This window comes from Gavia stellata, chromosome 5 (assembly GCF_030936135.1).
Source record: "Gavia stellata isolate bGavSte3 chromosome 5, bGavSte3.hap2, whole genome shotgun sequence".
Classification (NCBI taxonomy): domain Eukaryota; kingdom Metazoa; phylum Chordata; class Aves; order Gaviiformes; family Gaviidae; genus Gavia; species Gavia stellata.
The window spans coordinates 33,508,299-33,618,925 of NC_082598.1; the positions used below are offsets into that span (position 1 = coordinate 33,508,299).

Genomic DNA, 110,627 nt, shown 5'->3' on the forward strand with positions numbered 1-110,627 from the left:
AGAAAAGCCACCTTTGGAAAGCAGCAAAGAGTCTTTGTTAGCCAAAACACATGATAACTAGAGCATAGTTCTGTTTGGGTTGGGAAAGTATTGAGCACTGAAGTAAGCTAAACTTCAGAATAAACGTACAGACCCACATTCTTCTTCCAGGCTGAACCTTTACTTACATGCTGGGGCATGCCGCTGTTCATCCTGGAGCTATGATTCCCCAAACGTCCAGGTCAGGCACTGTTTAGGGTATACTGCAGCTCCTGTCTAGAAACATACTTGTGTTTTCTTTCATTAAATTCAAAAAGCAGATAGTGTATCTTATCTGAAGTTAAGATGTGACCACTTTTCACATAAAAAAATAGACTAAGTTCTAAAAATTGCAACAGATTAATTTCTAGTAGAAGAGAATTCACAGCTGTAGCTGTTACGTATAATAAATAATTTTATTGCCTATTGTTCACAGCTAAACCTGAAAACAAACAAAAAATCCATAATTTTCTCCAATTTTCAATTCCCTTTATATTACTATATGCAAAGAATTTTACCGAAGGAGGGCATGCCAAAAATATTCATTGAATTAATGCATTTTCATTCATTTTTTAGAACACATGGAAAGAAAGCGTTAGCTTTGGTTTTCAAGAGCGTGTGCACTAGACTATACAACATATATAGAAGTTCTATTCAACCAATCATACTTTGATTTTAGTGATCATTTATTCTCATCATAATGTAAATATTCATGCTTTTAATGAACTAATTTCATACATGGGAAGTATGCCTGGCTTGAGTATAGCATGCTAATGAGAATATCAAGTGAAATGTGATGGATATATGAAATAACACTGACTGAGTCAAGAAAGCAGTTAAATGCTGTCTCTGAGTGGTGCTGGTTTCTAAACAGGTTCGTTATACTACAACTAGAAAAGGATCAAAATCAGGTTTACTTAAACCGATACAACTTCTGTTTTGAGACAGGGTCTAGTGTTTTTCTTTAATGATTTCAGGCTTAATAAGCTGTCTTTTTCTTAATGACCTTAGGAAACTCTACCAAGAACCAGCAGTTCCACATTATAACATCTCTGGTTTACTTAAAGCCTAAACACTGTGCAGATAGCTGCAGTAATGGCTGTCTCAGCTGACCTACCAGTAACCCCTGTTTTGACCTGTAGGAATCACCCTCTCTCTAGAGGGCAAGAAGTTATTTCAATTACGGGGCTTACTGATTCATCTGTTTCAATGGAAAAGTTTTACGTAGAAAACAGTTCCAAGTCTTGCCTGGGTTTTTACAAGCTGAGTTTCTCTCAAGTTTTCATTATGACACTAGAAACAATCTTGACTACCCTTCCCTCAGAAAAAAGATCGCAAAATTAATGTAATAATTCAAGCCATCTAACTTGAAAATGTATTTTTTCAATTGGCAGAAGTAGAGGGGAATACAACTGCAATGTTTGTCATATTTGCCCACAGAGCCCTACTAGTTGACCAGCTCAGGAAATCTTGTATCCTGCCATTTGCACTGCTATTTGCAGTATTCATTGTCACTATATTATTAAAGACCATATAAAAATCTTTTTACAAAAGGCAGCAGACTCCTTACTGTGTCAAGAAAAACATTCCCATTTGCTACAGTGTCTTTTTAATCAAAACAAATCCACAGCCAACCAAGATCAACAGTGTTATTAAGGTAAATATAACATACAAAGAATTTGGCCTCTGAGGCTCAAAGGGGCAAAATATTTGTTAAACATATATAAGACAGTAGTACTCTTTCAGAGCATCCAGTAGAACATGCTGTTTCTACATGCCTGAATAGTCTATATGAAAAACTGTAGATGGTCTGTGAAATTGAGATAAGAAAATAATTTGACCCATGATTACAGACAGTTATCAATATTTATATTGGAATACTTCGAAGAGCAGAGCACAGTATAACCCTAGCTGAGACTGAGTTCTACTGCAGTGTAACAAACACATAGTACTATCATGTCCTGTCAAAAATATATCTTTAGAGAATTATTTCTTACTCATGTAACTAAAATCTTGTAAAATACGTATTAAAAATCATTCATCATAAGAAACAATGCCAGTAAATCTTGCTTTACATCTGTTGACATCTAACAATAAAATATTTTTGGAAAACGTGTTTTGCAAGCAAGAAATGCATATATTAACCCCCTATCTTGGGCATTAATATGCCTGCTCTTGGCATAATTAAAAAAGAAGTAGACGTCCTTTAAAAAGGTGCATTTTTAAGAAATAAATTAAGGCTCATCAATAGTTACTAGTGTTATGATGGTATCTTGGCAAAACACGATTCCTTTTGTGGTTTTCCTTTCATGGTATCATTCATTTGGGTAATAGGAAGGAAGAAGCAGCTGAATATTAGGCATGTCAGCAGTTAGTGCACAAGCACCTCTTTGTGTTTACTTGGTATTTTCTACTTTTCAGTTCTTGAAGCTACAACTTCACTTTAAACTTATTTCATTTTTACCTATTAAAAACATCAGAACCTAGTCTTATTAGCAGTTCTAAATCAAGTCTGTTGCTATGGGAGGAATCTATATACAGTTTTGATTACTTGGCTATTGAATGTGTTTAAAGAATGAGACATTAAACAGGGAACATAGCTCAGAGAATCAAAAAATTTTATTATTTTCAGGTCAGAATCTCTTTCTCCTGGATGAACACTGACTGCCAATAATGTTCCTGTGTGGAAGATGGGAAGTACCAAATACAAATTGGAAATTATTACATAGGTATAAGAAGAAATAATGGGGGAAGCTATTTGTGTATATCCAACTCAATCAGAGAGTAAACTGCAATTTTTTTTGTTTAGGTTTTTTTTTCCAAACATTAAATAACTACATACAATACTGTGTTTTATAGTATTTTATGTAATTATTTTATACAGAGGAGCATATTCTGCATATCAAGGTTAAGGCATTTTTTACACGATTAATCATCAGCATATAATACGATATTGGAATATGCCCTGCTGTTTAACAGCTCTGAGTGTCTACCTACTCACAGTAAGAGTAATATCAGAGATTATCTCTAATAGCCATGGAATTCTTCTGGTATTATAACCGATGAAATCAAAACCTCAAGCACTTGACCGTGTGCGGTGCCTATGTTACCTGCTGTCTTCAGTGTATGTAGAGGAGGTGGCAGGAGGCAGAAGTAGGTGTGCTGCACATGAGGGAAGCTGAGGCAGAGGCTGTAAAACTGCTGGTTTCTTGCAGCAGTTCTGTGCCTCTGCCACAACAGCTGCATTTTAAAGTACCCTTGGACCCTGCTGATTTTCAGTACCAAGCCCAAGTTGCGCATGCTTCTTTGCTTCTAGGCCCTGTATACTACTCATGCTTCAACATAAATACTTAATTTACTATTATGTAGCACACACTTCTAGCATACATGACATGGTAGCACTTTCTTCTCTCGATTTCTTCAGCACTGCAATTATTAGAATAATTGACTATCCTAACACAGGAGATGATTTGTACATGAATACAGCAGGTTTAACTTTTAGTTATAAATCAAGTCTGAGATTCTGTTTTTCTCCTTTTCTAGGATTCAAAGGGATTTAGGAGACCTTTTTTACTGCTTCAAAAGGAGTAGACCATCACTAAAGTGACCATGACTCATGTCTTCCTTGCCCTTACTTTGACTCATTACTTATGTGACGAAATTTCCCCCTGTTTCCCACTATGCGGCATCAACTTTTTTTTAGCGCCTTAAGCAATATGTGTAATAAACTGTCTTTGGAAAGCGTTTAATAGAAAACACATTTTAGGACAATCAAATCTTTAAATCTGTCTGTCTTTCCCCAAATTTCCACAGACCCAAGGGAATGGGAGACCCTAGGCAATTTCAAATACTCTTTAGGCAGTATCATTTTATGTTCGTTTGTTCTCAGGTCAGCAACTACAGCATGCTTTTCTTCTCTCTCCAGAGTCTTTCTGCAAATTTTACTCCTTTGATATCTATGCTTCTGTTTTGTAAGAGGTGGTTGTCTACCACTATCACATTGCTCCATCAAACTAACAAGAAGTTAGCTCTCTCACGTTCTCATTCTCTTCCTACCTCTCTCCCTCCCTCCTCAACTCTGCCCCTCCTTCCCCCTTCCAATATCACTTCTTTATGTCTATGAACAGTATAGAACACACTTTTTTTTTTCCGTAGGAGGAGAATTAATGTAGCCTCTCCCTTTTCTGCCTGGCAACCTGTTTTCATGAAAATTCACAGATCTTTTAAGCCTCTATCCCAGTGTCAAATTTGCTCTGCAAATTGATTTTTCTCTTTGAAAGATATTAGGGTCTTCCAGTACACTCCATTGTATTTACCCACAAATGCATTATCTATATTATGTTTGCAGTCGTTTACGTAGCAAAGCAGGCTGATGAACAAATTGGACAATGTTTTAATTTTTTGATGTTATCATTTTATGTGGATATGTAAAACTCATTGAAGTGCCACGAAGAAATTCCAAGGGTTTTTTGCATGTATAACAAAACGGCTGCCAAGAATAATCTGAAGTGATCAACCACAAAAACCACTAGTTAGAAATTAACAACATAAAGTTAAATAACTCAGGCCTCTGCCTTCAGAACTGACATTACAAGAACATGGATGTTTACTCTATGCAGGCTGAAAAATTAACACTGAAAACTTCCTATTTTGCGTCCTACATGTATCCCACAGATTCATAATCCAAATGACTGTCTGTTTCCCCCTTCTCATAGCTTTTTCCTCTATATTTTCCTTCAGATGTTCAAGTGCTTACACTCTACCAGCAGAGATTCTTCAGAAAATTGACCACTGAGCTTCATAACACCAATGATGTAAATTAAGGTGATAACAATAACGTAAGATGATACTTTGGCACTTAGCATCATTTGAACTCAGAACAACTTCACAGTTCATCCTTGGAAAACAAGTTTGAAAGTATGATTAGGAGCTTTGAAATTCACAACCAATTCTATGTTTATAGTAATATGAGAGTTTTCTGTGCTCATTCACCAGATGCTTTTATCTGTGCATACATAGCAAATATTACAATTATAAGTTAAATACGCAATTTCAGTTTTTTACAAGGACTGCAGATGGATGGTTTCTGCTCTTGAAAACTGTCATGTCTCTGTAAGGAAACTGAATTGCAGACTGGGGCTGATATCAGTAGTATAAATTATACCCACACAAATTACATATCAGATATCTCACAGATACTGTATGTTAGTGTGTGCATATGTGTGTGTCACAGTGTAAGGTAAATATCTGACTGTTTTGGGGAATGAGATGCTATGTAATTTCTAAGTATTTGGTAAAGAAATCAACACGTGTTTTATAATTGCAAGTACCTTGACTATATTTAGTATCTAGCTGCAGGAAATTTATAAGCAGAAACTGATAATTGATTGAAAGTTATTTGCTTTGCTTTGAGGATTACTATAAAACCTTAAAACTGGAGATAGAGTCCTGTACCACAGAAATAAACAAAAAAAAATCAGTTTCATTTGAGTCAAAACTTCAACCTGCTTTAGAAAAATTTGCATATTTAAGGACATAAAGGGTATCTATCGGACTGAAATATATGAAAAGATTTAAAACGTGTAAGAACCAGAAACTTTTATTATAACACATTATTGAGATATGCACAAATAAAAACATTGTATTTTAAACTACATTTCAAATTTCCCTGAATTCTGCCGTCTTGGCTATTTTGGAAGTTTATTCTAAAGTTCAGGACAAAATCAAAAGCAAATTCTGTAGATCCGCAGTCTATTTAGCTGCTTGCTGGAGTCTCATTGTAGGGCAAATACACTCCAGGTGCTTCTGTTCTGCTCTCTGTCTACTCTCTGTTCCCAGAATGTGACTGAAGTGAGTAGCAGCATTTAAAGTCTTTAACCTTTAGACAGTCCTAAAAGCATTCCACATCCTCCTGAACATCACATAAGCCAATGTGGTGTTATACGCACTGGACCCATTGCCACATCTGATTTCCAGCATGCAAACTTTTACTTGGAGGCTTTGACAGACTCTTAGAAACGACAAGGAAAACAATATAAATGCTGCACATAGATTAGCAGATCATTATTAGCCCTTTGCACACTAAAAGCTGAAACCTCCTTGATCCTAGACTATAAAAAGCCTTCTGAAGCATTTTGAGCTTCTCTTTGATTCTTGGCTGAAGCTTTAATTTTCTCACAGTGCTCAAGCTCTGGGTTTCATTAGGAATATCATCTCAAATTCCTTTGTGCCTCTACTTGTTTGTAAGCGTTACTTCCAGCCTCGTCTATGCATACTTCCCCACCTGCGTCAAAAGTTAACTGATGATATCAAAGTGCTTCAAACAATGCCTGTTAATGAGCATTGTTTATTTTTTGCATCTAATACAATTTGGTTTTATCATTCCCTTGTAATATAAAAAATTCTTATCATCTATCTCAAAAGAATGGATTTGTTATCATGTTCTCAATTCCTTTCCACGTTTTTATATTTTGCTGCATTTTCAGGTAGTTCATTTCTTGATGGAAAGTTATCTTCAACTCAATATTACTTTTGATTTATGTTGAATGTGAACACCTTTTGTGCAACCAAAACCAGGAAGACTTTGCACCTATTACTCCAAAATATAATGCATTATACTCTTAGCACCTTTAAATCAATGTGAATAAATACTTATAGGAAAAGTCTGATTTGCAAACTATTATTCAGCTATTTCTTATAATCATATGATAAACATATAATAACACTGCTGTATATTGAGGGAAGGTCAAAAGTGGCCAAACTCCAGAAAATCAATTTTTTAAAGCTACTTGATATTACTAGTAAAATGATCATGCAAATTCTTTGACTTTGGTTGGCTTCTGCTCATCAGAACGTTTATATGCCTAGTAATTGACAGATTTCTGGAAGTTCAGTTTCTGACTCATTCTACTACTTATCACCTCAGCTAATCCTAGATATTAATTAAAATACTTTTAGTGGTTGAAAGTACCAAGCATCTTTCCAAGATCTAGAAAGACTCATGAGAGGAGGGAAAGAGAAAGACAAGAACACCAAAGTCCACAACACTACTAAGGAGGGAAAAAGTCCGTTTTGATGCCAAATTTGATTTTCAATGCCAAAGCCAGACAGAAGAGAAGAATGTATAATGAACAGAACAACAGGATGAGAAAATTAAATGTTCATTGTAATGATAATGAGGTTATTGCTTTTTTGAGATAACAGTGCTATGGATCTAAGAAATTATTTCAGTGAAATTTAGCCTTAGAAACATTTTTTACTTTATACTAAAAATGTTTCTTGAATTCTTTGACTGTAAAGCTCCACAACTGGATAAAATATACTGCTTGCTATGATCAGGACTGAGCATATGTAATAACAGAAAAAGGAATAAATTTTATAATCTACTAGTGTCAAAAAATTGTCACCTGAGGTATTGCTCACTGTTAGGTTTGGATTTCAAGCTACTTTATACCTTTTGTCAGACTTTCATTTGTCTTTCTCAGGATGAACTGTTTTGGAAGATTTCAGCTAAAACAACACAGCCTTTTCTGAAAATGAGATTTTGGCACCTATCAGTCTTAAAAAATTCTCACACTGAGAAGCTCCATGCTTGTATCTTCAAGAACAGAAATCTAAAAATTGTTTAGGTAGTGGCCCTGAGGTAAGATGCACTACTTTCTGTCTCTGAAAAATTCACTTGAATTATAGTTGAGTTATAAGCCTTTCAAAGACTTCTGTTTTCACATGGTCAGTCAAGGTTTCCATGATTCCACCTGTACTGAGCATACTGTTGCCCAAAGATGCAAGGATGAAATAGGACTTCTTTATGATTGCTTCAGCTAATTGCTAATTTATGTGACACAGGACCCTGGAGCTGAAAGCAAAATGTCAGTTTCTCCTAACCTCAAGTACCTTCCAGCTGGCTCTCACACAGTGGAAAAGAAGATGAAACTAACTATCCTGAATGCAGAAGAGTGACAAGTGTGAAGTGGCAGGTTGCAAATTTGAGAGTATTTGCAGAAAAAGAAAATTGAGGAAGGAGTTGCAGAGTTAGGGAAATACAGGGGCTATAGAAAACAAAAATATCTGGAGTTCAGAAAGATGCAGAGGAGCCAGTGGGCTGGGAAAGACACATATGTAGGAGGAACATGGGAAAAAACTAATTACTTTTAGAATTTATTAGAAAGTGTGAACTAACAGAGGTGGGATTTCAGGAAATGAAAGAGCATTAATGAAGTTGAATCCACTCAGTTTTTATACAATGCAGTTACATACCCAATAAGGCATCTCAATGAGACATCTAATATTTGTGAGAGACTGCAAATAAAGTTAGTGAGCACAGCAATTGTATACAAATCGCTTTCGAAAAATGAGGTAATCTTAAAAAAATTGTTCTTCATATCTCAGCTTTGGCACCCAAAACCAGACACAGTAAATTTGGCCTTAATCTATTTGCACTTGAGTTCTACAGCTGCAAAACCGACACACAGATAGTATACTTTAAAAGGTATAATAAAGATAGGTTTAGGAGCAGCCATGAAGCAATTAGCTGGTGTGATAAGAGACCCAGAGAAATTCCCGGGGAAAGAAATGAAGAATTCAGTAGTCGGTAAAGATTTTGGATGATATAACATAAATAAGACCTGAGGCTAAACCACATAGTGAACAGGATAAAAAGAAATGTTGGGTAACTATTATTCACTCTATAAGCCAGAGGTCTCCTGGGAGAAAAACTGTATGTGGTTGTGTAATTAAAGCTTATATCATAACACATATTCACAAGAGGATGAAATAAGGTTGAGCAGGAAACTTTCATTCCTGTCTGTCTTTCTTTTCTGACCTTTAAAATTTCAGACCTACTATTTCAAATGTCATGTTAGACTAGAGAAGCATTTATGAGTTTTGCATAGGGATATTAAATGGAAATAATTTTTATAAATTATTAACATTAATATTAGCATTTTAAGCAAAAACTGTTTTGTTCTGTAGTTAAAAAGACAAAAGAATCTTATTCCACAAAAAAAATCAGTTCAGAACACTCATGTGTAGCTGAAGTCACTTGTCACTGCTTCATTCATATTGTAATCACATGTTGCATGTGTTTCTCTTCTCCATGACGTTTGATGAAGGAACTGCAAAACACAGCAGTCCGTAAGTCACTGGGAAACTTGATGCTCACCAGCATTTTTAGATAGCTGAAATTCTATCAGATCCTCATTACCCTCCATGTTTTCCTACCATTTACTCTTTGATCTTCTCAGTCCAAGGGAATCCAGAGAAACTTTCTGAGCTTTTTCTTGGCTTTGAAATATTTTGCCAGTGTCATCTTTATCAAGAATATCAGAATATACACGGGGAACTCTGGAGTAAATTTTTTTTTCAATCCAACTGCATCACTTGATTACTGGCACTGAAGTAGCTCTTGGACCAAGACAGATACAATATAAACACATGCTGAAAATCCAACCACAGTTATTTGACTGATGTCAAGAAAACATACATGCTACACCTCGCTGTACAAAATCTTAATTAAAACTATTGCATTACATTCTTCATAATTAATCAAAACTGGATTCCTTCTGAATATAAGGTTAAGCTTTCTTCATGTCGAAAATAGGAAAAAAGAGAATAAGTATTCTCTAATGAAGTCTAAAACTAGCTATAATTCTCATCACCTTCGCTAGCTTTCTCGTTTCAGTAGCATGACTGATGCACTACTACTTTTGTGCATAGGGGATGAACTCTCCATCCTAAAAATAAGCCAGTTAGCTTCCTCTCTTGCTGAGGCACCTATTGATTCAGAAAACCCAGCAGCTGTTTTAACCATGGAGTTCAATGCAAATGTGAGTCTACTTTTAAGACTCCATCAACTGAACCAGAAATATTGCTACCTTGTGACACAGAAAGCTGAAGCATTTAAGTTCATTCTCTCAGACTGATTCCTTCAGAAGTGTGAATGGGTATATTTCTCCTGAGAGACTTTATGATGGACCAAGTTATCACATGCCTCGGTGCTTCTAACTGTAAAGAAAATCAGACATTTGCTATGTTGCAGCAATGTTAAGTACATAAAGCCAACTGTATTTTATTCTCTGGACAATTTGACAAAATGGAATTATATTTCTACACCTGAACCAAGTAAAACTTGGTTTAGTCAGATAATCTAGTAGGTTACAGATTTTATATCGATGACCACAAAACCAGTACTTTGTCAGGAAGGCAGAAAATTAATTCTCTTTCCTAGTAGCTCATCCTTGGCTTTGGGAAAACCAGTTACATTCTTCCTTTAGCAAGCTGGATCAAAGTAATTTGTTTAGGTGAATTTTTAAACAAAACCTATTTGTTGTTTTCTCTTCATGAATCCTTTAGTTACTGTGTAGCTTTCCTCTACTTCTTCATTTCTTTCCTTCTTTTAATTAATTAACTCCTCTTGTATGACCTGTAGCCATAATAATAATATCTCACTGATTTGTATAGCATCATGGCAACTGTCAGAAAAAGAATAGTGACTGCCTTTTGCAAAATCAGAAAACTGAGGTTTCTCATTTAGAGAAACGTAGTCTGAAGCAAAGCTACACACATACAAAGGCAAACACTTTTTAAAGTATGTTCTTACTAATAGCCCTGTTAAACAGAAATTGCTTTTGCTTGAATTTCATGTTCTCAATTGATCTTACTTCTAGGCAATCTATAATGTGGAAAAACACTTGGCCACATTGACTGTCCCTTTATTAGCTTAGCTTCAATACAATACTTATCAAAAACAGATTAATCCGCCTCAGATTTCATACGAAAAACCTCATGCTAGATTACCATTTACCAGATCACACAAGAAATTGAAGATACAGGGAGGTACAAAATGTATATGCAAAGGTTTTTAGGGCAGGAGGGATGGGTCTCATCTGAAGAGGGTGAGAGGGTCTCATCTGAAGATACTCGCAGCTGGTTTATGCATCACCTGGAGTACATGTACAAACAGTGTATGTTCCCTGTTTTTGAAAATATATATGTTTTACTGACATCCTGAGAACAAACTGCAGCAGCCATCTTCATTTTTAGGCACAGTAGCTGAAAGCATTAATCTGCTTTTTTTTTTCTCATCACTAGTGAGATGAATTTTTATGGATGGTGAATAAAGTTGGTTTAGAGTTTATGACTGATTTCAGAATGTTCCTGGGGGAAGTGGGAAGGAAGAAAGTAGATACTGAGGATTAGGGCATGATAGCCATTCATTTGAATACCTCTGAGAGCTTTCCTAAGTGGAACATTTCCCATTCTTTGAGATTTGCTTTTTATTGAAACTACATATTTGATAATATTTCTGTTTGAAGAAATAATGTTTAAAAATTATTACTGTTGTACTTAAATACATTTATTTATTGTTTTCCTACATGGATAAGCTGTGGGTTGTATTAGTAGCCCTCAGACCCCTTTAGAAACTAAAGGGGGTTTTACTTTCTGCTATTTTCCAATCCTGAATTTCCTATTATTTTCAAATACTGAATTTTCTCCAGTCTTTAAATCTGGAATGCCTTTCTGCTTAGATGTTTCTCAACTTCACTGATTCAGAAAATATTTCTAAATGTTCATGATCAAAAGTATTTAACAGGATATTTTTAGAACTTTTTTTACGAAAATAATCTTGAAAATAGTTAACTAAAAGGATAATAGAAATAGATGTCTATCAACACAGAAACCAGGGCCATTCTAACAATAAGGTAAAACAGTACTCCCCTTTTGGCACCTGAGCTCAGTCTTAATTTTTTCTAATGCATACTGAAAGCTAATGAAGTCATGTTCAGACATGAAAGCGATTCAAAGCACAACATTTGCAACTTGCAGTTTAGATTTCACAGGGCAATAAAACAGTTTGCTAATACAGAACAATTGTTAAACTTGCTTGATTATCTGAGGAGAGGGAGGATTCCCAAATGGACTCCAATGGCAGACATTAAGCTGGCAGCTGGTTAGCATTACCAAAATGAATAATGAAGTACCAGTGACATCTGGATGGGTTCTAGGCAGGCTCTGAAGTATCAAGATAATTTCTCTGTTTTAAAGAGTGATCCTTTGAGTGTCATTGACCTGATGATAAAATGCATCTTCACTTAAGCTGTGAAGTGTGTTATGAAAACACAGAATTACAGTAACTACTAAAAAGATTTAAACAGGGAAATGAACCGTAAATAAAATTTCCTCTCTTTCCACGTCCAAACCAAGTATTGGATTGATGAGATAATGCAGTAAACGTCACAATAAAATGACAGAAAGTCAAGTTTAACCCCTTTAAGTGCTTTAAGCTTATGACACAGCTGATAAAATCTTCCATATACACAGTAACTTTTGGTCTCATGATTTGTCAAGACCATAGAATTGTTTTCATGTAGCAAACGAATTTCTTTATAGATCTCCAGTAAGATATATGACATAGTTTTCAATTCAGCTCAGTGACACAGAGAGGAAATTATAGAACATGACCTTGCATAAGAATATCTTCATGTGTTTTGCAGTAACAGCTTAAAAACACACTGACACCACAAATTTCTGGTCTATTATTGTCAAACGCAGCAGTACTTTTGGAGCATTATCTTTGAATGCATTTGAAACAGCATTTGATGAGTTAAAAGAAGTCAAAATCAGTTGTGTGGAATAGTTCCAAAAACTTGTGCTGTATTATTACAAGCATTACTTGAGTATTCAAGAAGAGGAACATACCTGGGTGCTTAAGAACAGAATAGCTGGCAGCAAAATATCACTATTCTCTTCTTGCTGATAAAATATAGCACAGTGTAATTACTGCTTAACACTTTGAAAAACAGTTGGTGTATATCTCAGGTCAAAGTTAATCACCTATCTGGAAATCACTCAGAAAAAGAGGATTCCCTAGTTATCACAGAGGCAGAATGACATCTTTACTTGAAGCATCTGAGACAAAGTGAACCAGTTCCTCACTTTTCATACTCCTATGTCACCCAGGAATACCAGGATGCTCTCCTGAAAAACCTTTCCACCACCAAGCCAATAATTGCAATGCAAATAAGAAAATTTTTGTAGAAATGGGTTTGGGAACAAATGGAAGGAATTGTATTTTCTTTTTAACTATTTTAATTATCAGACTAGTTCAAGCAATTTCAGGCAAGTCCCTGAGGGAAAGTAAACATGTCTTAAACTTACTCTAAGTTTCTACCCTGCATGGTCTCCATGCAACATAAAGTAAGTTATGAACAACAACTATATGAGAGATCAGCTGTTGAAAATTAGTTTCACACTCTTAATAGGAAGGGACTAAACCAGTAGCTGCATAAGTTTTGTAATTATTCAAAAGGCCTTCATTATACTTTGTTTGTCACTTAACAGAAGATAGAGCAGAAAGAGGCTGTGGTAGGCTTTTGTATGTCTTAAGAGTTACTTAGAGGGGAAAAAGAAATTACTGTGCAGATTCTATTGACGTTGAAGGCATACAAACTCTGCTGGTCTAAAGGAACAAGATTATTTAAATCTGCATATTTATATATACAATTACTTTTGCATATGTAAAGGATTTTAAAGTTACATGATCTTTTTGTATCTTTCACTGTTTATTCTTAATACCACATACATAATTCAATTAAAAAATCAATTTTTATCAGAAAGCAGAAGTGTTCTCCATTTTGTCAGCACATCTGTCAGATTTTCCATGCAATTTTACACATAATTTTTTATAAGTTCAGACATGTACTGTAGGCATTAAATGCATGCATTTAATTTGTCACATTTTTCTGATTATTTATCAGTAATTGCAAATTTCATTGTCAGCTTGCTGTTCTTTATCTCTTAGTGGCTGCTGCTTTGTGGGGGAAGATCTACAGAAATATAAACTATCAAGTTAAAAAAACCCTCCGCCTCCTAGATTGACAGGCATAGCTCTGCTAGTCTTTTTAAACTTAAGACCAGTAAGAAATAAATTCTGTTTTATCCTATTCAGCCAAAACAACAAAGCAAGGGGGGTTTTCCTACCAATTTAGTGTAAAAGTCCCCAGATGACAAACACAAAAGCCTAGATATCAAACAGGATGAAAATGCTGATGTTCAACACCTGCACTGCATGAGGGCCAAGAAGTAAGCTAAAGCCTTTGCTAACCAACACACCTGCTCGATAGTGCAGTTTTTAACCCTTTCCTCTTTCTTCTCAAATTCCTTACTTAACATAGGAGAGGATTCTAATAGAATGATGCAATCAAAAGAGATGTTAAAGCACAGTTTTAATATGGAGGCTACATTCTGCGTTCTTGTCCACATGTATCAAGTGACTATTTTATTTGTAGTCAAAGGCTATTTAGCTTGACAGATTTTTAATAATACTGGAAAGGATTATTAATGGCTACAAAATTACAAAAAAAAAATTATACAGGCTGTGTGGAACTGTTTTCTGTGCCCAAAATGTTTGTACCATCACATTATTATACCTGACCATCTGAGCAGATATATGCTGCTAAAAAAACATGAGTGGTCTAATCTTTCTCCCTGCTTTTCAGAGGCTGCAGTGATATGATTAAAGGCCATCCAGCCGAAACTGAGCCCAGGTATCTACTGGGTCTGCTTTTGCAGTCCATAAGCACTGAGTATTCATGCTGAGGTGCAGGGGGCTTATGTGTAATGTCACAAACACATGAACAGGGGCCCATGTTGCAGCAATTTTTACACTCCGTCATTTTTCAGTCCTTCAAAGAGAAGAATGTTTGACAGTTTTTCTTCTGGCATAATTAATACTAAAAATGAGGGTCACATTATTAGGTCCTCAATCACTTTTAACATAATCCACACAGGCTAATTGCCACTGTAGATAAAAGCAGTTTGCCTAACCGTGAAAACTTGTGCAACTGTGAGCTAATACATAATTTTAAGTTGATATTGCCTTCTGCTTCCTTCACCGTTCCATGTAGAAACCATCTTCTAGTGTCTTCAATTATTGCTTGGAAAGTTCTAAATAAATTCAAAACCCATAATGATATACCGGAATAACATGAGATATATTGCACACATGAGATATTTCTGCTTCATACAGCAGAAAGCAAGAGTCGAGGTGGAAAGAGTGGACTCAATTCAGTATGGCTACAGCTGTGTAAACTATGCATTTTCCCTACATCTCAGCTATACCAGGGTATGATCACACCAATGAAGCAGCAGCAGGAGCTGTGATTTTATTGGAAGTATTAGCAGAAATTGTTCATGTTTAAAAATAGGTGATCCCATCTAATACCAGGAATTCCACTTGGTTTGAATGTGAGGCTTACTTGCATTTTTTTCATCTTTGCCTCCATATGAGAAAAAAAATCTACAGAACTACTCAGCAAAAGCTCTTAAACTTTTATTCATTGATATGACAATTCAATTAGATGAAGAGCTGGCTATCATTTAAGGTAATGTATTTTTCAAGCCTGCACCCCAGAGGGTAATAAATTAAGAAATGAATAGCCTGACGATCAATTGTCATCACTTGATATGGCTCAGGAAGCAACTCACAGGAAGTCCTTAAATACAGAGGATTTCTTAATAGCAATTTGAGAAAGGCTGACTGTTCCAGAAAAGAAGCCATATGAATGAAGAGCAGAGGATAACAGGTTTCATTAGGATCTCTGAATAGTACTTTAAGAGTGTTCAAAAGTGATAAGGAAACTGAGGCTGGACACCCATGTGGTTGTTATTACAGGACCTAGATTTGTATATTCTTGTGCTAGTTATAGTAAAACAGGGAGGATTTTTAGACACTCTGCAAAATCATTGTTAGCCAACTTCAACTTTGCATCACTTCTCCATACAATCAGAGTGTGCACAATGTGGGAGATCTGGAAAAGGGTCCTGTTAGGTTACATTAGCTAAAGGAGCTACGATACAAGATCTTACTCCTTTGAAAGGGCAGCAGAGTGAGACCATGTACTTATAAGACCTGCCAGTGTGGTCAAGGAACTAAATATTCAGAGTTAAAACCCACTCAAGGGTAACCCCAGAGCACATCAGGACTCAAAGCAGGAATCCTCATTAGAGTCACCTCAAAAGGGATGAGTTTACCAGGGCATTATCAGTCAAACTATTATCAAGCAAAATGTGGGCAAATGTGGGAGTTTAAGAAATCTGGGGAGACTGCTAATAAGCTGGTGAGTTTACCCCTCCTTTCTTCTTGAGAGTATTTATTTGACTTATTCAATAGAAACTCCTGAAATATTTTCAACATTGAGTAAGCAAAAAGAGGTTTTCATGCTCCAAGCTCCAGAGGCAAGGACATGCACAATTTTAACCTTTATTACCTGACCAAAGATGTTTCAAGTTTTGGTCTGCTTCCCAAAAATATTCATTTCTCCCTTGCAAAACAAAACTATATGCCCAAACACTTGACAATATGTGTGTGGAAACAAAGAAATGGCAAACAAAATTTCTTTTAACTTGCCACCTCCTTTAGCCCATCCTTTTAACCTCCATTTGAACTTTTGCAGTAGTTAAAATGTAGATTGACGCTTTAAACAGAGCTAAAAACTGCTGACAGCATTGGAATAAAGGTTTGAACACACTAATAGGTTTTAGTGTCTGAAACTTTTGATAATCTGGCCCTGAGTGTCATGGGTCTCTCTGAGTGGATTCCATCTGTCCCATAAAGTTATGTATTGAAACGTAATGCAGCCCTTTGATCTTCCCTGTGTGAAGATCCTCATGTTCCATAAAATCAACAAGATGCTCTCATTCACTGAAAAGCCAGATCTCAGACTTGCTGATTGGCAAGACTATACTACTTGTTAGTATATGTGCCTTTTCCCCTTTTGTTTATGTCAAATTTCAGTGGCAGGACGACCCCGACAACACTGGTGAAAATCGAAGTCTTTATTACTACGACATAGCCAGCTAGCATTTGGCCATGTTAGCATAATATCAACTGAGACTTTAAAATCAGTATTAACGGTTACACTCTGTGGTAAGATACACTTGTGAATTAATAGAAGTATCAGCAATGTTGGTTGTTTGTCTTTAGTGAAGTGTTTTAACATTTATAGGTGTTCTTCACGATGGAGTTTGTTACACAGACATGACAACTGATAGGGTTACTTCTGATTAGCATTGCTGTAGCAGGAAGTGGGGTGACAGTAGGGTGCTTTTTTTGCCTGAGTACATATTTAGAAATAAAACTCAGCACATTTTTAGGTTTTGCTAACAAGACTGAAAGCCCACTTGCCACTTGTGTGGTTACACAAAATACCTGTGCTCAGACCTTCAGCTACTCCCGACACACCTGAAAAGTAGCCCCGAGGAGCAGGCTGTGCCAAGCACACATTCACAGTAACAGTCCCCAGCACAGTGCAGAGCAGACTCAGGCACCATCTTCCCTTGCTGAGACACTCAGCCCTACACCCGGCGCTGCCACGGAGCTACTTAGGAGTTCTGTGGGACCTCCAGAATCACCAGTACAGGGGAAATCCAAAGAGGGCTGAATCCCAGCTGGCCTCCAATAGTCCCAGAAAATGAAGCACTATGAGCCCTTAGGGGATCCCCTCATCCTGCCACAGTATCCACATAGCAGCACTGCAGTGTCTGAGTACTTTCATGCAAACAGATGTAGGGCAGGATTTTCCCTTAGTGAGTTATCAAGTTCATTCAAGAACTACACTGCATATCTGCGAACAGAGCCCAGGTGCCTCTACTCCCTATACCTTCATCCCCAAAACTCATTTAGGTCCTTATGTGCACTAGTTGGTTAAAACAACCTCTGGCACTGTAAACAATGTATGGAGGATTGTCTGACATCCAGAAAAAAAATCTATTATGACATGTGAAATGAAATTTCAATTAATTTAATTTTTTCTTCATGTCTTCAGAGGAAACCTTATTTACTGTATTCGTTTAGTTCACAGTTTTATTTAAGTATCATCTGTAAGATGAGCTTTTTTCCAGCCACTTGCCATACCATGAGTTAATAATATTATTACTATAATTCTGTTAATGAATAAAGGTCCTATTTTCCTATTATTATAAATGCTATTGATATTGAAGTTGTATCCTGTATTATACCATCTACTTCCAAAAACAAATGACAAAAACATATGTTTTCATGTAATTTACAGTTATCGCATTAGATGGCAGTGTAACATTCAAAACAAATGTTTTATTCTTTTATACATATGTATTTCATATTGACCAAGAAAAGCAGTTGATTTTATTTTAGGTGATAAATCTAATCTTTAGAAAAAGACAAATTTACTTTTACATTTTGGAATGTTCATATCTAACATCTGGAAGTGTTGATAACTGAATCAAGATATTACTCGTCTTGCCAAAAAGTTATAGCTTTTAATAAATACTATATTATTTAATGTCATCTTTAACTCCTAGGCTCTAGTCAAGAAATTCATGTTGCAAAAATCAATGTGTTGAGAGGAATGATGGTTTTAAACAATCTTTATATGTTTTTGATCCTTAGGCCAGCTGAGAATCAAGTCAGCTCCAGATAAAGGTTTGGAACGACTTTAATATGTTGTTCCCAGTAGAAAGAGCCTTACAATGCCAAGGATTATTAGAGAATTATTCCTCTTATACCATAGATACCTATGCTGCCTATTTCCTACATTAAAATCTGATTTGTGCTGCTCCATAGTGCAAAGACTTGCTGTCTTACTTTTCAGAAAATCTTGTTTTTCTAGAACTGTAAGCATATTTGAGGACTTTTTTCCTTCCTAATTCCTTTATACTCCTTCCCTCCCTTGGTATATCTATAAAGGAGGAAGAAGAAGCATTAAAATAGAAAAAAAGAACTTCTGCATTAAGGACACTAAATCTAAGAAAGATGACATTGAACTAGTTGATATGACCTGTAGTGAAGTAAATCAAACATGTTCAAAATACCTCGTTAAGCTTCATATTCTTCTGTATTTACAATTTTAAGTTTGCAGGACTGGCTAATGGTAAATTGCTGGTTCTGAAGAAGAATCTTGTCTTGAAATTCAATCACTTAATAGTTCTCATGCTAATAAAAAGCACAAGACCTCTGCTCTAGACTACAACTTATTATTTATGACTTATTCCCAGCATGCTAGGATGCAATCCTTGGACCTTGAAAGCTTCATACATGACAATTCATAGTACTGAAGAAGACCCAGACAGCCTCCCTTGAACACATTGGTTTATTTTGAATTAGTGAAAAAAAGGTATTTTCCTGATATGACGAAAGCCAGCCCTCCACTATAGTCAACTGAGTAACATAGTTTTGCATGGAAAAAAGTTATTAAATATAAAAACCATTTCCAAAGAGGTGCAGAAGAGTATTTTTTTTACCTAGTGACCAGGTAATTGAAATGACATATGAAACTCAATCTAAAAAAAGCACATGGAAAAAGCAATCTTACACCATAGTGGACTCTGAACTAGCTATTAAGAATCAGAAAAAAGATTCCAGTGTTAGAACAGATAGTTCTGTGAAAACAGAACTCAGCTCAGTTCTCCAGAGCAGTCCAGAAAAAACAACCAAGGAAAGGTGTTATTGTACATTAATTCCTTCTTAGAACACAAAACAAAAAACACCCTCATACTACTGCATACCCATGGTATACCTATGTCTTGAATTTAGTAGATAGTTTCACCATGAATGTCAAAAAGAACAAAAAGAAATTAGAAATTAGCAATAAGGATGTTCAAAGTTATCCATACTAGGTACGAGTCAAATAGAGAGAGAAAGAAAGAAAGAAAGAAGGAAAGAGAAAAAGACATTTCCTCACTGAATGTGTAATTACATTCTGGAACTCATTGACACAGGCAGTTTCAGGTGTTAAAAGTTTACATGACCTCAGAGAAGTTTAGACAAATCCGTGGAAGACAAAGAGCATGTAAACACAAACATTTTAAATACAAAGGCATTGCCTCTGATTCAGGAAATCCCTGAGCTGCAAGGAGTTGGAGGATGAAAGAATTGTGCTGGGGAAGTATCACTATGTGCTTGTCCTGGTCCCATCTTCTACCCTTCACATCTGGCATTGGCCATTAGATAGGACATTGAGATTGACTGACAGACCCTCTGGTCTGACCTAGTACCACTGTTCATAGGTAAAACAACTAATAAAAATTATTCATGCTATTTATATGCTTCTCTTCATGATTCAGATTGTTCTCAAGTGCCACATGCTCCAGATGATGCCTTTTTCTTTTTTTCTTTCTGGGAATGAATTCTGCCACTGAGACATACAAACGCAATTTCCACCTACAATGTGTTTTCAGCATTTTGAGTAATTTTATCCATGCAGATCTGTACTTTTACACTTCTTGTGAATCAACAGGGTTTCAGTCTTGCTGGAGGAAAATGATAGTAAAGAACTACACTGATTCTTCCTCAGCATTTCTTTATCGTCAGCTGTTCTGATAGCAGCAGAACTTTTACTGGGAAAAAATAATTCCCAGTTAAAAAATGGGGTTTACATCTCTCTCTCTTTACAATATACGTATCGCCAACAAGGTTACTGATGTACTGTTTCTTTTGATTGTACTTTTCAAGGTTACAGAACTTGTACTGCAGGTGCCTGGTAAGAGACAGCACCCTCCTTAATGTTGTAGTGTCCTTCAATGTACAGAAGTCTCAGGCAGTGTGCTAAAGTGGACTGCTTTTTTCTCACAACATTCCTTGAGGGATTTCTGTTTTTCAAATAATGTCTGATGTGACAAGTGTTTTAAGAATCCCTGGTTCTTTAAAATTCCATCTATTCTTCTGGAAAGGCATGCTATCGAAATGCCATGTCCTTTACTGGCATTTACCCTGAAGGCTAGGAAAGCATTTCTCTGAAAGGTGGAGTTCTGAGGCTACAGAATTACAGTGGATGCCTTGCAAAGCCCTACTTCAGGCTAGTTGTTGTTTTTCCATCCTATCAGAGCTGACCAGAATTTCCCATCTGTGTGAAATTAGCGTGTTTTCCTTTGTTTTTAATCCCCAGCGCTGTACACCAGTATAAGCATATCACAGATTTGGCCACAAGTTTGTGTCTCTGATAGAAATGTCTCTGGTGCCCTGTCTTGGTTTTTGCTATATTTAAAATAGCATGATTATTTACCCCCCACTTTTCTTTTCAAACTTCACTAAGAATATAGGATTCTCTTAATTTAATTTTCTGCTTCACTTTCTCAGCAAGTTACTCAGTTCCAGGAAATTGGAAAGCAGCAAACTGACGTTATCATTGGGCCCTTAGGAGCAGGAAGACTACACATAATGTGATGAGATGCCAGAAGTCTACTAAAAATTGGGGGAAAGAACACAGGCAAAAGAAGAAAATAGTTATCTGAGCAATGATAATATATGAAAAAAACATTGTTTTCCAATCTTCTCCTGTGTTTTCCCATCTACATGGCTAGAAATTGGGCTTTTTTCCATGATAGCTTTAATCTAGCAAGCAGAAATGTAACTTCTAAACAAATGTTTTTAAAAATGAAATCCAGGAGGAGCATCATCATCATCATTATTATTATTATTACTACTACTACTACTACTACTATTACTATTATCATCATCATTATTATTATTATAGCAAAAAGATATTGCAGATCATGTTTTATGAGTTCATTAAGATGCATCATAGGTGGCTAGAGTTCCCAGTGAATCTGAAGCACTCGCTAATGGCTCTGCAGTATGTGTCCTATCACGCATTCATGTTGAAATACCTTCTGGCAAAATTTGTCTCCTCATTGGACACGATCAGATATTAATTCAGATTTGAAACATAACATTCTCACATTCACATTTACTAATATATTAATGTTTCAAATTTAAAAAATAATTTCTTGGAACATAAACTTTTTTTAAAATACTGGAAAAACATTAATATGCTACACAGCCATCAAAGGGATTTAGGAAATTTTAAGTGTAAATTGTAAACACGAAAAACTACAGAGGTGAATATGAGCACATAACTCTAAAATTCTGTTTTCTCTATGAGTAGGTATGTCAGACCAGGACAGGATAGATAGTCCAAAATCTAGATTTTTGTATCATCAGTCACTGGCGACAAAAAAAGTGTTACTATCAAATTATAGTTTGATCAGCATTTCCTATCAAATAAATTCATGCTCCCCTTACAGTTTGTGCTCCCCATACAGTTTGTGGAGTGTGAGAAAAACACCACTATGTTTGCCAGTAATCACCCTTGTTTGACTGTTTAGCTGGCAAATAAAATAGAGAATGCTTAGGGATATGAAAACCTGTACCACAAGAGGCCTCGGGTGCCATAGTTCAGATAAAATGGAAAGTGGTGTGTAATTCTACTGAATGTTTTTCAAAGAAAAAAGTTCATCTGCCTTTTAAAGATAGACAGCCAATGAGATCTGCATCAGACCAGACAGTTTCTGATCCTGCTTCCCAGCTCTGTAATCAAGGGCTAAACGCTAGCAAAGCAGTTTGATCTCAGACGACCGTTGCCTCCCCGCCCTGCACACACACCTTTGCTGCTACGCGTATCCCTCAGTGCACTGCTTGCACTCAGGCACTCATCTGCGCTTCCTAGCCTTGCTCCTTCAGCCGTGTCAGCTGCAACTCTTTGCACAGCAACACGCCGGTGTTTGTTAGTGCTGCAGGCTAAGGTAGCCACGCTGAGTGAGGGAGTTGGCATGTCTCGGGAGACAAGGCAATGATTTCCTTGGGAGCAGTAAGAGATGCCTCTTTGTAAAAGCAGGGGCAGCTGTTCAAAATCCGGAGTTGCCTCTGACAGTAAACACTAAACAATACAAGCATCTGTGGCATAGCCTTCATCAGAAAAGTCCAGCTCTCTCCAATAAAATAGGAGATACTGACTGATAAACAAGTTCAGGCTATAGTTTCTAAAAATGTAAGGGTCATTGGGAGGACTTGATTTCCTCATTAAGCTGAATGTGGCTTGTGAAGGGAAGATAGGAGGCTATGTATATAGAAGAATTGATGACTGACAGATCAACTTTTGGAGGGAATCAACCATATGGAGAGCACAGTTTGTGCAATAGTCAGGGACATGGGACTGGGAATTGTTCAGAATATGTTAACCCCATCCTGCCATTCTCAGTGCTTTGGACCACTGTCTAATTCTGTCTTAGGAAAAGAGAAGCAGAAATGTCAGCCAATTATGATTTGATTAGCTGAGTATTCCCATATATTTCCAATAGACTTAAAAGAGATTAATTTCCTGCTAAACTGTTTATATCTACTTTCTGGGAGCATGAAAAATAAATGTTATACCTTGTACATCAGTAGCAAAATACATTGATTTAAATATCATTACACAGTTATGAATTTTATATAGAGAAGCAGAACACCAGCCAATTTCCTTCTCTTTTTTTCAGCTATGTGAAGGAAAACCTGAACAAAAAATGAAGTTCAAATAAACTCAAAGATCAAAAATATATATCTTTTGATTATTTTTCCTTTATTATCAGATCTCTTCTGCTGATTTGAATAGGTTACCTAGGAGAAACAATGTATAAAAGTCTGTCTTCAGATCTCTGATAGGAAATCCCCACTGCAGCAATAAATATTCTATCTATGGCAGGCAATTGGCAAGCTACCTTGATCATGATAGTCCCTGGCTGACAATCACACAAAAGTGAGACCAGAAAGTATATCTTAAATGTTTCAGCACTTGGATTTTCCTAACTACTCCTTTCAAGTTCTTTATGAACAACTTGTATATAGATCAAAACATGCTAATTTCATCATTGCTGGCCAGCATCATAAAAGAATCATATGAAAACATATGGGCACTCTCACCAACTTTTTAAGCAACCAAATCTTTCATAGAACTATTGAAGTTTCTCCATGAGATAAAAGAGTTTTGCTGTTTTGAAACAATAGTACCTCTTTTCTTAATATGAAAACATATGAGAGTACTATGTGTCATTCATCATCTGTCACCTTTTCATTTAAAACACTGTCAAGGGGCTGACTAAATATGTAAAGGTAGCAAGGGCTAGTACACTGCACAGCCAAGATAGGTTTGGTTTTTGACCCTGAACGCACTGCCTAATTCTCCAAAACAACAGGAACAAAATAACAAAAAACCATAAACAGTACCTAGTTATGAGATGTACCTTATTTTTGCTCTCTTGTGACAGTCTTTGAAGGAGTATTGATGAGCTGCAAGTGATCTGTTCTCAGAGATGCTCAGGGATAGGAAATGCATCCTGAAGAGTGACTTAAAGAAGGTGACAGGAGGTAAGAGCATTAAGAAAATACAGACTCACCATATGAAAAATTGTAAACAGAGCAGATAAAATGGCTTAAGGCAAACTCTTCTAATAACTTAGAATTAGAGGAATTGAGCTTTTCAAGGTGTATATGCCACAAAGAAAACGTACAGAAACATCTACATATTCCTCATTGCAGTTTTTCGCCTAGCACCATCATCAGAATGAAGAACACTTTACATAGTTAAGATTAGCAGACACATTCCTAGATAAAAGAATTTACCTCCTCATTATGGTAAACTTGAGGAGTTAACTGAGGTTGTAAGTCACAAAACCACAACCACTACACAAATGTGGGTATCTTGGATGCAATTTTTGTAATAAATCAAATGCAATGTGATGCTTGCAATGGTACTTGAATACAGCCATGAGACATTTCTAATTGCATGAGACAATTTCATACTGCATGGGACAATTTCATACTGTACCTTACAGTGTTCAGCAATCACAAAGCACAGAACTCGCCTCAGGAGACTTTATGGTTTTGGAATAAAGACCCATGGCACCATGACCTAAAAGAGAAAGTGAGTGACTAGGTACTATGCCACACAGGATTTAGGGTTTAGTCTTCAGCAGCTTCTAGTTTATACGTAAAGATAATAGCATAGAATTAAGAGCATTTGCTGACCATCTGGTGACTGTTAGGTACTGGATTCTAGCTCACTAAGGCAAGTTTGGACAAAGCAATCTTCTCACAGCAAAAATCAACTGACTGTTTATTCAAAGAGGAATAAGACTGTAGCAAGAGTAGGAATTCTTCTGGGTTAGCTGGAAAAAGAGCAATAAGAAAAAAAACAGGTATCCAGATCCCTACACAAAATCATAGAGGGTAGCTAAATTGGGTTTTGTACAAATAAAAAAGGAGAAGCCTCTGATCTATCTGTTAAGAACTACAGTTTTGAAAGTTTGACTGGAGGGCCAGCAACACAGCATAGCTTTGTAGAACCATGACAAGGAGTTTCCTGAACAGGAAAATTTACCATCTGACATTTTAAAAATCAAAACCCGCTCTAAATCATATCTGGAATACAGTGGGCTACAAGCATGCATCCATATCTTTGTGTTAAAAGTTACCAAAGGTAAAGACCATTTTAATAAGCCCATTCTGCAGCAGGTTAAATTTGTTCACAAATTTACACAGTTCTATGTGTTATAAGACTTTTCTGCATTTGTTTAGCTTCATGATTAATTAGAGATATTGTCCCCCTATAGGTGGTGAAATTGAGATATAAAGACTTCACTAGATAGTCCCAAGGTTGAATAGCTAGAGGAAAAGTCAGAACAAAAAGCAGAATGCAATTCTGACTTTTCATGCTGTCATTGGATTACGCTAACTTTCAGAAAGAGTAGATGGCAAAAGTGGTGCTAAATTTAAGAGATGAAGACACAGTCTTTGTCCGGCTGAAAGGAAAAAGAGTTTCTGGCTGGAGTTCAAAACTTGATAACCCACCTGATCAGTAGACTCTCTGGTGAGGAAGACTTACTAACTGTAAAATCATCTCAGAGTTTGCAAAAAATCCTGAGAATATTCCCCTTCCTATCACTTCACCTCCATCATATTCATGCCAAGCTCTAGCCAACTGGCTTCCATCCCTACGTCTGCTAGAAAAGGAAATTATGTTCTCTGGCTCCAGCAAAATAGGGTACATAGAATTAGGATTATCAGGATATTGACAACTTGGTAGCTAATATTACTTCATGCTCCTACCCAGAAACTTCAGCACAATAGGGGTCAACTGCTAAAAACTCGTAGGTGTAAGCATAGTCGCCTATCACCACCTTCTGATATCTCAGCCACGTACAGATGAAACCACCCTAAGGCAAATCTACCCACCTTGAGACCCATGTTCGTGTCTATGGCACCTTATAGCCACTGGAATTAGAGATGGATGGAAGATCTTGCATGACTAATACAGAGACAAACACGTTCCCTGAAACAGTCAACCACTGAGACTGTTATTGCCCGGAACAAAGGAAACACTTGTAACTAATTTGAAAAGCATCTTTCATAAATACATGCTAGTGTAGATATGTATATATAAAATATGACATTTGGGAGACAAATGTGACTTATATTGGGCTCTATTCATAAATCTAGTAACACTCACGACTTGAAGATATCAATGTAAGTAAAACTTTGTGGTTTGTGATATTTAAGTGTGAATAAAGCATGATTCCATTTTCCTATAATTAGACAAAACATATAAACCAGGACTTTACCACAGAAAGATTTTTATTAAGCTCACTTCCAAAAGACTGCCTTTCTAACACTCTTATTCCTTTACCTATGAATTGCATTTACTAGAGATTTGCTGTAATAAGAGAACAATACCAATAGCGTTTTGGGTATGTTCGAAATACAGAGAGCTACTGTCACCACTGCTTTAATTCAGTATTTTCTCTTTTTCCTGAACTTCTAGAATGGTTCTAGTGTCTGATCATGTTGCAGATGAAATAGTTATTTTGGCAAGCTGCCAAACAATTTCTGTTTGAAACTTAATATCTCTCTGACTGGCAATAGAAGTAACTGCTTGACCTCTTCCCTGTTTGGTTTGGGTTTTTTTTTCGTCCTATTTGCACACAACTTACTCATAAAGATGTCACGGTTAAGTATGTTCCACCTGAGAAGCTTTTATACCTTCCTGGTTTTCTACCTATGAATCTCTGACTATTAAGAACCCATTCAACATTGCCAAAAGTGCTGCAAAACCTTGTATCAAAAACTTACTTAAAACTGATGCCATAAACCAAACTTGCCTGATTACCATATAACAACTTCAGAATGTTCTCTTTCTCTAGCAATATATTTATTGCCTTGCACTGAGATGAGCACATGTACGTCCAGATGTACCTGACACCAAGTACACTAAGAGCATCAATTTCACCACAACAGCTGAGTATACTACTGCAAAGGAAATTGTTTTAAGAGAAATACCTGATAAAGCGCAGGTTGATGCAGACATCCAGGAAGCTTAGAATTCCACCACCATGTTCTTCAACATTGTGAAATGTTTACTTCACTTTTCTGCCTCATAAAAGGAAATGACCCAGAGGAGAATTGACTTCAGGTCCTAATTCTAGTCAGGGTTCTACAAAGAATGCCCAGAATATATGCCTGTCTTATTCTTTCTCTCTTCCTCATGCAGTGGAGATGCGGTACTGTCTGATGTCATGCAGCCATTGTTATGTTCATATAACTTGAGTCTTCAAATGGTTGCACTACTAAAAAAACCCACCAAATAATTGCAGAGAATTTAACAGCAGTGAAGTCAATAGTTTTTCTCACATGAAAAGCAAAAGGAGCAAATGCAGAGAAGATTTCCAAAAGGCCTCCTTACAATAGCATCTCCATGCAGTATGGACAAGATGAGCAAAACTTAAGCATCTTACTGCAGTGTTCTCAATATTTGTGACACAGGCTTGGTCCAGTACATTAAGGCAATAGTGAAGATGCATTTATGATATAATAAAACTGCCTTACCTCTGTTTAGTTCTTTGCTGTACAGAAAAAGGAGTAAGGCAAACCTAATGGTTTGCAATGGTATAACTAGAGCCATGGTACAGTGGAACTAGTATGATTACATAAACTTGAAAAAAAAAAATAATCACACCCATGGCTGCTGGTAAAGACCTATCTTTAAGTAAAGCTTCCCAAAGTTACTGAAGCAAGATTGGATGGCTATGAAAAAGAGTTAACAAAGCACATCAAGAAATGAAAATAGCTGGAAATGAATGCTACTATGAAAATATGCTTGTTAAATGACTCCCACATGTCAGAAAGCAAATTCTGCACAACGCTGGAGTGCTACCAGAGTGCACGGCCATACCAGTGATTTGAACTTTCAGATAGAATCAGTGAAGCTGGCTGTCACACCTGAGCATGAAAGATAACATCAACAAGCTTATGACAGAAAACAAGAAGATACGGATGGGACCACGCTGCTCCATGCAAACAAATGGTTCACACCAATGAAAGGACTGTGTGCCTTTTAAACTAGCTGTCCACTTTTTCTGATTGTATCAGCTCATCTAATAAAAAATACCCATTTCCAGAGGCACTTTGGTTCTCCTATATCCTGTAACTATTCCAGCTGCAAGACTTCCACAGAATGCTGTTAAAAATTCTACCTTCTGCATTCTGACCAAGAGCACAAAGATTACTGAAAGTAACAATTTCACTTCAAATATGCTCAGAAGTCAAGATTACTCCTGGATTTCAGAGAATCTCCTGTATGGCCAGTATATTATTTCTGACACAACTTGGAAAAGAGAGCAGCAGAAAACAAAATACTTTAAGAAATACAGAACTGGCATGGAGGACTCAAATTCCAGCCAGCTCTGAGATCAAACAGCCAAGTTTTGCAGCTACTAGGCGAATCAGTGGGAAGCAGAAAGTGGAGCTGCACCTGCTATACAAACTGCATAACTACCTTGAATGGTTCTCCTTCCCTGGAAAAAAGGAAAGGCAGAAATAGGGCAGTCAATCATGCAGGGATTTATTTCAAGCTGTGACATTCTCTCTGCCTTCAGCGATTTCCTCTGAACCTTGAACAATGTCACCTCCTTCAGATTACCCTCTTCATGATATTAGAGCAGCCCACAGCTTTCAGATTGATAGGGTTATGCCAATTGTAATGAGTGGTAAACTAGTTCATTAATTCTACTGGTTAAACAGAACCAACCTCTCCCTCTCTATCCAGTTGGGCTTTCTGAAGTGGGAGTGAAAACCACACAAAAAACCCAACCGCTGGCAACTAAAGCTATTAGTCTAATGACATATGAAAATAGCTATTTTGAGGTGTTGCTTTTGCATCTGCCATTTTCAAACTAGAAAAACATTAACTGCATCTGAAGATCATGATGGACAGAATGTAACAGAGAGCAAATAAACGCTGCAAGCAACCTGAAATGGGAAAACACAGCATCTTTCTTCAATGGCGATATACTAGAACTAAAAAAGGAGGCTGTGACAGCTTTTCAATGCTCTGAAGGTTTTGTACAGTCATTCACCACCACCGTACCTGCTCCATCACATTTTGTTCAAGGATTATTGGCATACATCTAAAATGGGAATGGGGCAAGAAAATGACAAACATCTATCACTCGTCTTCATCCATATGTTGGCTAGGTGTTTGGATCCAGAAGTTTCAGCTGATTATTCACCACTTAAAGCTATCCTCAGTTACTGTTCTGCACTGTATCATATCTGTGAAAAAAAGACGCACAATAATAACAACAAGGATGATTACAGGCCTTGCCATCTTCAAAGTACTTTTGAGGTAGTTCAATTAACAGTAAACTGCTAATCCAAACAGAGATAACTCTTTTATCGGTATGATTTAAAAACTGCACGTTTGCCAGAAATGCATGGGAATTATGTCCTAAGCAGCAGCCATTGGTATTTTACACAACTTATATGGAATAAATTACTTTTGCACATGCAGAGGAAAACATTCTCTATTTAATGCATATACTTTTGTCCTCAGTTATTGATCTATTACTAATGGGACTCAGTGTCACCCATAAAATCATTATTTTATGGTAAGTTGAAGTGCATTACAACATTATTTTACTAAACTGTATATTCAGTGCACTGTAGATCTTCCACTGCCTGTTTTTCAGAAAATTTTAATGAAGCCTTTAACCTTAGTAAGTTACATATTGCTAGCCACAAAGTGCTGAAAACACTTTTTTGTGTATCTGCATTCAATTTCTATTAGGTAGAAAGTAAAATGATTTTGTCCACAGTCCATCAATAACCTATGCTCATCCAGTTCTCATTATAGATTGGAAGAAGTTCTGGTACAGTGATGGCTCTAGCAAGTGTGTTATATACCAGAAAATGCTTTTCATTAATACCTTGATTTGATATAAATGATGCACATGCAGTACTTCAACCATATATGCTTCCACAAAACTGAACTCCAGTGAGTTATTTTGAGCTGGAGCCCACTGGGAGTGTTGGCACCTGAAACATACATATTGCTGTCCTCTCCTGGAGTGCCTTTCCTGTACTCCTTTTCCTGGACTGACTTTTCCCGTGGAGGTGGCAATCATCTGACAGCAAGCTTCAGCAAGTTTACGTCTAAATCATACAGGGTCTGTCATTAACCCTTGGTATTCTTACAGAGAGCAGAGACTTCCCCATTAGTCAACTCGCAGATGAGTTTGTGCTTCATAACTGACAGTCCTGAATTAAATTAGTGTAAAGCAAATTAGTGCTATCTACCTGTTGTATGGCTGTAACTAGCATAGAGACATAGCTTATCTTTGTCCTGACAGGCTTCACACAAAAGCTTATGCTGAGATTATTCCCTAAAGGAGGAATTAAGGTAGAAAGTAGTCTCCTTAGGCTCCTCTGTACTCAGTGGAGAAAGAACCTTCACTCCCAGAAGCTTTTCATTCATCGATATCAGAAACTTCTTACTCTGATACTGTTTCCCCTTAAACATATTGATAGGGAATACAATTAAAATATCTCATATAGTGATGAGAATCCTACACAAAAATTTTAAGTACTATAGAGAATAGTTATTTGTGTGTTAGTAAAGCTAGTAGGAACCATTTGGAAAAAAAAATAAATAAATCAAGAATGTTGTGATTTGAATCAAGATTTCAAGAGCTAATACTACTTTTTCTTTCAAGGTAACTGCAATACACTCTTCACAATTGTTGCAGGTTTGAAATGTTACACATAGTGTACTAAGAGACTCTCAATTTAAAAATGACAGTAAACCAAATAAAGTGAAATAATTTTTAATTCCCTCTTTAAATGTGCATTTGAATTCAATACAGATCTGTAAGGCACTCTCATAGGTAAAAAAAAAAATTTAAACATTCTTTCCAAAATAAGGATAGTCACAAGGCAATGATATGTGCATAAAATATAACCTTATCTGTAACTGATAAACAATGAAATATGAATGTTCATGTTTTGGATGCATTGCAATGTAATGTAATTTCTGTATCGCAACACTACTCAAAGTAAATATTGGCACTGTAAATGATTTCTCATTGGGGTTAAGGGCTTGTATTCTCTTCATATCCCAGTAAAAAATAAACTCTTTAATAAATAAATATATAAAATAAATATATGCTATCTGGAGATGTATAAATAGGTCCATCCTGAAGAAAAGTTCCAGCTCTGACTATGATGCACCAACATCTAAGGTCCATCACTAAAGTGAAGCCACTAAAACTTCATATACAGTTCTCCATTTATTCTATTTTACAGTCCATTTCTTTCTATTTCTTCCAGTTGTTGTCTCATCCACATGATGTAGGTAGTTCTTTGCTAATTTACGGACCATAGGTAATCCAGACAAAATTGCCAAGAGTTTGTTATTTTTAAAAATGTCACACTCCAACTTCCCTCTGGTTACTGGCTACCAAACAGTTCAGCAAGTTTGAAGGAGGCTGGTCCACTCTCAGCTTTAAGGCTTTGTCTCCTAAATCCAAAGGCTAGAAAACAGAGGCTTGCCTATCACAAAGTAGCTTCTTCCAGTCCAGGATCCTAGACCTCTGCAGGTTCCTCATGCTGGTATTGCCATGGAAGCAGGGGCAACAGCTCCAGTATGGGTTTTTTTCCAAAGTTGCCTTCTTCCTCAGCTGTATCCTAACATATCTTTGTACAGTTCTGGAACTCTTTCAGGATCCACGGGCCGGGGCAAGAAATGTGTGAATTTCTGGTGTCTTTTGGACCTTGCCCCATCTCTGGGAGTACCATCTTTGTTAAGTGCTACGAAGTATCGCCGCCCCGAATCTCCATGTTTGTACACATTGGACGAGTAAGTGTTGTACCAGTTTTCCTCAAACTGTTCCCTGAAGATGCATTCAGAAGTTAGTTTCTCCTACAGAAAGAAACAGCAAAGAAAAGTAAGTCAAGCTGTCTCTAGATATCTGAACACACATGAAAAACATACGATAAAAATAAAAAGCATGTTTTAGGCTTTGTGCAGCCTTACCGTTCATTTAACTGTCAACAAGTCAAACCCAGGAAGAGTATGTAGACCTGACATTGAGTTTGGAAGCCAACTTTATTCTTTTGAAAACTGGACCTGTACATACACAATTTTGGATTTAAACACGAAGTAGATAACTCTCTCTTTAAGAAGGCATTACTTATTTATGATTTCACTAAAATTCACCTGACCTACAGGAATTATATTATGCAGAGTTCGGTCTTAGGGTATCTACCATTTTAGAAATGAGATTTGGTGGAGGGACTCAGGTGCAATGTTACAGATCAGGAAGGTATTTCCACGTGTTCTTTGTGGTGTGCATCACTTCTCACATTTTATACTGGACTAACCACAACCAAAGGAACTGGAAAGACAGAATATTTTATCTCAAGCTGTTTTAAGACTTGGAAGGAGAAGAGTCTAAGACTGCTATTACCCTGACAGCATTGGAAAAATCAAAGATTCTATTTTTACCCTCATATGTTAAAGTTATTTAACAGATACAAATCAACTGTAGTGAGTACAAGCTTATTTTCATTCTTAAATGCAAATATTCCAGTTGGGATCTACAGATACTGCCAGCACTCTTGCATCATTCAGATTTTTCAAATAACATAAAGTGGTACCTAACTGTGACATACGGTATTATCCTCTTTTTTTCCCAGCATTTGAAAGAATGCTTTTATGTTAAAAGCTGGTACCTAGAAGTATCACCTGCTGATTTGTAAAGAGCATTAGGCTATATATAAAGCAAGTCAGGGTACTATATTAGTTGTTGTTTATTTGTTCCATAACTATCCTTTTAACTTTTTTCCAGTTGCATTCAATGGTTTTCATGATAGAGTATGCACTATGATACATTTGCAGTATTGATAAAAAGAAAATCAGATAGCAGGCAACTTAAATGCTGTTTGAATATCTAGTTTGGTTAGCTATTTTTGTCATAATTTCATATTTCTTTTCAGTTCTCTTCATCTAGGACAGGGAAACTTTTACCATAAAATATTTAATATCCAAGGCTATACCGTATACTTCAAAAATATATTATACATTTCAGCACAAAAAGACATTGGTGTTTTGAAAGTTAATACTACCTCAGCTAGCTAATTGAGGGGTTTGTATAGTGGACTGGAGGTTAGCGAATGAGACACCCATCTTCAACAAGGGCCAGAAGGAGGATCCAGGGAACTACAGGCCTGTCAGCTCAACCTCGGGGCCGCAGAAGATTATGGAGCAGATCATGTCGAGTGCCATCACGTGGCATGTACGGGATAAGCAGGCGATCAGGCCCAGTCAGCATGAGTTTATGAAAGGCAGGTCCTGCCTGACTAACCTGATCTCCTTCTATGACAAGGTGACCTGCTTAGTGGATGAGGGAAAGGCTGTGGGTGTTGTCTGCCTGGACTTTAGTAAAGCCTTTGACACCATTTCTCACAGCATTATCCTGGAGAAACTGACTGCTCATGGCTTGGATGGGTGCACTCTTCGCTGGGTAAAAAACTGGCTGGATGGCCGGGCCCAAAGGGTTGCGGTGAATGAAGTTAAATCCAGTGGGCAGCCAGTCACAAGCGGAGTCCCCCAGGGCTCAGTTTTGGGCCCAGTTTTGTTTAATATCTTTATCAACGATCTGGATGAGGCAATTGAGTGCTCCCTCAGCAAGTTTGCAGACGACACCAAGTTGGGCGGGAGTGTTGATCTGCTCGAGGGTCGGAAGGCTCTGCAGAGGGATCTGGACAGGCTGGATCGATGGGCCCAGGCCAACTGTATGAGGTTCAACAAGGCCAAGTGCCGGGTCCTGCACTTGGGTAACACAACCCCATGCAATGCTACAGGCTTGGGGACGAGGGGCTGGAAAGCTGCCCTGCAGAAAAGGACCTGGGGGTGTTGGTTGACAGCTGTCTGAAGATGAGCCAGCAGTGTGCCCAGGTGGCCAAGAAGGCCAATGGCATCCTGGCCTGTATCAGAAATAGTGTGGCCAGCAGGACCAGGGAGGTGATCGTGCCCCTGTACTCGGCGCTGGTGAGGCCGCACCTCGAATCCTGTGTTCAGTTTTGGGCCCCTCACTACAAGAAGGACATTGAGGTGCTGGAGCGTGTCCAGAGAAGGGCGATGAAGCTGGTGAGGAGTCTGGAGCACAAGCCTTATGAAGAGTGGTTGAGAGAGGTGGCATTGTTCAGTCTGGAGAAGAGGAGGGTGAGGGGAGACCTTATTGCTCTCCACAACTACCTGAAAGGGGGTTGCAGAGAGGTGGGTGTTGGTCTCTTCTCCCAAGTGACTAGTGACAGGACAAGAGGAAATGGCCTCAAGTTCTGCCAGGAGAGGTTTAGACTGGGTATTAGGAAAAACTTCTTCATTGAAAGGGCTGTCAGACACTGGAACAGGCTGCCCAGGGAGATGGCTGCATCACCATCCCTGGAGGTATTTAAAAGACATGTGGATGAGGTGCTTGGGGACATGGTTTAGTGGCAGACTTGGCAGTGTTAGGTTAACGGTTGGACTTGATGATCTTAAAGGTCTTTTCCAACTTAAACGATTCTATGATTCTAAAACCTCAACCGGTATGAGCTGACATGAAAGCAGTACTTACAGAGCCATAGAGTTCTCCCTTCTCATTCATTCCAAGGTAAAGGCCACTGTCCACGCCTCTAATACTGACCAGTCCCACTGCCACACTGATGAATTCAAGGATACCTGAACACATATCCAAAGAAAGAAGAAAAAAAAGAGAGATTGCTTTAACTCAACTTGTAACAAAAATCAATAAAAACATCCAAAATGTAGTTGAAAGCAAGTGGAAAATGTACATGTTATAATAAATGTGGTCTTCTTTTATCCTGAAATTTCAAATATTGCATGGAAATGTATACAACATTCACAGCAAAGCAGTCTGAGAAGCCTCATCTAGGAGCAAGAATCCTACACCATTTAAGAAACTTTTTTTTTTAATGTTGAATATGAAAGGATTTTATTCAGTGCTGAGGCTAAAGCCTTCAGTACCATGCAGTTGCAGTCTATAATGATTATACACTATTTGCTAAACTGCCTACTCAAACATTGGAAGATAGGTTTGAATTACTTGAAAATATACTTTACTTTCTCTATAACATTATCTTAAAAAAACACATCCATTAGTAGGTCATTTGAATGGAAATCAAAGTACAGATGGGAATTTTATATAACAGAATCTACCCACAGGAAAAAAAAAAATAAGTATTTGCCACACATCTTATCTAGCATATGGGCCCACACCTCTTGACACAACTTGCTATCTTCAGTGCTGGCTTTTTATGTGCATGAAATATGCTGCTTATTTGCTAATGTTTGGATGATAGCATTATTTATATTACATTTGCCCAAAAATGTAATATATATTAATAATACAATGTATTTGGGAGATGAGGTATTATTTGAAGCCTGCAATTTGGCAGGGGTATGCCAACATATTTAACCAATTGATATGCACAGATTACAGTATATACAAAACATAAAAGAAAGGGAACGTGTGAACTAGCTTTTTGGAAGTTGTTAACAATGTAAACAAAGCCTCAAAAAGAAGATGTTCTAGAATCATACCTAAGATTTCACTGGGCAGCAGCAAAACCACAAAACATTTTAAAAAGTCTGAATCTAAAGTAAGTGGTTTTAAATTGTGCATTTGATTTTGAGCATGACTTTTTTTCTATTTGCTGTATTTATGATTACTCTTTTTCATTCAGGACCATTCTTCACTCTCAGACAGATGGACTGTCTGGACTATACAATAATTTAAAATGTTTTGAATTTTAATTGAGCTTTGGCATGTTTCTTATTTATAGCAAAGAAAGCAGCAAAGAAAATAAATCCTTTACAAAGAGTAAGCATTAACAACGCTATTGCGTGTAAATCATCCTAGTTTCCCAGTTCCTAAAGCACAAAGTCCCATAAAAAGAGGTGGAGGTATTTTGTCTTTCTGGTATCACTTTCAAAGCCACCCTTTCTCAAAACTATAATAAGCAGGTGATTCAACCCACAAAGCAACCACATCAGACAAACCTGCCAAGAATAGTGGTAGAATAAAGGAAGAACATTTCTAAAAAGCCCAGTAAATGTTTGATCTGGGGCTAACTTTTTTTTCTTTTAAAGCAAAGATTTATTTCATGTTTACATGCTGTAGGAAATCTTCCTTCTGAGAAGAACTGTCTGTTTGACTACTGCTCTTTTACTTCTGAAAACATCCATGTGTTATAAAAGCAATTAAGAGCCATTCCATCAGATTGTTTTGACTATGGGGAGGGTGATAGGAAACTCTTTAATCACTTTTTTACGACTGCTAAATCAATACACACAAAATCTCACATGTAGTTGACAACGGCAGGTTTGTTCAGATGTCCAGTTCCTACAACTACTATTTAGGATTTACTCTTATATCACGGGAAACATTTACATTTTGGGGTTGTCATCACCTCCTTTTGGTTTATTGACAGAGAAAGTTGACTGGGAAGCATTTTAAGCATTTGAGAGAAGAGGCATTTTAGGCCCCTCTGCTTCAACTTCCTCTCCTGCAAAACAAAGCGGTCTCATGCAGCCCAAGGGTCAGCATGCCCGAGTCCATGATCTAAATTATTCTACGACGCCTCAAGAAGCTCCAATGCAAATAATGACTACAAAAAGAATCGGCCTGACTTTCGAGCTTTCCCACTAAACCTGCAGGCATATGCATGTGCTTACAGACATCCAGCATAGCCTGAGCAAGGCATACCTGCATCACCTCCTGGCTCGCACGGCATGCGCCACCCTCCCTCACTACCTTGCCCTGGTGCAGCCCCCAGGGCTGAACGCCGAAGGGTGCAGCAGGTACGGATAGCTAATCCACCTGCCCCAGCATCACACCTCCCTCCCACGAGTGCGACCGCTCACGCCCAGGTACACACACGTGCACTTCCGTACGTACACACACGCACAGACACACAAACGCGCGCGTACACGCACGCACGTGGGGATGCGCACACGCACAGGCACGCGCCCGCGGGCAGAGCGCGGCCGGGGGCCGTGTGGCAGCCGCTTACCGAAGAGGCTGTGGTCCTGGCGGGTGCCCCGCACGCTGCCGTCGGGCAGGATCTGCAGGTGGAAGCCGGTGCGGCAGTACAGCTGCCGCCGCCGCAGGATGCCCTGCAAGTGCGCCAGGTCCGCCGCCGCCGCTGCTGCCGCCGCCGCCGCGCCGCCGCCGCGGGCCGCCCGCTCCGCCGGGGCCCGGCGGTCCCCGAGCAGCGCCGGGCGCTCCCCGGCGGGCGGCAGCAAGAAGTGGGCGCCCACCGGCTGCCCCAGGCCGTCCAGGCCGCCCAGGAAGCCCCCCACCTCGGCCAGCGGAGCCATGGGGGCGCGGGGCGAGCGGGCTAGGGCGCGGCGGCGGAGAGCGGCTGCCGGCCTCTCCCGGCGGGCATGTGGGGGTGCGCGCCGGGGCCCCGAGCATGGGGAGCCGGCAGAGCCGAGCTGAGCTGAGCTGAGCTGAGCTGAGCTGAGCTGAGCCGAGCCGTGCTGAGCTGTGCTGAGCCGTGCCGGTGTGAGCGAGACGGCGGGGTGGTGTTTATACGCCCCGCGTGTGTATATATATACGGCGGTCCCCCTGACATATGCTAATGAAGCCCTCTACGGGGAGGCTGCGTTTGAAATTGTAAACCGGCTCCCCCTCTCCTCGCACCGTCCTCTGATCTGAGATGACGGCGGGGAGGGAGCTCCTGGCGCGCCTCCTGCGCCCCGCCGCACGCAGGCGGTCACCCACGGGCGCGCACACGCGCGGCGGGGGCGGGGGCGGGGGGGGCAGCCGCGGAGCGGAGCGGAGTGGAGCGGGCGGCGGGAGAGGGGCCCGGGCCCGGGCCCGGGCGGGAGCTGCCGGAGCATTACGTGGACAGGTGCAAGGAGAGGCAGGAGGGAAGAAGGAGAAAGGGCGTTACCTGAGGGTTAGACCTGCCCAGACACACATGAAAGAAAAAACCCAAAGATCTAACAGTTTTACTCCCTGTTTCTAAAACGCTAATAAAATGTACATGCATTACCCGTTCCTTTTATCGCTTCAGCTTACAAGGAGGGGAATTTCTAAAGAAATTGGCATAGTCAGGGAGGTGTTTTCCCCTCTGCAAATTCTGCCTCACATTTAATTTATCATTAACATGACATGAAACTGATCTATAGTGTTTGGATATCGATACAACATCTTAAAAACAAAAATGGGCAGGCCCCTGGTTTGGGATAAATATTTTCAAAACCTGCAGAGATGAAGAAAGAAAGATTGAGAGATGGCTCATCTAATCTGTCTTCGTTGGGGTTTTGCATTGGGCCCGTCACCAAAGTCTGCGAGCACCACAAATTAGCAATAACATCATCTACTGAAAAATCTCTGTTGTCTTTCTACAGCCTTTTGAATCAATTTAGGACTTTGCTGTCCTGTTCAGATGAGCACAGGCATTCTTTCCATGCCAAAAATAGGATGGTTCATACATGCAAATGTGTTGGTGGAACACGTGTTCATTATTAGCCATGGTAAAACAATGGTATATTAAAACTCAGAGCTTGACTTTTGCCTTCTTTGCTGCTTTTTCTTTAATGCCTAATGAATTTTACAGCTCAAACTACATGACCCATCTTAGCATTCAAGATACACAATGCAATTCCTCGCCAATCTTAAAACTCGGTAGTAGATATAAAACGCAAAGATCTTTCATAGTTAGTTCTTTCAAAAGTTTGAGAGAATTGCTTGGAGGTTTAGGGTTTCATTTAAACAAAAAAGTTGCAGAGAATCATGAAAGATTAGTTCTCCCGTCTTGCTCCGTGGTCTTTTCAGTCACAGTCTAAATCTGAGAGATCAAATGGATTTGACTGCTTAGCTTTATTTGCTATGGAGAGTATAGGGCTAATTAATTGGCAGGTGCTTTAAAGCAGGTAATGCTACACCTTTTCATCATTGCAGTCCTAAGTACTGCCCCTGTGTGCACCTGAATTATAAAAAGGCTGCTTTAAAGCAAGTGATTTACTGTGGAGGGATTTAAAACTGAAAAAACTAACACTAAATACAATGATCAGATAAATCACCTCAGAAGAGAGCACAGGCGGACCTGCTCTGAAGGCAGTTACAGATAGCTGTTATATTATTTTACCTTTCAGATAACAGGAGCCTGTCATGTGGTGGGACCCAAAAATCCACCATAATTGAGATTTCAAAGCACATCTGTGTAAACATTATCACATCAGTGTAAAACATCAACCAATGAGCTTTCTCTTTGAACCAAATCTACTTAATTGCAGTGCTAAATCAAAGAAATAGATCAAAGTTGAATAATCTATATGGCACCTATTTCTCAAGTAGCCTGTACACCGATTACTCAAATATACCTAAAACGTTTGAAACACGCATCAAGTATTTTTATTGACATGACTGGCAGGTCAAGATCAAACTGTTCATCACAGCTGCTAAGTTGCAGGACATGCACTAGGATGGTACAGCTAAATGGAGGAGATAGATTCTTCTAAGCCTAAAGATGCTCCAGTACGGATAACGTTGTCAGGTCCAAGCAGTACTCTCCCTTCCAGTCCTACAAATAGTAGAGGGCTCTTCTGGTTGGATGGCACTATGGTCCCCAGTAGAGAAGGGTTTTTAAAAAAAGAAGTCCTCAGCCATCACACACTGGAAGACCCTTGTGGCTAAATCTTTCCTGTTATATAATGGAAACATTTAAAGTAGAGTGGAATATATAACATCGATCTTTTCCGAGTGGAGTCTTTAATGTCTGGGCACTAAACCGGTTATGCTGTTTTATAAAGTAGCAGAAAAGAAACAAAAAGATAAGATTTTTTTTGGTGTTTGCACTAGTCATGTGACAGGAAAAGATAACACTAAAGATTTTTTTTTGCACCTTCTAGGTCTATACCATGGGAAGTTAAATAATTTTGAAGAGTGTTTTTACAAGAGTACATAATTCAACTTAAAGTATACAGTACAATCTAATCAACTCTACATATACTTCCTAGAGACTGCACTTTCAGTGTCGTTGAACAAATACATATGTGGTCGAGTTTTTATCTCCATAGCAAGCAGTTAGGGCTTCTGTAGACAATATAATTGCTGTATATTTCCTAAGCATATTGTCATAGGCAAAACCTGGTGGCTACCAAGTGAGTGGAGAAAGCAATGGTCTGAAATCTTTCATAGACGGTCTATATATATATATGTGTATATATATAGAGAGATAGATCTATATATCTGTCTATATAGATATGTGTACATGTATATATAGAGAGATAGATCGATATATCTATCAGGTTGGTTAAAAAAAAGTTGTTAGCTGTAAAACTTTATTGCACCTTTATTAATTTTAGAACTCCCTTACAACAGTGCTGTGCCAGCCATAAAATTTTAATGATATAATAAAATATTGGCTAGGAGAATGAAGCGGGGGTTCATGAATACATGACAAAGTAAACACTGGGTGGAAGAAAAACCACCAAGTAGAACATAAAGGAATACATCCACCTGGAGATACCTGTGTATCACGGCCATTTCCAGATTCTTCCTAGATTTGGACAAGAAAACGTGGTTGGCTGCTTTCAACAAGATGAGCAGAACTTGCAGAAGTTACAGTGAGTGCCTTTCAGAGCACTGCAAGTCTGAGTAAAATAAGGTGTATTCTTGTGCACGATTTACTAGGAAGGAAAGAACATAATCTTTTTCAAGGCTCCATGTACAAATCAGGTCATAATCTGATGATCTAACGCCTTTTAAATGTAATACATACAGACTTTAAAAGCATTCAGAACTTTTTCTTCTGAACTGATACAGTTACAGGTATGTATGCATGTATACTTACATATATATATATATAAACGTATCTACCTATTTAAAAAAACTAGACAAGGGAAAAGTAATGCTGAAAAAATTATTTTTCTATGGAAAAGAAGTTCTACATTTCTTGCACCTTCATTTTATGTTTTATTTCTTTAAATGAAGACAGAAATTCATAGGGCTTGCTTTTAAAGATTCATGATTTTATTGTCTATGTTTTTGTGGATTCACATGAATAACTCCTGCATAAGCAGAATGGGACAGAGAAGCTAGGTAGTGAGCACACATTTACATCCAGTTACATCCAGTGAGAATGGACCTTTTCCACATATATCAACATTCAAATGCCTCATTTGACAGCTTTTATATTAGTTCTGTAAGTGGATCATTGGATAAAAAACACTTTGATTTATTTAAATTACATGGTTTCTGAATCTGCATACGTTAAGATGTGCAGACAGTTTAGGGTTTTTTTCTTGCTGCACAAATAAATTGCGCTCTTGTTCCTAAGCAAACACCTCACTGGGGAAGTTCTGACTAACATACCCAGGTGTAAGTAGTTACAGATGTGTACTGGATTTTTTGAAGTGAAAAAAAGATTAGCCTAAAGGTGTTACTGAAAAGTCATTAAAACGTGGCTAACAAATTTCAGGAAAACAATGTGAACAGGGAGATAATTCATGGTTCATGTCTACAGTTTAGGTGACTGATGAGTCATCCAGCAAACAGGTTTACTTTGGGACACTGCATTGACCAAAAGTGGTTTCTTTTCCAATCAAATGCAAAAAATAGACTATTTTAAAAAGGTAATTGTATTGGTGAATGATGTCTCCTAATGAGGCAGCAAGAACTGAAAAATCCAAGAGCCACATTCTACAAAATTTTCCAGACTAGATGCTTAGTCATGTAACTGCAGGACAAATACTTTAGTCTCAGTGATACTAAGCATCTGAAACTATTACTGTCTTGACACCTAAATATTGGCCTTTATATTGGCCTTTTATCATTTAGTATAGAGATGTAGCTCAGATTTGGAGACGACTTTCACTTGGGAAACACAAATATAATGTAAATAAAGCAGTGGACATAAAAAAATTAACAAAAAATATATTAGTTTTTAACAGGAATAATGAAGTCAAGGGAATTGAGGGATGAATTGGTTTACACTATTCTAAAATATTGAAAGAAATGCAGTACCTCTATCATTCTCCCCAGATACCTGCCTTTCCAGACATTGCTCTGAGGTAATTCAACCCTGGCCATGCTTACAGTTGTATGATCTGTCTGAATGTCGGTTGACAAACACGGCCACTGTTCTCCCTTGACACAATATCATAACCACTGACACGTTTCTTAGAAATTGAAAATGCATGAGAGTGTCTTAAACCTATGAGTTATAGTTTATTTTCTGAAATTTTGTTCATAATAATATACAAAGCCATCAAAGATTTAGGAAAAAAAAAGAAAAGTAAAACTGGCTGAAACTTGGGAAGAACATATTGTGGTGGGTTGACCCTGGCTAGATGCCAGGTGCCCACCAAAGCCGCTCTATCACTCCCCTTCCTCAGCTGGACAGGGAAGAGAAACTACAGTGAAAGGTTCATGGGTTGAGATAAGGACAGGGAGATCACTCACCATTACCGTCATGAGCAAAACACACTCGACTTGGGGAAATTAGTTTAATTTATTACCAATCAAATCAGAGTAGGGTAATGAGAAATAAAACCAAATGTTAAAAACACCTTCCACCCAACCCTCCCTTCTTCCCGGGCTCAACTTCAGTCCCAGTTTTCTCTACCTCCTCCCCCTGAGCAGCACAGGGGGACAGGGAATGGGGGTTGCGGTCAGTTCATCACACGTTGTTTCTGCCGCTCCTTCCTCCTCACACTCTTCCCCTGCTCCAGTGTGGGGTCCCTCCCACGGGAGACACTCCTCCACAAACTTCTCCAACGTGGGTCCTTCCCATGGGCTACAGTTCTTCACGAACTGCTCCAGCACGGGTCATTTCCACGGGGTGCAGTCCTTCAGGAACAGACTGCTCCAGCGTGGGTCCCCCACAGGGTCACAAGTCCTGCCAGCAAACCTGCTCCAGCGTGGGCTCCTCTCTCCATGGGTCCACAGGTCCTGCCAGGAGCCTGCTCCAGCATGGGCTTCCCACAGGGTCACAGCCTCCTTCGGGCATCCTCCTGCTCCAGCGTGGGGTCCTCCATGGGCTGCAGGTGGACATCTGCTCCACCGTGGACCTCCATGGACTGCAGGGGGACAACCTGCCTCACCATGGCCTTCACCAGGGGCTGCAGGGGAATCTCTGCTCCGGCGCCTGGAGAACCTCCTCCCCCTCCTTCTTCACTGACCTTGGTGTCTGCAGAGCTGTTTCTCTTACATATTCTCACTCCCCTCTTCTCCAGCTGCTGTTGCACAGTTATTTTTCCCCTTTCTAAAATACACCATGCCGGCTGGCATTGGCTCTATCGGACACAGGGGAAGCTTCTAGCAGCTTCTCACAGAAGCCACCCCTGCAGCCCCCCCACTACCAAAACCTTGCCACGCAAACCCAATACACATATAAAGAAGATGATGACTGAGGCTGCACCTGCTATTGCAAAAAATGCCATAAGGAGTGCTGTGACTTGAAATGTTTGTGTGCAGTTTATGAAGTTTCAAGGTAACGTAGGCGGCAACACAGGTTGTACCATGGAGAATGCCATAACATGAAATGCCTGACAAGGCCTATCGCCCATCAGTACCAGGTAGGGACAAAAGAATATGCTCATCTTTAACAACTGGTCTTTAACTAGTGCTTGGTTACACTGAGGAGGCTGCCTGCAGCCAAGCGTATTTATCAGAGGAGAGGCTGCTGACACAGTAAGTGTCTGTGGTTTCCTGATGAGAAGGCCTCATAAGACAGGAGTATAAAAGGATAGGAGATACCGTAGTCTGGGGTCACTTTGAAATGAAAGGAACAGCAAATACGCTTGAAATAGGGGCCAGGAGAATCCCTCTTTTCTGAGAACCTGAGGTGTGGAGAAAGGTGTTAGAGGGAGAGGTCAGATGGACCTGGGGAAGGCAAAAGTTTCCAGCCTACCAGTATTTAGGGGATTAAGTATTTAAATTGGGTCCCAATGCAACAATGCAGTAAGCAACCAAACAGAAAGAATGTTATCTAGATCAGTCTAAGAATGGTAAAGGACAGCATTACTCTCTGTTGGTAAGTTGTTTAGCTCCCTGTTTCACATTTCATTGCTAAAAACTGTTACTCGTGGGACTAAGTGCCACCTATGGACACTTCACAGCACAATTCAAAAAATTATGGAATAGTCCGCCAGGCTGTTTGTCAGCTTTCACTAAATATTAAAGTCAAAGATTTAACATGTCAAATGATAGTATCACAGGCAATGCTGTTTAATTTCAGTTTATCTGAAACAATCCTCATGCTTTTAGTTTCAGCCGTGTATCGGGTATGCAACAAGAGCTTTCAAGGCTTTGGAAATGGGCTGGGACATGACTAGGTTTCACAGAACTGATAGAGTCACAGCAATCTTCATTCTAATATGGCTAACTAGGATCACAGGCTGCTTTTAATAAAGCCTTGGCAGTAAAACAGTGAACAATCTCGATGCTGCAGCCACCTCCAGCCTTCACGGTTACGAGGCAAACCAGGTACGGTTGGAAGCTCTTCCTTGCCCTAAGCTAGCGCTCCCAGGTTTCTGCAAAGACATACTGCTGGGTGGTGTGGACACACTCCCTTGGGAGCAAGGCTACGAAAACACAGGGTTAGGCTCTGGAGCACGTTACTGAGCACAGATGGCACACAGCCTGCGTACCAAACCGCAGCAAGGCCCAGGCAGGAGCTCTGTCCCGAGTCATGGCCGTTTCCACGCATCACCCTTCCCAGGCACCTTGGCTTAAACTGCCCGGATTCAGGTCCGTGCCCGTTCTCCGCATTCGGTCGAACCACCGCGTATCTCCACTCACTTGGCTGCAGCCCGCCGCAGGCAAAAAGCGTCCCGCTGCCTGCTGCTGCCCGTCCCGAGAGCCGGGCGCGCCCCGCGGGGGCGCCGCCTGCCGCAACCACGGCGGGAGCCGGTGCCTCCAGCCTCGCCGGTGGGCTGCGAGGGCAGGCGGAGGGGGACGGCCGGCCAGGCTGCAGAGCCGTTGCCGCGGTCAGGCCGGCCGCAGCGGCGCAGCCGGGCAGGTGGCGCGGGGCGGGGACTGGAGGGGGCCTCTCGCTTCCCCTCCCCTTCCCCGCTTCTCGCGAGGCTTCTGCCGGCACCGCCGGGGGCTCCGTCCGCCTGTCGCTGGGGCGGAGCGGCGGCCATGGCCGCCCTGCGCACCCTCCTGCGGTGGCGCCGCCGCTTGGGCCCCGCGCCCGGCGCGCAGCCGGTGCGGCGGCTGTGGGCTGGCGGCGGGGCCGGGGTGGCGGGGCTGAGGCGGTGGCGGCGGGAGCTGGGCTGGGCGGCGGGGGCGTCTCTCGCCGGGTACGTGGGGTACCGGCTGTCGGAGCGGCGGCGGGAGCCCCCCCGGGAGCCGGCAGCCGCCGAGCCGGGCGGGGCCCGGGCGCTGCTCCCCATCCCCGTGGCGGCCGCTGCCAAGGAGACGGTAGGTGTGTGCGCGCCGCGCCCCTCCCGCCTAACGGCCCGGCGGCCTCGCCGCGGCCTCGCTCCGTGCCGCGCTCGGCGGGGCGGCTCGGCGTGCCGGGGGCCAGCCGGGCGCTGTCAGCTGTCTGGGGAACCGGCCGGAGCCGGCGGGGATGGAGGAACGTCGCTCCCCGCCCTTTCGCTGTGAAAACGTCTCTGCAAGGCGGCGGCCGGCGGCAGCGGAGCCGCTCCCGGGCTGTCGCGCAGAGGTGACCCTGCGCGGAGCCGGCCCCCGGGCTGGGAGGCGAGGCAGCTTGCGCGGGCAGGTCCCCCGGGAGACGAGGGCAGAGACAGCAGCTTGTCACCCGTCCTCCGTCAGGGGAGAAGAGCTGTCACTGAAGCGTCGTGGTAGGCAGCGGGCGTTGGCACACCTTCGCTGCGCCTCCAAGTGTAAACCGTGTGCATCCTACTCTGCTTTTCCTCTCTGGAGCTGTCCTCATCAAGTCTTTCGTTAATAGAAAGTATTTTCTTCAAAATGGAACCGCTACTGATAGTGCAAAACCTGTGTTCATCTTCTTTAAGACAGTTATCTTTCTAATAGAAAATTTTCTGCGGAGTCAAAGGTTTATGCCGAGCTTCATAAGAATTGATAGCGTAGCGCTTGGTGCAAGTAAGTAATGCTACAGTTGGACTAATTCAGCGAAAACATTGGTTGAGTAACCATGGGTAATGAAAAACAGTTGATGTGAACCTGGAAGATGACGTTTCCTATGGTAGGGAGAAACTCCTGCACAGTGCCGTATTTAACATATGGTTATGATAGGGGGTTTTTTCATTAAAAAATCAGGTATTTCTAAAAACGTCCAGACCATGGTTAGGTGGCTTGTCAGTATGGTATCTGCTAAGACTGGAAATCAGTGGTGCAAATGGCCTGCTTTCTGTAGATCAAGTTTATCTTGTAATATGTTTGCGAAGAGGATCTGTATTTTTGCAATGAAGGCCTTGGGCTTAAGTATGAAAGTTGTTAGCCCTTTTGCCCTGAGTTGTTAGCCGAAAGGCAGATTCTGTGGTCAGCATCCTTTATGAAGGGAAGTTGAGCCAGGTGTTTTTGATTCTTCACGTACTTGTTGTCTTGAGCGTGTTACTATGGCACAGAGGACGAAAGACAAACTCTTTCAGCCTTTCATACTGTTTTGATTTGAGAGGACTTTACATTGTTTTACTTAGCTGGTCTTAATTCTCAGTCTTCCTTTGAGGGAAATACGGGCTGCTGCACTCCTGAAAAGTCAATAAATTTAGTGTGATGTGTAATTACGAATTTTCATACACACCCCTATAAAAGCGTTGAGCTTGCAAAGTCAGACTTAAGGTTATATTTGAATCAATGTAAAATAAAAAAAGAAGTATAAAAGATATCTTCTATGTCTGCATAAACTATTTTTCGAAGACAAAACCAGGGGGAAAAAAAAGGGAAAGAAAAAATTAATGTGCTTATTCTTCTGTGTGGAAAGAGGCTCTAATTAATTCAGTTTTCCGTTTGGATAGCAGAAAATTTGAAAGATTAAGTTGAAATATGTCCACTCAATTTGTGTGGCTAGACTAAATGCACAGACTGACATCTCAGAATACTTGTTGCAATTTTTTATTTTTGAACGAGTGGTCTCATTGATTTCAAATTGCAGATCTGAGTGCTCAGCATTCCTGAAAAAACATCCTTTTAATTCAAGCCCTCCAAAATGAGGATGAAATAGCTTTGGAATTTTTGGTCTGAGGTAGTGCTTTTTTTTATTATTGACTGTTGCGCTGCAGAAGGGCTTGTGTGGTCTTTGGGGAAAGACTGCTCTTTGAGACCAGATCAAGCTGGTGAACTACCAAAAGAGTAGTTTGACCATGAGCTCCATCTGCGATCTGTACTCCATTTATGATTGCTCTCTAGGCCTATGATGAGCACCAACTTTTTCATTACAGGTTTCCAAAACACCTTCAGAGGTGTCTTCCGGGGAAAAAAAGGATGCAAATACTGTGTTCAAATTGCATTGATTGGTATTCGTGGTATTGTGCAATGGTATTGTATTGTAACGTCCTTTATTAGAAGGCTGAATTCATGTTGCCTGAGTAACAATAACTTTTTTACTTTCTAATTTTAAGCACTGAGCTTAACAACTTAATAGCATTTAACAGTTTAAAAAACGTAATGTTTGAAGTAGAAAATTTTGTCATGAAAAGTCATATTAGTGTCAGTGTTACTAGGATCAAGGTTGGAGGTCTTGGATCTATTGCAGAGTGTGTTTGGAGTAATGGGTGGAGAATGCAGTTTCATGGAAATGCAATGCACATTTTGCTAGGTTTTTACGATCGTATCATGTACTGACCAACAAAGAATGATGAGGCTCAAGTATCTTGGGATCCTTTCCAGCTGCTTTTCGAAGGTCAAGAAGGAGTCAAAGACATTTCTCCTTTATTCCTGATGCACAAAGTCTGACACCATTTTCTGGGGCTTTCTAGGTTTGTCCTTCCCCCACCCCTTTCCTATTTCCCTAGGTCCCCATTTCATTTCCAGTCTCAGTCTGCTTTTCATTCCACCAAGGCAAGTTATCCAACATCATCTTTTTTTTTTTTCCTTCCATCCAACCCAAACTTGTCTACTTGATCCTAATATTTCCATTTGCATGCTTCTTCCTAATATTCCCTCCAGCAGGATGCTTTTCCCAGGTGCTTTTTACTTGGATCATTGGAAGCAAGAAGCAGGTGGTGTCTCTCTTCTCAATGTCTTGCTATAGAGATCTACATCAGCTAGTAGAAGCAATTACACTGAATGTTTCTTGTGTCACTCCTGGGGCTGTGACCTGGAATGACCATATAGCAGGTTGAAATTTTGGGGGACTTAGCTAACAAAATGAGTACTTTTGGATGAGGGTTTGCATAGGCTCATAACTTACTGCGTAACAGAACAACCACTAAAAAAAAACAGTCGTGACACTAAAGTGACCACTCCTTGCAAAACCTGAAATTCTTTCCTTTAAAACATGGAATTGCTGGAGATTCTTAAAAAAATTAAAAATGATCTGATGTGGGCAGAACAAAATCTATCTCCTCCCATAGTTTTTGGTTCCATTCAAAAAAATCCATTCTGAAACATTAATTGATGATGGATAATTTTATTTTTAATGGTTAACACAGAATAATTTTATAAATGAAAACAGTATCACAATGTAAAATAATATTCAGATATTCAAAGTGTTCAAGAGTATTCAAGATAGCTATGGCTGTCTCATCCATACTGTTGGGGTTTAACGCTGGCTGGCAGCCACCACACAGCCCTACACAGCCGCTCGCTCACCCTTCCGCAGTGGGATGGGGGAGAGAATTGGAAGGGTAAAAGTAAGAAAACTCGTGGGTTGAGATAAAGACAGTTTAACAAGTAAAGCAAAAGCCACGTGAGCAAGCAAAGCAAAACAAGGAATTCATTCACTGCTTCCCATTGACAGGGAGGTGTTCAGCCGTCTCCAGGAAAGCAGGGCTCCATAATGTGTACTGGTGACTTTGGAAGACAAACACCTTAACTCCGAAAGTACCCCCTTCCTCCTTCTTCCCCAAAGCTTTTATTGGTGAGCACTATATCATATATTATGGGATATCACTTTGGTCAGCTGGAATCAGCTGTCCCAGCTGTGTCCCCTCCCAACTTCTTGTACACCCCCAGCCTACTTGCTGGGGCGACAATGTGAGAAGCAGAACAAGCCTTGACACTGTGCAAGCACTGCTTAGCAATAGCTGAAACATCTCTGTGTTATGAACACTGTTTTGTTCACAAATCCAAAACTTAGCACCATACCAGCTACTGTGAAGGAAGTTAACTATCCTAGCCAAAACCCGTACACGTATCTAGTCTTGAATTCCCACATATCTATCTTGTTTCTTGAGATGAATTTTTGTAGAAGTGTAGTAAGTGGAATGGCCTTCTTGTTTCATCTAGGCAGCTCCGGCAGACAGCAGAATAGGTTTCTGACCTCTCTAAGTACTAAGAAGGGGCGTTAACCTACTTTATGTCTTGGCTTTCAAAGAACAACTTTCTTTTTGCAGGTCACCTGCTTCCAGATAATGTTCATATGGCCTGTGAAAGTATCTTGAGAGTTGTGCTGGGCCCAGTTAGTATCCCTACAGGTTACTTCAGATTCTATCAGGGTCCAAATAATGCTTGGTAATAGTGATGAAATATTTAAGAATATAAGGTTGTCATATATACCTTGATAGTCAGTTGCTTTGTCCTGCTGCTGTCATCTAGTATTTACTGATGGTCTACTGATGGAACCAGTAAATTTTAAAAGGACTTTTATATTCCAGGATTAACACTGATGATTACACAGATGTTGATGGGACGCTTTCCCATTCTTGGCCAGTTCAGAAATGAGGTACATTGTTTGAGAGTACCTGAAAAAACCTGTGTTTGAGTCTCCTAGAGAAACAGTGTCAGAATGGTTTGCAGATCTTTCTCCCCTGTTCTATAAAACTCCTACAGTATGAAACCTGATGTGTAACAGATTTGTGAATTTATGTACAGGTGAATAAGAAGATGCTGTTTGCTAGAAGTCAAGTAAGCGATGATATGTGTCACCAACATGGGGTCAGTGGTGTGACAAACTTTTTCAACAGACAAATCTTATGTGGTCAGTACAAAAAAATACTTGCTTGACCAAGCGTATCATTGGAGGTGTTCTGGTAGCGAGTAAGATTTATTACAGAAGCAGCATGAAGCTAAGCTTCCTACAGGATTCCCTTTTCTCAGATGCTTTCTGAGAATAATTGCAGTCCTGAGGACTAGGGGTTTGTATGTGATCACCTGGAGCAAAATCTTGGACTCTATAATAAAGCAACATTTTTAATTCCAGGGTTGCTGCCACATAACATTTCAGAACTGCACTCAGAGCTGCTGGTTTTGTGTCCAAAGGTTTTGATGAAGACTGGGAGAGCTCTGCTAACAGACAGCTCCTTTAAAGTCTAGGAGATGCTTGTACAGAGCAGGAAACTTTGAAAGAACTGTTATTTTGATATAGATTCTCTTTACTGACAACTGAGAACAGTATTGACCCAAGAAGAGCCCTGATCGAACATACTGCTTATGAAGTATTTACCTTTTCGGAGCAACTGTGTATCGTGGGTTTTTTCAGAGAAATATAACAATTTTAGAAAAACAAAATCCAGTGTCAGAATTTCTCAAAGGAATTCATATTTGTCTTCTAGTTCCTTGCATCGATGTTCCCTGCTTCCAAAATTCCAGTGTCTTTTGTAAGCTTATTAAAATGGTCTTGGAAATACCAATGATGCCTCTTTGCACTCCAAAAAGATCTTTTCTATAATCATGTTGTCATTGTGTAAACGTAGTGAACTCCAGGTCTCTATTTTTGTGGAATATCCTCTGAGAATCACTTCCTTCAGAGGTGATTTAGGAATTAAAAGAGGGGCAGGGAGAGACAGACACAGAACATGTACTTTATCACATTTCTTGAAGGCACACTCATTTCCAGGAGGAGAAAGCTGCATACTTCAGATGTTTCCAGAGGTTTTTTTCCTAGTACCTCAGCAGTACTGACAAACTCTCTCTTTGTGAAAATACTCACAAGGTCAAGTTTATTTGTAACAGCACATTTCTAAGTGGATTACATCACGTATTTCCATCTCTGTGAAATGAAGAACAAGACTTTAACTCCAAAAAGTAAGGCAGACTCCCCTAGGGAGGAGATTCTCCTGCCTGCTCAAAGAGGATGCCGTTCCAAGAGATGCGTAAAGCATCATTTTTACAAGAACCACTTATAGCTAACCTTTTTTCATAAGCGTTGTGCATTTCATGTCATAGGTCAATTGCCAAATGTAGGAAGACGGTTTGCTCTTTGGCTGATGACATCTGAAGCTCCTCACTGTCATCATGCTGAGAAGGATACTGCTTGCCAGCGAGCTGTAGTGGGACCCATGCTGAAGGAAAAGGAAGGTTTACCTCTCAGCATTAATTCGGTGTTCCTCAAGATGTTAAGGAGGATACATGTTTGGGGCAGACAGATTCAGCTACTAGTATGTTTTAGTCTTGCATGGAGTGAAGCATATGGACATGTATAGCAGGATATACACACTGACTGAAGCTTCTTGAAGAACTGCTAGAGGTTAAGTAACTTCCACGTGAAACTAATGTAAGAAGGACTTTTGGAGAATATTTTAGCGTAATACTTAGTTTGGAGAATTTCTGGAATAGCCGTGCTTACAGGTAAACATTGTTACCCCAAGGATTTCCTGTAACAGAATTGTATTTGAACAGGGACCTTTTTACAGCATTTTAAACACATTCTAGCTTCCTATGCCTGTAAGTATTTTAATATAATAATGTCCTTATCTCAGTGAAGCGGGATCAACTAACAGAATTGTTGGCTGTACTACATCTAAGTAGTCTGCTAGAAATACAACCTCAGTAAGCATCAAAACAGTTTTTGTCTACTTTGGGATTTTCCCACACTGGGAACTTGACGTTTAACCTTTTGGCCACCCAGCATGAAAACAAAATTGTGCTACTTTTATCTACATGGGAGCATATTAAATAAGCCTGAAGTCAAATATAAACGAAGGAAGTAAGGAACAGCATTGCTTTGAAAACCTTTTTATTTTAATAATTTGCACAGATTCTCCTTGATGGAAGACAGATTACTCTGCAAGCAAAAATTCAAAGAAAATCACTCACTTGAAATAAATTAGTTAAAGATTAAACTACTGTAACAGAACATATTTTTGACTGCAAGCAAAAGGTACTTTTAGTAGTAAATGTTGGCTTCTTTAGCTAAAACAGTTTCACCTTTATCTTAGTTGGAAAAAGCAAGAGAATACTGATTTGACTTGGAACACAGCAAAGTTGTGGGTTTTTATGTGATGCTGTCGGAGCTTTTTGCCTCATATGCATGCACACACAGCATGTATGTTTTTACCTATTTGTTTTGTAAAATATTTTGCATTATTTGTAGATATTCTCAGAATCTGGGAGTCGGAGTATTGCTCTGGGTTGTGATAATGGATTCTTGCGGATTACTTCTGCAGAGCTTTATGAGCTTGTGGGCATCAGTTTTTCAAATTTTCAAGTGAAAAATCCTGTATGTGGTATTTAAGCTTGTCTCTATGGGAAAACTAGATCTTTTGCCACAGAATAAAACTTCTGAATTACTGACTTAATGTAATGCGAGACTTAACACTTGGCAAAGAACATTTCTTTTGTGTTTTTTAATAGAAGGGATAATGATGTCATGTTTTATCTTCTGCAGTTTACTTCCACTGAACCTGAGCCTTATCATTACCATTTATTGATATTTTCAGATAGTTTGGGGTCATAATTACTGCAAAATTTTAGTTATTTTAATGTCACTCTGTGCGCTCATGTCCTGTGTTAGGCAATGTTACAGCAATGTAGAGTTATTGCATGGATTTCACTGGGAGGCCATACAGGTTAATTCATGTTATACCAAATTCAGACAGACCATATCTCTGAGGTAAGAGAGCCAGTAAGACAAACATGGGACCAGAAATTGAGATAAGCCCATGCTTCAACGAAGTTCAAGTCATATGGGGAAACCTTCAGTGAGAGCACCAGACTTTCAGGGCATTTTGACTTGTCTCCATCAATAGACACAGTATATTAAAGATGAACTCAAAATAGGAATGGGTTTTGGACACTAAAAATGCTCCTCTAAAGGACTACTACTCTGCGAGACATGTGATGGTGTTATTGCAGTTTTAGATGGCCCTCTCTAAATGCAGTACTTCTAGAAAATAGTTTTTAGGAATTATATTTGGGGACGAGTGGCTGGAAAGCTCCCCTGCAGAAAAGTACCTGGGGGTGTTGATCGACACCCGGCTGAATATGAGCCAGCAGTGTGCCCAGGTGGCCAAGAAGGCCAACAGCATCCTGGCCTGTATCAGAAATAGTGTGGCCAGCAGGAGCAGGGAGGTGATCGCGCCCCTGTACTCGGCTCTGGTGAGGCCGCACCTCGAATCCTGTGTTCAGTTTTGGGCCCCTCACTACAAGAAAGACATTGAGGTGCTGGAGCGTGTCCAGAGAAGGGCGACAAAGCTGGTGAGGGGTCTGGAGCACAAGTCTGATGAGGAGTGGCTGAGGGAGCTGGGGTTGTTCAGCCTGGAGAAGAGGAGGCTGAGGGGAGACCTTATCGCTCTCTACAACTACCTGCAAGGGGGTTGCAGAGAGGTGGGTGTTGGTCTCTTCTCCCAAGTGACGAGCGACAGGACAAGAGGAAATGGCCTCAAGTTGCGCCAGGGGAGGTTCAGGCTGGATATTAGGAAAAAGTTCTTTACTGAGAGAGTAGTGAAACATTGGAATAGGCTGCCCAGGGAGGTGGTAGAGTCACCCTCCCTGGAGGTATTCAAGGAGCGTGTGGATGTGGCATTGTGGGATGTGGCTTGATGGGCATGGTGCTGTGTGGTGTTGGGTGGGTTGGTTTTTGGTGTGTTGTGCCTTGTTGTTGTTGTGTGGTGGTTGGCTTGCGTGGGTTGTTTGTTTGTTTGTTTGTTTGTTTTTTCAGGTTGGACTTGATGATCTTACAGGTCTTTTCCAACCGTAGTGATTCTGTGATTCTGTGATTCTGTGATATTAAGTCCTTGAAATATGTTAGTGAGAGAGCATTATGGTCATATTTTCATTTGCATAATAAATTTGAAAATTTTGAGGCCTTTTCCAGTTATTTTAGGCTGTTTGTAATATGTTTGTAGCATAGATTTACAATGGAAGCGCACGTAATTGAAGAGTGATACTCTCCATTCAGAGAAGTACCCTGCCAAATTACTATTTGTCTTCAATTTAATTTTTACTTACCTTGTTTTGATAAGCTGATGTTAAAATGGGCTTTCTTATGGGAAATGTTTCCCTCTGTTTCCTTTGCCTGGTGGTGGTTTCAATGTAAGTGCTGAATCCACTTAATCGACTTTAGAAAGTGCTTTGAAATGTCTCCTCTGTGTGAGAATTGGGTGTGCGTATATACATTTCTGTGTTAGGGAACAGCAAGAAAATAGGCCAAGATAATTTTTTTCTCCTCAGATGACTGAAACTGAGCTTAGAAGAGCCACACAGTCTCTGCTCTTGATTTTGCAGAGGGCAGATGGAAGCCAAGACCGTGCATAGCAGCACCCCAAAAAGGTGCTGTGTTCCCCCTGCAGTCCTGCAGGTGTATGCCACGGGAGGACAGGGGGTGGGAGGTGAAATATGGAGCAACAAGGTACCAGAGTTTAAGGGAGGAAGGGCAGAAGGATGATGCCGATGAGCTGTTTGATTACAACTATTAATGCTTAGATTTTTTTGAGAATAGGGAAAAGATAATATATTGTTTGTGAGTGCTGATGAGCTTCAGTCTTGCCTCTTTTTATTTACTTCATGCATTGTGAAGTTGGAAGGATGGAAATTCTGGCTACCAGCTAGATTCTTGGCTTCAGCTGTGGGGCTTTTTTTTCCCTTAAAAGTTCTAATAACAAAGTAGGTCAGTGTACACGTGCAGGTAAACCAGAGCTAACCTGCTATGCCTAAAATTAAGATAATACTGCTATTGGGTGATTCGTGACATTCTGCTTGAAGGAAATGGCGATGTCCAGTTTTTAAAAGGTAGAGAACCATAACATGATACAAGCTCATAGTAATTACTAGGCACGATTGCCAAGAGGATTAGTAAACAGAAGCATAAAAAAATATCCCCTCTTCTGTTTGTCAAAGAGATGTACTTTCATGTAAGTTTTTGAAGATTGTTGATAATTACAGAGAGATTTAGGCTGGATAAGCTCTTGAAACTTCAAATAGAAATTGGAATCTTACTGAATTCTGTTCAGTCCTTCACCAACAGTACCTTCCCTGAGGTATTCAACATCTACTTTCTGTGTCTTGTTCATGTGTCCATTGGATTTGATACTAATGCTGCTACAATAAGATTGCCTAACCTGGGCATAAATACAAAATAAATCAAGAACAATTCGTGTCACTAATTCTCACACTTGCCTCACTGGATTATGATCTGGTAATGTTGGGGAAAACAGAAGACGTTTCATAGTCATGTGCTGAGACGAATTTCTTAAATGAATGCCTGAAGAGGTGCAGATTGAGGTCATGCTTTAGAATGGCTTGGCTTTTAATTAGTATATTGATCAATTCCTAATAATTGCAGCTTTTATGCAAGAGACTTAAAGTTGCTGTATGTTACATAAATTGATAAGCAGTAATAGAAAATGGAAAGCTCTGAACAAGAAATCTGGACAAAAAATAATATTCCCAAAGAAGGTTTTGTTTGTCAGTTTGCTAAGGTGTGTGCCTGGAGTATTCTGCAGCCAAACCTTGCTTTTATTTGGACATTTAGTGTATGGACCAGTGATCTAATACATGTTAAGCCCTGTATACATTTGTTTGAATTCATGTTGGATCGATAGCAGAAACAACTTGTTTCGATTCTTTCAAATAAAACCACAAAGTTGAAAATAAAGTGGTATTTTTATTCCTTGGAATAAAATTATGCTTAAGCCTTCAGTTTTCCCATCACTTTAACTTGAAGTAGTTGGAGCTTGCTGCTGGAACAGGTGGTATTTTCTTTTCCATAAGCTGCAAGTTCCTGTGACCTAGGTTTTGAAACAAGTAACTGTTCTTGTGGGGTAGATCCAGGCATTTATCTGGCTAAAAAATACCACCACCAAAACAAAAAGTTTTCTGTCAGAGCAGTTCCAAGCGTCCAGTTTGACGCTTGGAAAAATGAACTTAAAGTGCCAGAGCAAGGGCATGCAGGGTATTGAGCCTTTAGGGAGGTACTGCTCTTTTTGGTGGCGGGCTGTATTCATATCAGGTTACAATGACTTTGAGACAGAGCGTGAAATACTGGCATTGCTATATAGTCAGAGGGAAACTGTAGATTGGGTAAAATGAAGCAGAACTTAAGGTTTTGCAGACCTGAGTATTGGCATGAGTGAAGTTTAAGCGTGTCTTGAAAATTCCACGTTTGCAGTATGTTATTTTATACTTATAGTAGCATAGAGTACTTAAGATAATGTTCAAATATGTGTCTGAGAATTTAGCAAATGCTTTTCTAAGTGTCTCAAGTGAAATATTAAGCGGTAGTACCTGAGATAGTGTGAATTTCTTGAGAGCAAAAAATCTCAACATGCTCTCCAAATACTAACAGTGATCAAAACTAAGGTGATATTTCTTGAGTGATACATTATCTACAGATTCTCCTGAGTATGTATGATTGATTATGACTGATTACAATTGATTATACATGCTGCATATGTAGTATGGCCTTGAAGAAGTTTCTTTTCTGAAAATTGACTTTGCAGAAACATTGTTTTATTACTCATGCTTACAACCTGAATGTATTCAAAAGCATGTTTGTAATAGTGGTAAAATAACATATGTATCAAAACTAAGATAGATTATTAAACTTCAAATACAGGGATAATCAGTTATGTCACTACAGGCTCTACCAAAACAAGTGTAAATCCCACATGAAGGCATAGCTTGAATGCCACTGGACTACTGAAGGATCAGTAAGACCATAATATTCAAACAGTGAGATAGGACAGAAATATTTTGGCTTGCATGTGGGTATATCAGAAGAGAATTCAGCTTTTTTCTGTCATTCTGAGGTGAGTTTGTAGGTCTGGCTCTTAGATTTTATTTTTTTTCTCCCCATATTTAATTTGGTAATCATTTGAAAATTATAAAAAACACAAAGACCAGGTTTAAAGCTGCTCCTTAGGCAGAAGTGCAGAATATTTGTATGTAGATCAGTCTACTGAAAATTAAATGATTGTATAAGCATTTCTACTACTCTTACTTTCTATGACAGTTTTTTCCATTGAGAAGAAACATTTTCTCTCTCTCACACACACACACACACACAGAGAAAAGCAACAATTTCAAAAAGACTAGAGCCCGTCCAGAAAGAGAACTACACAGCCAATAGTCTTTTTTCCTTCTAGCAGGCTGGTTAAAATGTCCTAGATAAAGTATTGAAGTACTAAGACTCCCATATATGAAATCAAGAAATTGTGAGTCTTCTGTTACATTGTGGTTATACATGTGATTTTTTGTTTTATTTTTTCCAAATAGAAACTGTTTGACCTCTTCTAGACACATTCATTTTTGATGTGTCTATTTTACGAACATAATTTAATCTCTTCGTTACAACTGAGGCCTTAAAATTTTGTTTCACTGCAGTAGTCTTACTAATGTTTTATTTTTTAAGGACATTGTTTGGAAAGCTGAAGGAAAGTAAGCCCAGATTTTTGACTGCCCGATATAAATGTGCCTTTGCTTCTAATTGCTGAAATCAGAAACCTTTTATTAGAAAGGTTTTGGAAAACCAATTTCCATTTGTAGTTGAGGACAGTTCTCTTTTAGCAGACAGCAACTGCAGGCATCTCCCAACTTGTCTTTGTGTTTAGTTGCCTCACTGAAAAAACAAAATTTATTTGGCTGTTTTCTTGTTGTTAAAAGGAAGCATAGACATTAGTTAAACCATGTGCTGCTTGTTGCCTTTCCTTAGTTTGACACCTGAAGAATTTGAGGGATACTGTATGAAATGACAACAATTGTGACGACAGTGGCAGCTTGGGATATTTCATTGATAAGGTGCTGCATTCCTATTTTAACATACTGGGAGAAGTTAGCTATATGATTGCTGTTCCTTTTATGAAACAGCTTGGGTTTGGTTTTTTCATCTCTGAAAAAAAGTTCAAGATACTTACATTTTCTTCAAGATACTGATTCCACAGAGGAGTTTGCTAAAAAAAGTTTTCAGATAGCAGCAGCATATTTTCTGTTAAAAGGTTTGACAGCGTAACACAAAGATGTAATAATTTAGAACACTTATAGTTTTGTACTGCTAAGTTTACATGTAAATCAGCTGGATGGTAAATATAGAAACTCCTGACATCTATAAACTCTCATGAGGTGTGAACTTAATGCCGTATAGTACTTCTGTAACTCTGGAGGAATAATTATGCTCTTCTCTTCTTCTGTTCCCCTGCGTATGGTAGCTTTAATTGCACTGGATACTTGAAATAGCAGTATCCGTAGAAGATTTACTCTGGAGTATATTATGGAGGTGTCTTGCCTGTTATTGTCAACAGCTGCACTCAACACTAAGAAGCAATATAAAAAAAGTGTTATTCCATTCTCTTCTGGAAATGTCAGACAACTGAAACAGACTTTAAACAACTCCGCTAAGATTAACTGCTGAAGTTACGTGGACTTCCTTGAGCTAAAGTTGCCCCTTTTTCTATGATTCAAGAGCCTAAGTTCTTTTTTCCTCTTTTTTTTTTTTTCCCCTGAGCTTGGATAGTGTCAACAATTTCAATGCATAAAGAATTATTGCTAAAATTGTAGAACACTGAAAATGATAGCAGTGAAGTCCTGACTGTAGTTTCAGCTCTTACCATATAGAAATTTTTGGATGCATTTGGCTTTACGAATTACCACCTTTACATTTACTGTTTCTTTATGGTGAATGGCAGTGGCAGTTATAAACCAAAACTTTTTTCATACATTAAAATTGTTTCCTTCTGTCTTTGAAGGTTACAGAAAACAGATCAGACCTTGAAGATTTACACCTTTATGCAACTCCTCGGGAGCAACGGTTTCGTAGGTTTGCCAGTTTAGAATTTGAAGGACAGCTATATATGACTCCATATGACTTCATTCAGGCTGTCACAAATGATGAACCCAAACGTAAGCAGGAGTTTTATATTGATAAAATTGTGAGGGAAAATGCCAGTGGTGTATGTTATTTTTCCATTTGCTTTTGATTACTACTTCTGTTTCTGATTGTGGTAAAAAGGTACTGCATCTTCCAGATCTTTATTTTTAATGGTATCCAAGTGCATACAGTCAATATCCTGATTGTTATTAGATTGTAAACATCTGTATACTAGTCAGTAGTTAAACGTTCTTGTCTTAAGAGGTCACAGATGACTCAACAGGCATGAAAGACAGGAAGTTCATTTGTACCATTTGGATTGACACAGTTACGGTTTCTTTCTGAGCAGGCCAGTGATGCTGTAAAACTCCGGCCTCCTCCTCTGTGTAGTTTCTGTATAAATCGGCAGGCAAGACATGAGTTCTCTAAATAATTTAGGATAACATTGTTTTACAATTTTTTGTCATCTTAAATTGTCATCTGCTGTCGTGTGGGGTTTTTCTTTGCCCTACAGAGATTTTTATAACCATATCATGGCTTTCGAAGTAGCATGCTTTGAGTAAGAGTTTCAGTCCCCCAGGGGATCCACTTTCTACACTTAAAAGTTCCCAGAGGTAGCGCTATGTGTTAATTAAATTAATGAAAAATAAACTATCAACTTTAGTTAACTTATTGTAAAATTTTTGCTTTAAGTATCAAAGAGTGTCTAAATAGTAAGGTGATCCATTTCTGATCTAGTTTGATTTCCTGGCCCTCAGGCTTGCAGTGCATTGGTAGCAACACACGACTTCTGGGGAAAGTGAATATCTTTGCTCAGGTGTGACATGTATAATAACTCACCTTAGCTCTTTCTTCCTAAAGTCTACACCACAAAGCTAGTATAGAGAACAGTCAAAAACATTTAAAACAGTCAGCGGAGAGCTTAAAGCTCTGTGCAGATGTTAGATTTTTCCCCTTTGTTCTCTTAACAGTAATGAAACAAGAGGAAAGAATTCAGCCATGGCACATCAGTGATCAAAACTACTATAACTTTTGAATAAAGATCTAATCTCATTGTAACAGTGAAGACAGAAGATAGAGCTTAGATGGTGAAAACTTGTAAAACTTTGAAACTCTTACCAGAAAGAAAGTCTTCATTCTCTTTTTTTGCTCTGCAGTTAAAAGAGAGGAAGCAGATTCCTTATCACAGAAGTTAATACAAATACACATCAGCACTTTATAAATACTTCCCCTGCCGAGATCTCCAAGTCTTCGTTTTTATGTTGCTGTGGAATTGGGTTTCACCATGTATGGTCATGAAGCATTTGTGCCATATACTGGACATCAGTTAAACATTTTGTTTTAACTCCATTTTATGACAGATTGACTGGTTTGACCACACTGTATGTATGGTTTGCTATTGAGATTTTTCCATGCTAATGAAATTTATGCTTCCTCCTCTCTCACAGCAAGTATTCAGATTTTAAAAACCAAACCAAAAAGCATTAAGCTCACATGGACATTCTGTTCATCTCATGCCAAAGGAGAAGAGATCTGGAGTTGGACAGTCAGGCACCCTTCTGAGTTCAGTGTAGCAAACGTTGTTTGTACCAAAATCCTTACTGTGCATCCAGTTCATCTCAGACTGAAAGCAAAACTAACCTTGATGTCCTTTAGTTTTATAGACTAGTATCAGAGGTTACATGACTGAGATAATTATTTTAAGGGATAGTGTAAGAGGCTGTAACTAAATAGACGTGGATGACTTCATTATATGGAAGTCTCATTGTCTGGGACATTTGGACAGAAGGCTGACAAATAGGAAGTAATAGATGAAGTAGGTGACCTGCAGGTATTACCACTTCCAACCTCTGATCTCTGACTGTGTATCCTTTGTACTGCAGCTTTGTCAAAGTACCACTTTGTCTGTTTGGGCAAGTCGTAATTTTCTGTCTTGCTCTATAGAAGGTAGTAAGTTTAAGGAAGGTATTTTTCTGAATAAAATAATACATTCTAAACATGGTATTTTGTATTTTTTGATCATTTTGTAAATAAGTTGCGAGTTGTAAATAATTGGGTCCATTCAGGCTGACATACTAGAGCATCTGTATTTTGTAGGAATAAAATGAACATACACCTGTTTTTTTTTTTTTTTTAATGGATGAAGACTAGAACGGTCTTGAGTTTTGTCAAAAAGCAAAAATGCCCTTTGAAGAGTAATAATAGTAGCTCTTTATGTCTGCTTTGTAGAAAAGCTAATAATACTAGACCTGAATGAGATTTGTGATGGAGTGAATGCGTCTTTTGTGATTGATTTACTTTGGAAATCTTGTAAACACTACAAAGGTCAAGAGGGTGTTCACTTCCTTTTTTGATTAAACACTAACTAATATGGTAGGAGTATATTTTCTTTCATAAAATGTAACTTTTGACTCCAGTCAGTTATTATAAAAAATATAAAATAAATGCTATAATTAACTTGATGCTGCTGCCTTTATGGTGCAGGCTTTCATTTGGGAAAATATAATATTTTTAACAGTCATGCATGATTTTTATCATCTGAATATATGTTTGTATATTTAAAAAGCCAATTAAGAGACGAGGAAATGCATTTTGTTCGCTTCAGCTCTTAACTATAGTAATTTTAGCCTAATACTGAGCTGTAAGAACTATGTATATACACGTAAATCTTCACTTGCTTCTCTAGAAAGAAAATCTTTATACAGTATATGAGACTGGGAAATTATCTGATTGGGAAGTTAGATATATTTATTTCCCAAGTTTTTTATCGTAAGCATAAACATGTATCAATTTGTATGGCAAATGAGATTGATTTGTTGGGTTTTATTTAGTATTTTGAGACAAGACTTCAACTGACATGAAAAAATTAAACTGAAAAGTATATGAAAATCTGTTAGCTCATGTTATGGTGTTGCTTGATATAACTTCACCATAGTTGGAGTGGGATTTGCAGACAGTCTTGGTGCTAACCTTTACCAAGATGTAAAACTGAAATAGGACAAAGGGTAATGGCTTTAAAGTGAACAAGGGTAGATTTAGGTTAGATACAAGAAAGAAATTCTTCACCATGAGGGTGGTGAGGCACTGGAACAGGTTGCCCAGGGAAGTTGTGGATGCCCCAACCCTGGAACTGTTTAAGGCCAGGTTGGATGGGGCTTTGAGCAACCTGGTCTAGTGGAAGGTGTCCCTGCCCATGGCAGCGGGGTTGGAACTAGGTGATCTTTAAGGTCCCTTCCAACCCAAACCATTCTATGATGATTCAGTGAGTTTCTAACCATGAACTAATGAAAGACCATAGTGAGTAGCTTCTGTATTGTGATAATTAATGTAGCATGGAGTTCATCATGAGGAAGGGATTTCTAATACCACAGAGTGTTTTGCTCTACAAAAATGAGCCTTTACCAACCAAAAAGTTATGGATTTGACCACATGCTATGCTACTTTTTGTACCTTTGTGAATTCTGATGTTCACATTGCTTTATCTTAATATCAAATCTGTGCACCTGAGAGGGTGGGGGTGAACCTCAAGTTTTGAATTCTTGGATGGTTGTGGACAACTGTTGCTGAATGCGAGTATCTTTTTCTGCTCCTGGAGTCTTTCATGTAAGGCATTAGGAAGAAAGCATCTGCTCAGTCTTACTCATTATCAGTTTTCAGTGTTAACGAGCAGTTCCAGTTCCTCTTCAGCTCCTCTGTTTAAACTGCTTACAAAAAATTGAGCCTGACAGAGGCTGTAAAAAGGAGCATGAATCTGAGTTATTAGGAATGGCTGAAGGGAGTTTTAGCATCTGGTGTAGTTTCAATGATTTTTTTTTTTTCTCTGTATTTGCTTTAAAAGATATGAGTAGTCCTTGAAGCAAGGGCCAGAATCCAGGTCTCCCTACAATCTGCACTGTAATACTACTGCTGCTAAATAATCATTTCAGAATATTGATACCACAAGTTAACACGAATGCCCTCTATTTCCTCTTTAATCTTTTAGTGCTGTATTTTGGAGGTAGAAAGTCTTTTCTCTTACTGAAGCGGAGTTGAATTAAAAACTATACATCTGAATTGGCTCTTTAAAGTTAGGAGTTTAGGTATATATTAAACTAATTTTTTTTTTAATAACATAAAGACAATTTTTTGGAACCAGGTTGAAGATTAGCCTCATGAAGTAGGGAAAATACCTCTTCTTTGGCTAGAAAACACGGAGTGTAGATGCAGTCTAATTTTTATGACATCACATTGGCATAACTAAATTCTGTGCATTCATGACTTTGTCTTTTCTTGCAGGTGCTAAAAAGTGGCGATCCCTTTCAAAGCAGGTGGGCAATAATTCCTGTGCTGTCTTATAACTATAGATTTTGATACAGTTACTTTCCTACATGATGTAAACTTAGAGTCACAGGAGAAAGAAGGCAGTTTTTAAATCTTTATTAAAAAAAAATAGACTTTGATTTCTTCGTTTTTGTCACTTCAGACTCAGCTGAATCCAGAATCTCTAAGGTACTTGAGCAGCAGTGCTTGTTACGTTGGATGTACTGACTTTCTCAAGCATCTGTCAGTTCCTCCCTCAGCCCATAACTGACTGAGTTTCTTTAGTGTCTAAGTGTAACAGGTGTATCCAAAGCTGCCTGAAATACTCATGCCACTCTACCTTTTGTGATGTTTAAGTGCCTCTTCCCCACCCCGCCCCCCCTATTTGTACAACTGCAAAAAGACTCTGTCTGTATCCTTGTATTTTAAGTACATTCATATTCATGGGTGAAGTTTGCTTTAGTTCAGGTTCAGTTTTTTTAAAAGAACAGTTGCTTGGCGCTTGTATGAAAACCTTACTGAAATCCAGGGGGACTTATCCTTGCTTTAGTGAATATGGGCAGTGATGAGTAATTTCAGCAACAAATGTGTTAAATGTCTGTCTCTAACTCTGCAAACACTTAGTATTCATGCAGATGAGCAATTTTTGGAATAATCACGTGTGCAAAATTTCTGTATGTGCTTGAGTACTTCCAAAGTAATTGTAGTAAACTGAAGTTAAATTAACTGTTAGATTTGCATGCAGTTCCTTGTCTTCTCTATTTGATTTCCTAGCATTTGCTCATAATCCGTTAGCTACTTCATGGAATATTTAAATATATACTTTTCTCTTTTTTTTTAATCTTTTTTTTTAGGAGCTGAATCAGATCCTTATGGAGACACCACCAGTTTGGAAAGGATCATCCAAACTTTTCCGTAATCTTAATGAGAAAGGTGGGGGATAAGAATTTATTTTCCTGAATCAATTTATCACTTGTATTAATTTATTGTGGCTAAAGTGATGTTGTACTTCAATCTGAGTCACATCTTCGAAAAGATAAAAAGTGTTTGTTGCTTTCTACATTTTACAGCATGGAAAAGTTCCCTTTAGTCTTTACAGTGTTTTAATCATGCCATGTGACGGCTAGCCTATTTAAGTAAATTGGTATCTTAGAGTTTGTTAAACTGGTGTTTGAATGTTTCAAGTTTAGTTTGTTGTAATGAAGAATGATCTATAGACCATAGATAGAATATTCTAATAAAGACACAATATCTCTTTACTTTTTTTAAGAGGGTCAATGATGTGATTATTTTTAAAGGCAGTAGTGGTATCTTATATCACTGAATAAGCTTTTTCTTCACAACACAAAGATACAGTTTCAGAAATGCTATATATCCCTTTAAATTCTGCAGATGAGGGCTTTGATAGCTTTTAAAACTCATACTGTTGGTAGAGGGAGAGCCATGAGCGACATTCCTGGTCTCTTTCTTTTTTTTTTGTTTCTTAATAAGCTCTATCACTTCAAAAACGAAAAACACAGGGGAAAAAAAAGCATATGATGGCTTGTATACAGACATTTAAAAATTATTTATGATAAATAATTCACATATTCCTTTGCTTATATTCAGAATGGTAAAGGTCTGGTGGACCGTTTTCAATATTTTTAAAAGCAGCCACAAGTACTTGCTATAAAACAAAGACACTTTTATGAATGTTTAAAATACAGATGCCAACAACAAATTTGCAATCAAACGTGTGCATGTAATTGACGAATCTAATTCAAATGCAGCTCAAATTTATTAAAGGAGTAAGTATGCACCTAGTCTTAGAGGAGGGTCCCGGGCTTGAATATCTAGTGCATGGAGGCATTCTCTTTTCTCCTTTTAGTCTGCAGCCAGAACTCCAGAGAGGCAGAAACTGGCACATCTTTGCACTGTATTTCCTTTTATTTCCTTGCTCTAGTCTGCTTTCTATATAGTCAGAACAACTGACTTTTGAAATATTAATTACATAAAAATTCAGCTTCGGAATCTGTTAAATCAATACATTATTAGTTTAAAAAAAACATATCTAGATGTTGCTTATTAAGCCTGTAATAAAATGTCTGCAATGTGCAGTCTTGATTAAACAATATCTTAACTCTAGTTTTCTGCTGGTGAAATTCTACAGAAGTTGATGGAATTAAGAGGACTGAAAGCTGGGTAATAAGCTGGTAAAGTTAGTAATAAACATTAGCACTTCCATAGCTTTTCAGCATGCTTTATGAAAAATTGAGTTCCGTTATCCCATTTTATAGATAATATAAGAAAAGATGATGGGTCTGATAAGGTCGTTCAGTAAGCCAGTGACAGGAATGGGTATAGAATTCAGGTCTCCTTAATTCTAATTTAGTGCTTATTTAGTACATGACATGAAAACTCCGAGGTTATTTTACTCATTTTCTTCAAAACATGCATATTTAGTACAAAGCAAGTAGCAAAAGCCTATGTCCATTTATTTTGCCGTAGATTCATTTAAATAAGATGAGCCACATAGATTTATGCCATTTGTCCTTAAGTTTTATTTTTATGTTTTACCCTTGACCTCCCTCTCTTCCTTCTGATCTTAGTGTAAGCTTTTCTTTCTGTTCAGTCATCATTTCAGAGCCTCTCTCCCATAACACTCAGAGCAATCAACCAGAACTATCTCTGTACATCTACATTATACCAGTACAAACAAAAGGAGAGAATGCTTTCAAGGCCTTTTATATTGCTCTTTTCATACCTGTGATGGACTACTTGACAATTGCACTTTCTTCCTCCATTTTACAACAAAGAAGGTGTCATCAAACAAACAAAAATACATATTAACTTTTATTGACTGGCTATTAAAGAATGTTTTACATCACTGAATGAGAACCTTTGAGGTATCTGATTTCTTGATAGCTGCTTGTCCAAACAGATTCAAGCAGGCCTTTGAAAACTCATTTCTGCAAGCTGCTGTATAAAACCAAGAAGATAAAGCATAGAGCATGTGTTACTTAAATGCTTGCATTAAATCTTTGCTAATCTTCAGTGTGGAGCTATGTGTAAATGGAGGAAAAGAGTAGGTGGTATTAAAAATACTTAGTAGCCTTCCTAACTAGATCTACTATCAGTAGTAAATCTGGTTCTGAAGACTTAAATTTGCTCTTGGATCAAAAGATGGCAAAATACCTTCCCTCCCCCCCCCCATGAATGGAATGGAAGTTGGGGGGGCAGCATTTCAGCTGGTAAAGGTTGAGGGGTTTAGTGATTCTTTCTAGTATGTGATTTGGTTCCAAAAACAATTTAGTTAATTGTCTTCCTTTTGTATTGTCTTTATATTCCAGTCTCTGTGATATCTGTGGAGATCTCTGTGGATGGTTATTTTTTCTTTTATGTTTGAGGATAGTAGGCATTCTCTTGAAGGCGCTCTTCTTTCAGGACAGTTGGCTTTTAGGCAGGAGTTTTGTATGATCAAAGTTTGGGGAGGCGTTTGGACATTTGGACAGATCCAAGAGAAATACAGCTGAGATTTTCATTTCTCAGCTATTCAAGAGGATAGAAAGTACCTCCTGAGTATTATTTCAGGACAGAATTAATTTAGAACTTTTTGTGCTGTAAATATTAGTGGAAAATGACAAAGTTTCTTACTTCGGCAGTGTTGGAAGTGCTGATGTTAGATGTGTTAAAATAATTGTAAAATCCACATGAATAATACAATATTTTGAGATTTAATTTTACAGGTTTTTCAGTGAAAAACATTCAGATGACTATTTACATAGTTTGTCATATATTAAGTTAAGTCAGATTTTAAAAGATATTTAAACATCCAAAGATATGGCTGTTTTTAGAAAAACTTTTGCACCTGACTTGGACTGAAATCAAGGAGACAGACAGCAACTTTTGAAAATCGCAGCTGATAGACATCTTTACTCTCAGGCATCTAAATACTTTTTTTTTTTAACTCTTTTGAAATAGTCTAATGTTGTGGACTGACTTAACACTTTTGGTTTTGGAGAACAGACAAAATCAATTGGTTAGAAATCAAGAACCAGTTTTGCTAGTTCAGCCTCAAAGATCATTAGAGCTAAGGGCTTTTGGGAGAGCTGTAAGTCATTGTTTTCAGTTCTTACTGAACTGTAAGATGTTTCTATTCATTGGTACTATGGGTATTCTGCAAGGTTGTCTCTTTACCCAAGAGCTAGAAAAGCAGAAGTACAGCTTATGGTACCATACATACTATTTGGATATTGACTTCAGCTCTAATTTAAATTCTGCCTTATTAACTTCTGAAGAGAAAAGGAGGTGCCATTCCACATTGTGATTGCCTTTTGACATCTAATAAAAGATGAAAAGCTTAGAATGTATTCCTTACAGATCTTCTGAATGTAGAAGAAGAGATAGTACAAATATCTCTAACAGGCTTTAAAAATATTTAACAAAATTTATGCATTCATTTAGTAGGACTTTTAATATAAATTTCAGGTGATGGTTATGAAAACGTGCATATAAAGACAACTCAAAAGCCCAAATCTATGCATTCATAAGTAACATGAGCCCAAGTTTTCAGGCCATGCATTTACAAAGCACATATTAAATTCAAGAACTGTATTCAAATGTTACGTATCAGGAGGGAGCGCTGTTAAGGTTCTCAGAGTAAATGTTCTCATACTGTTAGAGAGTGTTGTCATGAATTGTCGGTGGGGGTTTTGGAAAGAAAATCTAATAAATAATTTCTGTTCGCTTCTAAGAATCTAGCCAGCTTCTGTTTACTGAGCCATTCTCCACTGACTGTAGTTGTTTATTTGCCATATTTAATGTATTCCTCCCCTAAAATACTCAAAACCAAACACAAATAAAAAAACCCACCTCATAGATCAGTATTTTAGACAAATAACTCATTGACCAGGTTGAATACAGTCACATGCACAGAAGTATGAATATGCATATTCACATGTACAAAAATTCCCCTCTTATACATAGGTTTAATATTTTCAAGTTTAGGATGTGAAGGCAAGGTGAAACTAATATGGCATAACTTTTTTTTTTTTCTTCAGGTGTGATATCTTACACAGAATATTTATTCCTCTTATGTATTTTAACAAGTAAGTACTTTTGGAGGAAAAAAAACCACAAAACTTCCTTACAAATTTCTAAGCTCTGAATGTATTGCTGTACATTACAATACTCCCTCCCCCTCCCCGCCCTGCATATCCCAATATGGAAAAAAATGTATCATGCATATCTCTGTCCATTTGAACCTCTCCCATCCTCCTTGGAATCCTGTGTTATGTTTTATTTAAGTGCTTTATTATCTAGAACACCTTTTACTGACTGTTGAGAAAGTTGAGCCATACACTTCAGCTAAACCCCAGTTAAAAACTTAAATTTATTTTCTTCTGTGAAATTCTTACAAAATTTTTATCTGAATTTTCTGAAGTTCATAAAGGACAGTGAATATAGGGAGAAGAGAAAGATATACATTATTACTGGTTTGTTTCACCTATTAGTGCATAATGGGTGACATCAATGAGACAATGATAGAATATAAAATATAAAATCTGTCAAATTAAAGTAAATGTTTATGTTAGAAAACGCTAACAAAATTGAATACTTATTCTTCTACCACCCATAAAAGCAAACTAGAAGAACTTACAGCTAGAGTAAACTAAGGCTGATACAGACTTTGGTTTGATATTTAAGAGACGTTTTTTGGGAAGGAGTGAAGTGTTTGACTTGTCTTTCCTTTGTATGCAATTAAAAAATTTCTATTGGATACATTATGTTTTTCTTCAGACATGATTTGCATTCTTATTGTGAATCAGAGCAGGAACTTGACACTGAACCCTTACAGTCCCTAACTGCTGGATTGATGGATATTCTTGCATAATTTCTTTGTTGTCTAGACTAACTTTTGGCCATAATTCATCCATATTGCAAATTACTGAGTATCACCAAAATGTTGCCTAAAGGCTTCACTTACAGTTACCTTCAAAATCCTCACATTTTGGAAATAATTTAAAATTCTAACTGGATTTCAATGACTCTAAGCATGTAAACAAGAAAATTCTGAGTCTTTTTCAACACATCATTTGTTTTGACTAGAAGTTGCATCCTGTACCTTTTTTGCAAAACTTTTTAAAGTGTCTTTTAGAACACTGTGTTTTCATAGAAAATTTATTTCCTACAAAATTGTTAGTTATGAACTAACACTCTTAACTACCCAACCAGCCATTACTGTGAGATTTTTTTTCCTGGATATTTCATGTTCTATTTCTACTGTCTTATTTCCCCTGATCTATGAATTTGTGAGCATGCCTTCTGTTTTCATAACATGGATAATATTGTTTTACAGATGTTATGATTTGCATTTACTGTATACACGAATGTACTACTTTAAATTAGTTGAGGATAAGACTTTTATAAACAGACACCAAAAAATTTCCTACGAGTTTTATATTTGCTATCTTTCCAAGCAAATAAATAATTGAATGGGTTTGGGGTGTTTTTTTGGCAGAGCCGCATGCAGGTTTTAGAATCGCTTTCAACATGTTTGATACTGATGGCAATGAGATGGTGGACAAAAAGGAATTCTTAGTGGTACGTGTATTTTCAGTCTTTGAATATTTTGATGTAATCTTGAAATTAATTTTTTTGTCTGGATTGAGATTCATGATGATGTCAATAATCATGAGAACATGAGCTATTCTTTACTGAATGTAGTTGTTTGTTTGCCTTATGTAATGTAAATAATAAATGTAATGTAAATTGTAAATAGTATCTCTTTATTACAGTGCATGGGTGTGTTGTATATAATGATTTTTGAAGTTTAATTCCCGTTTTTAGTCTGTATCTTTTTAATTGGTACTTTGTTCACAGATAATTACGCTATTAAAGTGATACTGCTGTATCAGTGGTCAGCAGAATTATTTAATTGCCATAATGATGGAAGGACTTGGGAAAGATTCTTTCCCTGGGAGTCCACTTCACTTTGTCATTCATTCTGCGTATAATCCCAGGCGACCTGAAAATACTGACTGACATAATGTAACACTATCATCTGTTTGGGACAAGATTTGTAATGAAATAAAATGTACTGTACATAGATGTAGTTCATACCATGAAAACCATATGCTGAAGCAATTTGCTAAGCTGGGGTTCAGTGATTTCTTTTTGAGGAGAATATTCCTGATAGCAAAACTGACGTTGAGCTGAATAATTTTCATGTGCTTTGGAACAGTTGGCAGGACATCTAGAACTTGGCAGTAGTTTTGTTGCATCAAAGGTTTTGTTACATTACAAATCTGAATTACAATATTTTTCAAACTAGAGCTTTACTTAGTTTATTGCTTGAAAAAAGCAGTTCTGTAAATTCTTCTTATTAATTATTTAAGCAGAGAGTTTATTTTTCTTCTGATTAGAAATTTAAACAGTTCTAAAAAGCACAGACTTTGAAAGAAAAATGAGCTTATTTCACATGTCATTGAGATTTGTGCATTAAGAAGAATTTGGCACTTGAGAGAAAATCTTCAAAAAATCTTAAATCATCCACTATATTTTGATTTTGATCATGATAAATCTGATAATTGCATCTTAAAATTCAAATACTTATAAGTTTTCAGGTGATAGGATCCAGTAAGTACAGGAGAATGATGCTTGCACTGACAAGTATAAAATGGAAAAGCCTTGGAACAAGAGGACTCTTTCTGATTTATGTTCATTTCATTTATTTTCTGATTTTAAAAGAAATGGGAGAAATAATTAATGCTATTCTAAATGAATTTCAGTGATGAAGTAAAAAATTGATAATTTAAAAAAACCCATGAAAACCAGAAGATTGCCCACTCGTCATTAGGGCTTCTGATTTTACAATGACTACGTGGCTTTACATTAACAAACTACACAATACGGCATAAAACAGAGGTTTGTAAATTGGTGATGTCCATACACAGCAGATGCCTGGGATTACACTGAAACACCTAGCTATGGCAAACATGTTTTTTGACATTTCTATAGAAATTAGTATGTTTAACCAGAAATCAGGTTTGTGGTTAGTGGTTTAGTTAGTTAGTTTAGTTAGTTTTCTGAAGACTGCACAAGGCCTTTATTTTCTACTGAACAAGTGCAGGCGATTAATGGAATAAAAAATATTTGTAAGAATTGAATCAGATGTTTGTAAAAAGGATATTTGCAGAAGACATCAATTCTTATCTTCATACATTTTTTGTGTAGTTGAGTTTATAAATAAATGTAATAAATACATAAGAGAAAACCCCCTCTGCCTTACTGAAGAAGATGGAACAAAATATAAAGAATGAAACAGACACATGGAATGGATTTAAGTGTCAGACCACTATTTATTTAAAACAAAGACACCCTGATTTCCTGTGTGCTGTTTCTTAATTGTTTTCAAGTCAAGTTATAAGGCTCAATTCAGAGAAGCTATGCTAACCTAAAGAAAATGGAAATGTGAAGAAACTGGTCTCGACACACTGAATTTCCCTCAGTTCTTCTTTTGAAGGAAGTGATGCACAATCAAGTGGGTGAGATCTGGAGGACTTGTTTTCTGGTAGCATAGCTTAAGCAGAAGAGGTGTCATTTATTTTGGAAGGTGTCACCACTTGCCAATTGTGGCATGCTGATCATTTTTTGTATTCTAATATTAAAAGTACACATCCTTATTTTTGCTAATTCCTAATAACCGTCTCCTCCGGTCAGGGGAAGAAGCCAGCAGACATTGGATTATTTGGCCAAAGGGAAAATAGAAGAAGGAGGGGAAAAAAAAAAGAAAAAAAGTCTTTCATGATTCCATAAACAGAATATGGTGGAATAGACTGGCAACTTTTAAAAAAAAAAAAAAAGGCTTCCATTACAACAGCTAAGTGGGAGGAAATTGAAATAGGAGGCTTTGTCTTTCAGAAACTGATGCTGAAAACGAGCTCAAATAAGTATATAAGGTGGGAAGCAAGGACAACATTTAACTGTGGATATTGCACCTTTCTTTCTAACTATGCTTTTATAGTCCTCTTCACATCCTACTTTTTATTTGTTCTCTGTCATGGTCCCTGATAAAAATTTCTCCTTCTTACTCTTTTCCTGTTACCAGTCTTCGTGGATAGAAGAAAGAAAGGAGAATTTTCAAACATTAGATATACTATTGTCCACCTGTTACTGTATTTAACAAATTTGTATAGATTAAACCTGACCCTAACTCTGCTTGGTTACCATGTCAGTGACCCTTCAAAAATTAGATCAAAACCCATAAGTCAAAATGTTAGATCTGAAGTGAGAGAGACTAAAATAGATAGGCAGGTAGGTAGGTAGATAATGTGTGTGTAAATACAAGTAAACATGAAAATAAAAGTTGATTCAGTGAAGCCGCAGCTGCAATAGACCTGGCCCCAGAACATACATTTGGCATCTGCGCTCACCTTGCTTGGGTATGCATCATCTCCTGCGTGCCTGGAAGCAGGAGACTGTAAGTGTTGCCATTTGAACTATATCCAGCATTTTCAAAATATTTCTCCATTGATTACAGTCAGCTATCATAAAATTGGAACTATAGCTAGTACTGTTACTCAGTTTTGCAAATAAAGAGACTTTGAAGAGATTGGTGTAGGGATCACGTTACGTGATTCTTGAAGAGAAGAGTACGTGTGGTGAAGAGTTGAAAAATACTTAATTTTTCTGATAACAGCTTTAGTGTTTTTGTAAACTAACTCCATGGTGTTTGTGCTTTCCTCTTTGCCTGTGTCATAGGGGTGAGGTCAGGGAACAGAAGGATTGTGTTCCCTTGTTACAGGAGATCTTGTTTTTGCTGCTTTCAGCAATCTCATTATCCTATTTCAAACAATGTTCCTATGAAGGTACTCCTAGGTCCTTTTTGCATTCACTTTTCTACTCAATGGTATCCTATAGCACTCCTTCTGAACAAAAGATCCATTTCCAGAAGTTTAGCAAGTGCTTTAATGATGAATGCAACAGAATCCTACTCCCTTTGCCTCCGTGGCAGGGGAAATACATCCAAGGATGCATTGCTTTTCACCAATCTTTTTTGATTTTTCAATTACTGCCACTCTTCTCTCCTACTTGATGGCTTGTCACTTTACTTTTCACAAGGTATTTTCTTTCTACTTCTCTCTCTTCATTTACCTTTCTTCTTTCCACAGTTTTGGGTTGCAAACTGTAATACTCTGGGCCATCCAGCTAAATGTCCTATCATGACTCCTTCCTTGTCAGCATAGGTTACAGTAATTTGTGCCTGTAGGTTTTCAAAAAATTAGAAAAAACATACCAAGGTCTGTAAATTGATCCTGTTCTCAAAAAACAGATGCAGTGACACACACAATGTTCTGGTCTGTATTTGCCTTTTAAGCAATTCCAGAACACAGTAGTCAATTTGGAAATTCACAAAACATTATTTCTAAATGTGTTTGCTATTTAATTGCTAAACACTGTATTAATTTATTTAAATGTTGTTATACCCCTACAGTAGAATTTGCTGATCCCTTTGTCTTAGTCATCTGCCTTCTCTGAAATACAGTATTCTGAAATTAAATTTGGAATATTTGTTTGCAAAATTTATCACACACACTTCATCTTTCACATGCTGATCCCTGGGGAGCTCTGTGTGCGTGTCATTACAGTATCAGGGTTTTATCAGACTCTGGTAGATAAAATCAGGTCTTTGAAATGACTGCCACAATTGTGTATTTAGGGTACCACCGTCTGTATGCCATGTTTGGTTCTGAAAATACCATATTCTAGATAGGACAAATTTGTCAGCCACGGTGTTTATTCTTTTTTCAGCAAATGCTATAAGTGTCAGTACAACATTTTCAGGTGCAATTTTTGAAAAGCTGAAGTTCACTGGTAGAGATATAGATGGGATCATAGTTAATACTGCTCTGTCTCCTGTGAAGAGTAAACAAGGTGTCGCTGTTTTTTAATGGTTTGGGAATATTAATAAGTATTACTATAAATAAAAATATTTAAAGAATACAGGTACTTACAAAGAAAGATAAGTACAGACCATTTCTTAGTCTGAAGACTGTGGTTTCCAAATATAAATATGTTTAATAATCTCTGTATGTTTTAAATCTTGTATTTGAGGTTTTCTCAGAAGTCATGTTTAAAGCTCTTAATGTAGAGAAAGTTGTGAAAGGGGTATTTTTCAAGACCTGAAGGTATTCTTTGAACAGACTTGAAAAAAAAGGGTACTTGATAAATTACTCTTAAGTAGTAGTTTGTTGCTGCTGAAGGGGAATGTTTCACCCCCACCAGGTGTTTCCACCCTTCCCTTGTGCCAGCAGGAGTAAGAACTGATCTGGTTGGAAACTAACAATATGAAAAAAAGATTGATCTAGCTGTCTACATAGCCACACAGGTACTAATTAGTACCCAACAAGAAAGGAGGTGGTGAAAAAGGCTGGAACTCCCCCTTCTTGTATAGGCTGGGTTGGCTAAAATATAAAGCTAAATAGGATGTTCTTAGTATTGTGCTCCCAAAAAGAATTATTAGCCTTACTTGGTGGAAAAAATACGTCCTTTTTCCTTTCTGTGTAATGGTTAAGGTGACAGAAGGAACATGAAGGCATGAATATGAACATTAAAGCATCATTGAAACACTGATATTTTAGTAAAGAACTACATTTTAATACTCTTTGCAGTGTTCCTCATGATGAATGATTGTTATGCATATGAAATAGTCTGAAAACTAAATAACAACAAAATGGTTTATTTTTTAGCTACAAGAGATTTTCAGGAAAAAAAATGAGAAGAGAGAAAGAAAGGGAGATGAAGAAAAACGTGCAATGCTGGTAAGTAAAATTACAATACTTGCAGCTGGTAGTTGGTTTGTTTTCTTTGATGCAGGAGAAAATTGTGTGTGTATATATTTCACTATTTCACTTTCAAATTTTTTAGACAAATTCATATCATTAAAAGAATATCTATAACTATATAAAGAAAAAAGCAATATTTAGCTAAACTGCAGTTACTGAAAAAAAAATATTTAAGTGGTCTATAGAAAGGAAAAATTAGTGTTTAAATATTGTATTACATAGTATGACAGTAGCATTGATTCCTTTTGGAATCTATAAATGTAGGAAAAGTGAATAGTAATGACCCAGTGTCATTGTCTATAAGAATGAAAGATCTCAGTGGCAAGACCAAACTATACTCCTGCTCTCATAACTAACGGAAACTGTTCATGTAGACATACTGATCCTGATGCTTGTTATTAACATAGTAGTTTTAAAATAGCTGATGTTGTAAGTGAACTTAGATTTTTTTATATTAAAATTTAGATTTTTTTATTAAATACTGCTTATGACCAATGCAAAATGTTTTTAGTTGTTTATATTATGTGAATAGATTTTTGTGGAACATTGAATACTCATTCTGATTTAATGTCAAATTTGCATCTCTTATTTGCATAAGAAAGGTAAGTCAGAAATAGACCAGTCTGTGGTGGTTTGTCTGGAGGATGGCAGCAGTAGCAGGAACTTACTTTACTGTTGGACAAGTAAAAATTAGGGACAAGTCTCTATCAAGCCCACAGCATAAAAAAACACATTCATTTGCGATTTGCGTATTTATGGCAAAAATTCCTTATGATAAGAAATGTTTTGACATACATGCAAAGCTTCTCATAGTGCTCGTTATCCTTTTGGGACCATAGATGCTTGATCTCAGATCTTTGTCCCTGAAAGCATAGGAAGTTTGAATTTCGAGAATTAATACTTTTTAAACCTTCCCTGAGCATAAAAAGAGATCTTTTCTTCCGACCCAGAGAGACCTATCCTTCTCAGCTTTTCAAAACTGTAGGTCAATTGTTGAATCTCTCACACACTGTTTATTCTGAACAAAGGAAACTTACACCCAAAAGAAGAGCTTTTGGAAAAAGTAAAGATTATGAAATGGAACATTTCTCCTGAGAGTAATCTCTGCAACTCTGTACTTGTCTTTTGAAAATTTAAAGAATAAGATTGAAAATAAACAATTTTCTTTTCACTGTCATTTTAAAAACAAACAAACAAACAAATCTAATAATATATAAAATAAAGATTTACTTGTCTTAACCTATTGTCTTTTTTTTCCTTCCTTTGGCTTCATTCTGACATGTGATACTTGGCTTGGCCCATTTTTGCTGTATGTCAGCGTCTTCAACTTTATGGATATCATACTTCTACTAACAGTGTAGGTACTCTAATTATTTTCAATTTATGCAGACCTCACCAGTGAGGTGAAATAATATGCTATAAGAAAATTTGCTATATTTGTCTTTTTCATCAAGTAAATCACTTCTGCTAATCAGTAAAAATGTGATGGATCTTTACTTGCATAAAAGGTTGTGCATGCTTGTTGCATGCATTCTGAAACAGGCAAGCCTCCCAGGAGGAAAGGTTGCTCTCTCTTCATATAAAATGAAGGGAACTATTTTTAAGGGAAAGGGCAAAGTATACCTTAAGATATTATAGACTTGGTTTTAATTAACTTACGTAAATTAAGTCATCCTGCATGAGTCATTTGATCAGGTCTGTCTTGTCTCCTTGTTTATAATGTGAAGTAATAGTCAAATACAAATAAACTAGGAGAGAGCTTTTATATTTTTGTGCTTCACTTACTGAACAAATAAATAAGAAATTTCAGTGCTGAACTAGAACAGAATTTTACAGAAAATAGTCCCTGTATTATGTAGGTGACAGTAAACTTATTTTCAGTCATTTTCGAGGAGTGGGAGAGAGAATCAGCAAGAAAAAGAGATCTTCCGGGTTTTCAAATGTCTTCACCCTGACCTGATTAATTTTTAGATCACAGCAGAAGTAAAACTGTTGTAAAAGAAGTTTGATGTGATGTTAAAATAGAAGAATTAAACTTGTTTTGGTATGATTATTGTAATATCCAAAGTGAGGGGAGGGAACCTATGAGAATTAGATAACTAGTGAAATTACACTTTTAAAGTCTGTTTCTTTATACAGTCATTCACAGGAATGCACAGATTTATTTCCTGTGAAGTTAGCACGTACAATTTGAGCAGTATGCAGGAAGGAAGTCTGTTGAATGGGAAGGTGCAGTGACATGATGTAGATGCTGCAATGTTGTGAGAATAATGTAGTAGGAAATGTGAGGCCTTATGATTCAATGAATTTTAGATCAGACTTTACTGTAGTGAAAGGTGCTGTACAGTGGTTGCCATAATCCTGTGCCGCCTCCTATTTTAAACTGCAACTAAACTAGTTAGGCTTCCTACTCATATAATAGTTTTCAGCTTTAGTAAACAAAAATCCACTCCAGCCGCATCCTAACTCTGCATCAAGATGATGCCCAGGTGTGCACCACTATTCCTGCCCTCCTATGACCTGAATTGAGATCTCCACACAAAGGAGACTCAGATATATAGGAACTCACAGTATCCAACAAATCCTCCACCCCAGAATATTGATATTTTTTATTTCTATTTCTCCTACTGAAAAAAGAATTGTAGCAGCCTTTTCAGTTTCCCTTGATGTCCTGGGGAGTTGAAGATACTCAAGACCAAGTTGATGCAGCCCTGAAATGTCTGGAGTAGTCCAAAGTGCTGTGTTGGGCCCTTTTCCGCACTTCATCTTACAAAACAGTTCTAATTTTTCAAGAAATGTCAAGGTCTATAATCCATAGGGTGCATACAGTGAAGTTTTAAATAGGTTAAATATTTTTGTCTTTTCATTTGCATAGGTTAATTCTTTCAAGTCATGTTCGGGTGCATGCTGCAGTTGTGTGTTAAGACTACTTCAGCATGTATTGCATGAGTGCTTTTACTAGCCAAATGTCAACCAGAACATGATAATTATGATGAGATGCATGTAAGGAAAATAAAATGTGCGTGCTCAGAAATACTAATTCCATTGGTTAAAGTAAATCTCCAGTAAGACAACAAATTCAGTGGATACTTAAAATAGCTATAATACATTATTTCATGGATACAGGATTGAGGTGTTGTTCGTACACATGACCCAGTAAATACCAAAGGGCTAAATAAGCGTAAGAGAGAAATTGAAGCGCTAAGGATATAACCCTGTAGGCACTGAAGTAAAACAATTTCTTTAAGTTTAGCAGTTTAGGACTGAATGGATTTATATATGAAAATACTGTGGCCACAATGTAGGAACTTACTCCAAAATAAGGGAAAGATAAAACCAGAACTTTTCAAAAAGGAAACAAAAGTATAATATACATTAAGCATGTATATTAGCATGGGTATAATTCCTGGTAGTTTGTCATGTTTCTTTGATGACAATTTACAGAAAGAGCTGGGTTGAATTGGTTAGTGGAGAAAGTATGTAATAGAACTTGTAGAAGTGGTACACAAGTTGAAAAAAAAATTTTATTATTTAGCATATTTCCTTTCAGCAAATACATTGTGGTGTTCTGCAGCCAGACACACTTCACATTAAATATCTTAATGCATTTTTATCTTTCTTTTTTTTAGATTACATATTGACTTATTGCTGAAATACTGTTTCTGTAGTGCTAAGAGCATTATTTGTATATGATGTAAATTTCCATAATCATTCATATACAGATGCATATTTATAAACATGTAAAATATAGCTGAAGCAAATTTATACAAGATGGTCTCGTAAGCACTAAGCCCCATCACATTGATAAGAGCCCTTAAATCATATCTTCACTCATGTGTCTGTATATCACTGCTGGATGTACTGCAAGCATATTGAAGACCTGTTACCTGAGAAGATACTGTGCTAAAGAACATTAAGGGAAAACAGAAAGCATACTATATTTCAGTTGTTTAAAGAATTAAATCTATATTTCCATGATTGACATAATGTGGAATACATAGAGACAGTAAACCTTTCAAGTCTGTACAGTATTCTTTATGATAACAGTGTGGTTTTATTCATCGTACAGCAGTCACATCAGTGTAAATCTTCTAAGAGAATAGAATGTGCTGACTCAAAAAAAAAAAAAAAGTTTTCATTTGTAGTTAGAAAACTAAACTCATTCTGTCTTTGTCTTGCATGCCCAGATGGACATGAGTGGGAAACCCTGAAAGTAGAAGACCTAGTTTACATTGACTTCTGGAGAGAAAGGGGAAAATCCATTCAGTTGCAGTAACCCTAACCGAGTTCAGATAGCCTTCTACTGTCTTTAGGATCACCTCCCCTAGATTCTTTGTCGGGGGGGGGAGGGGGGAAGAAATGTATTAAGTAAATCTTCCAAGACTAATTGCAAGATAAAGGAAGGCCTGTTTTAATAAGGGAGGATTTTTCAGGCTTCCAGAAATGAAACATTTCAGAGCAAAAAGGTAAGCATATTTTCCTTGGAGAGATTAAACAATTATTTTCTATTTAAACAAGGTAAGTTTGATCATCAGATGGGCATAGTATTCTCTTGATAAGTATGTTACAGTTGAAGTTGGACTTACTAGGCTTGTTTTTTGTTTATTATTGTAAGGATGTCATCCTGATTATTAGGTGAAATTAATTTTACATAACTGATCAGATGTTAGCATTTATATTCTGACCAATGGGAAAACAAATTTCATATCATAAGAATATAAATTAATTTTTTTGGCAAAAAAAGAGTTGTTGGGAAAAACAACAACTGAGTTCAGAGGACATTTTCACGTATACTTCTAATATTTTATCTAAATTATTTTGTTGGGAAAGTGGAGTCTGGTGGTAATTTTGCACAGCCAAGTTATGAGTATTAAGCAAATAGCTGTAATATACTAGTGTTCCTTTGGTTTACAAAGTGTCATGTAACTGGGTAGAAATTTCTCTGTGTAGAAGCAAAAGAATCAAGCCATGCTTTTGAAGATCAGTTGGAAAAGATTTTAAAGTCTGTAAGCAGTTGTTTTATTGTTCTTTGGTTTTCAAACAATTGTGCTTCTTGAAACTTCTGCAGGTTCTTAAAAGAGAAGGAGAGGACCTTGTCCCCAGAAGCTATTGGGATACTTTGAGACGTAGCACAAGCCAAGCACTCTTTTCGGACCTTGCGGAGGTATAAGATAACCTCTGTCTCTGGTCCATAAACAGACTTCTATTTTATTTATTTCTGTTCTGTTTGGTTTCCTATTTTATGCACTTTGTTTCTTTTCTTCCTTTTATTTTTTTTTTTTAAACCTGAAAGTTCTCAGATGAAATTGATTTGGTTCTATGCAGTGCGATAACTCAAAGTTGTCATTTCCAAGTAAAATCCAAGTTACCTTTTGAAAGAGTTGGAAGATCGAGTCCCCTTCAGTACTTACTGTAAAAACATTTTCTGACACTAATAGTGACAATATTTCACAGTTAGACAAATAATTCAGGAAACCTTTGTCATTTAGACTTGGTCCAGTGATGTGACAACTTTAATGAGAGTTGCAGCCCTTTAACATTTAGGTCCTTAATGTGCTTTTTCTGTATGTTATCAAAGCTTATCTTCACAAAAACAGTATTGTGCAAAGATTGTTTTAATTGTCCGATTGAACCGGAAATGTTTTAAGGTAACCAAAACAGTCTTTTTGAATATTGCACGATCATTATGAAGGACTAGCAATATCGCTGTGCTGTCAAATTAATTTCCATAGTTCTTTAAATTCTAATCAGATTCTTGTTTCATTATATGCTTTCAGACAATTGAGTAAAACATTTATTTGTACTGATGATTTAAGAGGGTTAGAAAACTAGATCATTTAGGCTTTTCTGTGCCCCATACAGTGAGGGTGATTGCTCTACTGGTTGTGGCATTAAAGGACTTACAGCAACTCCCCACTGACTTTCTGATCTCAAGTCCCATGCTTCATAAGCAGGATCATAATGAGAAAAGAACATGGAACTGAAACGGACCTCCAGGGTAAAACAATCTTTTTCTTTGCTTCATAAGCAATGTGTGCTCCTTATTAAAAGTAATTAGTGTTTTGTCCCTGCTGTTCCTCTGCAGAAGCTATTGAATAAACTGAGGACTCATAGTCCCTTTATACCAATCTGTTGTCCCTTAATTTTCGTAGGGCTTTTTCTTCTTTAGTGTTAATCGTCTTACTCATGGTTGTTTATAAATGCAGTCATAGCCCACAGTTTTAATTATTGGCTAAACAAAACAAGGTCTTTGATTTTTCTCTTAAGGTAGAACCTGCATTTCCCAGGAATCAAATAGGCCTTCTCTGTACCTCTCTCAGCTTGAGTTCATTTGCCTTTGAACAAGACAAAATGTAGTGTTACAGAACTGAGTTTTAGACCAATATTTATACCAATATTCATAGTAATAATACATTCATAGTAATCCTGTAATAAAGCAGTATACCCAGCCTTTCTTTCCTTGCTTTTAAATGTATGAGCTCCTGAGCTGTTAGTCCAGTTACTAGTCCTTATGTATTCCACCAAATTTTAAAGCCCAGAACGTCAGTGTTCCTGTCTAGTCAGCTAAGGGAGACACAGAGGGGAGAGAGGGCTGCTCTTTTCATTGACTATTTAAGGAGCTCGGGGCACTGAGTTTTCTGAATTAACTGTCATCTTCATCTACAGTTAGTTGGCATGAATGCAGTCCCAAGTATAGATGGACTTAAGTTTGGTAATCTCTAGAGAAGAAGATATATTGTTTTACATCTGATGCCTCAGGCTAGTATCTGTAACCTACAATGTAATTGAAGCTTAACAGCAACTATATTAAACGTTGATTTGAATTGTCTGTAAAATGTATAAAAAGTCTCTCTGCCCACTTTTAATTCATTTTATGAAAAAAATTGTATATCCTTCATTTGCTTCACTGAGAATTGCCCACTTCTCACCATAATCATCTTTATCTTGCTTAGTTTAAGTTTGAGCTGGCTGGCTTTCATCCATGTGCTTATCTCTCCCACCTACTGTCACATCTGAATGATATTATAGCCATCTGTACTAAGAAAGTGGTGTAAAGCTAGGTGACACTGGAGTCTGTGTTGTTTCATAGCCTTTTGAGAAGGCCTTGTGTAAGTTGAAAAGGAGAGTAAGTAAGGTTCATTGTTATGACAATCAACTTACCAGGTCTCTTTGCGGGGGGTAGGGGAAGAAGTTATTCATCACATTCAGTTTCTTTCTAGGACAGTTTACAGTATTATTTCTGCTATTCCTAATTTAAAGCAACTACACCATCCTGTTGGAATATGCCATTTACCACTGAGTTCCATTTGTGGGTTTATTCTTAAATTACTAAATGAAACTGGAAATCAGTAGGGTTATTATCACTATTGAAAAATCAAGGACTTGCAGCAAGAAAGCTCTTACTAACTCAAAGCATAATATGCATACTTCATTCTCAGAATATGTTGCTACAAGTGGACCATTGCTCATGAGTTTAACTTACTTTTAGTCAACCCTACTTAATCAAAAGCTTGAAACGAATTTTTCAGAATATAAAAAATAAATAGATGTACTGCTCTTCAGGTCAGGAAATTGAGAGGAAAAGATGTTGCCGTTATGTAGCAAGCCAATAATGTGGCTGAAACACTTGTCTCTCCTGTTTGTCTCTTTACCTGTATTTGTATTGCAGTTAGTGTAAAGGTAAAGAGAAGCGAGGCAGGTTTTTATTTTCATTTAAGAGACTTCAAAATACATTAGATCAAAATAGTCTCATAGTTATATATATGGAAACAGGTGCCGTCATTGCATTTTCGCTGATCTAAAATACAAAACTCATTTTATTATGAACAATAAATAATAGTTTTAAATGATTAAGGCTTTTGTTTTTACTCTTACCCCTTAAGAGAGAGAATTTGTATAATGCTGTCAATGCAGAAGGAGCACAGGAATATTTTTCAGTTGCCTGCGACTCTGCAGAGAAGCATACTGGGTTGAGTTTCTGAGGTGAAGTTTTTGTTTGAGGCTTTTTCATTCAGTGAGGCTGACCGAATGGGAATTGTGAAAAGACTTACAGATTGTATTTTTTTTAAATGGTTCTTTAGATATGGATGAGTGCAGCCTAAGTCTAAGGTTTTGAAATGTTTTTGCAAGATGAAAGGCTGTAATTTAACATTTGATATCTTTTCAGTGTACTTGAGGAAAATTGTTTGAATGTGCTTGGGGATTTAATTGCTTAAAAGACATAAGAAATAGGGTATCTGCATTTCAGTATATTGTGTCCTGTAGTGGAGGATAATGATATTAAAAGACAAATAGTGATTACTTTTCTGAATTAGTTTGCTCACTCGAAGAGCACAGCTTTCTTAATTGAAGGACATGAAATACCTCTCTACCTGTATATACACTATGTCATCTTATTTCTCCCTGGAGAAGAACATGAGAATAAAGAGGAAGCTAGAGTACATGAAATAGAATCTTGAGAATCCTACACTGATTATACTAAAGTACAGAAAAGTCTCTCTCATTTCTTGATATCTTGGTTGTTGAAAGGAAAGGATTTGTGTTGTCACTGCCTCATGCTTTTCCTTGTAGATTGATACATAAATACTCTTAACTGATACTGCATTTTACATTTTTTTACAAATCAGTATGTAAATTTGAAATTAATATAGTCTATTTCAGAGAATGTAGATATGAAATGGTTTTTCATGGTACATGATGTTGAACTACTGCATACTGTTCAAAATTTCTTCCTAGTTTCTTCATTTAGAGTTTCTCCATCTGTTGTAAATTTAAAGCGTCTTCAGTTATAAAACCAGCAGCTTGCAGGATTGTATATGCAGATCTTTATAGATCTGTATAAACAGTTTTCTATACTTAAAGTAAATCCCATAGGTTTATAATCTACCATTATGGTGATAAATTAGGACTGTTACATCTCCTAAATACATACTAGGTTTCTGTACTGTGTATTCTGTTTTGTACTTTAACAGTAGAGTCGGAAGGCACACTTCCACGAAAAATATGGTGTTGCTGATGGGTGGTAGCTTGCTTAGGAAGAGCAGAGACTACTGGCTCCCACTCCTTGCTTTTCGTAAGATCTTGTCTTTGTAAGAAAAATGAGAGCTTGGACAGAAGGTTCTCCCTAGGCAGGTGCAGCAAGGAGACTAAATAGAATACTTTTTGAATTTCAGATGTTGGCAGATGCACATTAATGCCAGAAGGGCATTGCCATGGTGGAATACTATGGCTTATTTAAGAGCCTATATTACTGAATTATTTTTCTAGCTCTTCAGTATACAAAGAAACTCTTTATAAAATGCACATACATGACAGTTAAGGGTAATGAATATGTAGTAAAATAGTGGAATGTTGCACAATCACTATACAGAGATGATAGTTACTTCTGTTAGTATGCGTGTCTTCCTGTTTACAACTCTTGCTATTACAAATGGTCAAAATCAGTTGGTTTTACTATTCTAATTCTGTGCCTTCAAAGTTGATAGTTATTTTTTAAGGAAAAAGTATTACTACGTGTTCAAAGGTTCCTGTCTGATGCGGAGACCACATACTGAGTAGATGAGCATTTTTACGAGAATGAGTCAAAGTATTACTTCATGATTTCAAAATTTCTTACAATTCTGTTGTTTTAAATATATTTGGGCAATAAAATTTAAACTGTAGTCATCTGCTACTTATAGAAAAGAGTAATATAAAGTACACCTGACTGATGTGAGTGGTTTTGGTATACAATCCCATACTTAAAAATTTTGAAATATTAAATCAACAGGATATGAAGTAACTTCCTTTAATTTCTTTGTAGTTGCATGGTAGAAGGGAAAGGAGATTGTGTACAAAGGCAGTTATTTTTATGGTTTACCTCAACTGACTAGAATATTTTTTTTCTCAAGAGTTTCTGGTTTTATTTTTCATGTTTTTCCCCCCTTCATTGCAGCTTCCATTATATTCTGCTGTTGTTTTAAGTGTTTTCCACTAAGTGCAATTAACAGCCTAATGCTATTTTGTGTGAAAATTGCATGACTGTGTTAATTTAGTGAATTCTAATACTGAAGTCTTTTTTAAGATGGTTAACATAAAACACAAACTCTTTTAATAGAAAGGTCTGTTGTGATGATAGGCATTCTCAGATTATACTTCTGTAACTGATCCAATCATGGCCTTAATTTTTTTTTTTTATTCTAATATTTAAGCGTGCTGATGATATTTCAAGTTCAATGTCAGATACTACGCTGCTTGTACACTTTTTCGGCAAGAAAGGAAAAGCTGAACTGAACTTTGAAGATTTTTATAGGTGAGTCTCAACTTCATTAATTCCTTGTAAAAAAAATACTTGCATGCTTGTTTTAATTAATGTGTACTATATTACTATACACATAGTTTATGCAGACACATATATAAAGTTTATGTTCCCTTTGTGTGTGTTATATATAGAAAGAGCAAAATAAAACAATAAGTGGACCAACAATAAAAAGTCCTGTACTAATGCTGCTGCATTTGCAAATTTTGTTAGCATTTGTGTGCATAGTTGGTTTGGGGTAGAGAGATTATACCTCAACCCTGTCCTTAGTGGTATGTAGGATTTTTTTTCATGGTTTTGAATTTTATTTTTTTTTTCGCCTGTTTGTCAGTGCTTTTAAAAAAAACTTTGTGTGCATCTGCTCTTCAGAACATATTTAAATGTAAAGATTTTTCTGAAGATACCTTGTAGGCACCTTAGAACAAGCTTCTTCTGGGAAAAAGTGAAAACACAGTGGAAGCTATTGGCTTAATTATTACACCAGTTAAAATGGAATTTAAACATACAGGGAGAGTGCCATAAAAACAGAGCCATAAAACTGTATGTTTCTGTGTGATTGAAAGATATACAGTGTTTGGTTGTTGTTTCCTCAGTAAATATTCCCAATACCTATTGTCTTTATCACTTAACTCTGTATTCTAATCAGTCAGATGTTTGCAAAATATATTGCCTTGAAATTATATATGTCATGAAAAGTATTTAGTGTTTCACATAATATAAAAACTGTGTCATCAAGTGAAATCATGATGTGAGTTCAAAACAAGAACCAGAAGAGAAGGTACTTTTTCAAAAGGCATCTAATTGAAATGTCTGTCTATTGTTGTAAGATGTTGTGAATGCTAAAGAGGTCCATACCTAGTAGACGTATTCATGAAAGAGGGATCCATCAAGTATTATTCAACACTACTTTACCAGCTCAAACAATCATTAAACTATGGATTGGTGAGGGAAATACTATTGCATGTTTACCTTGCACTTATACTCTTGCCTAGACATCCTTTTGATTTGAGCTCCTCATCATTCTTGGAAGTCAAGTTATATATTAGAAAGGAGTGTTGCAGGCAATGTCTACAGGATGGGAACTCTTGGGAACCTGTAACAGGGAAGTGTTACATGTTGTGGTTGACAATCAGATGAACGTGAGCTCCCAGTGTAGTACTGGGACCAGGGAGCTAATTTTATCCTTGGTTGTGTAACTAGGACATCAAGCAGAATCAGGGAAGTTATATTTCCTTTTTATATACAGCTAGTTTTATACTTTATCCAGTGTTGGTGTCCAGAATATACTAAATATGCTGTTAAGTTGGGAAGAGTTTATAGAAATATCATAAGAATAGTGAAGTATTAAAAAATAAAGTTTAGATTGAAAGGCTGCAAGAGCTCATTATACTTAGCTTGTTAAAAAGAGAAAGGTAAGGTTTAATCACAATCTGTAGTAACTATACAGGGAATAAATTTTGGGAATTCATTTAGTACCATGATGGAATTTTCAGTCTAGCATATAAAAATAAAGATCAGTGACCCACTGAAGAAGAAAATTAAGCAAACACAAACTAGAATTACATTAGAAATGTAAGTATTAAGTCATTTTAATCCTTGCTAGAACACTTCCATCTTTGAGTTAAGATTGTTGTATTGATTAGAAAATATGTCACCATATATAAGGGATTTACCAAATTTACCATCAGTGCTACGAAAAGGGAACTAATTTATATAATACTATTTGGCTTTATATTCTGCGAGTCTTTTAAGGACATGAATAGTAGAAATATAAAGTATTTCTATTTATTTGTATTTGTGTTTGTGCTTTAGATTTATGGATAACCTACAAACTGAGGTTCTAGAGATAGAATTCCTTTCCTACTCTAATGGGATGAACACCATCAGTGAGGAAGACTTTGCCCATATTCTTTTGAGGTATACAAATGTGGAAAATACATCAAGTTACCTGGAAAACATGCGCTGCAGGATTCCTGAAGAAAAGGTAACTGTTTAGCTAGAACAGCAGTGGGCCACAGCATCCAGTCCCAGTGTCATCAAGATGAAAACAGCCTTGTTGGACTGAATGAGATTTTTATCACTGAATTAATTAGCACCCGGATAGTATTCTGATCATAAGCTGTGTCTCTCATGTTTTTAAGATTACTTGTTGAATAAACAGTAGAAGAGTAAATAACATAGAATTATGTTCCATAGGATTTAGCTAGTAATATTTTTGAATGAACTATGTATCAATGGTAATTCATAGGATAACATTAAAAGTAGCCCTTCAAATAAGGGATGTTTTGGATATACTCCTTCTGTTTGTGTTTAAAGAAGGAGGTCAGATTAATCTGTCCTAGAAATCTGACTCCTTCAATAGCTATATATTTTTATAGCATTGACAGCGGAGCTTGTGAAGAAAAGTAATAAATCAGTTTCGACGGTTTTGGGGGTTTTTTTATTTGCAAAATTACATTGCAATTTCAGTCTACAGAGTAAGTAAGATCAGTCAGCTGACCTCATAGAAACACACTCCAAAAATCAAGTTTTCTGTTCAAATATCCAGATTATCTGATTCTTCCAGTGGTTGTACAGCAATTTGGTCTACTGAGAGATAACTATAGCTGGGGAATGGAAAGGGAAAACAGGGCTGTCTCTTTTGCATCAGATTAGGTGTAAGATGAAGCGGTAAGATTGGGATCAGAGTTCCTGCTCACTGACCCTTGCTGAGTTCCCGGTCTAGCCACTGAGGCGCTCAGTTCTAACTACTCTAAAAGGTCTGCGCAGCTTTCAATATTCAAAGCCAAGACAGTGCAACAGAAATGGTATAAAGCTGTTTTTGCATGGTTCCCAGGTGTTTTTTTGTTTAGCCTGAAATCAAGATTTCCATATATATGGAAATCTGAAAAAAAAAAAATCACTTTGGGGCTTGTATAACAACAATTATGTATCTCTTGGGTAACTGAAAAATAATGCCAGTTGTAGGTATAGTGAAATACTTCTTTGAATGGCAAAGGTGAAGTTGATTAAGTAAATATAAATACAGGCACTTTCTTTTAAACACAAGGAAGTATTCTTTGAAATTCATCTCTAAGTCTTCGAATGCCACTGTTCTGATAGCAAGTCTTCCACAGTAGTTTCCTCTTCTGATCTCTGATGGGACCATCAGCTAAAGAAAACTTCCACGTAGAAAGCTGTGTCACTCAGTTACAGGTTTGCCTATGCTGTGTTCTGGGAATATCCTGTCACTTGACCAGTGCCATACAACTGTATGTCATATGCTATACCCCCATTAAGTAAAACAAGACATTGCTATTTTCCATAGCTCCGTATCACTGGCTTGGTAAATGTGCTGTCAGTACAGTGGAAAAAGTAAATCCCTGTGGCATCTCTTGTGCTGGCCACAGGCTTTTGAGAACGGGACTTTGCCTCTTATTGCCATGGAGGCATTGTTCATATGTTTGCACTTTTTTACACTTGTAACAACATTATAATTCAAAAACTGTAACATGTACTCTCTATTTTATCACAGTGATAAGCTGCAATACTAATACAAACCAGATGATTCCATTTAGAAGAAAAATTAGCCTAGCCTGTAAAGTAGTAGGCAGCTATTCTCACAGTTGGCAATGTTAATCTTCCATGGCACTGTTTGTAGAAGCCTCTAAAGCAACATGATGATCATTTGGTGTACTGTAGTGATGTTAAAGTGTTCAGCTGGCTTGCTGCCTGCTTATGGGATGTTTTCCTCCTTTTACTAACTAGATGCCAAGCAGTGATTCATTTAAGCTGGCATCTTGAATTACTACAAATACCAGCTCCTAAAGAAAGTCTATGCATTTTTAACAGCATTGGTGCATTAATATAACAGTTTTCTTTGCTGTAGTAAAATACAATCTGTTCAAATAAATAAAAAAGTTAGTTTCCTTTTACATAGAAAATAAATAGTTTCCAGTAGGAAAGTTCTGGGATATCTACACATTAATAACTTGCTCTGTCAAAATGCAAAACGTATGGCAAATAAGAAATGTTATTACAGTTACCAGTTGGACAAAATATGGTCCTAGGAAAGGAGAGAGACAGTAGAATGCTGTATGCCCAACTCTCTTTGAGTGTCATTTTGCCTGCCCTTCTGCCTCTTTTGTGTCCTTTGCTGTTTTTCCTTGAGACAAAATAAGCATGTATGATTGCAGATTATTTCAGCAGAAATTTTAGAACTCTTAAATGAAGCCAGATATTTTTCTCATCACTAAAATGTTGTAGAGTATGTACAGTTTAGCCATGGACTGCAGGTGTGGCTCCTTTATCTCCCTCCTTCATCTCCCGTGTCAACTCCTAGCAGCAGTTTTCATCATTACTGGAAACATAGAAGCTGCAAAAAGGCTTGTCTGTAGACCAGTGGTTCTCAGCCTTACCTGTGCAAGAGCTACTTTCCATCTAGACTGATCATCTCCTCTCTAGTTACATGGAAGGAGCCAGGATTTTTGCAGTAGCCTGACCTCTTGCAGTATCTCCCACATTCAGAATTTTTACAGACAAATTGGTTCAAATTAAGGATTTTTAAAAATCATTGTGAACCTAAAAATGTCAGCTCAAGACTTTGATGACCATTTTCTATTATTGCTATTTTGCCATAGTACCTGAGGGTCCTAGTTGGGGACTGAAGTTTCACCGATCTAGGTATTTCACAAATATGTGACAAAATTATTCCAGTCCCAGAGAGTTTTCATTCTAAACAGAGTGCAGGAAGCTGAACCTGGACATAAACTTTTGGACATCAAATGCAGTGAAACAAAAAGACAGTATTGGTTAGTATTAGTAAATTAAGCTTTTAAGATAAAAACTTAAAGGACAATAAGGAGATGGTTCTGCTTGTGTCTATGAGAGTTTCCTCCCAATTGCAAAGGGTGAAACAGAGAACAAATATGCTTGTTGAGAAAAGTAATTCATGATGGAGATGAGTCAAGCTCTCAAATCAAACAGTTTATAAATCTTAGCTAGAGCTTAGGTAGGATCACTTAAGCAGCAGTTTACATCTCAAGTGTGTGGAGGCCTATTAAAGTTTTTTATTTTAACAATATTATGTTGCTCTCCACATTTACCACAGTACTTGTTGTCGCATATGGGTTTATGCCCAACCTCTGCCATTTTCTCCTCTGCCACAGACCTGCTTCAGTATGTTTTCTGTGTTCCTCCATACCATAATGACTATGTGTATCCTTGAGGAGAGGCATAGGTCAAGATTCTAGTTTGAACAGAAAGGCTCACAGGGCTTTCTGTTGTCTTCAGGTTTATTTTCAGAGAGAAGTCGTTAAATAGGATAAAAGGATAAAAGCAGACAGAAGAATAGGCAGGAATGATAGTTAAAGGAGGCCAGGGATATCAAGGTTTGACGAAAAATGACATCCCATGTTCAGAATGGCTGTCAGACCATGGAGAATGAGATACGGGCAATGGTGCTGGCTTAGTTCAAAGTCTCTGTTTAAGGTCTCTTTCAAAATTGATTTAGAGATAGTTTATCAGGTCTTTGGATTTGTAGCCAACATGAGAGAAAAGCAGAACAAGTATCATAAGGAAAGAAGGAAAGATAAGCGCTTTTAAACAACAACATTTTCAGAGAAACTTTCACAGAAGATATTCTGGAGTCTGGACAAAATGCAAAAGATTTTTAAAAAGCTGGACAAACCCTGCAATACTTGATACTTGGAGTATCAGCTGAAGAGACCTGGACATGTAAAAACTTCACCTTAAAGTACAGAGCTTAAGTTAGGTCATAACATGTATTTATGAACTCGTTCAATGTATTTATGTGAGCACACAGACTCACATATATATAAATAGCGGTTTGCAGGTTTTCAGTAGTAAACATATTCCAATATTCATACAAACCTAGACTCTTAGTCTCAATATTAACTGCCATATTTTAATAATCCTGGAATTCTTAAGGATTGCCTTAAGCAATTGAACAATATTTTTGACTGCTTTTTGGGTGAGAATTGCCATCCATTGCAGTGGCAAAGAGGAAAGACATCTTGTATTCCTCAGGACACTCCAATTCTTTACTTTATTGATTTTCAATGCAAATCTCTATTTTTTTTTCAGTGGGTGTAGTATCTATTAAATGAAGGAGACATATGTAACTGCAAGGTTTATTTATTCAGTTGTCATCACTACTGATAATTCTTACGGTGCATATTGTTCTTCTGGTTTTTAGGGTATCACATTTGATGAGTTTAGATCATTTTTCCAGTTCTTGAACAACCTAGAAGACTTTACAATTGCAATGCAAATGTATAATTTTGCAAGTCGTTCCATAGGTCAAGGTAAGTATTTATATTTTTATAAAAATCTGTTGATAAAGATACAGAACTGTTGACAGAAATACAAAAATACTGTGTAATTCCTAATTTGTAGTTTTAATGTCTCAGGTAAAAGGCTAAAAGGGCTAGGACTCCAGCTTTGAGAGGCGAAGGCTCAGTCATATCATAAGAGATATGATAAAGCTTTACAAAGTTGTATAAGTGGTGGATAAGCTGAATGCAGAATAGTTGGTCACCAAATCCTACAATACAAGAGTTAAGAGGCACTTGATGACACCAGTAAGAGATCAGTTTAAAGCAAACAAAAGCATTTCTTTACACGGCGGGCGTCTGGAATCTGGCCTTCTACGAAGGTTGTAGAAGGAAACAGTGTCAGAAGGTCCGAAGAGGGATTAGACATTTTTGAACAAATCAGTAAGTGGGTGCTGAAAGAACTAGGCAGGTATGTACTGACTAAAATCCTTAACACAACAGTTCAGATGCCTGGGGAGTGCAAGGTGAAGAATATGTGAAGTGGTCAGATTTGTGTGCTCTCCTCAAGTAGCATCTTTGTGGGTCTGACACAGTAACACCGGCATAGTCCTACCTCGTGTGGCCTTACCAAAGGAGTATACTGTTTTCTCTGTGCTCTATTTCTTAGGTTCTGTTTTGTGTCAGTTAAGTAGATGCCATCAGTGTATATGTAACACAGGTTTAATGACAATGTGATTTTCTAATTTTGTTATTACGCATAGTATAGTATATGGACTGTTATCTTTTGTGTAAAATAATTGATACCAATTAAGCAGTATCATTTTATATCAGTTGAGAAGTACTTGGTTTAAAACTGTGAAATTCAATCCTAATTTTCACATTTTCTTATTTTTTGAGTGTTTAAATGTGAAAACTCAAGTTAAAAGTTTACTTGTATTTCATAATATGTTGACCACAAAGGAGAATAAAATTAATGTATTTTATTTTTTCTTCTGATGTTCTCTTTATGCAGATGAATTCAAACGTGCTGTGTATGTAGCCACAGGTGTGAAGCTTTCACCACATTTGGTGAACACAGTGTTCAAGATTTTTGATGTCGACAGAGATGACCAGTTGAGTTATAAAGAATTTATCGGCATTATGAAAGACAGACTCAATCGAGGGTTTAGGGTAAGGATTCTAATTTTTATAGTTATCTCAGTTGCCTTCACTACTTACCACTACTTACTTTAGCACCTGTAGCACCAGTAGGTTGCAAACCTACAGTGCGTATGTTTAAAGACATATGTTTTATAGAAATTCTGAAGCGGTGGGTAAGATAAATTCCTTCTTAAATTCTTGATTTTTTTATTAAAAAGCAATACATAAAGGATATAACGTACCTTTATAGTACACAAACCAAATTGGAGATGAGAAATCCTCTGCATACTATAATTTCTTCTGTATTGTATGAGTGATAGATTGGCATTAAGAATTTTACCAAGGGTAGCCATTATGTCTGGGTTGTTTGCAGGGAAAAGAAAGTTTGTCTCTTTCAAACTTGGGCAGTTTAGTTAAAGGTCAACCATTGGCTCTTGTAAAACATTATTTAAAATACCAAGTGTTGATAATGACTGTTGGAAAGAGTTGCAGCAGAAGATAGTTTTAATTTGCAAATAAAAAATTAGTGAAGTTGTGCTTAGCAATGCTACATTCTAGTTCAAAATTGCTTTTGATAATTTAACCCTGTATCTAATATATTAATTTACAAGAAGCTAGAGGGCAGGAAATTACTTGTGGAAAATTTTTGTAGGGAACAAGCTTGTAAATCATGCTTTGCCTTTTAGGTGAACAGGCCTTGCTGCCCTCTTCAGGTTCTGTGTAGTACAGGGGAATTTTATAGTAGCAGAAAAATTTTTAATTAGAGTATGATCAATAACAGTCACTTTTTTTTTCTTCTTATGACAGGTGTTAACAATTTTAACTAAATGTAAGATGGTGTTCTTACTGACAACCTAATCCCTTAGACATAAACCTTAAACTGTATTATGGTTCCTAAATTCACATTTCAGTATGTTATTTCTGTAATGTAAGTTTAGTAATTTTTAGTTAGCTTTCTAAATACAATTTTAGAACTTTCTGTGAAGTGGTGTTGAGTCTAAAAGTTTACTTGTTATTTTTGTAATATTATGATCAAGTGTAAAATGTGGATAACAACCACTGCATTTGTAACAAACTTATTTCATTGTTGGTCCTCAATTCCTTTTTTTATGGTGTGGGAATGATGATTGTTTCATAACCATTTCAAGATGTTCAGCTATATGTTTTAATTGTTTACTAATTGTAAGTGTGCAGTGTATGTTAATTTAACCAGAAAACAGTCTGATTATTAAGTAATTCTTGTAAATGTATTACATGTTTCTATTTCACAAAATGCATGACAGAAATCACATATAATCCTTAAGAATCGGTATCATCCAGTAGTATTCAATCTTATGCAGGTATGTTTCTTTTGCCTAGGCCACTATAAAATATTCCAGTGGACTGTAAAAGAACTATAAAGAATAGCCAAGGATGTTCAGAAGAATAGCATGGTCTTTCATAAATTATATTTCTAATTTTAATTAAATATGAGATATATCCTGGATTGCATAGGAGATGATCGTGATTTGGTCCTATAATTCAGTTATATTCAGACATGCCTACGTGCAGACTTGTTAGATTATTCAGAAAAATGCATTCTCTTCACTAATTGGTAGTATTCCAAGACAATTACAGTACCAAACTTAGGAATTACAGTTTCCACTAAGTTTTCGTGTCACACAAACCTGGTTTTTCCAAGAGTAGTAAACACTCTGCAACAATCTGCCTTTTCAGTTTAATAAACACCACCCACCCACCCACCCCAATCTTGGTTTAGAATGAAAAGAAGAAAACACACAAGAACTTTTTGCCCAGAACAAATTGGCAGAAAGTGTCATTATTGCCTCCTATTGTTTGTACATTAAAAGTTACACTGTATTTAGTGTGGCCAGAAAAAGTAAAAGTTTACCCTCTTGCTCCTACAATGTGGAGGGCTCAAATGTTGTCTTGTGCTAAATCAAAACTAACAAATCACTAACCTTTTCTTTGTTAATAACTGTGTTTCAAATCCGTATTAAGACTTGGTCAGTTCCATTATACAGATAAAAGAACATTCTAGCTTCTGCTTATGCAGTATTTTGTAGCAACATGGAAAATTTTGCCATGAGAAATTTGAACCTGTTTATAAAGTGCAAATGCCTGATTTTAATGTTAAGTATCCTACAATTAATGTCTGCCCAAATCAACGTAGTCTCTGTTTATCACTCTAAAACCATCTAAAAATAACAGTTTAAAATAGGCCTATGATTTGAAGTATGATTTTACAATTAACATCTTATACTTAGTAATTCAACTTTTTAAAAAGTTGTTGTATTCAAATATTTGCCCAGAAGAATCTTGAGGGCATCACAGAGCTTGGTACTAGGACCATGTATTTTAGAAAAGGGCATTTTGTAGTTATATGGTCTGATTAAAGCAAACATATTTAAGACCAAAGAGTCACACAAGTCCACTGAAACTGGATTTTGAAAGGTCAGTCAGTACCTACCAGCTTTGTCCTATTTAAAAGCTTAGCCATAAACTTGAGGAAGGCCAGGTACTACCCCTTATGGGAACATAATAAATATTAATTTTAACATAATTTTTTTTTTTTAAAGTAAATGTCTTAAAGAGTTTATCAAATGAAATTTCTCTCTTTCTGGAATATAGTAGTATAATCTGAAACCTTTTTTGGTTTTAGTACTTTGAAACAAACTAGTATATTAAGCTGCCATCAAGTGGTCAGTCAAAGTATTGTCATAAATTTATTAAACATTAAAATGTGCAGACACGAAAAGCTTTATTTTTGCTTGCTGTTTGGTTTAAAGTAGTTACTTCCTTCCTTTTTTTCTAATTTAAAAATATATAAGAAGATTCCCTTTCCTTTATAAATTCCATTTTTAAACTGAAAGATATGGAACTTAATGACTAAATGATAAAAGTTTTGCCTAGCACAAACTATACTGTATCTTCTAGCTATTTGTCACTTAAAGCCATTTTTTTGTATTTTCATGATACCGTTGTCTTACGCTTACCTCTGGCTGCCTTCACATGTTGTCTGCATCTGCGCACTTCTCCATCTTCTGCTCCACAGGGCTACAAACCTATACAGAGGTATACTACTTTCAAATCCTGCGTGAGGAAGGAACTCTATAGCAGATAAATGACGGTATGTGTTAGCCGCCCAGTCTGAGTGTGCTGGCATGCTTGCAGGAATGGCTGAATGTTAAACTGTCACTGCTTTGTTTCCCGTTCCACAATTCAGGAATAGGTTATCTGACTGTAAGCAATGTAGTAGCTCAAAGCATCACGTTGTGTTTTTGACTGAAGCAATATAATGTTATTCTGGAGTTGGCAATGACTTACCCGCACTGTCACTGTTTTGTAAGCCAGCAGCGATTTTGTACTATGTTTGAAATAAGGAAAAGTATTCTTTCGTAGTTTTTGTTGCTGTTTTCTGTCTGTCCTGTGACCACTTTTCAAGTAATTTTTCAGGTACCTGTAGCTAATAAGTATTTACCAATGAAGATTGTAGAGGCAGATTTTTCTTTCTGACAGATTGTTTGTAACTTGATTCCACTTTGATTTATACAGTTACACTTTTGAAAACAATAATGTGGTTTTGGCTAGATTAATGCTATACCAGCAATTTTCAAAGATCGGCACTGTGCCCTCACATGACCACTGTGGCTGTTTCTGCATATCCACTACATGATCCACTTCATTCTTACAATTAGATTGTACGGTGGGTTTCAGTGTAAAAACTGGGGTGTGCATATTCTGTAGCCATATTGTGAAACTGTTTGTCACATGGTGGACCCAGCAGAAATGTGTTAGCAGACATTTCTCTTATTACATAAAGCAAGAGTTTGCTCCTTTGCAGTTTAAGGTTTTGGTGCCAGCACTTTTTTCCTGTTTATAGACTTTGCAGTGGTTGCTATGAAGGTTGTTAACAGCTCACGTAGGTCCCAGATGTATTATTTTGCAGAGGGGAGGAACAAAGAGATGTACGCCATGACAAACAAGGCCCGTGGCCAGTGGTCTGGTGTGAGTGGACCTCGTGGAGTAGCCAGTACATCTTGTGCTCCTGAGCCAGGAGGGTTTGACTGTTGTTCCCCTGCTGTTTATAATTCTGAGGCACAATATTAAGCTGAGATTTCTTGTTGAATAACCATCTTCAGATGCCTCCATACATCAGCATATTGGCATCTGACCTTCTGAATCCTCTCCTTTCCTATCATATGCCTCTCTGAGCACTTGTATGCCACTGACAGTGCTGGACCTCTGGTTTATTAAATCTTTCTTCCCTTACTCCGAAACAGCATGTCAGGAAAGCGAGGAATGTAGGTACACTAAGCAGAAGTTTCTTGGATCCTGTTTATCTGGAGTAATGGCTGGCTTCCAGCACAGTGGAAAATCTAAGTCTGTAAGGATGAGAGGTGGGGTCCATTTACCCAGACTAGGAGCCCACCAGCTCACCAGTCCCACTGATGTTTTCCTTTTGTAGGCCCCTGTGCAAGATAGGTAAGGGAGAGGGAATATGTCTGAACTATTGACCTATTCCCATGGCACAGCATGTCATGTACCCCAAACTGTGTTCTTTGGGAGTCTTCATGACTTTTTTTTTTTTTTTTTTCAGTGAAGTGTCACATCTTTTGAACAGGCTGGTTCTTTGAAATTCAGCAGTAAAGGTGGCTTGGGGCATGTCCAGGCTTACACAGCTGATTTGTCCTCCTAGAAAGAAGATGAGTTCCGTTTGATCTGCATACACTCTTCTCATACATATAATCCTATGAATGCTAAATGTTCTTTCTTTATTATTTTCATTAACTAGTAACATTTTTTTAAATTATAGTTCCTCTTTATGACTATAACCCAAATACTGAAGTGTTGTACTAATATGTGAGGAACAGAAAAGGAAATTTGAGCTTAACAAACAAAGCATCTGGTTTCTGGGAAGTGGGAATGTGTACTGCAAAGTGTAAATGACTAATGAAACACTTAAACCAGCATTGTAGTAATCGAACTCACCAGTCACATAAGAGGAAATTCATGGCTTTAGATTAATTTTATGTAACTTCATCTTTTTGAAACTTCTGACTCTCAAAACTTCCATTCTTCTTTTCCCATGTCTTTTTAAAAACCATTTTAGGAGTACTTTGGTTTTTTGTCCCCACTAATTCTGCCACAACCTACATTGTAGTTGTATATCAAGTATTGTTTAAACTGTAAACTTTTCAAGATATGGAACAGCTCTTACAGGAAACTGGCAAAATGCTATACAGTCATGATGCTTTCTTAATAATTTCAGTGAAGGGTATGTGACCAAGTGGAGCAAAATGCAGTGACACAAAAGAATCCAGTATCTAATTGTCAAGCCTAACAAAATTAGCTTCGTGACAAAAAGAGAGACTGTGATAAAAGCATCAAGTTTACATACATCGACACCTTGACAGAGATCTGAATTAAGGCAATAGATTCATTCATTCATCTGTTGAGATGGAGTAAACTTGGATAAAAATATACAGTGGAGATTTATAAAGGGAGATTTTGTTCACTCTGTATGAAGTAATTCTCAAGAAAAAACAAATTAAAAGTTGAATAATAGTATGTCTACACTACACACTGGGAGACAGAGAAACCAGGTTAGTTCTCAGTGCACTGACCTGGCCACAGGAAGCCTCACTGACATAGTGTAGAGGTTGCTGGTTATTTACCCTGCTCTTCTTCCCACCTGGAGCTCCTGGATGCTATAACAAGAATGCTTCTGGTACCTCAGCTTGCTTGTGTAGGTCTGTATCAGACATCTGTTCCCTGTGCACTCAAGAATGCAGTGTAAACCTCAAATACATAAAACTTCCTTGACCCTGCAGACACATTAGTCAGCTACTGCTCTTCACTTGAGCAACTGCTCCTTGTCTCTTGTGATGAATTATAGTAACATATCCAGTTGTTAGCCATTCTGAGTTCCTCTTTGTGCAAAGTGTTATTTTACAACAAATTTGAAGAAATACTGTAAGTTAATATTTATTAAAGTTTGTTGTAAGTGTCAGTTAATGGAAATCAAAACTTTAGCTGAAACACATGTGACATGATTTGGAGTTAGTTACTGTGGAGGGGAATGGAACTAATTCTGTCTTTGCCGTACAGTGTGTAGTGAAAGTGTATTTACGTAATTCTAAAAATAATTATTTTCTATTTAGTTTATAAATGGAAAAGATAATAAAGACAGAATCATTGGAAATTTGAAATTGAACAATTTCAGTTGGGTAATTAAATTTCAGTGTGATGTACAAAACCACACATAAATGTATGTGCAGTACAAAAATCTGCTGCAATTACATCCCAAAGTTAGGTGCAGTACAATAACTCTTAATTTTACTTTTTTCCAAATATAAATGTACAGATCATTGTCTGTGCTTTGATATGCTTTCTGTGGTAAACATAGAACTCTGATGAAAGAGATTAAGATACTTGGCATACATACCATAGATTATACCATACTTTGAATCTGGATCCTGAAAAGGGATAAACAGCACATTGTGCTATACATTATGTATGTCTAAATTGCAGTTTACTTAACAGCATAAAAAATATTGTACCTTTATAGTAAATAATGAAAATCTCTCCTTGGGGAACTACTGTACAAGCTCTGTGTGGTCCAAACAGCTGGCAACATTCATGGAGAGTTTGTCTTTCTGCATTGCTCTCCCTGCAGGGCACACAGCCTGACTCTGCATCGGCAGGTACTCCTTTGCATGCACTGCAGGGAGAACAGAGAAAAACACGTTAGTAGAGAGCTGCCTAACAGAGCTGAGAGGAGAACTCTACTTCGAATGACTTATGGAAGGGTTATCTAGGAAATTTCTAACGAAGCTCTTTCAAAGTTAATTTCCAAAGAAGGATGCTAGAGGCCAGCTTCAGGAGGGATTCAGGTCCATCTGAAAGTACTGTTTGCTAAACTATTTGTGTGCTCAGTAACTGTAATAGATACTTAAGCTATAATTCCAATTTTGTTCACTTCTAAAGTATTGAAAGTATTATATGTCACAATGGTAGAACTAGAAATTAAGTTATATGTCCTAGTAATTCCTTGAAAATGTAACGTTTTTGCATTAAAAGAACTGTTTTCTAGATGTTCTGATTTTTCTGGGTTTTCTAAATTTCTGATTAAAGGTTTTAGGAAGTAATAGTTAATAGCTAGAAACAGTGTCTTGGGACTGATTGAGGAAGGAAATTCTATTTTGAGAAAGGCGTGAAAGACTGGAGCATGGATTCAGAACCTCATTGCTAGCCACGTTTCAACAATAAATTGCTGTCTTCTGTAAATACTTCATTCAGTCAAGTGAGATTAAATTTGTCATGTAGTTAATATTTTGAAAGCTTTTAATTTCAGAGAGTGTTGCTTACCTCTTCTCTAAAGCAGAGAAAGTGAGAAGTGTGATAGGCATGCCTTACTTACTCATCTTGCAAAAGTAACTGGAAGTTGCAGAACCCAGACTTTTGATCCTAAAACTGACTAGAACCTTAAAAACATACCTGGATACAATGAGAGGAACATGTTCCAGGGAAATGTGAAGGCATTGCAGAGTACGTGGACAAAATGTTCTTTCTATGGATTTGGTACACTGAGAGCAGATACAACAGCAGTTCATGTATTAGAAATAAGTAGATGAACAGTTAATGTACTTCAGTGTTTCTTTTACTGATTTTCATGAACATTTCTCTGAACCTGTTTCATAAAATAAAAAATAAATGCGTATCTTAAAGCACTGGTTAATCAACTGAATGTGCTTTTGTTAAATAATGCAATGCATTTTGCAATAATGCATTTTTTCCTTAAGATTGACTATAAATCTCAACTAAATTATGCATTTGTGTAAGTACTGTTTCTCATATTTAAAGTCTGGATTATATATTGCTGTGGATTAGATTTTTTTTTTCTGAATATTTACAACTTCTCTATAATATTGTATGCTTTTGATATGATAAGAATAAATTGAATGTAGGCTTCACTCTCTAATGATTGGTTTTAATGTACTGCGGTGTCACAATATTTTCAAACACCTTCACTCAGTTCAACCACAACAAGCTATCAGACAATCTCTCACATTGACACTGTAACCATTTGCCTCCAGATACTGGACTTAAATTGTAATCCATCTTAGAAATTAAAATTACTTGTAAATGCTTCTGACTTACCTATAGTCATTATAATTCCTGGTCCTCCCTTAGTTTCTTTCCCCAGTTGCTCTAATACTTAATCTCTCTCCATCTTTCTATACTTACTATCAAAATAGGCTTGTGAAGTTAGGAATAATGGAAGAACTCATGAGATCCAGTGATAACTACAGATAGCATAGAGTCTAGTGAATCTCCCAGGCCAGCCATTCCTCTCTATTCAATGGGCACTTATTAACATCGCTGAACTACAATGCAGTTTAGGATTAACATAACCTAGTATAAAGAAGCTTTCATGTCATCTGCCCATATTGTATTTGGCTTTTGCTGATGCCTCAGTTTCATGAACATGAATAATTTTCAATGCTTTTTATTTGGTGTTGTAGCTGAACATTTTTACAGAACAGAATCATAGAATTGTTCAGGTTGGAAAAGACCTTTAAGATCATCAAGTCCAACCATTAACCTAAGACTGCGAAGTCCACCACTAAGCCATGTCCCTAAGCGCCTCATCCACATGTCTTTTAAATACCTCCAAGGTTGGTGACTCAGCCACCTCCCTGGGCAGCCCGTTCCAATGCTTGATAACCCTTTCAGTGAAGACATTTTTCCTAATATCCAATCTAAACCTCCCCTGATGCAACTTGAGGCCATTTCCTCTTGTCCTATCACTTGTCACTTGGGAGAAGAGACCAGCACCCACCTCTCTACAACCTCTTTTGAGGTAGTACAGTGCCAACACAAAGAAGCAAGAAACGAAAACTAGAGAGAGAGCAGGACATACCAGAACAAAAAGGAAATCCTTTCTTGCAGCTTTTAATATAAATAGGCTATTTGTTGAATGCTAACTGTGTGGTGTGAGGTGAGGATGCATTTTGAATACTTAACCTGTATATGGATTTATAACCTTTGTTTTACAAAAGTACTTCTGAGCCATAGAAGTATTTGATCTTTCATTATTTTAATATTAAAACATATATCTAGTGTGTATGACTGAGTAAAATTTAATGTAGTATTAAGGAATTTAGTGAACAATATCTTTTTTCAATTGTATGTTTTTCAATTTTCACAGGAGACTCCAAAGTATGGTTGGAAGGAGTATTACTCTTGTGTGATGACTGTAACCAGTGAACATCTCAGAGATCTATGGAAGCAATTTCGGAGACGAGATATGCTGAGATAAAGGAAGAAAGAAGGATTATCTGCACTGGCTAGAACTGTTTATTCCTATGAATTCTTCATGAAGAACAAACTATCCCAAGTGAATTCTGAATCTTCCAGCTGCAGTAGAAAACACGTAATTTCTTTTCCACTTGATGTAGTGATCACCAACTCTTACAACTGCTTTTCAGTATGTATTTTATTTAAATGACGAACTAACTATCCCCTGATTGGCAAAAGTCTTTTTTTTAAGAACACATTTTGAATATTATTTTTTATTGTTTTAAGATATGTTTATCATTTAAAAGAAGACAAAACCAAGTTTTACACCTGGGTAGGCAAACGTTTTGGCAACGAAGAGAAACTGCCCGCATCAGCTTAGACTGTGAATTTGCTTTCAGAAGAGCACTATTAAAAGTTTGTGCTAAATTGGGAATGAGAATACAGTAAATAGTATAACAATTATATACGAGTTGAATGTACAAATCAAATTCTTAGAAACTAACAAAGCTGTTACTTTAAAAAAAAGGGTAAAGCTGTTATGGTTATAATGTGAATGATGGGTATTTACCTAGGAAAGGTACTGTATGGACTACAATGCTCAGATTCTCCAAGTCTTACTATCATGTTTACTAACTTTTAAAAAAAAGTACAGATTTTAAGATGTCTTATGAGCGGTATGTTGAAGAAAAGTCAAAATGTTTAAATTCACATTAAGTAACACACACTTTGTAATATTTATTATAAATTTTATTGCTGTACATATAAATTCACTGATACATTTCTGGTAGAGCAAAACTTCATGTGTTTCTTGTGAATAGTGCAATTCTATATGAAGTAAGATGTGGCACTGAGTAGAAATTATAGTTTGTTTACTTTGCTACTCTGGAGTGCAGTATCTGAAAAATAGATAAATAAGTTGTGTTTATGTCAAACAAAAAAAGCAAAACAAAACATGAATGCATGCAGCAGTACAGAGCAACACTCAGTAATATTATTTGAATATTACGCGTCAAATATTAGACATAAATTATGCCTTACCAAGTTTAGGAAAACTAGAGGCAATCAGTAGCCACCATGAGCTTTTGTGCCCTGTAGATTTAGATGTTACTGAAACAGTGGTAAGGACACTGTTACATTTGGGTTTCATATTCTCTAAATTTTTTCTTTGCTATTCAGCAGCAGCATTTTTTCTTATTCCCTTTCAAGATGATTGTTAGGTGGTGTGAATTAGACCCAAAGAAACACGAATGCATATTTCTTATATCCTTCTTGAAAAGGTTCACTGGACATTAAATAAGTCTCTATCTATTTAGGAACAATCTGTGCTTTTAAATACTTCTAGCTGAATACACACACACTAAAACTAATGTCAATAAATTGTTATCGGAAACACAAATATTTAGTGGAGTCTGACAATTAAAATAGAACTAAAATAATGTTTTAAAATCTTATATTACTCCAAATACCTGTAAGCAAACTTTTCAAAATTGTATTTAGTGCCCATGTTGCTCAAATACCATCTTACATCACATGTGAATAGAAGATACATAGCATCTGTGTAAGTACACCTAAGTTTAGAAATGTTTAATTTATAATAAGATTTATCTCTGCTAAAAAATCAAAACAAAATGAAAAGGAACATGTTTTTTAAGACATTTCACTCTGGGAATCTTAAAAAAAAATGTGCTAGGTGTGGCTTTTATCTGAGAAAAAGCCAGTTCAGAAAGCTTTTGAAGGATGCTACTTTAGTTACTATTTCATGATAAATACTTACCAAATTTCCACCTTGGCATCCTTAAACTACTGACAACAACAAGAAAAATGAAATAAATTGGGATAAAGACACAACAGAACATGGATAAGCTGCAATCCCTGTGTGATCATTTAGGGAATTAATTGTATCCAGTGTATCATCTTGGTACGCAGAACTGTTTCACTGCTTCTTGTCAGCATATGCAAAACCCAATTTGCTACTTCATTGATGAAGGACAAAAAATGGAAAGAAAGGATAGGGAGTTATTGCAGGGGTTCCCGTCCTTCCTCTTCTTTCATTACTGCCCACTCACAGTGATCCTCCCTTTGGAGGAAGCAGCAGCACCATCACCATTTTGCCCCTCCACTGCCCTAGGCAATAGTGCACTTTGCTTTTATGGCTGGCTTGAGACAATTTTATCATTTTTCTATGTATTTCCTAACTATAGTCACTTAATATAAAATAGAATGTGAAAGTGTTAGATTAGTTTTTAAGAGTATTTTTTTCTCATGTTTAATAATAAGTTATTTAATATAAATATGAATATATGCATATAATATTCTTGTTTATTTCAAAATAAATGCACTTGAAATCTAATTTTCTTTGCAGTGTGTATCATTCAAATTCTTTTGACACACAAAAAAAATCTTTTTTGCATAACATGAATGTACAAGTGCTTTGAATTAGAGCATCTCACCATCACAAAAAAATAGAATTTTTTGCTTTTGGTCATTTCTTTAGATAGCTTTGCTTTTCTGCCACAAAATTCTGTATAAAAGAGCTGGAAGTGCAAGGACATACAGGTGAAAACAAAGCAGGGTAATGGGACATGCCATCTGCTATAGAGGCACCCCTCGGATAGGCAGCAGTCACTGTGCACAATAAAACCTTGCTCAAAATCTGCCAGACTGCTGGCAGCAGAGAAAATGTGTCTGCTGCAACTAAGTTATGTGAAAAGTTGCATAAATGAAGGCTTTTTTTTAAAACCAGGTCTTGTTCTCTTCCATAAGTTAAGAAAACTGGAATAATGTAAGATACTCGGAGGATGCTTAGGAACTGCCCACTGATGTCCAGACCAGCTGTAAATTGTGATAAAACAGTAACTATTAAACCAGCAGCTTTGGGTAGCTTTGTGATACTAACTTTTGTCTGAGCTCTGATTAACTCCTAGTTCCCAGCAGAATATCCTGTACTGCAAGCTGTTCCCTGCTGATCTTCTTATGGTTAAGATCACACTGGCAGTTTCCCTCTGTGGTGGGTTGATGTTGGCTGGACACCAAGTGCCACCAAGCCGCTCTATCACCCCCCTCCTCAGCAGGACATGGGGGGAGAGAATAGGAAAAAAAACCCTCATGGGTCAAGATAAAGGCAGTTTAATACAAGAAAAGCAAAGGCCGCTCATGGAAGCAAAGGAACACAAAAGATTTATTCTCTACTTCCCATCAGCAGGCGATGTCCAGCCACTTCCCAGGAAGCAGGGCTTCAGTAAGCATAGCAGTTGCTCCGGAAGACAAACGTAAATAATGAATGTCCCCCTGCCCCCCTTCCTCCTTCTTCTCTTAGCTTTTATTGCTGAGCAGACGTCATATGGGATGGAATATCCCTTTGGTCAGTTTGGGTCAGCTGTCCTGGCTGTGTCCCCTCCCAAGACCTTGCCCACCCCCAGCCTACTGGTGAGGGGGGAATGTTGGAGAGACAGCCTTGATGCTGTGTGAGCACTGCTCAGCAGTAGCCAAAACGCTGGAGTGTTATCAACACCTTTCTAGCTACCAATACAAAGCACAGCACTATGAGGGCTGCTATGGGGAAAATAAACTCCATCTCAGCCAGACCCAATACACTCTCCTTGCACATTTGGCAGTAAGTCGATACAAATTACTTCCTCTGCAGATTCATGTGTTGTATGACATAGAAGAAAGTTATCTGCCTCAAGAAAAAGTATTTAACGGTGACTTGCAGCAGATTGGTGGTCATACTGCCTGGTTTCTATAGTTATTTGGTCTTTTCCACCTAAATATCAGGAGAAGGATGCACTGAAATAAAATGAGGAAAAAATGATAGAGGAATTTTTCACTTTGATTCGACATTGCATAATATTCTTTACGTAATTGTGTGTCTTGCTCTCTTGTCCCACTGAAGACACTTGTAAGACAGTTTCTAGCAGAAGAAATTCAGACTAATACTTGCAGAAGGAAAAGAATCAGACCAAAAGCTCACTATTCAAAAATTAATCTGAAACTAATTTGTAGCAATACCAAGTCTGAACTCCCCTTAAAATCAAGCCAAAACTAATATGAATATTTTCTAATACATGTGAGGTCTGAGTATACAGTATTTTTCTGTATAGCTGAAAATCCATTAAAGCATTTGGCACCCTGAACCTGTCAGCAGATGGTGCCCTTGGATCTATTATGTTCTTTTTCTTACATACACTATTAAATACATGGGGTTGTGCTTTACTCTTGAATGGGTAATGTTAATGTCTACCACTAGTTTGACTTACAAATTTCTTCACACAGAGAAATATTATTATTAGCTAGGAGCATTCTATAAAAATATTAGTACCCACTAAAATATTATTACCTAATTTTATATATATAAACATTCATAGACACAGCGACATATTAAATGTATTTAAGTTTTAGTAATATGTTTCTGTGTATTCAATGTAAGCAAATAAACTACTACTCCTGGGTTTTTTTTAAAAAGTACACAGAGCTGAGTTACCTATTTATATGTCCACCTTCATTTAAAAATAAATGAAATTAATATCATTGCACAGAAACTTCTCCAGTTCCTGTTTCACAGCTATCCATTGTGAGTAACTTACCATTTACAGTTTTCGTCTGACAACAAATTTATAATCCTTCTCCTTTTTAAGCAGCCATACCCATAAGCCATGATTTTTTAGTAACTGTTTTTACTGTTAAGAGGGTTTTGGTGATTTGCCTGAGGTTGTGAGTTCTGGTTTGAAACAATGAAATCTGTCTCGCTCTAACTCTGATTCAGAAGCTACAACCTAGGTTCGAAAGAGTGTAGTGCTGTAAAAATAAACTTTCAAGTATTCAAATCTCTGCAGTAAAATACTGAGCCTGAAGTTAGTCACTCAGGCTCTCTTAACAGATCCATGCAGAGAATAGCATGAGATCTGTTTTAAATCAGCAGACTAGCTAAACTAGTTAACCAGGCAGGACTGAGTACAGGGATGTGGTAAGATGTTGCTCCTGGGAGCTGTGCATTCTCATGTGCATCCCATGGCTAGTAGCACATGTGTGACAGGGTGGTGAGATGGAATTAACACAGGGAAAAAAAAAAAAATCACACACGGATGTATGTATGTGATTCAACTGAAACAGCTCCCAGTTACAAAAGTGCTGGGGACATTATATGAGAGGGAGTGGAAATAGATTGCCTGAAGCAGAGATGAAGAGCAGGATAATGGCAGCCTGGATTCAGAGAGACTGGAGCTGCTGTGGTAGTTGCTATCAAATTATGCTTCTTGCCAGAGATAACATAGCTTGTAAAGAGAATAATATGCCATTGCACTTGGAAACTGCATGAGAAAACCCAGTATGAGGAGCAGGGACTGGAATCCAAAAGTCCCTGATTTGGGCAGATGCCCCAAGAGACTCCTGAAGCATTGACTTTCTCTGGTCCTGTGAAACTTGCATCCTTTACTATATCATTTCATAATGACAGTGGAAAAATTGGCAAAACTGGCTTACAGCCTGGCAATTAAAACACTTCCATAGGAAGTGGAAAGAAAGAAATTGTGACTGTCACTGCATTTTGCACAGAGACATATTCTGAGGATCACCGGCAACAGAAAGCATGAACATGGGCAGGTATCTCATCCCTGAACAATGGCCAAACCCAGATGTGTGACCAAGGCACTGAGTGGCTCAGCTTTGTCAAGGCATTTCAGAGCATTAGCTGTAAAAGTGGGTTTAAATTGCCTGGTCTAGAAAAAAGAGGTTGTCAGACTGATGGTTTTACATTTAGATACCTACTTTTGGAGTCAACCATTAAGCCACATATCTTCTACTCCAAAGGGCAGAAACCACTGGATCGGTGTGCACAGCATGGGATGTCACTAGATGGGATAAGGTTTCTTACATACAGCTCTTCAGGGGCTTTCCACGCCAGGGGTCATGATTTTTGCCTAAGCAGAGACATGCCTTGGGGCACTGTACAGATCTCCATTGTACCAGAACTAGTACTGGTTGGAACTGGTTTAACTTTTTCCCATGTTTCCCACCTTAAGTGGTAAAAGGGGAAGCAGCAGGGGAATGAAAACTCCAAGATGAATACATCTGGGTAAAAACAATGCACTGAAAAAATTACTGCTGAAAGTGACAGAAGAGTGGGTGGATAACAAGCCCAAATACGACTTTAAACAACTTCCCTGAAGGCAGACTCTGACAAATACAGTATTGTATCAATCCAGGGGTAGAAATCGAAGAAATTCCAGGAAGAATTTCATTACTTGAAAAGGAGCTAAATGAGCCTCTCATGTGGAGAACCAGGCAAATTTCCACATTGTGGAAAAGTAAAAAGAAACAAAAAAAAAAATAATCATATGACAACAGTTAGGTTTGGGTATCCAAACAGTTGCAAATAATTAAGTACCTAGTTAGGATGAAGGGAGAGCAAGACAATGGATACATCTGGGCTGGCCCTTCAATTAAAATACATCTGACAGCTAGACTGAGACTGGAGAGGCCACTAAGCTGCTTGTTTTCATGTAGCTGGGAGCCACAAACTATACACAGATGGTACTTGACTCCAGCTGGGATACAACATACATTTTCTAAGTGGTATCTTATGCCAGAGACGTAGCAGAGAGATTTCTTTTTCTATGTGTGGTAAGTGTGGTCCAACGCCCAAACATTCCAGAGAGAAGCAAGCAGCACAGACACTGTCGTGAAGGTCAGAGAGCATCCCTCTAGAGCCACTGGTTCACCTAATCAGTGCCGTGTGCCTGGATGTCTGTGGCTATCTATTCCTGCTTCCAGCTGCTGGTCCGTGTATTGCACTTGTGTGAAGGCAAACACTTACGCTCCTGTCCTATTGTCCCTCCTCCTCTTGATGCTCTACCGAAAATGTGGGACATGTGGTGGGAGAGAAAGTATTCCACCACATCCGATTGCTTACATGGAGGAGGAATGTTCAGTGTCTGTAAGCCATAAATTCCCAGTCAGATTCTCTGAAAAACACTTCTTAAATTAAGAGTGTTTTGCTTGTGTGTTTATTTATCATTCACTGTATTCTTCATATACTTGTTTGGGATTTTTTTTAATTGACCAAATAACGAAAGAAATACTGTTTAAAATCATCAGAAAGTTATTATGAGATTATAAAATGAATCATGCTGTATCGTTTTCAAACTGTTCTAGCACAGTAAATCTGTGACATCTTAAAATGATCTAATAACGTGAAGTCTTATTTTTCCACACTCAATTGTTGTATTGGTAATCTTAAGAGTTCAGTGTAATTTTATAGCTGAAATCTAATGAGCTAGATACACATACGGTATTTCCAGCTACTCATCATAACCTATGAATGGACAGTAAATGTGAACATCTATGGCCAGCTTTGGATATTAAATCTGCAGGAGCCTAAACAAATGCTAAAGTAATTCCTTGACAACTGCCCTCTTACTGCAGTACTGTGGTATTCAAATCACGTATACATTAAGAACACTGCTAATTTACATAATCACTTTTGTTTCTTTTCTTTTGTGGCTCATTTTACTTTTTTATTCTTATTGTTTTGAAATGTTATGACCTTTCAAACTGGAACAAAACTGAGCTCTGAAGAGACTCATGCTAAACTATCGACAATGGATACTTTTTCTCTGCTGTATATTAAGCATCCTCCCTCGCTTGAGATTTCCTTCTATTTTGCTGCCATTACTTTATGAGACTGATTATCAGGAACTGTTTATCGTGTCTTAATAAAATACATCCAAGACATCTGTGTAACTTCTTTAGACGTGTACAAACCTTCTACTACTGTTCTAGATGGACAACTTGCTAACATCAGAATTCCTAGTACAGCTTCTTCCTTCCTAAATGCGCCAAAATGCTCTTAACAGCTATCCATATGTGATATTGTAGACATAGTGAGCATTGTAGACATGCAGCATGATCTGACTATAATTAAAGTAATTAAAGTGCACTGTTTGCACTCTCCACTTCTGTATCTGAACCCAGCTGGAATCTACCTGTCAGGGCATGTGGAAGGAGAGATCGCCTGCTTCGTTAATGTCATCTGATCAAGGAACTTGTCAAGTGGGATGACAAGGAAAAGGGGAGAAGCCAAACATACGGAGGCACAAACCCGACCAAACAACGCTTATAGAGACAACAGCAGGGAACAGCCCTGGTCAGCCAGACTAATTGGCAAGGCTATGTGGAGCAGGGGGATGCTTGTTTCAGCAAGGTCAGCTGGACAAGGACCTTGTCAA

At 37.5% G+C, this 110,627-nt stretch overlaps 2 protein-coding genes across 2 annotated transcripts; one reads left to right on the forward strand and one right to left on the reverse strand.

Annotated features, from left to right (window-relative positions):
• Positions 1–31,808: 31,808 nt before the first annotated feature.
• Positions 31,809–45,296, reverse strand: FGF20 (fibroblast growth factor 20). Its single transcript, XM_059817933.1, is given in 5 exon segments — positions 31,809–32,054; positions 34,753–34,856; positions 37,211–37,731; positions 37,733–37,801; positions 44,953–45,296. Coding segments are annotated over 5 exon segments (1,284 nt in total).
• Positions 45,297–45,536: 240 nt separating this feature from the next.
• On the forward strand, positions 45,537–104,717 carry MICU3 (mitochondrial calcium uptake family member 3). The gene is made up of 14 exons (XM_059817439.1): positions 45,537–45,576; positions 59,142–59,295; positions 63,539–63,570; positions 64,417–64,495; positions 68,602–68,649; positions 70,062–70,144; positions 75,292–75,363; positions 76,706–76,744; positions 80,456–80,551; positions 85,578–85,678; positions 87,497–87,668; positions 91,881–91,989; positions 92,972–93,129; positions 102,314–104,717. Exons 2-14 carry the CDS (start codon positions 59,247–59,249, stop codon positions 102,422–102,424), a joined length of 1,149 nt encoding a protein of 382 aa, XP_059673422.1. The 5' UTR covers positions 45,537–45,576; positions 59,142–59,246; the 3' UTR covers positions 102,425–104,717.
• Positions 104,718–110,627: the final 5,910 nt, after the last annotated feature.

Coding starts and splice junctions, on each gene's coding strand:
- MICU3 (XM_059817439.1), top strand. CDS start 59,247: ATGACTCCATATGACTTCATTCAGGCTGTCACAAATGATGAACCCAAA. Junction 80,552..85,577: donor TCTTTTCGGACCTTGCGGAG/GTATAAGATAAC, acceptor CTAATATTTAAG/CGTGCTGATGATATTTCAAG. Junction 87,669..91,880: donor GCAGGATTCCTGAAGAAAAG/GTAACTGTTTAG, acceptor TCTGGTTTTTAG/GGTATCACATTTGATGAGTT.